Below are 144,179 nucleotides of genomic sequence, written 5' to 3'. Positions count from 1 at the left end.
ACTTGCTTTATTTTACCGAATAATTCTTACTTTATCAAATCTGTGCTCCTACCTGTTTATCTTTCTTTCCCAAAGGTACAAAAATTTGGAATGAAGACAAATCTTCCGCCCAGTCTTCAACGTGGCTCTGTAATACAAATAAGGTGCATCATTTAAAAAATAAATCCTATTGTCACACATGAAAGTGGTCTAAGCACCTGCTTCCATTACAGGTCTGAACATTCTCTTCACATCTGCTAGAAGAAGATAACAATTATTTTTTTCTCTAACTGCTATTATTTTAAAGAAATTATCAAAATATTGATCGAAAAATTTAGAAGATACAAATCCACAATGGAAAAAGACAGCTTATTTACCATTGGATCGTAGCTCTCTTGAGAGTTTAAGTACACAGTTAATTACCGTTCACTACAAGTTTCATTCACCAAAAAAAACTTGCGAACATCAGTATATTTATATAACTAACACTACTGTCAGTACCAGCTGTGGCTTAGTGGGTAGCACACTCGCCTCTGAATCAGAAGGCTGTGAGTTCAAGTCCCACTCCAGGAACTTGGGCACAAAAACCTAGGCTGACACTTCAGTGCAGTGCTGAGGGAGTGCTGCACTGTTGGAGGTGCTGTCTTTCAGATAAGATGTTAAACCGAGGCCCTGTCTGCTCTTGCAGGTGGATGCTAAAAATTCCATGGCACTATTTCGAAGAAGATTAGGGGAGTTATCCCTGGTGTCCTGGTCAATATTTAGCCCTCATTCAACACAACAAAAACAGATTATCTGATCTTTATCATGTTGCTGTTTGTGGGAGCTTGCTGTGCGCAAATTGGCTGCCGTGTTTCCCACATTACAACAGTAACTACACTCCAAAAGTACTTCATTGGCTGTAAAGTGATTTGAGATGTCCGGCGGTTGTGAAAGACGCTATTTAAATGCTAGTCTTCCTTTCTTTTACGAAATGCTAAAACTGATACATGGCGGGGGGGTGGTGGGACTTACTTCTAAACTACACTCTTTTAAATGGAGGAACCTGGAAAGCACTGCAATCAGGCTTACTATAGCCATTTCTTCACTGATAATTTGGCATCTCACTATCAGCTTCCTTGCCGTCACACCATCAGTGCATTGGAGTAAGAGTTTATAGAACGAATGTTTCTTTGAAGGAAGCTCACGTGAACTAGCCTGCACTCCGCTGCAGTGCAAACATAGCCTTTTAATAAGGGGTCTGTGCGTGCAAAATATTTGTGGCCAGTAACACACTGAGACCAGACGTTTGCAGGCACCATGTTTATTTTAACAGAATTAGAACAATTACTTTAGCCAATAAACCTCAGACAATAAACGTAGGCACAAACACTCTGAAGGAAAATCACAGTGGTAGTCTATGGAAAAATTAAATATCGATCATGATTTTCTGGATGATTTGAGCGGATTTTAAATTCTTGAACTTGATACACATTGGCAGGGAAATCGCTAATGGGCATTCTGGTAGTTTACATATTTGGTTTGGTTTTTCTTTCTTTTGTTCTTGTACCTTTTTTCACACGGACAGTCTCATTTACTGCTCCCCCCACTGTGAGTGAACCAGCCACCTGTTGCGGAAATAGGCTCACTCGCGGTTAGCTTAAAGAGTCGTTCTTAGTGAAGGTTTTGCCATCTCCGAAAAGTTCTCAGCAATCTGAAGCCGAGTGCACCAATCTAACAAGGCAAACAAGCAACGGCTCCAAATGGGCAACGGTTTTATGGCATTAAATAACCTTCATTTATACAAGTAGCGGCACCTTTTGGCCGACGGTGAGTAATGCACAGCGTGTTAATATATCTGAAGTGTTCTGCACTCACATGAGTTGTAGAGGGCAGTTTGGGATGGGGATAACCTTCAGTCCCTTGATGTTCTTCACATTGATTTGTGTCGCTCCCCCTTTGCACATGCACCTGTTCAGCACTGCAGTTGGCTTCCCTGTGGAGGGGTAGAAGAAAGAGGTGAGTCTTTAACTGAATTATATAATCATTGCTCACTACAATGCAGACAGACATATGCAGTTATCCTGGACTAGTACTCTGAACTTGATGGCTAGCGCCTCAACCTAGCTCTTTGGAAGCATTTGATTGAAGATGAAATTCCCCCAAGACTTTCACTCAGATCCCAAACCCTAGGATAACACAAAGGGTCCACAGATGCTGCCTGACCTGCCGAGTATTTTTGCAGCATTTTCTGGTTTTATTATCCTAGGATAACACAACAGTGCAATTTAAGCGCAGCGCTATAAATGTATACGATTGGTTACAGCTACAGAAATGAAGGGTTCAAAGTTGATCGGCATTTTCTAAAAATGATTATTTTGTGCCAATTGGACTTTTTTAACCGCGACTATTCAAAAAGTTTTGAACTGGAGGATTCCTTTAGTCATCTCCGGGCACGATTCCCAATGAAAGGTGTTTCACTAATAGTTCACATGCCCATTTACAGGCAGATTGAATTTAATTCTGATTTGATCTACTTTTGTTTGATTCTTATCTGTTTCTTTGGCACTTTCTCCCTGAAGCAATGCACGAGTGGGATGATGAGAAATTCCAATAAAGATTTTTATTAATCTAGAAGACAAACGAATATTTTTATTTTGCTAAAATGTCATCATTTGCTGAATGCAGTCGTTCCTCTTTGGCGAACATTTTGGTCCGATTCGCGTAGCTTTATGTTATCCACATTAATTTATTCTTCTAATATCTCACATGCCTACATTCCACTGACCCTGTGTTCCTCCAACTCAAGCACAATGTTGTACAGTGAGACAGAAAGCCAGTTAATGGAATATACACGCACACACTAGATTAAAATCATCTTGAGCCAGAGCCAGATTGGATGGAGCAGTATGATCTGGGCCAGCAGCTGGAGTCAAGTGAGTAAAATCTCAGCACCTACACAATGCATTTTAATTCGGAACATCTGCTAATTCAGGACCCAGTTCAGCCAACTGCAGTCAGATATCCAGCCAAAGAGTTTTGAGCAGTCCAGATAGAAATTCTGCAACACAGAACTGCCCTGGATACTTGCTTTGTGGTTCACTAATCCTATCACCTCATAACTATTTGATGACAGCTGTCAATCAGAAAAAAACATGTTGGACATACTTTACAGATGCTTTAAGCTTCACGAACACAAGTAGTTGCATTTTTAAATAGCATACACTATAGACAGGTAATTCTTAAACCTCTGCAATTGTATAACTGCCGAAGTGTTAGGAATTAATTCGAAATCATTGAAAAGCAGGAAATTTGTACATTTCACAAGAGGGCCTTATATCTAGCCTAATGCTGTTCCACAGAAACTAATTTTGCAATTAACTTTTAGGAGAATATGGCAAGAGTTGTATTTACAAAGAATCAATATAAATCTGATGATTTATTGTTCAACAAATGCACAAAGCACAGTTCCAAACCATATTGTCTTTGTCAAGTATAAAGATAAGATAAATGTTTAGTCTGGAAGGCACTTTAACATTAAAAGTGTGTCGCTCAGCTTTTCAGCCCAGTACACATTCTTCTCAGTCCATTTCAAACCACACTGTACAGAAAGACAGGCGCATGCCACAAACATAATTTTTGTTGCCACATGAAAACGATTATTTCTGTTTTGCCCTTAAGCAATGCAGCAGTCACTTACCTCGTGACAAGCTGATACACAGAGACCCGAGGATCAGGACCAGCACTGCACACGCTTTCACACTCATGGCTAGTTTGTTTTGTGGTGTTCACACAGCACAAGAACCTCAGGCTGAATCTGTCTTAAAAACAGCATGGCTTTGGCTACATTTATATTAACAGAGACCACTCCTCTCTGACTCTGATTGGGCCAGAGGGAGTTTCTGAAAATCGACAGGATGCAGTGATTCCTTCCTTTATAATCCTCCGAGACCTTTCAGTTTCTGAAATATACATACCTTTTGTACCATAGTCTCTGGCTGATGGTCCATCAGTGTTTGATATGAAATGCAAGAGCGAGAAGTACAAGAATATAAATATTAAGCATCTCTCAATTCACCATATTCTTCAAATAAACAAAAGCATTTAAAGTCTGGTTTATTTGCTCAGGTGCTCCTAAGCTTCACAAAAAAAGTATTTTGAAAAATATGGGAAGCTATAGAATCATAGAGGTTTACAGCACAGAAGGAGGCCATTCAACCCATCATGTGCATGCTGGCCGATAAAGAGCTATCCAGCCTAATCTCACTTTCCAGCTCTTGGTCCGTAGCCCTAGTTCAAGTGCATATCTAAGTACTTGTTAAATATAAGGAGGGTTTCTGCCATGACAACCCTTTCAGACAGTAAGTTCAATACCCCCACCACTCTCAGAGTTTAAAAAAAATTATAATCGAAGCAATTATGGGGATCCCCTAAAAAGGCTTAGTAGCTAAATGCACCATGTAGTTTGGCTGAAGTGCACACGTCTGGAAAGTCCCAGAATTGGTTCCAAATTTGTGTGGATTTAGCCTGAGGCATCAGGATGCACATTTGGATCCAGTATCCTTGGGCTGGCGATGGGGAAAAATTGGCTAGGTTTCCTGGCCCCGTCATCACCCAGCGGCTGATTACAAAACTGGACTCGGACTTCAGCCGGGCTATCGCAGATTCTATCAGCCTGTCGATGCTAAACAGTCAGAGTATTATACTTCAAGAACAGTCACTGGGGTTTGATACTGAAAGGGCTACCTCTGTCCATGTATCATGACCAGTGTGAGCCATTACCTTCAGTAGAGAGGTAGTCAGGGGGAGCCACGGGGAAATTCTGATTATTAAAAGGAACTTATTAGAATAAATTCTTAAGCTCAAGTTTGTTTCATAAAATTCTAACTTACATCCATTGTAGCCCCTTCCTGGAAGAAAGGCTGCAGAGGTTTGAATAATCAGATACATGTTCTTATTGTAATATTGTGTAATAAATGTCTATGTGTGGTCTATAATCATATTGCACAATTCAACATTTTTTTTAACAATTATAGAAAGAAGTCCTTATTAATTACTTTGACTAACCAAAAATTGCATATTAGTTTGGGTCTATTAGGGTTTATAATTTTACTGTAAAAACATAAAAGAAAGACTTGCATTTATATAGCGCCTTTCAAAACCACCGGATGTCTCAAAGCGCTTTACAGCCAATGAAGTACTTTTGGAGTGCAGTCACTGCTGTAATGTGGGCAAGATTAATAAATGACAAAAAAATAAGTGAATAAATGGGCACTTTTAAAAGTTTAATTTGCCAATTGTATTAATTCGTGCTGAGTAAAATATTTCGATTCTCATTCCATAGTTACATATCACAGATAGCAGTTGTGACACATTTTCTTCTTTTTACGTTACACTTCAGGTTAATCCGTAATTGACAAAAAATGGTCAGATTTTATAATAGAGTATGCACAATTCATTCATTCTGGAATAATTAAAGGATTTAACAGTGGGACGGTTTTGTTATTTAATGTCTAGGAGTCAGAATGCCTCTGAATTAGAAGTTTGTAGCTTCAAGACCCACTTCAGAGACAAAAATCTAGGCTGACACTCCAGTGCAGTACTGAGGGAATGCTGCATAGTCGGATGTGCCGTCTTTCGGTTGAGACGATAAATCGAGGCCCCGTCTGCTCTCTCAGGTGGACGGAAAAGATCCCATGGCACTATTTCGAAGAAGAGCAGGAGAGTTATCCTCGGTGTCGTGGCCAATATTTATCTCTCAATCAACATGACTAAAAACAGATTATCTGGTCATTATCACATTGCTGTTTGTGAGAGCTTGCTGTGTGCAAATTGGCTGCCGCGTTTCCAACATTACAACAGTGACTACATTTCAAAAAATAATTAATTGGCTGTAAAGCACTTTGAGATGTCCTGAGGTCGTGAAAGGCGCTATATAAATGCAAGTCTTTCTTATGGATAGAGTACAGTATATCACAAGTTATTTATGAATTAAGTAGAATTCACATTGGCTGCCTAATATGATCATAGTATCAGAATGGGCATATTCCACACTTGAATCCGGTATGGACACTTGTTTAAAGTATAGGCTTCCATCCCAGAATAGCACTTACATGCTCAATCACTACATCTAGTTCCAGGTAACGGGGATAGAATACATATGGTGCTGGTTTAAATTTGAAATGTGTTCATAGAATGTAGTGGACCTTACCAGTAATAATCCATTAATTCAAGTCAGATAGAGAAAAAATACCTCTTCATATTTCTCTTATTTTAAACTAAAGGACAGTTCTTTAGTTTAAAGTATGAGAAACATCTAAAATGCAATGAGGTTCTTTGCTTTGAAAAATGTACTTAGTCGAAGAAAACTTTGAACTATTGGGTCTCTGTGCATTTCTCTGGTCCATTTTATAACATTAATCTTCAGAAATGTATCGCTCGGTAAAAGTCGTTTGGAAGTATTCTGTATTTAGACACGGATAGGGCTGGGGGACATTATCAGCCAGCAAGGTGCCAGCACGTAGATTTTTTTTTAACATTGTGAAGGTCTTAGGTAGAAAGTTGGCAGGCGCGACACAAAATAAAATCTCCTGATTTCCCCTCATATTCTTATTACCACATTCCTTTCTGGTCTATTCCTGTTAAGCAGGAAAGTGAAATAACTGAGTCTCTATATATTTCCTTTTGTGGTCCTGGCATTTAAACAATGCTGATTTCAGTAACATATCCACAGTGCCCAAAGCCAACAAAATACTCCTGTATGTGTCACTATACACTGTGCATTTGACAAATCACAGATTGTCCATTGTATTGTTTTTGTAAAACTGTTTTCTACCTCATTTCTTGCTATTGTCCCTCCCCTGGTTCATTCTTTGCAGAAATGCGACCCAGCTTAAAGAAAGAACTTGCATTTATATAGCAGCTTCTGCGCTCGCAAAGCCGATTACGGCCAATGAATTATTTTTGCAATGTAGTCACTGTTGTAATGTAGAAACCACAGCAGCCAATTCACACATAGCCAGATCCCACAAACTGCAATGTGGTAATGACCAGATCATCTGTGAGTGATGTTGGGTGAGGATTAAATTTTGGCTTGGGCAGTAAAACCACAAATTATACAAGTGCCCCCTGGCTAAAAGGAGAGGGAGCACTAAAACCTGGCAATAAAACAAATAAAATCATATAGGGCACTGAAGTGAACGAGTTATGGGGAAATAGTGCCATTGGGTCTTTGACACCCACTAGAGGGCAGACTGAGTTTAACATCTCATCTGAAAGACGGCACCTCTGACAGTACGGCACTCCCTCAGTACTGCACTGGAGGTTCAGCTTAGACTCTGGGTTTAAGTGTAGCTTGGGTGCATTGCGTTCTGACTCAAAGGCAAGAGTGCTACTACTGATCCAAGCCCAGCACTTAGGTCAGGAATGGCACAGCCCAAGCCACAGACATTTTGATGGTCTCAGTCACAGGTTAGCCCAGGTTGTGAAATCGACAATCTCCTCTATGAAAAGTTTTCTATCTTTCTTACAACGGGTCCCAAGATTGGGGAACATCCAGAAAGCACAGGAGTAATTACTATCCTAATTATAAAGCAGCAAATAAGTTATATTAATTTTAATTCAATGAAAGCTAAAGTTTCAATGACCGAACGTGATAGGACATCAGAAGTGGCTCTTGGAGTTGGGAATCCAATGTTTTAGCTTTATAACTAAAATTACATTCATTTGGGGCCATTCTTATTTCAGATTGTCTGTAGTGCTGATTTGAATATATACCCTGTTAGAATAGACCATTGAAGGTACAGCTTTCAATGAATTCAAATTAGCATAATTTATTTACTGATAATTCGGAACCTACAGCTGCAATAATTTAGGCTTGGTCCCAATTGACTGCTGTCTTGTATACATAATTTATATATTTTTCTTAGACTTGTCCATCACTACAGATGAATAGATGAACAAGTCATGCTTGAATGTTAATTAATTGACCTCTACTACTACCAGGATTGTTAATATTGAAAGAAAGGAAGACTTGCATTTATATAGTATGAGCACTGGACATCCCAAAGTACTTTACAACCAATGGAGCACTATTTGACACGTAGTCACTGTTGCAATGTAGGAAACGCGACAGCCAATTTGCGCACACCTCTCGTTGCAGCACTGGCGCGAGTTATGACGCACACCCGACCCGTACACCCTGAAACGTGCCCGGCGATGACCGCCAGGGAAAACAGAGCGGCCCAGCCCTGCTGGTGGCAATGAGGTAGATAAAGTATAGAAACGCTAAGTTCCAGGGTTTATTCTTTTATTTTCTTTAGCGATTTGTGTTGTAGTGGTGTGGGCAATGCTTTTGGAATGTTTTTGTGATTTTTCCCACCCACCCCGAGGCCTCTCTCGGAGCGCTCCTAGCTCCGCACTTTAGTTGGCGAGGTTCCCACAAAAGTCATCCAACACCTCCCTTCGCGCTGCGCACGTGAAGCAGGGCTCAGATGGCCAAAATTTCTTCCCAGAGCGCAGACATCCCTCGGATGGTAACTTTCCTGCCCCGCCTCCATTTTCACCCCAAAAACGTCAAACCAAAAATCCAATCTATTGAGTACAAAAGTGTAGAAATGATGATGAACTTGTATAAAAAACTGGTTCGGCCCCAACTGGCGTACTGTGTCCAATTCTGGGCACCACACTTTCAGAAGGATGTGAAGGCCTTCGAGAAGGTGCAGAATAGATTTACGCGAATGATTCCAGGAATGAGGGACTTCAGTTATGTGGATAGACTGGAGAAGCTGGGGTTGTTCTCCTTGGAGCAAAGAAGGTCGAGAGGAGATTTGATGGAGGTATTCCAATACATGAGGGGTCTGGACAGATTAGATAGAGAGAAACTGGTCCCATTGGAGGAAGGGTCGAGAACCAGAGGATACAGATTTAAGGTGATTGCTAAAAGAACCAAAGGCGATGTTAGAAAAAACTTGTTTTACACAGCAAGTGGTTAAGATCTGGAATGCACTGCCGAAAAGGGTGGTGGAGGCAGTCACAATTTTATATTTCAATATGGAGTTGGATAAATATCTGAAGGAAAACAAATTGCAAGACTACGGGGAAAGGGCGGGGGAGTGGGACTAGCTGAGAGTCGGCACGGGCTTGACGGGCCGAATGGCCTTCTTCCATGCTGCAACCATTTTATGATTCTATAACTCTCCTGCTGTTCTTCAAAATTGGATCTTTTACCGGAGAGAACAGACGGGGCCTTGGTTTAGCATCTCATCTGAAAGACAGCACTTTCTCAGCACTGCACCAGAGTTTCCGCCTAGATTTTTGTGCTCAAGTCTCTGCAGTGGGAACTTGAACCCATAGCCTTCTGACTCAGGAGCGAGAGTGCTACCCACTGAGCCACGGCTGACACACCAAGTCTTTGAAGACTTGGCGAGTGACAACATCACTCCTAAACCAGTCACTGAATAAAAGAGTAATGGATACAGTTAGAGCTCTCCAAGGTTTGGCTCTTGCCAACCTGCACTTCTGGACTTCGATGAAAGTAGTGTGTCTCTGTGAGAGGGAATGTTCATGACATGGGCAAGCAAAAAGAAACTACCTGTGCGAATATTACTGTCACTCATTTTGGAGACGCCTATGCATGAGGACAGGTTTGCACATGTAAGAAAAAATTAAATCTGAGTGCTAGCTCAGACAAACGGCACAAAAACCCACACCCTCAAAAGGCTGCTAACTATTACTGTCAAGTTGTATACAGTCTTAAAAGACTTGACACGAGTCTGACCTCCAACGAAATTAGGTTTGGTAATATAAATTCCATTCCCAATGAATGAATGCAAGTCAACTGTACAAAATTACCCATAATTTGGCATTAATTGGTACTATAATAAAATGATGCAGGATGACGTGTGAAAATTGGGTATGAAATATATTGCAGTCGGATATTATAATTAATGCACAAAGATCCACATGATCCTCACTAATCTAACCAGTAAATATTTTCTGCTGACACTGGGTATAAAGTAGAAAATAATACATTATCCACCTTCAACATATTATCCCTCAGCCTAACAAGTGTGAAACTCATATGCTAAAACAAAAAAGTCAGTACATTTTCTGTCAATCTTTTCACTCTCCCTCCATTGAACTCTTGGATAGGATACGTTTCCATAAGAACATAAGAATTAGGAGTAGAAGTCAGCCATTGGGCCCCTCAAGCCTGCTCCACCATTCAAATAAGATCATGGCTGACCTTCGATTTCAATTCCACTTTCCCGCCCGATCTCCATATCTCTTGATTCCCCTAGAGTCCAAAAATCTATCGATCTCAGCCTTGAATATACTCAATGATTCAGCATCCACAGCCCTCTGGGGCAGAGAATTTCCAAAGATTCACAACCCACTGAATGAAGAAATTCCTCCTCACCTCGGTCTTAAATGGCCGACCCCTTACCCTGAGACTGTGACCCCTGGTTCTAGACTCCAGCCAGGGGAAGCCACCTCTCAGCATCTACCCTGTCAATCCCCTTCAGAATCTTTGATGTTTTAATGAGATCGCATCTCAATCTTCTAAACTCCAGAGAGCTATTAGAAATTAGGGAAAGCTAAAATGTATATGGTTATGCGAATGAAATTGTGACGCTGATAATACTGTGCTTAGATGATTGTATTCGAGCTCGAGACAAGCAAGGGCTTAATGTATAAGATGTGTTTTACTGGAACTGCTTAAGTTTTGTTTCCCTATAAACTTGCGAAATGAGTATTATCAGACATTGCAGGAGCCCAATGGGTTGTGGATAGTCTCAGAAAAGGGGCATGGCCAACTGGTGCTTTCAGACTAGTGTTAGAGAAGCTGGATAGAAGCTTAAATAAATAACCATATTATAATGCTAAGTTAGGATTTTGACTGTTTAACAAAACTGCTTGCTAAGGTGCTTTAGTTAACCAGTGTGTGAGAATAGAATAAATGGTATCTTTGGGAATTGGATCATTAATTCCATGGCACAATAGTCTGATAATGGAATGAAATAGTTCGTTTGCATGGCTGGCTGCACGAACAGCTTTGAACATAACGAACTGATAATAAGCAGTTACGGACAATCTGCAGGCATGTGTCTCAGGGCTGCGGACTGCAAACTTGGGAGGACAAATGAGGTGAGAGGCTCTATCCTTGGGAAGATAGGGCCGGGTGTGATAAGCATGCCCTGGGTCAAGATATTCTACCCCAGGTCCACCCCTAAAAAGAAAGACCTGCAAAGCCTCCCACACAGATGGTGGAGTGGAGAGCTCCTGAGAGTGGATCCATGCTCACTTTGGTCCACCACTCTCGGGAAGTTCAAAAAAAGTTTGCGCATACTGTTTGATCAGGGCCGGTACTTGCTACTTGTCATGGTTGTATGTTTTTGCCATAAAAGGAGCGGTGAGTGACAGCCATGGGCAGTGTGGAGGCCACTTCAAGGTACAGCGCAAGCTGATGCAGGATGGCGACGGTGGTGAAGAGTGACGTCATCCAGGTCGGTGATTGGAGCATGGGCAGATACAGCAGGAGCGGCGAGAGACTGTAGAGGGACGTGATCAGGGGCCAGGGGCCCAGGGGCAGCACGGGCCAGCCCATACTGCGATACGTGTGCGCACTAGGTCCGTGCAGCAGAGCTGGTCTCCAGTCGTCCTGGTTTACCCTTGCCACTGGACCAACACCTGGCTCTGTCAAGCCCGTGTGATGGCTGGTGTGCAACGGCCACCCCACGTTAAAAAAATCTACGCACAGGCATCTTCCACCCTTCAGGATGTATTTCGAGTCCTTCATTGAAACACCTGTGAACTCGTCCTTTTTTGGCGTGGAAGCAAGTCATCCTCGTTTCGAGGGACCGCCTATGAATGAATGTTTTTGCTGTACAACTAATGTGTTATAAGAACATAAGAAATAGGAACAGGAGTAGGCCATACGGCCCCTCGAGCCTGCTCCACCATTCAATAAGATCATGGCAGTTATATTCCGCCTTGAACGGCGATTAACCACAGGAGGCTGGAAATTCGTCAGCCTTCTGCCGTGTTTTTCGGCGGTATTTTGTCGTTTTGGGTGGAAATCGGTGTGGCGGGAAATTCATTGAGGTCTTCCGCCGATGGTTTTGAAATACCGCTGGGGAGCGGACCGCCGGCTGGCAAGACTGGAAAAAGTGCTTCCGCCCGAGTTTGGTCACAGCGGTGACCTGTAGATGGGGGCAGGGGGAGGGGGGGGGCGGCCAAGGAAAAGCCTGTCGGAGCAGCCCTGGAATGGCGGTGGGTATGAAACCCTTCAAAAAGGTAAGTTAAAGTTTTTATTTTGAAATTCTTTTGCAGTGGTGCACTAGAAAAGCGTCTTGTGAATGTTTGCCGATTTTTTATCTTTTGTTTATTGGAAAAATATTTTTTGTGTTTTCTCCCGCCCTCCCTCTCCAACTCACAGCGGTAATTGGCCTCGGACTAAAGTTGGCGAGGATCGCGGTTTCCGCCGTGAATCTTTGTGCAACGCCAATTTTTCCTGCCAGGCAGATTTTCCCCCATTTTTTTCATGAATTTTCCGCCTCGAAATTATAGCGGAGTCATAGCGGTTTTTTTGACGACAAAAATTCATGAATTTACAGCCCAATATACCCACCATTTTGGTTGCAATCGATTATCCAAGAGTATCTGAGATAAGCTATTCTCTACAGAGTATACACAATCTCTCCTCATAGGACAGCCCTCTCATTCCAGGAATCAATTTAGTGAACCTTCGTTGCACCGCCTCGAAGGCAAGGATGTCATTCCTCACGTAAGGAAACCAAAACTTTGCATAGTTTGGAAACTGACACTCTCTCATACCTTGTCCAAGTGACCATTCTTCATATATGAACTTAAACAGCAAGTGTTGGTTGACTATTCAGAAGAAGTGATTGGATGATAATCAGAGCAGGAACACTGGCTGATTTTCTCCTCCCTAATCCAGGGACACTTAGTACCCCAACCACTGCTCTAACTAACTCAGTTACAGACAAAGATCTAACATGCGGCTTTCCTCATTTCTGTGCCTCAGCAACGCAAATCCTACGTGTGAGATTAATGATTCAGCAGGGCCAATTTTAACTACCGGCGGAGAATGGGTGGGCAGAGCCTGCCCGCTGGTCGCTCGTTGTTGCCAGCATGAGGCTTGAGCCATTTCCAGGCCTGTGCCACATTTACGTTCTGTTGGCAAGCTGTGGGCATCAAAGGTGTACCTGCCGCAGCTCACTGGATCTGGGAAGGCAGGTGTAATGTATGCACCTGTGAGGATGCCCACAGGCTGGTAGAGCTGTTGCACACCATGGCACACCTTCTTGCCGTCCGGATGAGGCAGGGGTCATCAATGGAGTGCACTCTACACGGGAGTCCTCCCTCTATTTATTGGGGACTTGGCCTGGAGGTGCTGCACGGGGCAGTCCCATGCAATAAGTTTTAAAGTTGGTTCACAGACTCCTAGGCCGCCTGTAATTTCTGCGGTCCAGAGGAGTCCGTGTTCCATTTTTTTATTGTATGTGCGAGGTTGCAGCCCCTCTTCCACTATTTGAAGGGGTTGCTCCTCAATTTCTGGTTGCACTTCAGTCCTACGCTCCTGATCTTTGGGCACCCTGTGCGGAGGGGAGCGGGCAAGTCGGAAGGCCTCCTTGTAGAACTGCTCCTGGGCCTGGCCAAGGTGGCCATCAACCGGTCCAGGCAGCGGGCGGTCGAGGGGGTCGTTCAGCCCGACTGCCTGCCTCTCTTCCATGGTTACATCCGAGCCAGGGTGTCCCTGGAGATGGAGCACGTGGTGTCCACCGGTACGCTCACGGCCTTCCGCGAGAGGTGGCGCTGGAGGGACTGGAGTGCATCATCACCCCTGACAACCAAATCTTAATTTGATTTCAAATTACTGTCCAAAGTTTAATTTGTGTAATTGTGTCGGTTTTAGTGCCCCCCCCCCTTTAATCAGGGGGCACTTGTATTAATGTTTCAACTTTAAAATAGTTGTAGAGCTGTTGCATTGTGAGTGGCTTTGCCAGTTTAATGATGTTCACAAGACTCAATAAAACCCCAGTCAGTTGGGTCTAGGGCATCAATGATGAGGTATGCATTTGTAAGTCGAGTGGATGAACTGGTAATGTGTAGCATGATTGTTAAACCTTTGTTAATAACCAACTAGTTCTTAATAGCAATGTGTTGCTATGAATTCTCAAGCAAAGAACCCATGAAGCAAATGCATTACAGTGGGAAATGGCCGGCTCCTACACTGAGCCAGCCGGCAGTCAGAGTATCAGGGATGGAGGGAGGCAATCCAGCAGTGGGGGCGGGGGTGGAGAAAGTAAGGGCCAGCATTTTTTTTTTTTAGGGTGGCCTCCTGCTCCTGCTCCCTCTGGTCTCACTAAACCTTGCCTGGGCCATTTTTAAGGCCGCTTTTTAAAAATGTATTCCTGGGATGTGGACATTGCTGGAAAGGCCAGTATTTATTGTCCATTCCTAATTGCCCTTGGGAAGGTGGTGGTGAGCTGCCAATTCAGAGGGCAGTTAAGAGTCAACCACATTTCTGTGGATCTGGAGTCACATATAGACCAGACCGGGTAAGGACGGCAGATTTCCTTCCCTAAAGGACATGAGTGAATCAGGTGGGTTTTCAGAACATTCCAGTAGTTTCATGGTCTCCATTACTAATATTAGCTTCTTACTCCAGATTTATTTCATTAACTGAATTTCAATTCCACCATTGCCTGCGTGGGATTTGAACTTACATCTTTAGATCATTAGTCCAGCCTTCTGGAATATTAGTCCAGTATCATAACCACTATGCTACTGTATCCACATTCACCACTGGAAGTAAAAGGGTCCTTTCAAATTATCGGACCTTGATTTGCCTATTACCAATAGGTTGAATCAGGCAGGTGCTCTGGCCGCCCATCGCTGGCCCCTTCCCAAGATGGCAGCTGACGGAGCGTCAGTGTAAATGAGGCGGTCAGTGAGCCGATGACATATTCAGGCTGCTCCTGCCCTGGTTACGCTGGGGAGAAGGAGTTAACTCTAGAAACATGAATAATAGGTGCATAGTTAACTTAGCAGCTGAACCTTTACAGAGGCTATTAGCCAGTGGTTTTGCAAGTATGCAGTAAGTGTGGGATCTGTCACTACTGCTCGATTTCATGCATTACCACTAGCAAGAAATAATTTCTGGTTCACTTCCACTGTTGCCTAAGTATTTTTGAACACTCTCGTACACGCTGCACATAATATAAACAAGTGCCAGAAATATGGTTTGCTACTTGTTGCATCCATTCAGTGCTGCTACTAAAACATCACCACTCTCAGCCTGTTTTAATCTATATAATGAAATGGCATCCCTTTGGATTGGCTGGCTTGTGCAGTTAGCACACTGTCTTTTTGTCTGTGGGAACTGGCTTTGCATCCACTGAGACTGCAGGGACAAAAGGTCTCGAGCATCCTTCATTTGTCAAGTAAAGAATTTTCCATAAAGCCTATAATGGTAATAACAACAAAGTTTGAGGTAACGAGAAAGATGCGAAGGCTAGCTACGAAGATTAAAGTGGAGAAGCCCCATCATCCAGCTGTAAGGGCTGAGTGGCTTATCTACTTATCTTACATAAAACTCAAAGACGGCACTGCTAAAATAAGCTGGAAGAATTTTAATGGCCTTACTTAAACCTTTGGCATAAGATGCCTGACAGGGACCATCAGGATCGATGGGAAGGGAGGAATTAAAGTGACAAAAGGGAAAACCAGACAAGGGAAGCCTGAAGTCATTCGAAGACAGATGATCCTTGGTGGTCATAGAATGATACAGCACAGAAGACAATTTGCCTTCTCTTTTATTCATTCATGGGATGTGGGCGTTGCTGGCAAGGCCAGCCTTTATTGCCCATCCCTAACTGCACTCAACAAGGTGGTGGTGAGCCACCTTCTTGAACCGCTGCAGTCCGTGTGGTGAAGGTGCTCCCACAGTGCTGTTAGGGAGGGAGTTCCAGAATTTTGACCCAGTGATAATATTTCCAAGTCAGGATGGTGTGTGACTTGGAACGTGTAACGAGCTTACATGGAATCCCAGCAGAAAGTGCAAGTTGGTCCTAAAGGACAGCTGAACTGAATACTGCAAACACTGGGCCCGATAGAAAGGAAGAAACACTTGCCTTTGTGTAGCGCCTTTCACGATCTCAGGATGTCCCAAAGCGCTTTACAGCCAATGAGGTACAATTTTTGGAGTGTAGTCACCGTTGTAATGCAGGAACCGCAGCAGCCAATGTGCACAAGGCAAAGTCCCACAAACAGAAATGCGATAATGACCAGATAATCTGTTTTTGGTGCTGTAGCTTGAGGGGTAAATATTGGCCAAGACAATGCCTCGGCAGACTGACAGGAAGCTAGAGAAAAGAAAAATCAGATTAGCAACGGTAGATGATTATTTTATCCAACCATAAAAATCTGACAAAGGAGTGCACAAAATCCTATTTGTTCTACTTAATCAGATGACAAGCATGTCCAGGAGATAGGATTATGATTTCACAGATTAATTACTTTCAAGAACAGTAGTGTCCGTCTGTCCTTCGTTATTGGATTGGCTTTTGTAGTGAAAATGAGCCTCAACACAGCTTGAATGTGGAAATGTCTTCAGCACACAAGTGAAATATTGGAAAGCAATGAGCGTTATTGATGAATGATGCCTGGGAATGTTGAAAGATAAAAGTCTCGGTTGTGATAGTCGTGGTCCAATATGGGTTTATTTTTCTTTTACTATGCAAAACATGGTGAATTTCCTGTAATTCAAAAGGAAACGATTTGGCAATACTGCAGGTCCGCTATCGCAATTATCTTCAGATCTGATACAATAAAAAGCAATAATATTCTTTGTTCCGTGCCGTAACTTTAATCTTCAAGCACCGTCATACCATTGAGAAAAAGAATTTGAAAAGAAGATTGCAAAACATGGATTATAAGCATCAACAGTACCTTAAATTGAATTTAAGGTAGTACAAGGATTGCATACTAGGGTTCAGCTGATAAGCTAACTACTTATGTATCTCCCACATCCGTTATGACCATGATGCCCATCCATTGACTTGTGATCTTCCAGTGCATTTAGCGTATTCATTGCCATCTTTGCTTCTGCTACGATACAGAAGAAACTGTCCATCAGATGCTGGGGCTGAAATTGCCCTCCGCCCGAAATGGGGCGCACCTGCCGATTTTTTACGGGTTCCGTCTGCCCCAGTGCACGGGTCGGACAATCCGGACATTTTCAGCTCTTTGTTTCTTGTTTCCGGTCGGAGCGGCGTGGCCATCATCAGTGGGTTCGGAACGGCCATGGGGGCGGGTCGGAACGGCCATGGGGGCGGGTCGGAACGGCCATGGGGGCGGGTCGGAACGGCCATGGGGGCGGGTCGGAGCGGCGTGGCCATCATCAGTGGGTTCGGAACGGCCATGGGGGCGGGTCGGAACGGCCATGGGGGCTGGTCGGAACGGCCATGGGGGCGGGTCGGAACGGCCATGGGGGCGGGTCGGAACGGCCATGGGGGCGGGTCGGAACGGCCATGGGGGCGGGTCGGAGCGGCGTGGCCATCATCAGTGGGTTCGGAACGGCCATGGGGGCGGGTCGGAATGGCCATGGGGGCGGGTCGGAGCGGCGTGGCCATCATCAGTGGGTTCGGAACGGCCATGGGGGCGGCTCGGAATGGCCATGGGGGCGGGTCGGAGCGGCGTGGCCATCATCAGTGGGTTCGGAACGGCCATGGGGGCGGGTCGGAACGGCCATGGGGGCGGGTCGGAACGGCCATGGGGGCGGGTCGGAACGGCCACAGCGCCAAATCATCAGCGCCGCGCTGATGACATCAGCGTGACTCAGACGTGCCGCGTCGCTCTGACACGTCACAATGTCCCGTCCCTTCAGCTAAAGGGGAGGGCCGCTGCGAACTCTGCAGCCTCATTCGTGGCAAACGCTGGGCCACTAGGGAGGGTTTTGGCCAGGCCAGCGGCCTGGCACCCAAGGGGGCGTGCTGGTCTGCCTGTTAGCGGCCCGGCTGAACCCGGGGACATATCTGTTGGCCCGACCTGGCAGCCAGCCGACAAGTATAAATAAAACAGAGCCGCTGGCGGCTTTAAGGGTGGGCGGGCCGCCCAGCCACAGACAGCCGGGGAAAGAACATAAGAACATAAGAAATAGGAGCAGGAGTCAGCCATTTGCCTCTTAAGCCTGCTCTGCCATTCAATAAGATCATGGCTGATCTGACCTTGGCCTCAACTCCACTTCTCCACCTGCCCGCTCCCCATAACCCTTGAGTCCCTTATCATTCAAAAATCTGTCTATCTCCGCCTTGAATATATTCAATGACCCAGCCTCCACAACTCGCTTGGGTAGAGAATTCCAAAGATTCACGATCCTCTGAGAGAAGAAATTCCTCCTCATCTCAGTTTTAAATGGGCGACCCCTTATTCCGAAACTATGCCCCCTGGTTCTAGATTCCCCCACGAGGGGAAAACATCCTGCAGTGGCACTGACCAGCGGCGGTGCTCCCACAGGGAAAGTATACTGGCAAAATAAACTCCTATTACTTATTGCAATTTTATTTATTGTCTTCATCTGTGTTTTGATTTCATTACATGCAACCTTAACTCCATTGGCCCATCATTACTTGAAGGCAATTGGTGCAATTGATCCATCATCAGTATTAACAAATAGAGTAACATGAACCTTAATGCAAGGCCTTCAGTTACAAATAATCAGCAACTTTAGAGTCATCTCTTCAAATTACAGATTTTTTAGATTTGCACAAAGTTTGTGCTCCAGAAATCCTGGCACCATTTTACTCCTACCTTCAGTAGACGGAGCAAATGTAATTGTGTCTGCCTTAAGAAGGTTTAATTTCTCTTTCTATGAGGCTCTGTGGGGCTGTAATACCAGCATTCAAACTCCACAAACATTATTTTAAACATATCGCAGGCAGTAACAGTCGGGGTGGCGGGGGGGGGGGGGAAATTTCCCCTTTTCATAGACTTGCTAGCGCCTCCAGGGGGCGCTAATGGGCCGCGATGGTGTTTTCACCCAGAGGAGGGGGTGGGCACTATCGCCATAGTTTCGGGAAATTGCCCCGGAGGTTTTGGGGTGTTGTGCCGGCAGTGCTGCGCCTCGCGATTAGTGCCCCGAGCCAGCCTGCAACCGGCGAGGACTTCATCGGCGTACGCGGCGACCCTTACCGCCTTGGGGGACATCTGCTGCCGGGGCATTATTTAAAGGTGAGGCCTTTGGCGCCCCGGGCTGCCATCTTTATTTGTCGGACGACTCTTGGGGTCAGCCCAACAATGGCGGCCCCAGCGTCGACCGGTCCGCCATCGTGTAGCCCGGCACAATCAGTTTTTGGGTGCCGGGCAGCTGGCCCGATCAATCGCGTCCCTGAGGGCTCAGTGGCTGGCCACCAAAGTGCCGTGCAGAGCGTGCAGCGGCCCTCCCGTTTAATGGAAGGGTTGGAACACTGTAGTGCGTCAGCGCTACTCGGAGCATTAGTGTAGCGCCGACCCGCTCCCCACAGCACTTGACTCAGCGCCGTGCTACCACCCCGGGAGCGCCCTGCCAAGGAAGGTGAGCACCGCAGACAGAGCTCTGCTTCCTTTGCAGGGCGTACGGCCCAATCCCGTGTCAGGGGCGAGACTTCCGGGCCAGGCACAAGAAGTCCTGGCCCCGGAAGGTTACCGTCCCCAATCGGGGCGCAGGGGCAATTTCGCCCCCCGGGATATTTTCTGAGAATCAGAGGCCAATTCCAATCTGCTTCCATCCTTGTATTTTTTTAAATACAGTCAACGGCCCATCAGTGAAAAGCAATTCACAGCAATATCCTGATACATTTTTATCCCTCTAATGTTGCTCCCTCCATATTTACTACTGCTGTAGGTGTCCAATTATTTGCAAGTCTAATTGCAACACAAGAAGAACATAAGAATTTTGGGAATATAAGAAATCGGAGCAGGAGCAGGAGCGAGTGTCTCACCTCCTAACACCCCAATGCCTTTCCACCATCTACAAGGCACAAGTCAGGAGTGTGATGGAATACTCTCCACTTGCCTGGATGAGTGCAGCCCCAACAACACTCAAGAAGCTTGCCACCGTCCAGGACAAAGCAGCCCCCTTGATCGGCACCCCATCAAACACCGTAAACGGACCTAGAGCTGGTAATTGGGATTAGACTAGATGACCTTTTGTTGGATGGAGCAGATATAATGGTAAGTACTGCAGGGAATAGAATAAGACAGGGTGATCTCCTGGACTAGTTTCGATCGCCTGGATGGGTCGGAGAGGAATTTTCCCAGATTTTTTCTCCCTAAATTGGCCTGGGTTTTTATCTGGTTTTTGCCTCTCCCAGGAGATCACATGGCTCCGGTTGGGGTGGAGTGTAGATGTTTTTAGTATAAGGGGTGTCGCAGTGGTGTGGGGTGGACTGGTTGGGCTGGGTGCTCTTTGCCTTTCCGTTATTGTTCATGGGTTTATATGTAATCATTCGGGCTGCTAACGAAGGGCCATCGGCTCTTTGTCAGCCGATGCAGACACAATGGGCCGAAATGGCCTCCTTCTGCGCTGTAAGTTTCTATGTTTCTATGTTTCTATGTAACATTAATTTCCTCTACCACCGGTGCAACGTGGCCACAGTGTGTACCATCTACAAGATTAACTGGAGCAACTCGTCATCATCATCATCATAGGCAGTCCCTCGGAATCGAGGAAGACTTGCTTCCACTTTTAAAATGAGTCCATAGGTAGCTGAACAGTCCAATACAAGAACCACAGTCCCTGTCACAGGTGAGACATCATGGCTTCTTTGATAGCAACTCCCAAACCCGCAACCTCTAGAAGGACAAGGGAAGCGGGTGCATGGGAACATTATCATCTCCAGGTTCCCCTCCAAGTCACACACCATCCTGACTTGGAAATATATCCCCCGTTCCTTCATCGTCGCTGGGTCAAAATCCTGGAACTCCTTCCCTAACAGCACTGTGGGAGTACCTTCACCACACGGACTGCAGCGATTCAAGAAGGCGGTTCACCACCACTGGCACACTCTGTGATAAAGTGCAACATCCCCACTGACACCTGGGAGTCCTTGGCCAATGACCATCCTAAGTGGAGGAAGTGCATCCGGGAGGGTGCTGAGCACCTCGAGTCTCATCGCCGAGAGCATGCAGAAATCAAGCGCAGACAGCGGAAAGAGCGTATGGCAAACCAGTCCCACCCACCCTACCCTCAATAACTATCTGTCCCACCTGCGACAGGGACTGTGGTTCTCGTATTGGACAGTTCAGCCACCTAAGGACTCATTTTAAGAGTGGAAGCAAGTCTTCCTCGATTCCGAGGGACTGCCTATGATGATGATGATGATCACCATCACCTCCTCAAGGGCAATTAGGGAAGGGCAATAAATGCCGGCCTTGCCAGCAACACCCAAATCCCGTGAATGAATAAAAAAAATGCAAGGTGGAAATCCTGCTTAAAACGTGATAAATATTTGGGTGCTATGGTTATGTCAAATGACTGTGAGTGTTGTATCACAATGGAATGAATCTTAAGGCACAGAAGGAGGCCATCGGCCACCCATGTTTGTATCAGCTCTGTGAAAGAGCTATCCAATTAATATCATTCCCCGGCTCATTCCCCGTAGCCCTGCAAATGTTCCCTTTTCAAGTATATATCCGATTCCATTTTAAAGTTACTATTGAATCTGCTTCCCCCACCATTTCAAGCAGTGCGTTACTGATCCTAACAACTCGCTGCATTAAAAAAATGTTTCCTCATCTCCCCCCCGGTTCTTTTGCCATTATCTTAAATCTGTGTCCTTGGTTTGTCGACCCTCCTGCTAGTGGAAACAATTTTTCCCCAACTACTCTATCAAAACCCTCCATAATTTTGAACATCTCAACTTAACCTTATCTGCTCTAAGTGGAACAATCCCAGCGGCTAGCGTCTCTCCATGTAACTGAGGTCCCTCATCCTTTGAACATTTCCAGTAAAACTCCTCTGTACCCGCTCCAATTGCTAAAGTGCGGTGCCCAGAATTGGACACAATACTCGAGCTGAGGCCTAACCAGTGATTTATAAAGGTTTAGCATAACTTCATTGCTTTTGTACTCTATGGGGGCATAGCTTTCAGGTTGACCTCCATGGTTAGCATTCATACTGTCTGACAAGCTGAAGTGCTGAAGTGAGATGCGTGTCATCAGTCTTCAGTCTGGTAGCTGAACAGAATGTAGTGCGGTCATGAAGTGCCCCATACTCAGACTTGTGAGTATTAAAACATATGTGGCGATAACTCAGTATCAGCAGTGTGCTGTCAGTTCCAAACTGCTCATAGACAATATTTGGATGCATTGTTGCTTTACTCACCACCAGGGATACGTTAAGCTCGGCAATAGGAAATTAGTCGAACTAATTCAAATTTACCACTCTAAAAAGGGGAAGTAAGTCACTTGTCATTGTAAATAAGCCGAATTGCGGCGCTCTCGGGAGCAAGGGAAAGTAGATGGTGATCGAAGTAAAGCCACGGTGAGGCTGCTAACGGCAATGAATTATTAATTCAATGAAGCAATGACAGTTTAAAATGACATGGAAAACACTTGGTGTATGATTTACTGCATTTAAAGTCTTTACTGTCTAACCTGGTACGTGAGATTGCAAGAAATGTATCAATGCTTCGAAACATCATTAAATTTAATATAGTGCTTGACAGAGAAATGCTATTGTTGGCCGAAGATGTCGGTGCTTCTTAAAGAAAAGGGTTGACATCTGCAGACACCAACATTTCCAAACAGTGCCATTTCGTGGAGCATAGGAAGAAAGACTTGCACTTATAGAGCACCTTTCAGAACCACCGGACATCCCAAAGTGCCTTACAGCCAATGAAGTATTTTTGTAGTGCTATCACTGTTATAATGTAGGATATGCAGCAGCCAATGTGCACACAGCAAGCTCCCACAAACAGCAATGTGATCATTGTTATGTCTTGAATAAAGAGTCAGACCAGATACTGCAAGCTCAAAGTATGGTGTGACCGTCGTCCTTTATTACAGATCTCAGAGTGCCTCTCCAGCCTGTGAGGCCTCCTTATATACAGGTGCTCCTGAGGGATTGTGGGATCCTTTGGGACTCAGGGGATAAGCTCTCTGGTGGTTAGACATGCTATTTACAGGTTTACATGCATAACAACACTGCCCCCCCCCCCCAAAGTCAATGATGTAACTATTTACAATGTGAGTCGATCTGCGGCCTTCCTTTCCCTGGTTGATCATCTCGGTGCAAATGCTGGTTTTGGTGAGTCGTTTCTTGGGCCCTCACTGGGCTGCTGCGCAGCTGGTCTTGCTGGGCTGCTGGGGGTGGTGAGTCCTGCTGGGCTGCTGCGGGTGATGGGTCCTGCTTCGTGGTCAACCGCTGGGTCGGTTGCCACTTGTGTGTGTGTTGGAGGGTCAAAAAAAGTGAAGTCTATTGTGGGTTGTTCTGGATAGTCTGTAAATCTGAGTTTGGGTTGGTCCAAGTGTTTCCTGCAGGTGAGTCCATTTGAGAATTTGACCACAAACACCTTACTCCCCTCTTTGGCCAAAACAGTGCCAGGAAGCCACTTGGGACCTTGTCCATAGTTCAACACAAATACAGGATCATTTATCTCAATTTCGCGTGACACATTTGCGCGATCATATGTATTCTGTTGAAGCCGCCTGCTCTCTACCTGTTCGTATAAATCAGGGTGTACTAACGAGAGCCTTGTCTTAAGTGTCCTTTTCATGAGCAGTTCAGCGGTAGGGACCCCAGTGAGCAAGTGGGATCTTGTGCGGTAACTAAGCAGGACTCGGGATAGGCGAGTCTGCAGTGAGCCTTCAGTTACCCTTTTCAAGCTCTGCTTGATTGTTTGAACTGCTCGTTCTGCCTGACTATTGGACGCTGGTTTAAACGGGGCAGATGTGACATGTTTGATCCCATTGCGGGTCATGAACTCCTTGAACTCGGTACTGGTAAAGCACGGCCCATTGTCACTTACAAGGATATCAGGCAGGCCGTGCATGGCAAACATGGCCCGTAGGCTTTCAATGGTTGCAGTGGATGTGCTTGCCGACATTATCACACATTCAATCCATTTGGAATATGCATCTACAATCACTAAGAACATTTTTCCCAAGAATGGGCCTGCATAGTCGACATGGACCCTGGAGCACGGTTTGGAGGGACAGGACCATAAACATAGTGGCGCCTGCCTGGGTGCATTGCTTAACTGTGAACATATATTACATTTATGCATGCAGGACTCTAAGTCTGCATCGATACCGGGCCACCACACGTGGGATCGCTTTCATCATTACGATGCCTGGGTGGGTGCTACGGAGATCACTGATGAAAGTGTCCCTGCCCTTTTTTGGCACCACTACCCGATTACCCCATAAGAGGCAGTCTGCCTGGATAGTCATTTCATCTTTGTGCCGCTGGTATGGCTTTATTTCCTCCTGCATCTCTAACGGGACACTAGACCAACTCCCGTGGAGCACACAGTTTTTTACTAAGGACAGTAAGGGGTCCTGGCTCGTCCAGGTTCTAATCTGTCGGGTGGTAACAGGTGATTGCTCACTCTCGAATGCTTCCATTACCATGACTTAATTTGCGGGCTGTGCCATTTCCACTCCTGTGGTGGGCAATGGCAGCCTACTGAGAGCATCGGCATAGTTTTCTGTGCCTGGCCTGTGGCGGATGGCATAGTTATATGCGGACAACGTGAGCGCCCATCTCTGGATGCGGGCCGATGCATTCGTATTTATCCCCTTGCTTTCAGAAAAGAGGGATATAAGTGGCTTATGGTCGGTTTCCAATTCAAATTTGAGCCCGAACAGATATTGATGAATTTTCTTTACCCTATAAACACACGCTAACATTTCATTTTCAATCACACTGTAGGCCCTCTCAGCCTTAGACAGACTTCTGGATGCATAGCAACCGGTTGCAATTTCCCAAATTAATTAGCTTGTTGCAATACACACCCGACCCCGTACGATGACTCATTACATGCTAGTACCAAACGTTTACATGGATCGTACAACACAAGCTATTTGTTTGAACATAACAGCTTCCTAGCTTTCTCAAAGGCATTTTCTTGGCTTTTACCCCAAATCCATTTATCTCCTTTATGCAATAAAATGTGCAGAGGTTCTAACAATGTGCTAAGACTGGGTAAGAAGTTACCAAATAGTTCAGGATTCCAAGAAACGACCACAGCTCCGTCACGTTCTATGATCTCAGTGTGTTCTTGATTGCCTCCGTCTTCGAATTGGTGGACCTGATGCCGTCCGCCACGATTCTTCTTCCCAGGAACTCCACTTCAGGCGCCAGGAAAACGCACTACGAACGTTTTAACCTGAGCCCCACATGATTAATCCGACTAAGAACCTCCTCCAGATTCTGCAGGTGCTCGACAATGTCCCAACTTGTAACCAAGATGTCGTCCTGGAAGACCACGGTGCGCGGGTCCGACTTCAGCAATCTTTCCATGTTCCTCTAGAATATCGCCACGGCCGATCAAATCCCAAACGGGCACCTATTGTAAATGAAGAGACCTTTTGCGTGTTGATGCAGGTGAGGCCTTTCGATGATTCCTCCAGCTCCTGCGTAATGTAGGCCAAGGTCAAGTCCAGCTTCTTGAACGTTTTCCCTCCCACCAGCATCGCAAATAGGTCATCTGCCTTTGGTAGTGGGTATTAATCCTGCAGTGAGAAACGATTGATAGTTACTTTATAAACACCACAGATTCTGACAGTGCCATCTCCCTTGAGGACTGGAACAATCGCATTGGCCCACTCATTGAATTCGATCGGCGAAATGATGCCTTCTCGTTGCAGCCTATCAGGTTCGATCTTCACCCTCTCTCTCATCATGTAAGGTACCGCTCTCGCCTTGTGATGGATGGGTCGCGCACCCGGCATCAAGTGGATCTGCACTTTTGCTCCTTGGAACTTCCCGATGCCTGGTTCGAACAGCGAGGAGAACTTGTTTAGGACCTGGACACATAAGGTGTCGTCGATGGACGAAAAGCCCTCGGACGTCATCCCAGTTCCAGCATATCTTTCCCAGCCAGCTCCTGTCGAACAGCATGGGGCCATCGCCCGGTACCACCCAGAGTGGTAACTCATGCACCGCTCCATCATAGGAGACCTTCACGGTAGCACTACCGATTACGGGAATCAGTTCCTATTTGTACGTTCTCAGTTTAGTACGAATGTGAGTCAGGACTGGCCTTGAGGCCTTGCTGCACCACAATTTATCGAAAGTCTTTTTGCTCATTATGGACTGGCTTGCACCCGTGTCCAGCTCCATGGACACCGGGAGTCCATTTAATTCAACCTTCAGCATTATCGGGGGACACTGTGTGGTAAATATGTGCACCCCATATACCTCTGCCTCCTCGGTCTGAGGCTCTGGTTCGTCGTGATCCACCGTGGATCTGTCCTCCTCTGCAACATGGTGGTTTGTAGGATTAGCAGGATTTGCAGCTCGCCTGCACATACGTTGGAGGTGTCCCATTGTTCCACAGCCCTTGCAAACGTATCCTTTGAACGGCATGAATGGAAATGATGATCACCCCCACAGCGCCAATAAGGTGTTAATGGCCTTGATGGTGGACTCAGACATCTGCAGGCATGCAGTTACAGGCGTGTAAGTCCCACCCTGTACATTTCGATTCGAAAACAACGTTACTTTGTTCACAGTACTTGCAGCGGCACTTGTGTGCTGAGAAATTTGTTTGGTATTATCACTAGTGGCGATAAACGCCTGGGCTATCGCTATGGCTTGACTCAAGGTTGGGGTCTTTACAGTCAAAAGTTTGCGAAGTATTACTTCATGGACAATGCCAAGTACAAAGAAGTCCCTGAGCATGTGCTCCAAGTGTCCTTCAAATTCCCTATGTCCTGCAAGGCGCCTTAGCTCGGCGACATAGCTCGCCACTTCCTGACCTTCAGACATCTTCTATGTGTAGAACCGATACCTCGCCATCAGAAACTTTCCTTCGGGTTTAGATGCTCCCGGATCAGTGTGCACAACTCATCATATGACTTGCCTGTGGGTTTCGCTGGAGCGAGCAGATTTTTCATGAGGCCATATGTTGGTGCCCCGCAAATGGCGAGAGATTGCACTTCATTTGGCAGCGTTCGCTTCTCCTTCCAGCTCGTTGGCCACGAAGTATTGGTCGATTGATCCATTAAGGTTTCTCAATCATCTCCCTCCGAAAATTTCTCCAGGGTGCCCACGGTTCTCTGCATTGTTGCGGTGGGGTTTGGCATTTGTATCTCATCGCCAGTTGTTATGTCTTGAATAAAGAGTTAGACCAGATACTGCAAGCTCAAAGTAAGGTGTGACCGTAGTCCTTTATTACAGACCTCAGAGTGCCTCTCCAGCCTGTGAGGCCTCCTTATGTACAGGTGCTCCCAAGGGATTGTGGGATCCCTTGGGACTCCAGGTGATAAGCCCTCTGGTGGTTAGACATGGTATTTATAGGTTTACATACATAACAACAATGATCAGCTAATCTATTTTTGTTATGTTGATTGAGGAATAAATATTGGCCAGGACACCGGGGATAACTCCTCTGCTCTTCTTCAAAATAAGCCATGGGATCGTTTATGTCCAGCTGAGAGAGCAGGCAGGGCCTCGGTTTAACGTCCCATCTGAAAGGCGGCATCTCCGACAGTGCGGCACTCCTTCAGCACTGCACTGGAGTGTCAGCCTAGATTTTTGTCTCATAAAGTGAGGTTTGAACCCACAACTTTCTAACCCAGAGACAAGGGTGGTGCTCAATGAGTCACTGGCTGACACACAGAGATTGCACCCCTTCATCTGACACTTCAAATTACAATAATATGTATACGTTTCTTTTTAATTCATGCATAGTGTTCATTGTTTGCTGTCATTAAATAAATGAATTATTTGCTGTTTGACTTCTAGCGAAGGCTTAGCTTAAAACAACTGGCAGTTGAAACGCCTTTGTGCATTACTTTAGTAAAGCTGCACTCCCAGTGAAGCTGACCGATGAACAACTTTACTGAAATAACGCACTCAGGAATTTAATGTGAATGTGTTAATCTATGCGCTAAAGGTAACACATTATGAGGGGTCTGGACAGAGCAGATAGCGAGAAGCTGTTGCCATTGGTGGAAGGGTAGAGAACCAGAGGACACAGATTTAACGTCATTGGCAGAAGAATCAAAGGCGGCATGTGGGAAAAAATGTTTTCGCAGCGAGTGGTTAGGATCTGGAATACACTGCCTGACAGGGTGGGGGAGGCAGACTCAATCATGGCTTTTAAAGGGGAGTTGGATAAGTTCCTGAAGGAAAATAAATTGCAGGGCTACGGGGAAAGGTGGGGGAGTGGGACTAGCTGAAGTGCTGTTGCAGAGAGCCGGCACAGGCTCAATGGGCCAAATGGCCTCCTTCTGTGCTGTAACCATTCTATGATTCTATTATCAAAGACTTGAAATCCCTTGCGTTTCATTGACTGCCCAGAGTCAATTAATAAAAATGTTTTCTTCATATTGTCGCAGATTATTCTCCCGCTTTCGTTGCTGTAGAATTGCTTCAAGACACGATCATTACTTCAGAAGAGAATAGTGGAGCTGTAAAGGAGAGCACGGTACCTATGAGGTACACGATCATGTCATCTCCAAAGACATGAGATCTGGTGGTTTTTGTCCATGGACATAGCACAGAACAAAAGAGTAAAAATTAACCTGAATGAAAGTAACAAATTGCCGGGAAAGTTCACTACAGTGAGGGTTCCGGAGCCAACTTTGCTGCACAAAAAGGATTGAAGGAAATGGTGAGAGTATTGTGAGATTGGGACCATCCCCAACATCTGAGGCTTGTTGGGCTGCATGGTATTTTGGTGTTCCTAAAAATTCCTATGTAGCTGTCACCAATGGTAACCATGTCTTTCTTTACAAGATTCCTTCCCATTAACACTGTGAAAAAGGCAGCTTTTCTTTCGAATCGGTGAATATATATATTAAGAAATGTCATCATAATCGGCAGTTCCTCGGAATCGAGGAAGATTTGCTTTCACTCTTAAAATGAGTTCTTAGGTGACTGAACAGTCCAATACGAGAACCACAATCTCTGTCACAGGTGGGACAGATAGTCGTTGAGGGAAAGGTTGGGTGGGACTGGTTTGCCGCATGTGCTTTCCGCTGGCAGCGATTGGTTTCTGCATGCTCTTGCCGACGAGACTTGAGATGCTCATGTAGATGAAAGACCAAGGCCCATAGGGCAGAATACTAAGGGGCAGATTTTCCAGTGATGTGTGCCTCTGTTTTTCGTCCCGGAGGGGCAGTAATGGCGGTTGTGAGCTCTTCCGGGCGGCAGTAGGCTTCCAGCGCCCCGCGGCGGTTTTCTGGGCCGGATTTGCGGGGCGCTGGAAGCTGTCCGCCCGCCCAGAAGAGTTGAGTCGGTGTGCAATGTCCTTGGTTGTGCGCAATCCTGGGACCGCCTGTGAAAACTGACGGTCCGACCTATACCGGCTGCAGTGAGGTCAGTAATGGCCACCTCAGGTAAGTGAGATTGCTTTTTCTTTTCATTTCCTTTGCGATTTATGTTGTGCTGGCGTGCGCTATGTACTGGGAATATTTTTGGAGCTTTTTTTACAGTTTTATTTTCCTCCCCAGGCCTCTCTCAGAGCGCTCTCGGGTCGGCTCTTTAGCTCGGGATTTTCGTATGCTCACCCAGCCAAGTGCCCCAAGAGCGGAGTGCAACGCCTCCCCTAGCACTCCACCCCACACTCAGGGCCCAAACTTTACCGTCCCGCCGCCATTACTGCCCCGAATCAGTAAAGCCAGAGGCTGCTGAGAAGACTAGGACTGAAGACAGGGTAAATGAAGATGTTGTGATTAGAGGTGGTGCCAAGTTTGGTTGCAAGAAGTTTGAAAGATGAAGGGAAGACTGAGTAGCAGTAAGTGGCCTTGCTGCTATTGAAGACGGACATGGTTTAAAGTGGCTTCATCCATCATTTTCATGCTATTTTTAGTGCAGACATTTTGCAAATGTCACTGTTCAAAATTGTACTTAAGAAAAATAACATTATTCTCCTTATTGAGAGCGGGGTAGCCAGATCAGTTCAGCAAAGGACCTTCTAGGCAAATTAAGCGAGGTGTAACTTGTTTGATAGCCTTCGAGGGGGTCAGAGAGGAATTTCCAGATTTATTTTTCCAAAATCCTAAGGTTTTTTTTCTCTGTTTATTTGCCTTTCCCATGGCTGGTTTGATGGGGGTCATGATTTGCATAAATTGCACCATGACAGTATGGCATGGCCCCGATGGACCAGCTGGTCTTCTCTCCTTCGATTGTGGCGACTCGTATTCGTGCGGGAGACATGCCCCTCACTTTATTTCATATCTGAAAAATACTCCAGGGAACTTTTGACTCTCCGTCACGAGTGCCAGCATCTCTTTGGCAGCTACTCTTTCCATAAGTTACCAGTTATGCCTTAAACAGCTGAATATAATAAATTTAACCTGGGAACTGGCTTTTTTAATTAGTACAAACTAAACAGGAAGCAATGTAAAAAATGGATTATGGCAACCATTCAATAAAGAATTAATTCTGAGCTGGAAAACATAAGGAGGCAAACATGTACAAAACAATGAACAGAAATAGAATATTCCTCTTCAACATTGAGGCACTTTGGACTCTGGCGATCCAAAGAGTTCTGTTTATTGTACAATAAAGTATGAAAGCGTTTTTCAAATGTTTAACGTCTCTTTACCTGAATCATCAATGTACGGATTATTACATTTAGGCCAATGATATTTATTCTGAACAGAATTTTAGAAGTAAAACCCACAAATAATAATGTGGTCTCCTCAAGCAATTGCTCCCGCTGTTATGGTATTTTCAATAACTGTTACAACAGCTTAAGTGAATTAAATGAGCATGGATCGTTTAAAACACTGTAAACGTCATGGTCGCAAAACAATATTAATCGCGGGCCTCCAAAAAAAGCAGGGCACAGTTCCAGACTTTCTCTATCATTACGCCCATAGCTCACTTTCCCGTTAAGCCTCTAACTGCACAGCTGCTGCTTTAGGTTGGCAAACTGCCTGTTCCTATATCACAATGGAATGGAAATCAGGTGGATTATTTGCCAGAGAAAGGAAGGGAAGTGAAGGGGAGGAAAGGGAAGAAAAGGGAAGGAAAGGGAAGGGGAGGGAAGGGAAGGGAAGGTAAGGGGAGGGAAGGGAAGAGGAGGGAAGGGAAGGGGAGGGAAGGGAAGGGAAGGAAGAAAGAAAGAATTATATTTGTTAGCCAATTTATATAGCGACTTGCATGATCACCGGATTTCTGAAAAAGCTTTACAGCCAATGAAATACTTTGGAGTGTTGTCACTGTTAAGATGAAAATCTATCCCTGCCTCTCTACCTCTCCATGCACATCTAAAACTCTGCTGCCAGGATGCTATCCTGCTCCGGGTCCTGCCCATTGCGCCTGTCCTTATTGACCTAAGTTGACTCCTGGTTACTCCTGGTTACACCTCAAATTTAAAATCTCATCCTTGTATTTAACTCTCTGCATGGACTTGCCTCTTCCCTTCTCTGGAATCTCATCCAGTGCAATAACCATCTCCTCCCCAACTTCCCCTCCCCACCATCCCCTCCCCCACCATCCCCTTCCCCACCTGAGTCTCTATATTCCTCTGATGCAGGTCACTTGTTCATCCCTTTGCTAATGCAGTTCGGGAGTGTTTAAACTAATATGGCAGGGCGATGGGAACCTATGCAGCGAGATAGGGCGAGGTAATATGGAGTCAGAAACAGATGGTCGAAAGGTAAAAAGCAATAGTGGAAGGTCAAGCAAGAAATAAAAAGGGCCACACTACATCATAATTCTAAAAGGACAAAGGGTGTTAAAAAAACAAGCCTGAAGGCTTTGTGTCTTAATGCAAGGAGTATCCGTAATAAGGTGGATGAATTAACTGTGCAAATAGATGTTAACAAATATGATGTGATTGGGATTACAGAGACGTGGCTCCAGGATGATCAGGGCTGGGAACTCAACATCCATGGGTATTCAACATTCAGGAAGGATAGAATAAAAGGAAATGGAGGTGGGGTAGCATTGCTGGTTAAAGAGGAGATTAATGCAATAGTTAGGAAGGACATTAGCTTGGATGATGTGGAATCTATATGGGTAGAGCTGCAGAAAACCAAAGGGCAAAAAACGTTAGTGGGAGTTGTGTACAGACCTCCAAACAGTAGTAGTGATGTTGGGGAGAGCATCAAACAGGAAATTAGGGGTGCATGCAATAAAGGTGCAGCAGTTATCATGGGTGACTTTAATATGCATATAGATTGGGCTAACCAAACTGGAAGCAATACGGTGGAGGAGGATTTCCTGCCGTGCATAAGGGATGGTTTTCTAGACCAATATGTCGAGGAAACAACTAGGGGGGAGGCCATCTTAGACTGGGTGTTGTGTAATGAGAGAGGATTAATTAGCAATCTCGTTGTGCGAGGCCCCTTGGGAAAGAGTGACCATAATATGGTGGAATTCTACATTAGGATGGAGAATGAAACAGTTAATTCAGAGACCATGGTCCAGAACTTAAAGAAGGGTAACTTTGAAGGTATGAGGCGTGAATTGGCTAAGATAAATTGGCGAATGATACTTAAGGGGTTGACTGTGGATGGGCAATGGCAGACATTTAGAGACCGCATGGATGAACTACAACAATTGTACATTCCTGTCTGGCGTAAAAATAAAAAAGGGAAGGTGGCTCAACCGTGGCTATCAAGGGAAATCAAGGATAGTATTAAAGCCAAGGAAGTGGCATACAAATTGGCCAGAAATAGCAGCGAACCCGGGGACTGGGAGAAATTTAGAACTCAGCAGAGGAGGACAAAGGGTTTGATTAGGGCAGGGAAAATAGAGTACGAGAGGAAGCTTGCAGGGCACATTAAGACGGACTTCAAAAGTTTCTATAGATATGTAAAGAGTAAAAGGTTAGTAAAGACAAACGTAGGTCCTCTGCAGTCAGAGTCAGGGGAAGTCATAACGGGGAACAAAGAAATGGCAGACCAATTGAACAAGTACTTTGGTTCGGTATTCACTAAGGAGGACACAAACAACCTTCCGGATATAAAAGGGATCAGAGGGTCTAGTAAGAAGGAGGAACTGAGGGAAATCCTTATTAGTCGGGAAATTGTGTTGCGGAAATTGATGGGATTGAAGCCCGATAAATCCCCAGGGCCTGATGGACTGCATCCCAGAGTACTTAAGGAGGTGGCCTTGGAAATAGCGGATGCATTGACAGTCATTTTCCAACATTCCATAGACTCTGGATCAGTTCCTATGGAGTGGAGGGTAGCCAATGTAACCCCACTTTTTAAAAAAGGAGGGAGAGAGAAAACAGCCTGACCTCAGTAGTGGGTAAAATGATGGAATCAATTATTAAGGATGTCACAGCAGCGTATTTGGAAAGAGGTGACATGATAGGTTCAAGTCAGCATGGATTTGTGAAAGGAAAATCATGTATGACAAATCTTCTGGAATTTTTTGAGGATGTTTCCAGTAGAGTGGACAAGGGAGAACCAGTTGATGTGGTGTATTTGGTCTTTCAGAAGGCTTTCGACAAGGTCCCACACAAGAGATTAATGTGCAAAGTTAAAGCACATGGGATTGGGGGTCGTGTGCTGATGTGGATTGAGAACTGGTTGGCAGACAGGAAACAAAGAGTAGGAGTAAATGGGTACTTTTCAGAATGGCAGGCAGTGACTAGTGGGGTACCACAAGGTTCTGTGCTGGGGCCCCAGCTGTTTACATTGTACATTAATGATTTAGACGAGGGGATTAAATGTAGTATCTCCAAATTTGCGGATGACACTAAGTTGGGTGGCAGTGTGAGCTGCGAGGAGGAAGCTATGAGGCTGCAGTGCTGAGGGAGTGCTGCACTGTCGGAGGTGCTGTCTTTTGGATGAGACATTAAAACAAGGCCTTGTCTGCTCTCTCAGGTGGATGTAAAATGTCCCATATCTCTATTTCGAAGAAGAGCAGGGGAGATATCCCTGGTGCCTTGGCCAATGTTTATCCCTCAATCAACTTCACCAAAACAGATTGTCTGGTTATTATCACATTGCTGTTTGTCAAACCTTGCTGTGCACAAATTGGCTGCTGTGTTTCCTACATTACAACAGTGATTACATTTGAAAAAGTACTTCATTGGCTGTAAAACGCTTTGAGGCATCCGATAGTCATGAAAGGCCTTATATAAATGCAAATCTTTCTTTCTTTTCATAGTTCTTCTGGTTCTCAATAATGGTTCTGGAGTGTATTAGATCGTTCCAATGTAAATTGCTGTGATTTTTGAATTATCTCTGGTATCCATTAGTTATTCAATCAATTGTATGTCACATGGCTCAGACTATTAGCAATTGAAACCAAACGTTCCCCCTACAACAATATTGCAATCCCATGGGATAAATTTTCCTCATCAGCACTCTTTAGTGGGAGCACATAGTGGGAATTTGGATGTGTCTTCTCCCCTCCACAAAGTTTTCGAAGGTGTCAGCCGTGGCTCGGTTGGTAGCACTCGGCCTCTGAGTCAGAGGTCATGGGTTCAGATCTCACACCAAAGAACTGAGCACATAATCTAGGCCAACATTCCAGTGCAGTACTGAGGGAGCGCCGCACTGCCAGAGGTGCTGTCTTTCGGATGATACATTAAACCGAGGCCCCGTCAGCCCTCTCAGGTGGACGTAAAATGCTTTGGGACGTCCTGAGGTTGTGAAAGGCACTATATAAATGCAAGTTCTTTCTTTATCATTCTATTAATTTCAATGGATAAAAAATATGGAGAGGGGTCACACTCCCAAATTCCTGACGCATACTCCCATTATCGAAACGTATAAAATTATGAGGGGGCTTGACAAGGTGAATGCAGAGAGGATGTTTCCACTGATGGGGGAGACTAGAACTAGGGGGCATAATCTTAGGCTAAGGGGCCGCCCATTTAAAAGTGAGATGAGGAGGAATTTCTTCTCTTAGAGGGTTGTAAATCTGTGGAATTCGCTGCCTCAGAGAGCTGTGGAAGCTGGGACATTGAATAAATTTAAGACAGAGATAGACAGTTTCTTAACCGATAAGGGAATAAGGGGTTATGGGGAGCGGGCGGGGAAGTGGACCTGAGTCCATGATCGGATCAGCCATGATCGTATTAAATGGCGGAGCAGGCTCGAGGGGCTGTATGGCCTACTCCTGCTCCTATTTCTTATGTTCTTATATTCTTATGTTCTTAAGTGAAGCTCTGCATCGTGGGTTCACGTCTAACTCCGAAGACCTGAGCACATAATCTAGGCTGACACTTCAGTGCAGTACTGAGGGAGTTAAGCAACACCTCGATTGCAAAATTCTCATTCTTATTTGCAAATCTCTCCATGGCCTCACCCCACCCCATCTCTGTAATCTCTTTCAGCCTCACAACCCTACAAGATGTCTGCGCTCCTCAAATTTTGCCCTCTTGAGCACCACTGATTATAATCGCTCAACCATCGTTGGCCGTGCCTTCAGCTGCCTGGGCCCCAAGCTCTGGAACGCCCTCCCTAAACCTCTCCGCCTCTCTTTCCTCCTTAAAACCTACCTCTTTAGCCAAGCTTTTGGTCATCTGCCCTAGCTGGAGGAGGTACATCCGGGAGGGCACTGAGCACCTCGAGTCTCGTCGCCGAGAGCATGCAGAAACCAGGCGCTAGCAGCAAAAGGAGCGTGCGGCAAACTTGTCCCACCCACCCTTTCCTTCAACGACTGTCTGTCCCACCTGTGACAGGGACCGTGGTTCCCATATTGGACTGTTAAGTCTCCTAAGAACTCACTTTTAGAGTGGAAGCAAGTCTTTCTCGAATCCGAGGGACTACCTATGATGATGATGATGGTGATCTGCTGTAATTCCTTTTTCTGTGGTTCCATGTCAAATTTATTTATTTTGTCTGCTGTGAGGTGCCTTGGGACGTTTTGCTATGTTAAAGGCACTATATAAATAAAACTCATTGTTGTTGAGTGTTTTACTGTGGGAGGTGCCATCATTTGGACGAGACGTCAACCCAAAACCCCAGAGGGCGAGAGCACACATCACATCCAAATTCCCAGTATGTGCTCCCACTGACGAGTGCTGACCAGGAAATTTTATCCCATAGGATTGAAGTGTTGTTGCAAGGGGAATGTCTGGTTTCAGGATCACCGAAGAGGAAAACCTACCCCTGTATATTTAATATCCTGTGGTAAGAATTTCTCTGGTCGCTACGGGCAACATCATCTCACATACTTTAATGAAGACTTGCTGTTTCTGGGCAAAGCATAAATACGTTCCAAAGTTTACGATTTCACTAGAAATACTGAAGAGGAGGGGGAATCTTTATGGAGGTATTTATGATGCCAGATCACATAGTGACCAGTGACATGCCTACACGGCACTATTCTTTTTCAGCAATCCAGCTAATTCAGCCGAATCGCTCCGATAAAGCACAGTCCTTGGCCTCTACCAAACTGTCACAGTTCAGCATCTGCTCACAGTCTGAATTTTTTTTCTTCTCCCTGTCATTACTTTTTTCTCCCTCGTTAAATTAGTTCTCCTGTTTAAAGTTATTATTCTTTTACCTCAGGCTTAGCGGGATCTCTGTAGCTGTCACTCTAACACACATGATCTTGTTACTGGGCTCCCTGATATTCGTCTCTTGGTGCAAATATCTTTTTACAAGGCGTCCAATGGATTGTCTCAAAAAATTTTTTGGCAGAAGCTCTAGCTGTACTGAAACTATGGGCCTCAGACCATTGCCCATATCTGGAATATTTTTAGAAGTACATTTCCCAGTGTATTACTTCAGGTATTATATTACCCAAATTGGTACTTCAGCTGAATAGTTAGTTCGTTGCTACTTCATTAATCTGAAGCCATGTCACTGATGTACTGTTTCCATTTAGCTTTCTAACTGCACTTTAATTTCCCTTCAGACTCTATATTGATATTGTCAGCATGGTACTTTTGACATAAAAAGGTTTAAAACAAAATTAATATTTTCCTTACGTCGCATTCAGTTAAATTTAGAATTGATCCTGCTTTTCAAATCCCTCAATAGCCTCGCCCTCCCGTATCTTTGTAATCTCCTCCAGCATCCTACAACCCTCCACGATCTTTGTGCTCCTCCAAATCTGGCCCCTTCCGCAACCCCAATTGTAATCGCTCCATCATTCGCGGCCGTGCCTTCAGCTGCCTGGGCCCGAAGATCTGGAACTCCCTCCCTAAACCTCTCCGCTTCTCTACCTCTCTCCTCCTTTAAGATGCTCCTTAAAATGTACCTCTTTGACCAAACTTTTGGCCACCTGCCGTAATATCTCCTTATGTGACTTGGTGTCAAACTTTGATAACGCTCCTGTGACGTTTTCATCATCATAGGCAGTCCTATCGAGGAAGACTTGCTTCCACTCTAAAAGTGAGTTCTCAGATGACTAAACAGTCCAATATGGGAATTACAGTCTCTGTCGTAGGTGGGACAGACAGTGGTTGGAGGAAAGGGTGGGTGGGGAGCCTGGTTTTCCGCACGCTCCTTCCGCTGCCTGCCCTTGTTTTTTGCATGCTCTCGGCAACGAGACTCGAGGCATTCAGCACCCTCCTGGATGCTCTTCCTCCACTTAGGGTGGTCTTTGGCCAGGGACTCCCAGGTGTTGGTGGGGATGTTGCACTTTATCAAGGAGGCTTTGAGGGTGTCCTTGAAACATTTTTCGATGTTAAAGGCCCTATATAAATGGAAGATGTTGTTGCATATTGTACAATATGGCTTAGAGACTTTGAAGAATAGATGGAGGTATATTTGCAAAACATCATTTGCACTTATCTTTTGAGAGAACTCTTTGGTGCAAGCAGGCATCTGCTGTACTGCTGCAAAGGATTGTGTGCCTCATCCAAAACACTGCAGCACCATTCATAACTCACACCAAGTCCTGTTCAGCCACTATCACTGTGCTCGTTGACCTACATTGGCTCCCGGACCTCGAACGCCTCCATTTTAAAATTCTGATCCTCATATTCAAATTCCTCCATGGCCTCATGTCTTCCCAACTGTCTAACCTCCTCCAGTCCTACAACCTTCAGAGAGCGCTGTGTTCTTCCAATTAAAGCCTCTTGTCCTTCCCCCCGCCCCTCCCCCCACCATCCTTCCTTCACCTTACCATTGGTGGTCGTGTATTCCACTGTCTAGACCCTTGGGTGGAATCTCTCCCTAAACCTCTCCACCTCGCTCTGTCTTTTAGACCCTCCTTAAAACCTACCTCCTTGACCAAGCTTTGGTCACTTGTCCTAATGTCTCCTTCTTTATCAATGTTTTGTCTCATTGCACTCCTGTGAAGCAGCTTGGAATGTTTTACTACATTAAAGGCATCACATTAGGACAAGTTGTTCTTGTTTTTGTGTACTTATTGGAGGCAGCTTTTGCAGCAAAGTCGGTTCGTCAGGGTGCATGGGTGGGCTAGGCGTCCATTTGTGATTCTAACACCTAAAGACCCTTGATCTGCTAGTTATTTTGGCCATGTTGTTGGTAGGGGAATACAAGAACTCTTTTCCTGCTGCTCCAACCTGCAGATACGGGCTTTTATCAATAGGTGTGCGGAAAACTTAGTGCAAGTGTAACATTTGGTGGTGCATTTTAATCACTGTTTAACAGAGCTATATATGCAACACCGTAACCCTCCAGTGCACTGAGGGAAGAAGCTACAAGTTAATAGTCATAACCGGAGTCACTAAAAGTCAAAAGGATTCACTAAAAGCTAATGAATATCCTTATGGCAGAACCGTGTGCATATGCTAACTGTTATATATGTGGACTTGTATTTACTCTGTACAGCCACCAGAGGGCTCATTCCACGGAGTCCCAAGGGATCCCATAATCCTTTGGGAGCACAGGTATTTAAGGAGGCTTCACAGGTTGGAGAGGCACTCTGGAGACCTGCAATAAAAGACTAAGGTCACACTTTACTTTGAGCTCAGAGTGTTCAGTCTGACTCTTTCTCCATATACAACACTAACCATTAGTTTTGAACTGACAGCCCTTCAATCCACGTGTCAGCTTGAGTGTTTCACAAGAAAGATCAACTTCATCACTGCATTTGGAGGATGTAAGTATCATCCAATCAAACCCATTGGAGCACAGAAGTGGCGGCTGTCAATATCAATGCGTCAGATATTACTTTCTTGCACTGTAAGTTGCAAATGAACACGAAACAGAAAAGGTTTAAGATGAGCTGATGGCCTCTGAGAGCCACCATTACAGGTGTGTTCAATGAGTAATTTGTCCCCAGTGAAGCTACACATGACAGACAAGCTGTTAAAATGTAGCTTTTAAAAAACCTTTTATTTTCCTCAAAGTGATTTTCTGGAGCATGTTTGATGGTTATCTTATACAAAGATTTATCTTTACAGGACAGGTTATGGTTACATTTTTGAGATAAAGGGGATGTTTCATGGGATTATATAGAATACATGGCCATTCGGCCCAACCAGTCCATGCCGGCGTTTATGCTCCACTCAAGCCTCCTCCTGTCTTTCCTCATCTAAATCTATCAACATAAATCTCTGTTTCCTTCTCCCCCATATGCTTATCTAGCTTCCACTTAAATGCATCTATACTATTTGCCTCCAGTACTCCCTGGGGCAGCGAGTTCCTCATTCACACCACTCTCTTGGAAATAAGCTTCTTATGAATTCCTTATTTGATTTCTTGATGGCCTCTAGTTTTGCTCTTCCCTGGTAGCCTGGTGTAAATTAAATGACTTTATTTGAGCTTACCTGTCAGGTGAATTCCCCGCTCAGGCCTGACTTAAAATTACAGTCGGGTCTCAGTGATGTCATCAGGCTGCAACATGCACATGCGAAGAAGGACCCTGTTGGCTCCAGGTCGGTGTCCTTTCTGCCTGCTCAGGAGAGCAGGTTAAAATTACAGATGTTGTGATCATGGCGGCTTTCGGACAGGTAAGAGCTCGGTTTCTGCTGAGCGAGTGGAGTTAAAATCACCCCGCCGTTTCTAAATAAAATGAGAAATAGGGTAGTAATAGTGATGAGCTGCACATTATTTTAAAAATTACGCTTCTCATATTTAGTATTTTGCTACTACGTACTACCATTGTGTGAGCCGTTGATCTATTTGTGTGTGATTTATAGTGCCCAATATTCTGTAACTTTGAAAACTGTTTTCAGATTGTTTGCACATGCATGGTGGAGGTCACTTTTGTTAGCATTGCTGTAACAGAGGAAGGAGCTCACAGCATCTTCATCACATCCACAGGGCAATGCGAAGAATGACAGGAATAATCAATGAGAGTATAATACATTTCAAAGACTAAACTAGGCAGTCAGCCAGATCCACCTGACAGCACAAAATCCTGTTCTTGCGGACCATGTTTTCATGCACTTTATTTATTTTTCAATGCCTGCAGTGTATAATGAGCTTTATTTCCCAGTCCAAGAAAATAAACATTTCTTGACAGGGTCAAAAGAGCAAAATAGGATAGAAATTAGATAATTTCCTAATATGTTCACATTACTTCCCTTCACCATTATTTGAAAGGAGGCATTAAACTGTTTGTTTTTGAATGGATTATGCACATCCCTTTTCCAGGCTAACTCCTTGCCCTCGGACTTAAGGCCTATTTTCAGGGCTCTTTTGGAGTCTGTGTCAGCTTTTCTCATGCTATTGGGCAGGTTTGGATAGATTTCTAGGCCACATATAGTGATAAGTTGGAAACCAGAAAATGTAAGGGCAAACAAGGCAAATACAGTCAAGTGGTGCTGGAATAAATCCTTCACAACAGAACCCATCAAATTTCAGAGAAAGGGAAGTGGTCAATAAAGAACAACACTTGGAAAGCTTCACCAGAGAGGAAGAACATGTCGATGACATTGTAGATATTGTAGAGGGAAAGGTTACTGGGAAAGTGCATGGCCCTGCGTTAGGAGAGCAGAAAAGCCAGCTGCATGGCTAATAAATTAAATATGGTTCAGAGAACTAACAGGCCCCAGTCACATCATTTTGTAAAAGATCAAGAAAATGGCGTGAACATAAAGCTGTTATTGAACTCTGGTTCCGAGGTAAGTTTAATGAGAGGAAACCGTCAAAGAGACATTAAATATTCAACATTAAAACCAAAGGTTAGGAGCATTGAACGGCTCAAGCAATGGTGGAACCTCCCACATCATTGGGGAAATATTAAATGAGGCCTCTTAGCTGTGAGAGAACTATCTTCAAAACACAATCCTTGGAACTGATTTTTATCGATGGTCTGCTCAGAAGTAAGAAAATTAACCATTATGACGTGCGACTATCTCTGAAAGCAGAACAGGGTGGGGGCAGTGGGTGAAGAGACCTAAAAGATAACTTTTGGATCTTGAAGTAACCTTTTCATCAAGCACAGAGACAATTAATACAGAAACAGGACACACTGGCTCAGACAGTTATACTTCATTGTACTTTTGGTACATTGAGAGAGGAGCAGAGACGCACCATTTTTTAAGACTTTAAAGGTGCATTGACACCACAGCCCCGATTTTAACGAAACGATCCCAGCAGGAATGGGACGGACTTGGGTCGGACGCGTGTTTTGCCCCCCACCAAATGTTATGATCTATTGACTTCAATGGAGCATAAAATCGGGTGGGGCGTAAAACAGGCCTCTGACTCGAACATTTCCTGTTCTCACCAGGCTAAAGTCGGGGCAACTGTTATGTTGGTGTTAAATGCTTTTGCTTTGCCGTGATGCTGTAGTTATAGCGTAAATGCAGCCTGGCTCCAAAATCAAGACCTGACTTGACATGGGAACAATGGTTTTGAGACTCCCAGCTGCTTGAAGCTCCAGCCGTGGCTCAGTGGTTAGCAAACTCGTCTCTGAGTCGGAAGGTTGTGGGTACAAGTCAAGCTCCGGAGATTTGAGCACAGAAATCTAGGCTGACGCTCCAGTGCAGTTCTGAGGGAGTGCTGCACTGTCGGAGGTATCCTCATTCGGATGCGACATTAAACCGAGGCCCCGGCTGCTCTCTCAGGTAGACGTAAAAGATTCCATGGTGCTATTTTGTAGAAGAGCAGGGGAGTTATCCCCGTTGTCCGAGACAACATTTGTCCTGTTGAGTCCTTAACTCTTAAACATAATCACACGAGGCACCTACTGCAGCCACAGTCACTCTGCGACCTTCACCTTTATTCCCTGGACCAAGGAGTGCTGGCCCTGCGAGAGACCTCCCCTTATATACCTGAATCTCCAGGTAAGGAGTGTCTCCCACAAGTACACCCCCTGTGGTCAAGGTGTGCATTTCTAGTAAGTATGTACAGTGTTTACCTGAGGGTTACAATTGTATAAGGGTTACAGTAGTATGCTGGTTGCAGACATGACATCACCTCCCCCCTCACGTCTTTTTGACTCAAAGGTTAAGTCTATCAGGTGGTCGACGCTCTCTCGTGGAGCACCGTAGTTGAGGCTCTGGTGGCTGAGCCTTGGCATACGTTTCTGTCACCTGAGGTGATTCCGGCCTGTCCGGGCTGGCCACAGGGACTATGCATGCTGGTGATTGTCCTTGTTGCTCGTCCACTGGCAGTGGTGTGGTTGACATCTCATGCTCTTCTTCATGTTCATCGGTGTCTATGCTGAACCTTTTCTTTACTTGGTCCAAGTGTTTGCGGCATATCTGCCCATTATTGAGTCTGACCACTATGACCCTGTTTCCCTCTTTACCAATTACGGTGCCCTCCAGCCACTTGGGTCCCAATGCATGGTTAAGAACAAATACTGGATCATCCATTTCGATACACCTCTCCCTTGAATTACGATTGTGGCACTCGGTTTGGGACTGTCGCTTGCCCTCAACAATGTCTGCCAGGGTTGGGTGGATGAGGGACAGCTGCGATTTGAGCATACATTTCATGAGGAGTTCTGCTGAACTCCCGTGAGCGAGTGCGGCCGGGACCTATAGGCCAGCAGGAGGCGCGATAGGCGGTACTGCAGAGAGGGTCCTTGGATGCGGAGCATGCCTTGCTTTATGACTTGGACCGCACGTTCCGCCTGGCCATTGGAAGCCGGCTTGAACGGCGCTGTCCGGACATGTTTGATGCCATTACCCGACATAAACTCCTGGAATCATGGCTGGTGAAACACGGGCCATTGTCGCTGACCAGAATGTCTGGTAAGCCGTGGGTCGCGAAAACCGTGCGCAGGCTCTCCACGGTGATGGATGTTGTGCACGAGTTTAATACGATGCACTCGATCCATTTCAAGTATGCATCGACAATTATCAAGAACATTTTTCCCATGAACTGGCCCACATAGTCCACGTGAATGCGTGACCAAGGCTTGGTGGGCCAGGGCCACGGGCTGAGCGGGGCCTCCCTGGGGGCGCTGCCCAGCTGGGCATACGTCGTGCACCTGCAAACCCAGTGTTCCAGGTCTGAGTCAATCCCCGGCCACCATACATGTGACCAGGCAATGGCCTTCATTCACACGATGCCAGGGTGCTCGCTTTGGAGTTCCCTGATGAATGCTTCCCTCCCCTTCTGGGGCATGACCACTCGGCTGCCCCATAGCAGGCAGTCGGCTTGGATGGAGAGCTCATCCATCCGTCTCTGAAACGGTCTGACCTCCTCGGGGCACGCCCCGTGCGTGGGCGCCCAATCCCCAGTCAGGATATGTTTCTTTATCATGGATAGGAGGGGGTCCCTGTTGGTCCAGAGTTTGATCTGGCGGGCTGTGATGCGGTGTCAAAAGCCTCAACGGCCATGACCATCTCAGCGCTTTGCTCCGCCGCCCCCTCGGTGATGGCCAGGGGAAGCCTGCTGACCGTTTCAGTACAGTTTTCGGTGCCTGGCCGGTGCCGTATGGTGTAGTCATACGCAGCCAACGTTAGAGCCCATCGCTGTATGTGAGCTGACGCATTGGCATTGACTGCCTTGCTGTCGGACAACAGAAAGTTAACCGGCTTGTGGTCCGTTTCTAACTCGAACGGTCTGCCGAAAGGTATTGGTGCATTTTTTTCACACCATAAACGCAAGCGAGTGCTTCCTTTTCGACCCTGCCATACCCACGCTCTGCCTGGGAGAGGACCTGGAGGCATAAGCCACCGGTTGGAGTTGTCCATCTCCATTACCCTGCTGCAACACACACCCAACCCCGTATGATGATGCATCGCATGTTAAAACTAGTTTTTACAGGGGTCATACAACGTTAACAGTTTGTGAGAACAAAGCAGGTTCCGCGCCCTGTTGAAAGCCCGTTCTTGACAGTCCCCCCAAAACCATTCGCAACCCTTACGCAGGAGCACATGTAACGGCTCCAACAATGTGCTTTAAGATTGTCAGGAAGTTCCCGAAATAGTTCAAAAGTCCCAGGAACGATCGCAACTCCGACGTGTTGCTGGGCCGGGGCGCATGACGGATCGCCTCCGTTTTGGATTCTGTAGGCCGGATCCCGTCTGAGGCAACCCTCCTGCCCAAAAACTCGACCTCTGGAGCCAAAAACACACACTTGGCCTTCTTCAGCCGCAGACCTACCCGATCCAATCGGCGTAGCACCGCCTCCAGGTTGTGGATCTGTTCCTCGGTGTCTCAACCCGTTATTAGGATGTCGTCCTGGAATACGATTGTGCCAGGAATGGATTTCAGCAAGCTTTCCATGTTTCTCTGAAAGGTGGCGGCCACCGAACGAATGCCAAAAGGACAACTGTTGTAGATGAATAAACCCTTGTGTGTTGTGATGGTGGTCAGAATCTTGGATTCTTCAGCCAGTTCCTGAGTCATGTATGCTGAAGTGAGGTCCAATTTAGTGAACAGCTTGCCACCTGCCAACGTGGCAAAAAGGTCCTCTGCCCTCGGGAGCGGGTATTGGTCCTGCAGGGACACCCGGTTGATCGTGGCTTTGTCGTCACCGCAGATTCTAACTGAGCCGTCCGATTTAAGGACAGGAAAAATGGGACTTGCCCAGTCACTGAATTCAACGGCCGAAATTATGCCCTCTCTGAGCAGCCTGTCTAGTTCACTTTCAATTTTCTCACGCATCACATACGGCACTGCTCTGGCTTTGTGGTGCACTGGTCTGACGTCCGGGGTGATGCGGATAACTACTTTTGTGCCCTTGAACGTTCCGACACCGGGTTGAAACAGTGACCCGAATTTTTGTAGTACTTGTGAGCATGAGCTTCGCTCCACAGATGAAATGGCGTGCACATCCCCCCATTTCCAGTTCATCTTAACTAGCCAGCTCCTTCCCAAAAGCGCGGGGCCATTTCCCGGAACAATCCAGAGTGGCAGCAGGTTCTGTGACCCATTGTGTGTTACCATCACGTTTGCACTGCCTAGCACTGGAATGATCTCTTGGGTGTATGTCCGTAGCTGCGTTTTAATTCGTTCCAGTTTGGGCCTGCTAGCTCTGTGTGGCCATAGTTTCTCAAATTGTTGTGCACTCATGAGGGACTGGCTAGCTCCCGTGTCCAGCTCCATGAGCACTAGGATGCCATTCAATAAAACTTTCATCATCATGGGTGGCGTTTTGGTGTATGAGCTGTGGACGTCAGCCACATGAACCCGCTGAACTTCAGCATCCATGGCTTTACCCCAGACATTGTCCTGCACTGCAAGCCCCTCGCCTGATTCCTCTGTTTCATAGATTAGCCTCGCTACCGGCTGTTTGCAAACCCTAGCCAAATGTCCTCTGGCATTACAATTCCTGCAGACGAACTGCTGAAATTTGCAGCTTTTCGCATAATGTCTGCTCCCGCATCTCCAGCATTGGCTGAGATCGTTGTGCACAAAAGGACTGTTAGCAGGCATTCCTCTCTGATTGTTCCCTTGGTTGTTTCTAAACATTCTGATGGTGGGTGTTAATGGTTCCCTTGATGCGTGAATTGCCGCTCCCCTCTTCATTGTCCCTGTTGGGGGCCCACCTTAGAGTCGGTTTCAGCTTGGGCAGTTATAAATGCCTTTGTCTGACTGGTGCAATTTCAAAATGCCTTTGCCTGACTGCAAGATCTTGAGCTGCATTTAACACGTTAATTCCTTGGTCTGTCGCCATGTTGGAGCCAGGACTACTCGTGTAAATTCTCTTGGTCTCTTCTTCCCCCGCTATGAAAGTTTGAGCTATCAATGCTGCCCCTTCTAGAGTTAAGTCCTTGGTCTCTATGAGCTTCCTGAAAATCCCGGCATGGCTAATGCCCTCAATGAAAAAATCCCTTAACATCTCCCCTCTGCAGGCGCCTGAGAACTTAGAGGCTGGCCAAGCGCCACAAGTCTGCCACGAAGTCCGAGATGTTTTGCCCTTCCCGACGACAGTGTGTGTAGAACCGGTGCCGGGCCATATGTATGCTGCTCGCCAGTTTTAAGTGTTCGCTGATCAGCTGGCTGAGCTCTTCAAAAGACTTGCTGGCCGGTTTGTGGGGTGCGAGCAGGTCCTTCATCAGCGCATATGTTTTTGTCCCGCAGCTTGTTAGTAGATGCGCCCTCCGCTTGTCAGCCACATCCTCTCCCAGCCAGTCCTTTGTGACAAAGGTCTGCTGGAGTCTCTCCACAAAATCGTCCCAGTCTTCACCCACACAGTAACATTCCTCTGAGCTACCGGTGACCATCCTCTGGGTTCAGTGATTCTCGTTTCCCGTCGCCAGGTGTTGAGTCCTGAACTCTTAAACATAATCACACGAGGCACGTACTGCAGGCACAGTCACTCTGTGACCTTCACCTTTATTACCTGGACCAAGGAGTGCTGGCCCTGCGAGGGACCTTCCCTTATATACCTGAATCTCCAGGTAAGGAGTGTCTCCCACAAGTACACCCCCTGTGGTCAAGGTGTGCATTTCTAGTAAGTATGTACAATATGTAGTGGTTACCTGAGGGTTACAATTGTATAAGGGTTGCAGTAGTATGCTGGTTACATACATGACATGTCCCTCAATCAGCATAACAAAAGAAGAACGACTTGGGTGCCGGAGCGTCGTCGGAGAAAGAGGTCTTCTGCACGGCACATTTCCCTGGCCCGCCAGGCGAGCAGGGATTCGGTGCTGGCTCTTCACTCACAGTTACGAGGGGAATCTTTGTTACTTTCTTTTCCTCCACTTGGTAATATGCTTAAATTCAGCGGGTCGTCACGTCTGATGTGAGGTCACTGTGCGGACCCCACTTATTTACCCCTTAGAGGTTTCACACCCTCTTGAGCTCTAGATTATCTGTTCATTATCACATTGTTGTCTGTGGGAGTTTGCTGTATGCAAATTGGGTGCACTTCAAAAGTGCTTCATTGGCTGTAAAGCACTTTGGAACCTGAGGTTGCGAAAGGCGCTTTATAAATGCGAGCCTTTCTTTCTTTTCCTAGAGTCATGCTCTGCTTCACTTTGGAGTTTTGTCCAAGTCTTCCTATCCGATTTCCACCACAAAAGTGCAAAGCCAAATCATTTTTGTAACATCACTAATTTCGCCATATGAATGCACCTTAAGATATTTGATGTAGTGCCCTTCAGTAAAACGCCACTAACATCCATGCTGGGGATGAACTATGGGGAAGAACCATTGATAAAATGCTCACATTAAAATACTGTTGTAAAAAAATGCTATCATTGGTATTGCAATTTGGCAATGATGAATGATGAAGCAAAAACAGGGCAAATCCCTGAAGCTACTAGAGCGATGTGTAATCGAGCAACAGAAGGGAAGAAACCTACAGCTGGAGAATGTAGTTCCGTACTAGAATGGTTATTCAAAAGCAGGAGGCATTGGAAGGTGCAGTAGGCATAGCACGGGCCTGCCCACACTGCGATATGTGTGCGCACTAGGCTTGTTCGGCAGAGCTGATCTCCAGTCGTCCTGGTGAACCCTTGCTACTGGACCAAGAACTCGCTCTGTCAAGCCCGTGTGGTGGCTGGTGTGCAACGTCACCACACATTAAAAAAATCCACGCACAGGCATCTTCCACCCTTCAAGATTTAGTTCGGGACCTGGAATTTTAAATTCTTCGTTGAAACACCTGTGAACTTTTTGACGTGGAAGCAAGTCATCCTCGATTCGAGGGACTGTCTAGAGGTGTATATGATAATTCAAAGGCAGGGTTTATCCCATTTCAGTAGATCCCTCTTCTATTCAGTACAACAAAAATGTAGACATGCTTCAGTCAGGATTTATTGAGCCTTCAGCCTCACCCTCAGCACTACTCGTTATTACTGTTAAGAAACCCAGTGGAATTGTGCAGGATAGCCACATTTAACGTTATATAGAATTACATAGAATTAGATAGAATGCACAGTACAGAGATAGGCCATTCAGCCCAACTGGTCTATGTCAGTGTTTATGCTTTGCACACGCCTCCTCCTACCCTACTTTATTTCACGCTATCAGCATATCCTTCTATTTCTTTCTCCCTCATATGTTTATCTAGCTTCAGGTTATAGCAGGAAACTATAGATCGGTTAGCCTAACATCTGTGGTTGGGAAAATGTTAGAGTCCATTATTAAAGAAGCAGTAGCAGGACATTTGGACAAGCAAAATTCGGTCAGGCAGAGTCAGCATCGATGTATGAAAGGGAAGTCATGTTTGACAAATTTGCTGGAGTTCTTCGAGGTTGTAACGAACAGGGTGGATAAAGGGGAACCAATAGATGTGGTGTATTTGGACTTCCAGAAGGCATTTGACAAGGTGCCACATAAAAGGTTACTGCTCAAGATAAAAGCATGGATACAGGATTGGCTAACTAACAGAAAACAGGGAGTCAGGATAAATGGTTTATTCCCTGGTTGGCAACCAGTAACTAGTGGGGTGCCGCAGGGATCAGTGCTGGGACCCCAACTATTTACAATCTATATTAATGACTTGGAAGAAGGGACTGAGTGTAACGTAGCCAAGTTTGCTGATGATACAAAGATGGGAGGAAAAGCAATGTGTGAGGAGGACACAAAAAATCTACAAAAGGACATAGACATGCTAAGTGAGTGGGAAAAAATTTGGCAGATGGAGTATAATGTTGGAAAGTATGAGGTCATGCACTTTGGCAGAAAAAAAATCAAAGAGCAAGTTATTATTTAAATGGAGAAAGATTGCAAAATGCCGCAGTACAGCGGGACCTGGGGGTACTTGTGCATGAAACGCAAAAGGATAGTATGCAGGTACAGCAAGTGATCAGGAAGGCCAATGGTATCTTGGCCTTTATTGCAAAGGGGATGGAATATAAAAGCAGGGAAGTCTTACTACAGCTATATAAGGTATTGGTGAGGCCACACCTGGAATACTGCGTGCCATTTTGGTTTCCATATTTAAGAAAGGATGTACTTGCTTTGGAGGCAGTTCAGAGAAGATTCACTAGGTTGATTCCAGGGATGAGGGGGTTGACTTATGAGGAAAGGTTGAGTAGGTTGGGCCTCTACTCATTAGAATTCAGAAAAATGCCAGGTGATCTTATTGAAATGTATAAGATTATGAGGGGGCTTGACAAGGTGGATGCAGAGAGGATGTTTCCACTGATGGGGGAGACTAAAACTAGAGGGCATGATCTTAAAATAAGGGGCTGCCCATTTAAAACAGATGAGGAGAAATTTCTTCTCTGAGGGTTGTAAATCTCTGGAATTCGCTGCCTCAGAGAACTGTGGAAGCTGGGACATTGAATAAATTTAAGACAGAAATGGACAGTTTCTTAAAAGATAAGGGGATAAGGGGTTATGGGGAGCGGGCGTGGAAATGGAGCTGAGTCCATGATCAGATCAGCCGTGATCTTATTGAATGGCGGAGCAGGTTTGAGGGGCCGTATGGCCTTCTCCTGCTCCTATTTCTTATGTCCTTATGTTCCCCTTAAATTAATCGATGCTATTCGCCTCAACCATTCCATTCAGTAGCGAGTTCCACATTCTCACCACTCTCTGGGTAAAGAAGTTTCCCTTGAATTCCTTATTGGTTTTATTAGTGACTATCTTATATTTATGACCTCTAGTTACTGACATTTGGTTGGCGAACACTAACTATTGAAGTAGTTTTGATTTAATTGTCTACATGTAACCAGATGAAAATCACACCAAACTTTCCTTATGTGAATCCCACAGTGTAATAGCCTAGTCATTGTATGTCATCTGGGTTAATCAATGCTCTGCTCCCTTATAGCCAACTGTTAATAGTCTTGCATAAATCCTAATTACACAAGACAGATATGTCTCCTTCATTTCGTTTATTTCTATTCTGTTTGAGACACCTCAGTATAACCAAATGTATTTGGCAACTGTTCCACAAGGTCAAAGGTTAAGCTCCCTGTAGTTAATTGTCAGTTTAAAAGGAAAAATATATAGATTTTTCATCCACGAAAAAGAAGATTTGAACCTCAGCCACAACAACTGGAAATCATCAGAAACTTTATATGCCCCAGGCAACAGAGAAACTCCTCAGGTTTTTGGCTTATGTGAGTATTTAGAAGATTCATTAGGAACATCGCGCTTGAGTATATTAAAGAGTGAACACTAAAGTATTGAAGATCAACACAGTGCCTTTGAAAGGTTAATGACAGAAACAGTCAGTGAATCACGCTGCTATGAAGACCTATCGCTAAGATAAGCCATTCATAGAAATCTGCAGTAAAAAGCGAAAATGCTGGGGGGTCACAGCTGGCCCGTCAACATCTGTAAAAGAGAAAATACAAGTTTGCGGCACTTCAGCTGCGTGACCCTTCATCAGAACGACTGCATTGCATCTGATGTGGATGGCTTCTAGCTTCAGCAGCTGGATGAAGCAAGAACTGTGCATCTTTGTTAAAGTGTCACCCAACGATGTGACCAGACGTGCACCAGTTAACAGTATAACAGAGTGCAGCAAATACCATTGGGCCTCAAATACATCCAAAACAGAAGGCAAACGCTCATAAACAAGTCAACTAGCTCACAGAGCAGCCGACCCTCACTCAACGTTAGTCGGGTCTTTGAAGGAATGTTTCGAGTGGTCTCAGTTTCTTATCCCAGTTAGCGACTGCTCCCTTACGTTTGTCCAGTGAGTTGCTGGGCAAAACAGATCGATAGGGTGCTAGGTCCTGGCCATGGTTGAGGCAGCTGACCTCAGCCAGAGAGAGAGAGGTGATATGGGCACTACGTTTAGACTTATCCAGGGACTCTACTGGAGATACGCATGTACAAACATCAAGTCTGAGCTGTAGTTCCAGTCCGTTGCCTGTCCACCCTCCGCCATGTTTGAATGGCCCGCCACCTCACTGGGACTACGTACACGCGAGTATCAGCCGATTCGGTGAACAAATGGAAGGCAGCCAGCTTCAGTGAATTCATACCTCAGCCACTGCAGCCAAAGAGGTTCAGTGGAGATTCAGCTTAAAACCTGGGAATGTATCAGAAACTGGCAGGCGGGTAGGAAGCAGCACATGCATAGAATGAGAGGGGTGAATTTTAACCCCCAAAAATGGGTGGGTTGGGGTCGGGTCAGATGTAAAAATATTTTAAATCTCCAACACGACCCCAAGACACCTCCAACCCGCACACTTCCAGGTTTAACGGAAACGGGATAAATGTAAGATTTCTAACTCTCTGGCATTAAATTGACAGCAAGAACAATTCTTTTAAAACAATTTGGAATAGCTTATTCGACAAGTACAAATGCACAGCTATCAGCAGTCGTCAGGCGTCAGCTATCCTATGGATCTACTTAGTTACAACAGATACAATGATGTTACAATAATGATTTATAAAACGGTATACTTTACTTTCCTCTGGCAAAACACAAGCACATGGCATTCGTCCTTGCTTCTGCTGTGGAGGGAGGTTCCTGCTTTTGCCGTGTGCTAAGGACAAGAGAGACCCAGCAATCCTTGCTTGGATTATTATACCACTTACGGCCATTGTTTCTCAGAAAGCCTCAGGATTGGGTATTATTTCCAAGGCCATTCCTGATTGGCTTCTCCTCTTACATATGTCTGTCTGGAGGGCCGGTGCCATTCCTTGATTAGGTTCATTCATTCATTCATAGGCAGTCCCTCAAAATGAGGATGACTTGCCTCCTCGCCGAAAAGGGATGAGTTCATAGGTGTTTCAATGATGGACTTAATATTCCAAGTCCCGAACTACATGTTGAAGGGTGGAAGATGCCTGTGCGTGGATTTTTTTTAAGGTGTGGTGGCCGTTGCACATCAGCCACCACACGGGCTTGACAGAGCTAGGCCTTGGTCCAGTGGCAAGGGTTAACCAAGACGACTGGAGACCAGCTCTGTTGCACGGGTCCAGTGTGCACACATATCGCAGTGTGGGCTGGCCCGTGCTGCCCCTCGGCCCCTGGCCCCGAACTTGCGCCTCCCCTGGACCCCGATTACATCCCTCTACGAACTCTTGCCGCTCCTTCGCCGCGACCTGCCCACACCCGGAAATCGGCGCGGTCCAGGCCTGCAAGACCACCAGCAGGCCGGGGTCATTAGACGGAGCAGCGTGCGGCGGCATACCACTGCAGGGAGCAGCGTGTGCTGCTGCAGGAGGGCGATGGCTTGGTTAGGTTAGTGGCCTTCCAATACACTTCTTTTCTAGTTTGATGAGTTTCAAAGCCATGCTGACATGAACTTGGGGACATCCTCCATTTTGTTTCTTTTTAACACTGCAGCCTTTCCGTATAAACGACACTTTTAACATTTATACATTGCCAGAATCGATGTTATCATTCCTAAACACTTTTATTCTTACATAAAAGGCCGACAGCCAACTCGCTCCCAAGAGGCAGATTGGCAATTTAAATGGTTCAACGAGGCTGGCAGCCTCTGATTTAACTTGCTCTGCAAGTATGAGTGTGCTGTGGCCCGCCGGGTTTCCCAGGCCCCGGGCAATCCACAGGCTGAAGGGTGAGGAGGACAGCTTTGGGGCCGAAGTTAAGTGCCTTTCCAGCACAGCCTGTGGGCCAGGAGGAATAGGAGTGCTTCCTCCCAGCCAACCAAGTTATCTCTTTCCCTGCCATTGGACCTTCTCCCACCCAATCCAACTCCCTCACCCCCTCGGGTTCGAGCACAGCTCTCCCCCCCCCCCCCCGCCACCCCAATCCAACTCCCCCGCCCCCTCGGGTTCGAGCACAGCCCTCCCCCCCCCACCCCGATCCGCCCCCCCGGGATCGAGCACAGACCCCATCACCCCCCCCCCACACCACCCCAGGATCCGACCACCTGGGATTGGGGACCTCCGCCCACCCCGCAGGTTCAGGGATCTGACCTCCCCCAGAGTAAGTGGCCACACCTCCACCCCCCCCCCCCCCCACCGCCCCCCCCACCCACCCCATGCTCCCTCTAATGCAGTAGCAGGTTCCTTACCTGCTCCTATGGCTGCAGCCCTCCTCCAGAGTGTTCCCCGTCCGACAGGGAGCCAAACCTGTCAATCAGGCGGGCATCCGGGTGGGGAACCTGTTGAAGAAAAAGGATACACGCTGTGGACTTCAAACCAAAACTCCTCCCCCCCCCCCCCCACCCCATCCCAACATCCCCCCCACCCCAACCTGCCCCAGTCAATATCGGGGACTTGAATTCATAAACTCAATGCAAACTGCTCACGTTCACAGACAATATCAAACTAGGAGGGGCAGTTGAATTAGAGGGGGTATCTTCTATAAAAAATGAAAGTGGGGCAGATCAAAAGAGTCATAGGGGTCGAAACTTCACCGAGGCCTCACCGACTGGGGGTGGATGGATGGGTCGACCCATCCGAAATTGCCCAGGCCGGAAACAACGGGAGCGGGTTTCCGCTCCGCCCGTTTTCCCTTCCGTCGGGCACGCGCCGACCCCTTACCGACCGGCAGCAACCCCTTTCCGCCCCTTGCGCGGTAATTGCCCCGTGGGGAATTGCATTGTGGGAAATTGCCCCATGGGGAGTTGCACTGTGGGAAATTGCCCCATGGGGAGTTGCACTGTGGGAAATTGCCCCGTGCGGAATTGCATTGTGGGAAATTGCCCCATGGGGAATTGCATTGTGGGAAATTGCCCCATGGGGAGTTGCACTGTGGGAAATTGCCCCATGGGGAATTGCATTGTGGGAAATTGCCCCATGGGGAATTGCATTGTGGGAAATTGCCCCATGGGGAGTTGCACTGTGGGAAATTGCCCCATGGGGAGTTGCACTGTGGGAAATTGCCCCGTGCGGAATTGCATTGTGGGAAATTGCCCCATGGGGAATTGCATTGTGGGAAATTGCCCCATGGGGAGTTGCATTGTGGGAAATTGCCCCATGGGGAATTGCATTGTGGGAAATTGCCCCGTGGGGAATTGCATTGTGGGAAATTGCCCCGTGCGGAATTGCATTGTGGGAAATTGCCCCATGGGGAGTTGCACTGTGGGAAATTGCCCCATGGGGAATTGCATTGTGGGAAATTGCCCCGTGCGGAATTGCCCCGCGGGAGCGGCGCTGCTGCCGGTCAGTGCCACTGACAGCTTTCCCAGGTCGGGCCGACAATTACGCCCACGGGTCCGTACCAGCCGGGACCCTCCCTGGTTGCCCAGTGGACCTAACTAAAAACTTCGCAGAGTTCGCAGCGGCCCTCCCCTTTAACTGAAGGGGAGGGTTACTGTGACGTGAGCAGCGCAGCGCTGATGACTCGGAGTGACGCCTATTCCAACCCATCCACACTTCCACCCTTCTGACGACCCGACATCCGACCAAAAAATAATTCCAAGTTCTAAATTGCTCCGGATTCTGTGCCCCATTGATTGGGCCGGAGCAAAACTTTAAAAAAATGGTAGGTTTGGGGTGGGGTCCATTTCGGCCCCATAGAATCTTGCAGCACAGAAGGCCATTCACACCATCGTGTCTCTGCCAGTTCTTTGATAGAGCTATCAATCAGTCCCACTCCCCTGCTCTTTTCCCTTAGTCCTGCAAATGTTTCCTTTGTAAGTCTATATCCAATTCCCTTTTGAAAGTTACTATTGAATCTGCTTCCACCGCCCTTTCAGGCAGCGCGTTCCAGATCATAACAACTTGCTGCATAAAAAAAATCAATAGCAGATGAAATATAATATGAGCCACTGTAAAGTATTACACATTGGAAGTAAATTGGATGATGCAAATGATCCACTTATAGCATGAAATAGCTAAGGATTAAATTAAAAGCTGCAAAAGTTTTAGTAGATACAACACTCAACATGTTCAACCACTACTGGCAGGAGTCAACAAAGAAAGTAGAATTCTGAACTCTATAGGCGAAACATTGTCAATATGGACCCAAGTTTCGGCCTCAGTTGCTCCTGATTTTTTGGAGCAACTGGTGTAGAACGGAGTATCTTAGAAATTCAAATTCTCGGCATTTAGTTTGCTCCAGTTCTAGTCAGTTAGAACAGTTTCACTTTGGAACAGAATTTTTTTTTCAAAAGGGGGCGTGTCCGGCCACTTACGCCTGTTTTCAAAGTTTCGGCAGTGAAAACTTACTCCAAACTAACTTAGAATGGAGTAAGTGAAGATTTTTGTACGCTCGAAAAAACCTTGTCTACACTTTAGAAAATCAGGCGTAGGTTACAAATCAGGCGTAGGGAATGGGGGGTGGGGGGGGTTTAAAGGGAAGTTTACAAACATTAAACACTTCAGTTTTACAAATAAAGAGCCATCATCAATAATAAATGATAAAAACATCAATAAATCAACCAATAAATCAATCAAAAAAAATTAATAAGAAATAATTTTTTTTTTAAGTCAATAAATAAAACATTTTCTACTTACCGACTGCAGTGTGCTGGGATGCCCCCACCCCGCCAGTGCATCTCTGTCAGTGTCTCTATCTGTCTGTCTGTCTGTCTGTTTGTGTCTCTCACTCTCTGTCTGTCAGTGTCTGTGTTTCTGATAGCGAGGGGAGGGGGAGGAGGGGGGTAGAGGGAGAGAGGGGGGGTAGGGGGAGGGGGGGAGAGAAGGGGAGAGAAGGGGAAGTGGGGGAGAGAAGGGGAAGGGGGGAGAGAAGGGAAGGAGGGGGAGTGAAGGGGAAGGGGGGGAGAAGAGATGGGGGAAGGGGGGAGAAGAGAAGGGGAAGGGGGGAAGAGAAGGGGAAGGGGGAGAGAAGGGGGAGGGTGGAAGAGAAGGGGAAGGGGGAGAGAAGGGGAAGGGGGAGAGAGAAGGGAAGGGGGAGAGAAGGGGAGGGGGGGAGAGAAAGGGAAGGGGGGAGAGAAGGGGAAGGGGGGAGAGAAGGGGAAGGGGGAGAGAAGGGGAAGGGGGGAGAAAAGGGGAAGGGGGAGAAGAGAAGGGGAAGGGGGGAGAAGAGAAGGGGAAGGGGGGAAGAGAAGGGGGAGGGGGGAGAGAAGGGGAAGGGGGGAAGAGAAGGGGAAGGGGGGAGAGAAGGGGAAGGGGGAGAGAAGGGGAAGGGGGGAAGAGAAGGGGAAGGGGGGAGAGAAGGGGAAGGGGGAGAGAAGGGGAAGGGGGAGAGAAGGGGAAGGGGGAGAGAAGGGGAAGGGGAAGGGGGGGAAGGGGAAGGGGGGAGAGAAGGGGAAGAGGGAGAGAAGGGGAGGGGGGGAGAGAAAGGGAAGGGGGGAGAGAAGGGGGGAGGGAAGGGGGGAGAGAAGGGGGGAGGGAAGGGGGGAGAGAAGGGGAAGGGGGGAGAGAAGGGGAAGGGGGGGAAGGGGAGGAGGAGAAGGGGAAGGGGAGGAGGAGAAGGGGAAGGGGAAGGGGGGAGGAGGAGAAGGGGAAGGGAAAAGGAGAAGGGGAAGGGAAAAGGAGAAGGGGGGAAAGGAGAAGGGGGAGGGAGGGAGGAGGAGAAGGGGGAGGGAGGAGGAGAAGTGGGAGGGAGGCTGAATGGGAAGGGGAGGAGGAGAAGGGGAAGGGGGGAGGAGGAGAAGGGGAAGGGAAAAGGAGAAGGGGAAGGGAAAAGGAGAAGGGGGGAAAGGAGAAGGGGGAGGGAGGGAGGAGGAGAAGGGGGAGGGAGGAGGAGAAGTGGGAGGGAGGCTGAATGGGCCGGGCCCGGCCGGGCCGAAGACATTGGGCAGGGCCCGTCCCCAGCACCAGATTTACAGGTAGGTGGCGTTGGGTCAGGTCGGGGGGGGGCGGGGGAGCGCGGGTCCGGTCCGGTCCGGTCCGGGGGGAGAAGCAGGAGTCGAGTCGGGAGGAAGCAGGAGCTGGGCGTGGGAGGAGCCATTTGGCCAGGGCTAGGGGCTGCGTGCTTCGGGCCCCTCCCACACAGTTTTGGGCGCCTGGAGCTACTGCACATGCGCGCCCATTGTAGCACGCATGTGCAGAGGTCCTGCCACTGTTTTAAGCGCAGGGACCTAGCTCCGCCCCCAACTGCTCGTGCTGCGCCGCGCCCGACTCAAGAGGACCAGCAGGGAGCCGGACAACCTGTAAGTTTTTTTTAGGCGCACTTTGTGGCGTGAAAAATGGCCATCCAGGTCGGGGCTGCGCCGTTCTAGGCGCGGCCCGAAACTTGGGCCCTATATGTCTATCGCTAGTGCAACTGATTCGAGAGTACACGGCGCAGGCTCTGACCAGTTCTATCCTAAAATGACAATCGGGGACCTATGTATGGCATCGGATCCCTAATCACATATTAAAAGGGGCCTAACTGCCTAAAATAGCCAGTCGCTTTTGGCCACCCAACAGTCGGCCCCTGAGAAAGTGTGGGTTAATGGGGCCATAAAGCTAATAATCACACTTAGAGGCGATTATTGTCCCATTAACACCGATTTTGGCGGGTTAAAATTGGCCCCACAGGCTTTCCCTTAAAATGAGTCGATTGGGAGGTGACCCTATAAGGTAGTAAAATGTGCAAAAGAAAGCTCTGGAAAATGACCTCGAACTAATAAACCTTGAGAGGAGGACAATGGGTTTCAGTTCAAAATAACAACAGGCAAATTTAGAGCTGATGTCAGGAGGTTCTTCATACAACAGTGTTCATCAGACAGGTTGGATCCCAGCTAAATGAATTAAAGTCCTGAAATGATTTAAAAGCAGTTGGATGATGTGATGAGAGGACTGTAGGATCTTTCTGAATGGCTGAGTTAAGATGGGTCAAAAAGCCTTCCCCATCTGTGTTTGTTTTGTGATCTCGTAAAAACAACTCAAACATGTAGATCTTGTCATACTAATGGTCTGTCAGTCTAAAGAAACCCCATTATTTTGATAAACATAGCCACATTAAAGAATGTCTGCTCACAGAACCCTCACCAAAAATTTAGACCATTTAATCTTGCCCGACAATCTGTAGCGAGCAGCCTTACAGTACTTTTCTCATTTCGAAGAACCATGGTGAAAGTAAAAGCTCAATTATATTGTTTGCAGAAGACAAAAGAGCCAAATGATTGTAACACCATGTTATTCTGGGTAATAAAACATAGCTTCTTATAAGGTGCCCCAATTAGAAAAATGTTATTACTGAGGCAGACTTGCAAATATATGCAAACAGACTTTAAGCCCAAGTTTCCCCAGGAGTTGCTCTTTTTTTTGGAGCAACTTGATTTTTCTGGACTATCTTTTTAGTTGCAATTCTGGCCATTTAATTTGCGCCGGTGTAAGTGAGTTAGTTAGGTTTTTTTTTGTTCAGTTTTTTTTCTCGAAAGGGGGCGTTCCCAGCCACTTACCCCTGTTTTAGGCGTTTGCCAGCAAACTAACTTAGGCCAGCTTTTGTTGTCAATTCTGTCTGCACAGAAAAACCTTACCTAGAGGTAAGGAATCGGCACAAGTAACTACATTTAAAGCACCACCAAGCACCAAACAACGCACAAAAAGTAATAAGCCATTAATTAACAAATAAAATAGAAGGAACCCTGCACCTAAAGCACCAAAATCAATCAGTAAATAACAAATAAAAAATAGAAGTCCTACCTTAGAGAATGCAGCAGGCCGCCGATGAGGGAGCCCATTCGGCCAGGGCTAGGGATGGCGTGCTTCGGGCCCCTCCCGCAGACTCTAGCGCGCATGTGCAGAGGTCCCGGCACTGTTTTCAGCGCCGGGACGTGGCTCCGCCCCCAATCCATTGGGCCACACTGCGCCACGACAGAGGAGAGGCTGGGGAGCGGCCAGAATACGGACGTCTTTTTTCGGCGTGCTTGGAGGCGGACAAAAATGGTGCACCTCAGGTGAGGGTGCCAGAAAAACAGGTTAGGGAAATTCTAGCCCATAATTTTGAGAATCTTTTCACAAGCTTCCAGAGTCTATAAATAGGATTATAGGGTAATCTAACCATAACAAAGGCTATCAGGAAGATACGCTTGAGAAAAATGTGTAACGGCATGTATAGGAGTGTATTAAAAATGAAACCTTTTGAATAAACAATTTCATTTTGGGTTTGCAAGACTGACAAGAACAGACCATTAAAGTCCTGCAAGAACAATTCGTTCGTGTTCAGGGGTAATTTAACGTACTGGCAAAAGACCCAAAGGCGACATGAGGAAAAGCTTTTTTACGCAGCGAGTGGTTGGGATCTGGAATTCACGGCCTGAGAGGGTGGTGGACGCAGACTCAATCGTGGCTTTCAAAAGGGGATTGGCTAAGTACCTGAGGGAAAAATATTTGCAGGGCTATGGGGAAAGGGTTGGGGAGTGGGACTAGCTAAGTACTGCGTACAGTTTTGATCTCTGTATTTAAGGAGGGATATACTTGCATTGGAGGCTGTTCACAGAAGGTTCACTAGGTTGACTCCGGAGATTAGGGGGTTGACTTATGAGGATAGGTTGAGTAGGTTGGGCCTATACACATTCAGAAGAATAGAAACATAGAAATTTACAGCCATTTCGGCCCATAGTGTCCACACCGATGAGAGGTGATCTTATCGAAACATATAAGATAATAAGGAGACTCGACAAGGTGGATGCAGAGAGGATATTTCCACTCATAGGGGAAACTAAAACTAGGAGACATAGTCTTAGAATAAGGGGCCGCCCATTTAAAAATGAGATGAGGAGGAATTTCTTCTCTCAGAGGATTGTAAATCTTTGGAATTCTCTACCCCAGAGAGCTGTGGAGGCTGGGTCATTGAATATATTTAAGGCGGAGATAGACAGATTTTTGAGTGATAAGGGAGTAAAGGGTTATGGGGAGCAGGCAGGGAAGTGGAGCTGATTCCATGATCAGGTCAGCCATGATCTTATTGAATGGTGGAGCAGGCTCGAGGTGACCAAATGTCCTACTCCTGCTCCTATTTCTTAAGTTCTTATGTTCTTAAGTGCCCTTGCAGAGAGCTGGCACGAGCTCGATGGGCCGAATGACCTCCTTCTGTGCTGTAACCATTCTATGATCTCCCGTGGCATTGCTAATGGTGATTATGTTAGTTGTAGAGATGGGGTTTCTGGAGTGGTTAAGGGTGCAATGATTTGAAAAGAGGTTTGTGACAGATATGCTCAAAGATGTGAAGTGCTTTCGGATTCCTTCCTGAGAAATTTGAGCCAATTTCTGTAAAATCTTCCAAATTATTTCTGTTCACTATCTTTGCTTAGCAGAGAATCGAGTGGACGTTTATCAGTCATTTTCTTGTTAGTAACCGACTCAATTGGTAAATGCATCTGCAATTATTGAATTATATTAGAACAGCTTTAAAAATGCTTGAGGAATGGTTGCAAAAGTGCTTGAGGGGAATTTTTTCATACTCTATACGACATATTGCTTGGAAAACTGACGTAGAACGTGCCCCCAGATGGACATGGACTAGTGCATAGAAGTTGTAAACTTCCCTTTGTGACAGGAGCCAATAACCCAGGTAAAAAAGTAAGAAGGAACTTGTTTCATTTCATATACTCAGGCCATCCCAAACCACTTTACAGCCAATGGATTACGTTTGAAGTACAGTCACTGTTTATTGTGACAAATACAGCAGCCAACTTGCACACAGCAAGATCCCACCAATGGAAAGTGAACAAAGGATCAGATGATCATTTATTTTATTCATTCCTAGGATGTGGGCATCGCTGGCAAGGCCTGACATTTATCGCCCATCCCTAATTGCCCTCGAGAAGGTGGTGGTGAGCCGCCTTCTTGAACCGCTGCAGTCCTGATTTTGTTGATTTTGGGTGCTGGAAAAAGATTGCTCAGGATACGAGGAGAATCCCTTTCTCTTCTTCAAATAGTGTCAGGGCAGACAGAGCTTCAGTTTAATATCTCACCGATGACACTGACAATTCAGCAATTCCATCAGTACTGCACTGAATTTAATACATAGTATTTCTGGTGATAATACTTGTGGTTTGTATTCGAAGACGCTAGTTTTTGACCTATATTGGAAATGACATTGAACAAAACTGAACAATTTCAGACTTATTCCTGAGCATACCAAAATTGAACCACTTAAGCTATGGGTAGCCCAGTGCAGCAAATAATCTTTGGGGCATTTCAATGTTGCAGGCGCATATGATGTTCCATCAGAAAGTTTCTCTACATGTGGCTAAACCGGCAGCAACAGCCACACTGGATCCACTGCATTTCTCACTTTATGGTCTTGGTAGAAGTATTTTAGAAGGTGCTGTGCAAATAAGATTTTGTGTCGGTATTGATCTTCTGCTTCATACTTCAGGAATATCCAGACTTTGGGAGTGTAAACCCTCGCTGTCAGCTGTGGCTCAGTGGGTAACACTCTTGCCTCTGAGTCAGAAGATTGTGGGTTCAAGTCCCACTCCAGGGACTGCACAGAGTGGTCTTAAATGAAGTGCATTATAAACAGAGTGGTTTATTTGGAAAGAGTGGGAATTTGAAGATGAGGAGAAGAAAGTCTATTAACTAGAGGCAGGGCAGGCCAGCTCAGTCCTGTGGAGCGCACATCCTGTGGCATGTGGGAAGCCCTGGATACTTTGCACAGCCTGGACGACCATGTGTGCAGGAGGTGTCTCCATGTTTCGGGGCTTGAGTGGCAGCTGGAGTCACTGCGGTGTATCCGTGAGATGGAGAATTTCGTGGATAGCATGTTTCAGGAGGTGGTCACCCTGAAGCTTAAGAGTGTGTGTGCAGGCAGAGAGGAAATAGGTGACCACCAGACAGGAGAGGAGGACTAGGCAGGTAGTGCAGGAGTCCCCTGAGCCTGTCTCACTCTCCAAACAGTATTCTGTTCTGAGTACTGGTGAGGGCGATGGCCCCTCTGGGGAGTGCAGCCAGAGCCAAGTCCATGGCACCATGGGTGGCTCAGCTGCACAGGGGGAGGGGAGGAAGAAGAGTGGAAGACCAATAGTGGTAGGGGATTCAAGAATTCATAAAATGCATTCGGGAGAACTTCTTTAGCCAGTGCGCAGCAAGCCCAACAAGGGAGGGGGCGGTTCTGGACTTGGTTTTGGGAAATGAAGAGGGGCAGGTGGAAGGGGTATCAGTGGGAGAGCATTTTGGTGCTAGTGATCATAATTCAGTAAGATTTAGGCTAGTTACAGAAAAGGACAAAGGTGGACCAAGAATAAAAGTTCTCAATTGGGGTAAAGCCAATTTTGCTGAGCTGAGATGGGAGTTGGCCAAAATGGATTGGAAACGGCTACTTGATAGTAAATCAGTATCAGAGCCGTGGGAGGCATTCAAGGAGGAGATCCTGAGGGTACAGAGCATGTATGTTCCCATAAAAAATTAAGGGTGGGGCTAACAAATCTAGAGCCCCCTGGATGTCAAGAGACATACAGGGTAAAATAAAGAAAAAAAGGGAAACTTATGACAGATACCGAGAACTCAACACTGCAGAAACTCTAGAGGAATATAAGAAGTGCAGGGGTGCAATTAAAAAAGATATCAGGAAAGCAAAGAGAGAATATGAAAGAATGTTGGCAAGTACAATCAGGGAAAACCCAAAGATGATTTATAAATACTTTAAGAGCAAGAAGATAACTAGAGAAAGAGTTGGGGCCTATTAGAGACCATAAAGGTAATCTGTGTGTGGAGGCGGAAGACATGGGTAGGATTCTTAATGAATACTTTGTATCCGTTTTCACAAAAGAGAAGGGCGATAAAGACTTTGCAATGAAGGAGGAATAGTGTGAAATATTAGATGAGATAAATATAGTGAGAGAGGAAGTATTAAGGGGCTTAGCAGCTTTGAAAGTGGATAAATCCCTAGGCCCGAATGAAATGTATCCCAGTCTGTTAAGTGAAGCAAAAGAGGAAATAGCAGAGGCTCTGACCATCATTTTCCAATCCTCTCTGGCTACAGGTGTGGTGCCAGAAGACTGGAGGACTGCTAATGTTGTACCTTTGTTTAAAAAGGGAGAAATGGATAGACCAAGTAATTACAGACCAGTCAGCCCAACCTCGGTGGTGGGAAAATTATTGGAAAAAATCCTGAGGGACAGGATAAATCCTAATTTGGAAAGATATGGATTAATCAATGACAGTCAGCATGGATTTGTCAAAGGAAAGTTGTGCCTGACTAACTTGATTGAATTTTTCGAGTTGGTAACTCGGAGGGTCGATGAGGGCAGTGCGTGTGATGTAGTGTATATGGATTTTAAAAAAGCTGTTGATAAGGTCCCACATGGCAGACTGGTCACGAAAGTAAAAGTCCATGGGATCTCGGGCAAAGTGGCAAGTTGGATCCAAAATTGGCTGAGGCAGGAAGGTTGTATCCAGGGGGGTTCTGCAGGGCTCAGTTCTGGGTCCCTTGCTTTTTGTGATATATATCAATGACTTGGATTTAAATGTTGGGGGTATGATTAAGAAGTTTGCAGGTGACACTAAAATAGGCTGTGTGGTTGATAATGAAGAAGAAAGCTGTGGATTACAGGAATATATGTACTGGTCAGTTGGGCAGAACAGTGACAAATGGAATTCAATCCGGATAAGTGTGAGGTAATGCATTTGGGGAGGTCTAACAAGGTAAGGGAATATACATTAAATGGTACGACACTGAAAAGTGCAGTCCACAGATCCTTGAAGGTAGCAGGCCAGGTAGATAAGGTGGTTAAGAAGGCATATGGAATACTTGTCTTTATTAGTCGAGGCATGGAATACAAGAGCAAGGACGTTATGCTTGAACTATATAAAACACGGGTTAGGCCGCAGCTGGAGTACTGCGTGCAGTTCTGGTCACCACATGACAGGAAAGATGTGATTGCATTGGAAAGGGTGCAGAGGAGATTGACAAGAATGTTGCCTGGAATGGAGAATTTTGGCTATGAGGAAAGATTCTGGGTCTGTTTTTCTTGGAACAGAGGAGGCTTAGGGGAGTCCTGATTGAGATGTATAAAGTTATGAGGGGCCTGGATAGAGTGGATAGGAAGGAACTGTTCTCTTGGCAGAGGGATCAATAACCAGGGGGCATAGATTTAAAGTAATTGGGGGGAGGCTTAGAGGAGATATAAGGGGAAATGTTTTCACCCAGAGCATGGTGGGGGTCTGGAACTCACTGACAGGAAGGGTGGTAGAGGCAAGGACTCTCACCACATTTAAAAGATACGTGGATGTACACTTAAAGTGCTGTAAACTACAGGGCTACGGACCAAGAGCTGGAAAGTGGGATTAGGCTAGATAGCTCTTGGTCGGCCGGCGCGGACACAATGGGCCGAAATGACTTCCTTCCGTGCTGTAAATTTCTATGATTCTACGACTGGAGCGCAAATCAAGGCTGACACTCCCAGTGCAGTGCTAAGGGAGTGCTGCACTGTCGGAGGTGCCGTCTTTCGGATGAGGCGTTAAACCAAGCTTTAGTCTGCTTTCTCAAGTGGGCGTAAAAGATCCCTTGGCACTATTTCAAAGAACAGCATGGGAGTTATCCCTGGTGTCCTGGCCAATATTTATCCCTCAATCAACATAACAAAGAAACAGATTATCTGGTCATTATCACATTGCTGTTTGTGGGAGCTTGCTGTGCACAAATTGGCTATCACATTTCCTACATTACAACAGTGACTACACTCCAAAAAGTCCTTTGTTGGCTGTAAAGCACTTTGAGACGTCCGGTGGTCGTGAAAGGCGCTATATAAATCCAAGTATTTTTAAAATTTCTAACAGTAATTTCCACCCTGCAGCTATCAACGTACGCAATGAATAGGCAAAAATGAAATTCAAAATGCTTTTATTTTGTATAATGGTAACGTAAATTATTGCAAGAAAATTGTACAAGATTTCTCCAAACAGTTTGAACCGAAAACCTTTGTGCGGCAACTCCATTTCTTTTCACATTTTAAGGAACTTTGCAGCGGAGACTAACCGCATAAACCTTTCTGTCAGCAACCAGAACTTTCTCAAATTCTCAACTTTCCTTTGCAAGAGTCGCAGATTCGGGGCAGGAAATCAGACGGAGGCCAGGAACAAAGCAAGCTGAACTCCTGGGAGCAGGCACAAAGGCTTTGTAAATTTAGAAAGAATCACAAGGAACCATCCAGAAAATAGCATTGTATTGTGTTACAATGAGCAATCCTGACCCAAGAACGCTGTCAGACAGAAAGGCATCGGAATTCCCAATCACTCGTTATTACCGTACTTGTGAACATTTGGGAAAACAATGCCGAATATTCAAGGACAAAATCAATAGCTGGTACAGATCATTAGGTTAGAGAGAAATTTGTTACCATTGTGTAGGTTTATGTTTATAATGACTGACTTATAGAATACATTTGATCCCTGGGGCCCTATAGATCAATTTCCGAAAGCAGTTCAGTTTTTATTTAGACCACCCTGTTTGAAATTGCTCTAAATAAATCTACCTTGTTCCCCAGACATTGCCCCTGTTTAATAAAATTGCATTTAGATGAGTAATAGTTGGAGCATATATATTATTGTCAGTAATTTTCCATTATATGATTTTTAGTGTATATATTTCTTAAATTGTCCCAACTCTTAAACGCTTTCTCTCGCATGATATTTTCCAATAAAAACACTTTGTATTTGGTTTCCTTTCCTCCGAAATGGTTTTCCTCGGGACTTGCATTTATATACGCATCTTATTACAGCTCTGAGGGGCACTTAGAGGACTTTGTACACAATGAAGTAATGTGAAATGCAGTCAACGCTATCGCAAACACAGCAGCCATTTTGCGCACAACAAGTTCCTTACATCGGCGGTGAGGTGCACGATTGATCAATCTGCTTTGGGGAAGGGTTTTCAGGAGAACACCCTGGTCTTCGAGCAAGGTGGCAGATGGGGCTCGGGATTAACAGCTCATCTCAGTACGACACTGGAGTGTCAGTCTCAGTTTATGTGCTTACTCCAGGGTGTGGGACTTGACCCCATAATGTTGTGAGTCAGAGGTGAGACTGCTGACAACTGAGCTGAATCAACACTGGTTGAGAGGCATTCCTGACAACTTCCAATGTGAACTTTCCAACTTGAAGGAAATAGAGCTCAAATTACATTTTTTACATGGTATAAATCATGCGGACAAAATAATTTTCTATATTTTTGTCATTATCAACCTATGTTTGTGTGTTGTGGGAAGCAGACCAAAAAGCCAAGAGATTAACTTCTCGCCCAGACATTTCTGACTGTTATTAATGTTTTGTGGACCTGCCATTGACTGCTATATGTTTATTTTTCTTGCTAGGTTTCCTTGCCATGTCCATTGGGATTGATACATCATTTCCCCCTTGGTGCCAAGACCTCGCCATGGAATGATGCATCTGGCTTCCTAATTTAAGGTGGATCCTTCACGGTGGTGGCATTCAGGTTGCCTACCCATTTCTACCACACCGCTGTACAATTTTTGAAAACTCCTGCAAGGTCTTTGCTATTAATACAAACACAGGATTCTGCAAATGTCAACCAACTTAGGTCGCTCGCCAATTTGTTATTTTTTTAGGTACGGCCGTTGCCAATTAAATGCCAGGGGGCTCCCGCTAGGACCCTGGCGGGAGACCAGCGGATCCACAGGGGAAACAGCCGTTTCCACCATAATCCTGGGGTTTTCCTGCCGGACTCCCAGCGGACTCAAAGCCAGGAGATGGGAGGGCGGGGAGTGAGGAGGGAGGGGAGCAGGACCCCGGGACCCCCAATAATCTCCGCCTGTTGCGCATCAACTGCATATTTGAGATTATGCACGGACGGCCGCATTCATTTTGGTCACAAAATGGAGTGGTTTTGTTGAAGCAGTCGGGGAGGCCAGATCCATGCCGGTTAATAGGCAAAGGCAGAAGGTTGCAGTGTCACATTGGTAATTTAGCAATCTCCTCAAGAACCACAGGATTGAACCACTGTCTTTAACTGGGACGCATGTGCTCATCTTTACGTGTTTTTCAAAAAAAATGTTCAAACCTAAGGTTAACGTGCTGTAGATGAAAGGCTAGTAATGATAGTCATCACATTGAACCTGAAGGCGGATGTCACCATGTGTTGCTATAGACATTCAGCTTGTAAATGATATCGCTGGGCTTTTCCAACAGCTGGTTACTGGGTAATATACTGAGTGTGATGCCAGTCTGCATAGAATACTAAAGGGTGTCACTTTATTTCTGATGGTCGCATTGGCACGCAGGATCAGTACATCATTGTAGCCTTTACATCATGGATTTCCTGCAACGTAATGGAGGCTCTTATTAACAACTAGATTGCGTTTGTATCTGTTTAATTGTACTGACAACCTCAAGCTATATTAACTTTAAGATAGAAACATAGAAACATAGAAGATAGGTGCAGGAATAGGCCATTCGGCCCTTTGAGCCTGCACCACTCAATAAGGTCATGGCTGACCATTCCCTTAGTACCCCTTTCCTGCTTTCTCTCCATACTCCTTGATCCCTTCAGCCGTAAGGGCCATATCTAACTCCCTCTTGAATATATCCAATGAACTGGCATCAACAACTCTCTGCGGTAGGGAATTCCACAGGTTAACAACTCTGAGTGAAGATAGAAACATAGAAAATTGGATGGTACAGTTACTAATCAAGGGGATATCGGGGCTGGGAGTGCGGCAGAGAGAACATGAGAAGGGGGGAAGCTGTGGATCGCGAGGTCAGGCTTTCTTGTATTGATCATACGCTAACTCGGCTCTCCTCGGTTATAGAATTTGAACAGTGGCACTCCGGACGTTTTATTGCAATGTATTTCGGTCGGAACATGCCAAATACATCGAGGAAATGACACGGATCTTCCACTTTGGCAGAATTGGAGTCCATCCCCAGCATGGTGGGACTTTAAAAAATGTATTATTCCGCGGGATGTGGGCGTCGCTGGCAAGGCCAGCATTTATTGCCCGTCCCTAATTGCCCTCGAACGTGGCGATGAGTCGCCTTCTTGAATCACTGTAATCCGTGCGGTGAAGGTGCTCCCACAGTGCTGACTTTGTCGAAGCGGTTTGATACAACTGAGTGGCTTGCTGGGCCATTTCAGAGGGCAGTTAAGAGTCAATCACATTGCTGTGGGTCTGGAGTCACATAGAGGCCAGACCAGGTAAGGACGGCAGATTTCCTTCCCTAAAGGACATTAGTGAACCAGTTGTTTTTTTTTCCAACAATCCAGTACTTTCATGGTCACCATTACTGATACAAGTTGAACCTCCCTTGTCCGGCACCACCCCTTGTCCGGCACCATTCCCGGCCACTCCAACGTGAACAAATTGAAGTCCTTCCTCGCTGCCAACTTCCGCAATCGCTGGCCTGACCCCGTGATCCACAGCACCGCCCTCGCCCGCCCACCATCTCATGTTCTCTCTGCCGCACTTCCAGCCCCGATATCCTCTTGCTCAGTAACTATACCATCCAATTTAACGTGACCTCCTCTCGTCTGGAAAAATCCCTTATCCGGCACAGGCCGGGTCCTGAGGTGCCGGATAAGAGAGGTCGAACCTGTACCAGTTTTTTAATTCCAGATTTATTTAACTAACTGAATTGAAATTTCCCCAGCTGCCGTGGTGGGACTTGAACTCAGATTATTAGTCTGGGCCGCTGGATTACCAATCCAGTAACATAACCACTATGCTACCATACTTCCAGCTGCTGCAATGGTGAACTCCTGACCCTGGGGTCAGCTCCCTGACCTCTGCCAAGTCGCTGTGGCAAGCCTTGGAAGACACCAGGCCGCTGGTGAAACTAAATCAGGTGCCGTGACCTGTGCTATTGATTAAAACTTAAATCATCCTCCGTTGCCATAACAACACTGGGCATCAACGGGCAAACACGTGTTTAAGGAAAATGACAGTAATGAGGTCAGATGACAAATTTCAGCCATTTGAATATCATTTCAATCTGTCCGTCCATGTACGGGCAGACATGCTGAATGTCACTGGTCACTTCCAGCGGGAAATTCCATGGCCAGTTCCACCTAGATACCAGCAGGGAGGAGGCGGGAGAAAACCCAGACAAATCGCCAATGTCTAAATTCTCCGTAAAATAAGGTAGTGCAATGCAGTGTTACAGAGTTACAGTGGACCTAGTGTGTGGTTCAGTTACTTTCACCCACACAGTAATGTGTATATTGGCCTTGGAGCTACCGTGTCCCATTAGGTATTCATTTGAACTACTAACTGGCACATTTATATTCCAAAACACTGCACATTTGCATGCTTCCAATTCCCTTAGCATTCCTTAAAAACGCTGCTGGCCATTGCCTTAACGTGATTCTGGCTGAAGATATTGGCCTCAATTCTAAGCAACAGAAAGCAGCAGGCCATAAATCTTTGCCAGATCCATGATGTCCTTTTTTCATATGGAAATCTGATATAGAAACACAGGAGGAGGCCACTTAGCTCCTCAAGCCTCCTCCGCCATTCAATGAGATCATAGCTGATCTGCGACTTAACTCTATATACTCGCCTTTGGCCCATATCCCTTAATACCTTTGGTTAACAAAAACCTATCAATCTCAGAATTAGAATTAACAATTGACCGAGCATCAACTGTCCTTTGCGGAAGAGAGTTCTAAACATCTAGCGCCCTTTGTGTGTACAAGTGTTTCCTAACTTTACTCCTGAAAGATCTGGCTCTAATTTTTAGACTATGTCCCCAGTCTTAGACTCACCAACCAGTGGAAATAGGTCCCAGAATAATTTACAAACTGTACCCATAATACAAATGAGGGTTGAAGTTCATATGCTCCATTCAGGACTATGATCTAACGGGCAGGTCTTCAACTGAAAGTGGGATGATTGCTATCAGCCAGTTAAAGCTCATTCAATTGATTTCTCTATGGCAATGTTTTTTTTTAAATAAAGGGGAAATTTTGTCCCAATGATTATGATCCAATGAAGATTGCAACAACAAACAGGTAACAGGTAGAGGGGCCAAAACTCCCCTGTGCTGCGCCTCCCATTAGCACCTCTGGGAGGCGCTAATAGGGCGCGAAACTGTTTACGCCCGGCGGGGGTGGGGCGCGCACGCGCGCGATCAGCTGCCGCGAAATTGCGTGGGAGTTAGCGGAGGCGTGAACACAGTAGCGCCGACCCCGCCCCCTGCCGGTAGTGCCCCGAGCTGCTGAGCCTCTGGTGTTGAATTCATCGCCATGCATGGCAGCCCCTATCCGCCCCACGGTCTCCATCGTGCAGCCCGGCACTCTGTCTCGATGCCGGGCTGTAGCCATGTCACCCCTTAGGCCTGCTGGCCCAGTGGAAGCCTTCAAATGGTCTGCAGATTTCACAGTGTCCCTCCCCTTTAACGGAAGGGGAGGGGCATCGAAATGCGTCAGCGCTACGTGGCTTCTCTGCTGAGTGCTGCCAAACCCACCCCAGTTCCTGTGAGGGGGCTGTAACTGCAACTTTGTGGCTGGGGCGGGACTTCCGTGCTGAGCACAGGAGGTCCCGCCTCCTCTCAGTTACCACCCCAAACGTGGCATAACCCAATTTCACTCACTTGATTGTCTTATATTCCCCATAGAAAACAAAAATCCCCAACAAAAAAGTCTTGCTGCAGAAGTGAGATTGTTTCGCCGTTAACTGCTGTTACAGGAAGTAAGCGTTACAGGAAGTAAGTGTTACAGGAAGTAAGTGTTACACTTACAGGAAGTGCACCATATCCACATAACTTTAAAAATGATATTTCATTTGAAAAAGTAATAGCTCAATATAACTGGACTCGATCACATTGTTAAAATGAGGGACACTGCAGTTATAAATAATTTAAAGAAATGACATGGTGTTGAGTTCTTACATGTGTCTATTTTTGAAACGAAGCCATCTTGTTTTAGGGTGAATGCAGACCTTGTCACCATTGTTCTTCAAAGTAGCTCTGTCAAACAAAAGAACAAAGCGTACGAGTGAGCAATTAAATTTTTCATGCATTATAAATTTAACACAGAAGGCGGCAAGTCACTTGTGAAGTCCACTGCATGGTGTATTGCTGAGCTGTGCATACCAGGGAGCGCAGGCTCCGTCCGCCACATCCTCACAACGTGCGGGAGGAAATCCGCATTTCACTCCTTGCAGCTGTGCCAACAACACTGCAGGGAGTCCCATAGTAGCACCCAAGGGGAAATCTCAAAGTAGGACTGGTGGAACTGAGGGAAACTCCCTGAATCCCTCAGCTTTGTTGTGCTTCAGCACTGGGCGATTTCCCAGCTTGGTGGTACATTAAGGAAATCAGCTTCAAAACCAGCAATGTGTTGGCAGAGAATGAAAACTCCACACTTCACTTTGTAATCTTTACTGCATGAGAAACTTTGCTGAACAGATTGCAGATGCTTCTAACTTCACTAACGCCTTGAATCACTCCAAGTGTCGGCATCACTTGCAATGTCCATCTATGCTCCGACTATAATCAACCTGTGCCTCACCCTCCCTCTGGGATATATGAATATACAAGAATGGACAGGTAAAGACTATCAAGGCTGTCCCATCCTGTCATGCACATCTGTACACAATCTATCATTTCAGCAGCATTTCCTGTTAACGTTTTGATTTCTGGGTTTCTAATGGCCGAGAAATTCCAGTCGGAGGCTTCCCGTGTGCGGATGCCTCTGACTTGAAAAATTTCTACAAAGTTATCTGGTGGTCCGGGAGGTACGGAGACTTGTGGTCCCAAGTGAAGGCCTGCGTAGAGGCCCACGAATCCCAAGTACGTAGGTATTTCGCACGCGTCCCTGGGATCACATGGGCCGACCCAACCAATCCAAGTAGGGGTATTCCCATTCATACCTGTGGTGGGTTCCATATGTACAGAATCACCATTAGTATGAATGGGACCACCGCCATGACCACATAAACACTTAAAATAAATTATAAAAACATAACATATTTAAAATTAATCAAAATGGAATTTAATTAATTATTTAAAACAAAAATAAAATTTTTTGAAAAATAAATTTACATATTTTAAAGGATCTAAAAATAAACCTAAATGAACAAATTATAAATGTTTAAATCATTGAAAAAAATGTCTTTTTCTGGCCTTTAAACTCTTACGCTGATAAAAGCAGGCCTTATGCTTGCTTTTATAGTTGTAAGAATTTCACGGGCATTTGCTGGACCAACATGGGCAAATAGCCCAACCCTGCGGAGGCCCTTTACTTCCTGCGATCTGTCGAGAGGATTCCTGACAGGTCACAAGTTTCGGGTTTAGGCGCATGCTGCGGGGCCTCTATGGGCGTGTGCACACTTCGTACACTCAACAGAGTGAACTGCACAGAGAGGTCTTAAACAGAGTAGTTTATTCGGGAATTTGGAAAGAGTGGGAATTTCTGGTAAGTATTGGGCAAGTAGAAGCTGTACATAGTGAAACATTTTGACTTAAACCGAGAACTTTAAAACTGTAGGTAATAGAAGTTGCCTGCCAGTTAAGCAGTTAACTCTCAGTTAGCTGAAATTGTTTGTCTTGAATGGGTGTTAATCACAGACAAAAGGTGTGCTGAGTCAACACTTGTTGATTGGTTATAGTTCCTAAAGGGTATAAAAGTCAACAGTTTTTCAGAGCACAGAGTGAACTGCCCAGATGGAGAAGATGGAGAAAGATTAAAATCAATTAAAAAAAAGTAAAACTAGGTATGTAATATTTCACTAGCTGCTGGGTTGGTCAGTTTTTCTCTCTTTTCTTGGGAATTGATTTAAATTAGGAGCTGGTATAAACTAAATGTTCAAAACTTAAAACCTTGACTAATTGAATACATTAGAGATGGCAGGCCAGGTGATCTGTTTCCAATGTCACATGTGGGAACTGGTGGACACCATTGAGGTCCCCATCGACCACATCTGCAGCAAGTGTCTGCAGCTCCAGGAACTTCGGTCCGTGTTGATGAGCTGGAATCCGAGCTGCAGACACCGCGACACATCAGGGAGAGAGAGAGTTACCTGGATGCTGTGATCCAGGAGCTAGTCACACCAATTAGATAAATTAATTCAAATTCGATCTGTGGTCAGGGACAGGAGGGTGTGACTACGAGTGAGGCAGGTATGGGGACTCAGGATGGAGTGATGGAGGAGCCTCAGCCCTTCTTCTTGTCCAACAGGTTCGAGGCTCTTACTCCCTGTGTGGAGAGCAGGGACTGCAGGGAGGATGAGCAAATTGACCACAGCACCGTGGTACAGGGGGCCATTCAAGTGGGGGGGAGTTAAAAGAAACATTGTAGTGGGAGGGGACAGTATCATTAGGGGGATAGGTACTGTTCTCTGCAGCCGAGAGCATGAGTCCTGAATGCTGTGTTGTCTGACCGGTGCCAGAGTTAAGGACATCTCCTCTGGGCTGGAATGGAAATTGGAGTGGAAGGGGGAAGATCCAGTTGTTGTGGTTGATGTGGGTACCACCGACATAGATAGGACAAAGAAAGAGGTTCTGTTGAGGGATTATGAGTAGCTATGGGCCAAATTAAAGTGCAGAACCACAAAGGTAATAATCTCTGGATTATGACCTGAGCCATGAGAAAATTTGCATAGGGTAAATAAGATCAGAGAGTTAAACCTGTGGCTCAAAGACTGGTGTGGGAGAAATGGGTTTTGGTTCCTGGGACACTGGCACCAGTACTGGGGTAAGAGGAAACTGTTCCCTTTGGATGGGCTCCACTTAGACCATGCTGGGACTAGAGACCTGGTGAATTAAATAACTAGGGCTGTAGAGAGGGCTTTAAACTAATTAATTAGTGGGGGTGGGGTTCAGATGAGTGAAAATTGAAAAAGTCAAAGGATAAGAAGGCAATAGAGCAGGGTAGGACAGGGTAAAGTATATTAGCAAGGGACAGAATGTATAAACATAAGTGTATCAGAAAGTGGGGTCGAAACAGGGAAAAATGGTAAAAAAACAAATGAAAAAGCTCTTTAACTGAATACACGCAGCATTTGTAACAAAATAGATGAGTTGAGGGCACAAATAGATACAAATGGGTATGATCTGATAGCCATTACAGAGATGTGGTTGCAAGGTGACCAGGTAAATATTCAGGGGTATTTGACAATATAGAAAGCAAGACAGAGAAAGGAAAAGGAGGTGGGGTAGCTCTGTTATTAAAGGATGAGATCAGTGCATTAGTGAGAAATGATATTGGCTCAGAAGATCAAGATTTTGAATCAGTTTGGTTGGAGATATGGAATAATAAAGGGAAAAAAATTGCTGGTGGGTTTAGTTTATAGGCCCCATAATAGTAGCTAAACTGTTGGACAGAGTATAAATCAAGAAATAATGGAGGCTTGTAAAAAAGGAACGGCGATAACATGGGCGATTTTAACCTTCATATTGTTTGGACTAAGCAAATTGGCCAGGGTAGCCTTGAGGAAGAGTTCATAGAGTGTATCTGGGATAGTTTCCTTGAACAGTACATTGCAGAACCAACCAGGGAGCAGGCTATCTTAGATCTGGTACTGTGTAATGGAACACGAATAATAAATTATCCCCTAGTAAAGTATCCTCTAGGACTGAGTGCCCATAACATGGTTGAATTTCAAATTCAGTTGGAGGGTGAGAAAGTTGGATCTCAAATCTGTGTCCTAAGCTTAAACAAAGGAGACTATGGCGGCAGAGTTGGCTAAAGTGGACTGGGAAAATAGATTAAAATGTGGGCTGGTTAATGAGCAGTGACATTTAAGAAGATATTTCATAATGCTCATCAAGAATATATTCCAATGAGAAGGAAAAACTGTAAGAGAAGGGATAACCATCCATGGCTAACTAAGGAAATAAGGGATGGTAACAAATTGAAAATAAGGACATACAAAGTGGCTAAGACTAGTGGGAGGCTAGAGGATTAAAAGCCAGTGAAGAATGACTACAAAAATAATAGAGGTGGAAGATAGATTATGAAAGCAAACTAGCATGAAATATAAAAAAAATAATAAGAGTTTCTACAGGTACATAAAGTAAATGTTGGTCCCCTAAAGGATGAGACTGGGGGATTAATAATGGGGAACAGGGAAATGGCAGAGACATTGAACAAATATTTTGTATCGGTCTTCACGGTAAAAGACACTAAAAACATCCCAATAGTGGATAATCAAGGGGCTATAGGGAGGGAGGAACTGAATACAATCACGATCACTAAAGAAGTAGTACTCGGTAAAATAATGGGACTAAAGGTAGACAAATCCCTGGGACCTGATGACTTTCATCCTAGGCTCTTTAACGAAGTGGCTGCAAAGGTGGTGGATGCATTGGTTGTAATCAACCAAAATTCCCTGGATTCTGGGGAGGTCCCAGCGGATTGGAAAACGGCAAATGTAATGCCCCATTTTAAAAAAAGGAGACAGACAGAAAGCAGGAAACTATAGACCAGTTAGCCTAACATCTGTCGTTGGGAAAATGCATTATTAAGGAAGCAGTAGCAGGATATTTGGAAAAGCATAATTCAATCAAGCAGAGTTAATATGGTTTTATGAAAAGGAAATCATGCTTGACAAATTTGCTGGAATTCTTTGAGGATGTAACAAGTAGGGTGGATAAAGAGGAACCAGTGGATGTGGTGTATTTGGATTTCCAGAAGACTTTCGCTAAGGTGCCACATAAAAGTTCATGGATTGGGGGTAAGATTATCAGCAGGATGGATAGAGAATTGGCTAACTAACAGAAAACAGAGAGTCAGGATAAATGGTTCATTCTCGGGTTGGCAATCATAACTAGTGGGGTGCCGCAGGGATCAGTGCTGGGACCTCAACTATTTACAATCCACATTAATAACTTGGACGAAGGGACCGAGTGTAATGTAGCCAAGTTTGCTGATGATACCCAAAGATGGGTGGGAAAGCAAATTGTGAGAAGGATACGAGAAATCTGCAAAGGGATATAGACAAGCTAAGTGAGATGGCAAAATTTGAAGATGGAGTATAATGTGAGAAAATGTGAGGTTAGTCGCTTTGGCAGAAAAAATAGAAAAGCAAATTATAATTTAAATGGAGAAAAATTGCAAAGTGCTGCAGTCGACGAGAGGCGGAGCAGGGCGATCGAGGCGGCCTACTTAAGGCCCAACTTCGTAGAGGCTCGGGAGTTGGCGAGAGGCGGAGCAGGGCGATCGAGGCGGCCTACTTAAGGCCCAACTTCGTAGAGGCTCGGGAGTTGGCGAGAGGCGGAGCAGGGCGATCGAGGCGGCCTACTTAAGGCCCAACTTCGTAGAGGCTCGGGAGTTGGCGAGAGGCGGAGCAGGGCGATCGAGGCGGCCTACTTAAGGCCCAACTTCATAGAGGCTCGGGAGTTGGCGAGAGGCGGAGCAGGGCGATCGAGGCGGCCTACATAAGGCCCAACTTCGTAGAGGCTCGGGAGTTGGCGAGAGGCGGAGCAGGGCGATCGAGGCGGCCTACTTAAGGCCCAACTTCATAGAGGCTCGGGAGTTGGTGAGAGGCGGAGCAGGGCAATCTAGGCAGCCTACTTAAGGCCCAACTTCATGGCGGCCAGCTTGTGCAGCTGCAGGGAGAAGGCAAAAAGAAGTAGAAAGAAATCGAAAGGTGACATCACAGCCAAGGGGGTAAGTGATTGGCTGGTGATTGGTAAGTAGTTATTCTTTTTCTTTATCAGTAAGTAACATTTAGCATTGTTGCCAAATTAAGTTAATGTAAAGGTTAAGTCATGGCAGGAGAGCTCGGACACGTGTTATGCTCCTCCTGTACCATGTGGTTAATCAGGGACGCCGCCGGTCTCCCTGACGACTACGTGTGCGGGAAGTGTATCCGCCTCCAGCTCCTGACGGACCGCGTTGCAGAACTGGAGCTGAGGGTGGATTCACTCTGGAGCATGCACGATGCTGAGAATGATGTGAATAGCACATTTAGTGAGTTGGTCTTACCACAGTTAAAGGGTCCACAGCCAGATAGGGAATGGAAGACCAACAGGAAGAGCAGTGCAAGGAAGGTAATGCAGGGGTCCCCTGCGGTGATCCCCCTGCAAAACAGATACACCGCTTTAGGTACTGTTGGGGGGATGACTCATCAGGGGAGGGCAGCAGCAGCCAAGTTCATGGCACTGTGGCTGGCTCTGCTGCACAGGAGGGCAGAAAAAAGAGTGGGAGAGCAATAGTGATAGGGGATTCGAGTGTAAGGGGAATAGATAGGTGTTTCTGCGGCCGCAACCGAGACTCCAGGATGGTATGTTGCCTCCCTGGTGCAAGGGTCAAGGATGTCTCGTAGCGGGTGCAGGACATTCTGAAAAGGGAGGGTGAACAGCCAATTGTCGTGGTGCATATAGGTACCAACGATATAGGTAAAAAACGGGATGAGGTCCTACGAGACGAATTTAAGGAGCTAGGAGTTAAATTAAAAAGTAGGACCTCAAAAGTAGTAATCTCAGGATTGCTACTAGTGCCATGTGCTAGTCAGAGTAGGAATCGCAGGATAGCTCAGATGAATACATGGCTTGAGCAGTGGTGCAGCAGGGAGGGATTCAAATTCCTGGGACATTGGAACTGGTTCTGGGGGAGGTGGGACCAGTACAAACCGGACGGTCTGCACCTGGGCAGGACCGGAACCAATGTCCTAGGGGGAGTGTTTGCTAGTGCTGTTTGGGAGGAGTTAAACTAATATGGCAGGGGGATGGGAACCTATGCAGGGAGACAGAGGGGAATAAAATGGAGACAGAAGCAAAAGATAAAAAGGAGAATAGTAACAGTGGAGGGCAGAGAAAAACCCAAGGCAAAAAACAAAAAGGGCCACTTTAGAGCAGAATTCTAAAGGGTCAAAGTGTGTTAAAAAGACAAGCCTGAAGGCTCTGTGCCTCAATGCAAGGAGTATTCGGAATAAGGTGGACGAATTAACTGCACAGATAGCAGTTAACGGGTATGATGTGATTGGCATCACGGAGACATGGCTCCAGGGTGACCAAGGCTGGGAACTCAACATTCAGGGGTATTCAGCATTTAGGAAGGATAGACCAAAAGGAAAAGGAGGCGGGGTGGCGTTGCTGGTTAAAGAGGAAATTAATGCAATTGTAAGGAAGGACATTAGCTTGGATTATGTGGAATCGGTATGGGTGGAGCTACGGAATACCAAAGAGCAGAAAACGCTAGTGGGAGTTGTGTACAGGCCACCAAATAGTAGTAGTGAGGTTGGGGACAGCATCAAACAAGAAATAAGGGATGTGTGCAATAAAGGTACAGCAGTAATCATGGGCGACTTTAATCTACATATTGATTGGGCTAACGTAACTGGTAGTAATGCGGTGGAGGAAGATTTCCTGGAGTGTATTAAGGATGGTTTTCTGGACCAATATGTCGAGGAACCAGAGAGCTGGCCATCCTAGACTGTGTGATGTGTATGAGAAGGGACTAATTAGCAATCTTGTTGTGCGAAGCCCCTTGGGAAGAGTGACCATAATATTGTAGAATTCTTTATTAAGATGGAGAGTGACAAAGTTAATTCAGAAACTAGAGTCCTGAACTTAAGGAAAGATAACTTTGATGGTATGAGGTGCAAATTGGCTAGATTAGACTGGCAAATGATACTTAAAGGGTTGACGGTGGATAGGCAATGGCAAACCTTTAAAGATCATATGGACGAACTTCAACAATTGTACATCCCTGTCTGGAGTAAAAATAAAACGGGGAAAGTGGTTCAACCATGGCTAACAAGGGAAATTAAGGATAGTGTTAAATCCAAGGAAGACGCATACAAATTAGCCAGAAAAGTAGCAAGCCGGAGGACTGGGAGAAATTTAGAATACAGCAGAGGAGGACAAAGGGTATAATTAAGAGGGGGAAAATAGAGTACGAGAGGAAGCTTGCCGGAAACATAAAAAATGACTGCAAAAGCTTCTATAGATATGTGAAGAGAAAAAGATTGGTGAAGACAAACTTTGGTCCCTTGCAGTCGGATTCGGGTGAATTTATAATGGGGAACAAAGAATTGGCAGACCAATTGAAGACACAAATAATCTTCCCAACGTACTAGGGGTCGGAAGGTCTAGTGAGAAGGGGGAACTGAAGGATATCCTTATCAGGCAGGAAATTGTGTTCAGAAAATTGATGGGCTTGAAGGCCGATGAATCCCCAGGGCCTGATAGTCTACATTCCAGAGTACTTAAGGAAGTGGCCCTAGAAATAGTGGATGCATTGGTGATAATTTTCCAACAGTCGATCGACTCTGGATCAGTTCCTATGGACTGGAGGGTTGCTAATGTAACACCACTTTTTAAAAATGGAGGGAGAGAGAAAACGGGTAATTATAGACCAGTTAGCCTGACATCAGTAGTGGGGAAAATGTTGGAATCAATCATTAAGGATGAAATAGCAGCACATTTGGAAAGCAGTGATAGGATTGGTCCAAGTCAGCATGGATTTATGAAGGGGAAATCATCAAATCTTCTGGAATTTTTTGAGGATGTAACTAGTAGAGTGGACAGGGGAGAATCAGTGGATGTGGTGTATTTCGACTTTCAAAAGGCTTTTGACAAGGTCCCACATAAGAGATTGATGTGCAAAATCAAAGCACATGGTATTGGGGGTAATGTACTGACATGGATAGAGAACTGGTTGGCAGACAAGAAGCAGAGAGTCGGGATTAACGGGTCCTTTTCAGAATGGCAGGCAGTAACTAGTGGAGTGCCGCAGGGCTCAGTGCTGGGACCCCAGCTCTTTACAATATATATTAATGATTTGGATGATGGAATTGAATGTAATATCTCCAAGTTTACAGATGACACTAAACTGGGTGGCGGTGTGAGCTGTGAAGAGGACACTAAGAGGCTGCAGGGTGATTTGGACAGGTTAGGCAAGTGGGCAAATACATAGCAGATGCAGTATAATGTGGATAAATATGAGGTTATCCACTTTGGGGGCAAAAACATAAAGGCAGAATATTATCTGAATGGCGGCAGATTAGGAAAAGGGGAGGTGCAGAGAGACCTGGGTGTCATGATTCATCAGTCATTGAAGATTGGCATGCAAGTACAGCAGGTGGTGAAGAAGGCAAATGTTATGTTGGCCTTCATAGCAAGAGGACTTGAGTATAGGAGCAGGGAAGTCTTACTGCAGTTGTACAGGGCCTTGGTGAGGCCCCACCTGGAATATTGTGTTCAGTTTTGGTCTCCTAATCTGAGGAAGGACGTTCTTGCTATTGAGAGAGTGCAGCAAAGGTTCACCAGACTGATTCCAGGGATGGCTGGACTGACATATGAGGAGAAACTGGATCGACTGGGTCTGTATTCAGTGGAGTTTAGAAGGATGAGAGGGGATCTCATAGAAACATATAAAATTCTGACGTGACTGGACAGGTTAGATGCAGGAAGAAGGTTCCCGATGTTGGGGAAGTCCAGAACCAGGGGACATAGTCTTAGGATAAGGAGTAGACCATTTAGGACTGAGTTGAGGTGGAACTTCTTCACTCAGAGTTGTTAACCTATGGAATTCTCTGCCGCAGAGAGTTGTTGATGCCAGTTCATTGGATATATTCAAGAGGGAGTTAGATATGGCCCTTGCGGCTAAAGGGATCAAGGGGTATGGAGAGAAAGAAGGAACGGGCTACTGAAGGAATGATCAGCCATGATCTTATTAAATGGCGGTGCAGGCTAGAAGGGCCGGATGGCCTACTCCTGCACCTATTTTCTATGTTTCTATGTTTCTAGTACGGAGGGACCTGGGGGTCTTTGTGCATGAAACACAAAAAGTTAGGCCAAATGGCCTACTCCCACTTCCAGTTCTAATGTACACACCCGTAGTGGCTGCGAATTCAGGACCACTCAGTCGCTATAATAATTAATTAAGCCAATCGTTGAGACCTTTCATTAAAAAGTAGTCTTTTGCATTTGATTCCAATAACGATTTTCCTCCTATATATGTTTTGAGAATTAATAACAACAAGGATCATAAAATCTTAGAAATTTGCGGCACAGAAGGAGGCCATTCGGCCCATTGTGACTGTGCCGGCAAGAATGATGAATTTCATAACAATGTTCAAAAGTCAAGATTCAGAAATTCTTTAAGTGTCAGCCATGGCTGAGTGGGTCGCACTCTCGTCTCTCAGTCAGAAGGTTGTGGGTGCAAGTCCCATTCCAGAGACTGGAGTACAAAAATCCAGGCTGACACTCCAGTGCAGTGCTGAGGAAGTGCTGCACTGTCGGAGGTGCTGTCTTTCAGATGAGATGTTAAACCAAGGTCCCGTCTGCTCTCAGGTGGATGTAAAAGATCCCATGGCACTATTTCGAAGAAGAGCAGGGGAGTTATCCCCGGTATTCTGGCCAATATTTGTTTCTCAATCAACATAACAAAAATAGATTATCTGGTCATGATCACATTGCTGTTTGTGGGAGCTTGCTGTGCGCAAATTGGCTGCCGTGTTTCCTGCATTACAACAGTGACTACACTCCAAAAGTACTTCATTGGCTGTAAAGCACTTTGAGACGTCCGGTAGTCATGAAAGGCGCTATATAAATGCAAGCCTTTCTTTACTTGTGATTAAGTGGGGTCTGGATGTTGCAAAGGTTAGATGCTGACCTTCGAGCCTTGGCACCTGTGTCCAGCCGAACTAATGTGAAATAAGTTGGAGCGATCTCAATCCAGTTTTTAGTAGAAGTGGCCTTCCAGAACAACAGCATCCCAAATCTGCCACTCATTGGCACTTTTGCTCAGCGAAAGTTGCTATGTTCTTGGGGTGGAGTAGAGGAAGTTGACTGTGTTATCCAGCACCTGGGAGTGCTTGATTCTAAAACTGGTTGACTGAAATGGGAAACCCAGTACTACCAGCCCTCGTATGCCTTGACAGATCATCCGGACCGCATGGAAATTCAGTGTTGCTGGTGCAGAGTTGGGCTATTTCCGCAACAATTGCCCACGCAACTCTCTTACAGCTGGAGTAAGCAGGCATAGGGCCTGCTTTCCTCAGTGTAAGGGTGTATTTAAGGCTTAAATAAAACATTTTAAAATCCAAAATGTTGCACATTCACTAATGAGTCTATGCAAATATTGCCCGAACTAAGATATTTAAAATTATTTATCAAAAAATTACATTTTTATTAAGGTTGGATGCAATGAAGGGACTTATGGATAAAATTGCAATTCAGTACATTTATAATTATTAGAATTGAGTAAATAGTATGCTTATTTGGGGATTCCATTGCATATAATTAGGGGATTCCCTTCGTGAATGATTGCAATGAAATCCTCCTTTCTCACTGGAGGGCCGGGCCCACGTGTTCCCAGGGACACTTCCGAAATGCCTGCGTCCCTGGGATACATGTGCCTTTACATGTGCCTGGAGACCCGGGAACCGAACTCTCCGCAGCCTGGAGGGGGTTCGGATTTGTTTCATGGGTTGGAGGCGTTCTCCGGAGGTATGCCTCTGGCTGCAAATTCAAGCACACACAGTTTGTTTGTACAGAAACAATTTTGAATTATCCGATAATGTGAATTGCGAAGCACAAACAGTGCAGCAAAGTGGGGCTTTAGTGCTGAATCAAAACAAATTATCGGATCATTTCAAATAAGTGACTTAGGATTAAGAGTAGATTTCAGTATTTGTTTAAATGTTTTTATTTCCATGAACGATTTATACCAACAGAATAGATTGTACTCAGATTTTAATATTTTGCTTCTCTATCCAAATTTTTGAAATTATATTAAGAATTGTTCATTATAACAAAAAAGTAAAATTATCTGTTTCTGAATCTATATCTATACTGCCAGTTTATCTCTTAATAAAAGAAAGACTTGCATTTATATAGCGCCTTTGACGACCATCGTCTGTACTTTACAGCCAATGAAGTAGCTTTGGAGCGTAGTCACTGATATAATAGTTACACTGGAGGAATTTAATGGGCATTAATAAAAAATTACTGATGCTGTAAATTAGTATTGAGAATTTGAGAACTGATTTTAATGCCTATTCTTGACTGTACAAAATCTTTTTGCAGCGCAATGGAATTCAATGAATTATAAACAAATACTTAGCATTCCCTAATTGGCCATAAATAGAAGTGAGGAAACTTAAAAATTTGGCATACTTCCACAGCACTAAATAAGCAGTAAAGTCCACACCCCCATCATCAACCCAAATAAACAATCTGCTCAGACATCTAGCTAAACAAAGGTGTTCCCAGTGCCAACCAGTTGGGAGGTAGGATAGAGTAAGTATTTCCAGATGTCATGTTCTCCACTGATGCTAATGCTTCTCCTGCACTCGAGGGATTGTAGAATAGCAGCAAAGCCCTTACAGAACAACACTAAAGGTTGAACACATGCCTGAAACATCTAGGTGTTAATATACAGTAAATTGGCTGAAGGCTGACCATCCACAGTACAGCTCCTTGTAGCTCAGCTTCTCCATGTTAGCCCTCCAGTTATTGGCACGAGATGTGGGCTGTCATTCTGCCTATGATCTCATCATTCTCTGGAACTGCTCATCACACAAGAGGGAGTCCCTTTCTGATTCATAAGCTAACATAATATGAGTTCCTTTGCAAATTCTCATACGAAGGAGGAGCTTTTTCACTTTGTTTAAAATAAACCCAGAGGGGAATGACATAGAATTAGTGTAGTTGAGTGTCAGGGTCCGTAACAGTGACTACACTTCGAAGAGTAATTCATTGGAGGTAACACTTTGGCCCAGAATCTGTTTTAAAAAAAAAAAAAAATATCGGCATCTGGACACACTCACCATCATTAAAGCACAAATTAGTCAGCAAATTGTGATGAGGAAGAGATACCCCGTGGATTGCAAATCACCACAAGTTGCTATCGATTTGCGCCACTCCTCCATTAGCTTTGCCAAGATGGTAACTTGTGCTTAACCACCCTGTGATTTTCATGAAGTTGCTGCATTTGCACATTAATTTACCATTAAACTAGTCACAAAAAGTTACGTCTAGTAATTAACAGCATAAGTACTCTATTAACGATGTGATAATTGTTAATAACTGCCAATCAACTTCTCTGGCCCAGACAGTGAACAATTCAAAGTGTGGAGTCTCGTTTCTTCAGGTAGTGAATTGTTGTTGGAGATTTTAAATTTTTTTTAAAGTTCTTACTTTTCCTTTTCTCTCTCTCTCTCTTAATGAGCTCTTCAATCTCTCTCTTTCTGTACCTGATTTAACATTGCATTCAACCACTCTAATTCATCCTCCTTCTCAGCCCTTTCTCTGTGTACTTCTCAATCCTTGCATCTCAATAGTTGATGAGATACACTGTTGCTCTCGTCATATGCCCCATTCCCCTTACCCCACCATTATCAGCTCACAGTTCCAGCAACTTTGTGAGCAAAACATTTCTGAGCTGAAGCGTGCAGGAACAACAACAACTTATATTTATATAGTGCCTTTTAACGTAGTGAAACGTCCCAAGGCGCTTCACAGTATTATGAGCTACAAAATTTGACACTGAGCTGCATAAGTAGAAATTAGCGCAGGTCAAAGAGGTAGGTTTTAAGAAGTGTCTTGAAGGAAAGAGAGGGGGGAGTTCCAGAACTTGGGGCCCAGGCAACAGAAGGCACGGCCACCGATGGTCGAGTGATTATAATCAGGGATGCTCAAGAGGGCAGAATTAGAGGAGTGCAGACATCTAGGGGGGGGGGGGGGGGCAGTTGTGGGGCTGGAGGAGATTACAGAAGTAGGAAGAGGAGAGGCCAGGGAGGGATTTGAAAATAAGGATGAGAATTTTGAAATTGAGGCGTTGCTTAACTGGAAGCTAGTGAAGGTCAGCGAGCACAGGGGTGATGGGTGAGCGGGCATGGTGCGAGTTAAGACACGGGCAGCTGAACATGTCTAATCATCATCATAGGCAGTCCCTCGAAATCGAGGAAGACTTGCTTCCACTCCTGAAGTGAGTTCTTTGGTGGCTGAACAGTCCAATACGAGAGTTGCAGATTCTGTCACAGGTGGGACAGATAGTCGTTGAAGGAAGGGGTGGATGGGACTGGTTTGCTGCACGCACTTTCCGCTGTCTGCGCTTGATTTCTGCATGCTCTCGGCGTTTAGACTCGAGGTGCTCAGCGCCCTCCCGGATGTACTTCCTCCACTTAGGGCGGCCTTGGGCCAGGGACTCCCAAGGCATGTCGTGAGATGCTCCAGTCCAGCACATTCTGGGTCAAACATCCCAGGATGTGATGAGGTGTAAGTTCTTTCTTTTTAACACGTGTCAGGATGAGTGCCACAAGCAGACAGCAAGTCCATTACTATTTTCTTCCAGCCTTATTCACCTATCTACTTCTTCATCAAAATCAAGGCGCAGGGGAATATAAACTCCAAAATAAACATACATGTCATTTCAGCAAAATCGACCTGTACATGGGCCAATTTTCTAGGAGAGACCGATTATTCATTCATTCAGAACCCAACTATGTGGAGAGCTTGACAGTCTAACGGCTGGCCAGTTGGCAGGTATCTGGCCCACAGCATGTCTGTTATGATCTCTCATATGTTTGCCTAATCTTCATGTTACCGAGGCAATAGTCTGAAGCTCCAGTTTATAGCTCCGTTGCCAAACCTACAAATCCAAACACAAGAAATATAATCACCAGACCTTGGGGAAGAAGTTGGCCTCCTTTGCGCCTCCTGTTAGTGCCTCCAGGGAGCGATAACAGGGCGCTGCCGGCACAGCGACTGGGCATGGCAAGAGGACCAATGCCTGGGAACTTGCCTTGCAGGTCAGCAGCGGCAGAAAACTCTAGCATCACGAACCCCTGCTCCCCGGAGATTGTGACATCATCCAATGTGCAGCGGCCCAGTACCGCCCCGGATGCAAACTTTGGTTCCGCCCCCTGCAACATCGTCGAGCGAAAACACCGGCAGCTGCAGGAGGCGTTGTTAGGGAGCGGTATTTAAAGGTAATGCTGGTGAGGTAGGGCAAGAATTTTTATTGGGCTTCAGGGCATTTTTTAACATTAGAGTGCTTGGAGTTGATCGTCGCAAATTGGCGAGCAGGGGATTCCATTTATTGCAGAGCCTGTAGCGATGGCCCTTCCCTTTAAAGGAGGGTACGAGCCTCCGATCCCAGCAGCACTCTGCCGCTACCGTTCATCTTGCCTGAATTAGCGCTCCAAGGGAAGTGGTAGCACTTGATTTTAGCGCTCCACTTCCTTCCTGGAGCACTAACTGTAAGTTTGCGTCTGCTAGAATTGGGTAGCGGCCGACAATACGTGCACTCTCCCGCCAAAGTTATCACCTCAAACGGGGCGCTGAGCAATTTCTAGCCCCTTATCTTTAACTATCAGTTGAATATTTGATATTTAAAAGATGTTTGGCTGCATATCATTGGGGACAATTCATATTAAAGGTTCAGGAACGTCTGCTATTTGTTGTATACTCCATCACAAACTGCGTTCCCTAGCCACCGATTCCATCCCTCTCCCTAGCATCAATCTGAGGGTGAACAAGACTGTTCGCAACCTAGGTGCCATATTTGACCCTGAAATGAGTTTCCAGCCACATATCCGCAGCATAACTAAAACCGCCTTTTTCCACCTCCGTAACACTGCCCACCTCCACCCCCGCCTCAGCTCTTCTGCTGCTGAAACCCTCATTCATGCCTTTGTTACCTCTCAACTTGACTACTCCAACTCACTCCTGGCTGGCCTCCCACATTCCACACTTTGTAAACTTGATGTCATCTAAAACTCAGCAGCCCGTGTACTAACCCGCACTGTCACGATCACCCGTGATCACCCCTGTGCTTTCTGACCTACATTGGCTTCTGGTTAAACAATGCCTCGATTTCAAAATTCTCATCTTTGTTTACAAATCACTCCATGGCCTCACCCCTCCCTACCTCTGTAATCTTTTTCAGCCTCACAACCCCACAAGATGTCTGCGCTCCTCAAATTCTGGCCTCTTGAACTTCCTTCATTATAATCGCTCAACCATCGGTGGACGTACCTTCAGCTGCCTGGACCCTAAGTTCTGGAACTCCCTCCCTAAACCTCTGCACCTCTCTACCTCTCTTTTCTTCTTTTAAGACACTCGTTAAAACCTACCTCTTTAAACAACCTTTTGATCATCTGCCTTAATTTCTTCTGTGGCACGGTGTCAAATTTATCTATTTGTCTGTAACACTGTTGTGAAGCGCCTTGGGACGTTTTACTACATTAAAGGCGCTATATAAATAAAAGTTGTTCTTATATGTTCCATCCTGTAAAATGGGGTAAACTTATTTCGACTCCTGGCACCAAGGTCAGAGGTCAGAGGGTATTATTGGTATAAAATAAGTGCCAAGCAGCTAGACCAAGTTTTTGTAGCTGGCAGGGCTGCCAATGATGTTACGTTGGTACTGTAACACAATGGTTTTTACTGGATTAGTAGTCCAGAGAGCTGGACTAATGATCCAGACACATGAGTTCAAATCCCACTATGGTAGCTATGGAATTTAAATTCAATCAATTAAATAAATCTGGTGACTATAAAGCTACCGATTTGTCGTAAAAATCCACCTGGTTAACGAATGTCTGTCCTTACCTGGTCTGGTTTATATGGGACTCCAGACCCACAGAAATGTGGTTGACTCTTAACTGCCCCTCTGAAATGGCCTAGCGAGTCACTCAGTGTCAGCTGTGGCTCAGTGGGTCGCACTCTTGCCTCTGAGTCAGAAGGTTGTGGGTTCAAGCCCCACTCCAGGGACTTGAACACATAAATCTAGGCTGACACTGCAGTGGAGCGCTGCACTGTTGGAGGTGCCATCTTTTGGATGAGACTTTAAACCAAAGCTGCGTCTGCCCTCTCAGGTGGACGTAAAAGATCCCATGGCACTATTTCGAAGATGAGCAGGGGAGTTATCCCCAGTGTCAATAATGAGGCCAATAATTATACCTCAATCAACATAACAAAAATAGATTATCAGCTCATTATCACATTGCTGTTTGTGGGAGCTTACTGTGCACAAATTGGCAGCTGCATTTCCCACATTACAACAGTGACTATACTGCAAAAGTAATTAATTGGCTGTAAAGCGCTTTGTGACAGCTGGTGGTCGTGAAAGGCGCTATATAAATGCAAGGCTTTCTTTCTTCTTCAAGAAGGCGGCTTACCACCACCTTTTCGAGGGAAAATAGTGATGGGCAATAAATGCCGAGCTTGCCATCGACACCCACATCCCGTGAATGAATTTTTTAAAACCCTTAAACAAGTTATATTGCCATGTACGTAGTTACGTGTTTAGAGTTTATCCACTAATATTCCCAATGTAATTTCAAGACCACTGTCATTAACACCCATTAATGCATGCACTTGCACCCTGTGACCTTACCCTGGTGGCTTTTCCAGCCTAGGCAGGGCCTGCAACTAAGGAAAGGATGGTTGGTGTGATCCCACAAAACTATCGATATGTAAACAATCAATAGGCGATGGCAAATGAGGCTCAGAGGAGTCTCCTCCTCTTGGCCTTGTCAGTAAAATGTAATTGCATGCCATTTACTGGTCCTTGAACCATGTCTTTTGTTCAGTTTCTTTTTCATATTTCCAAGCGGAGACCCAGGAAAATGCGGTTGGAAGATGGGAGACGGGCGACTCCCGCCTTACCTGATTGGAAAATGCTGCTGCTTTCCCAGGTGCCCCGTGCCCACTTGAATGCCCACAAGGGCACAGGAATTTCAAAGAGGATGAAGATCTGGCATCCCTCGTCTCTGTCCCCTTCTCTTCTGCTTAGCACCAGGGAAGCAAATGTATCCCAGTCACAAACAGGGGAATTGGCACCAAATTTTGTTTTTATTTCTTGGTATTTTGGTGTTCTGAATTTAGAATTTTGACATGAAAATTTATGCATTCTGAATAATTTGAACCACTTTTCAAATTCACAATTGCTGGATTTTAATCAGGCAAACTACGTGTCATTCAGGTTTATCTATTTTCAACAAAACAATCAGACCACCTCTTTCTCATAATCCACCAGAACACTCACTCTCCCCTTCTGAGACTCTCCTGCTTACTTCAGAAAGGAAGCCCTCTCATAGAAACATAGAAATATAGAAAATAGGTACAGGAGTAGGCCATTCGGCCCTTCGAGTTTGCACCACCATTCAATAAGATCATGGCTGATCATTCACCTCAGTACCCCTTTCCTGCTTTCTCTCAATATCCCTTGATCCCTTTAGCCGTAAGGACCATATCTAACTCCCTCTTGAATATATCCAATGAACTGGCATCAACAACTCTTTGCGGTAGGGAATCCCACAGGTTAACAACTCTGAGTGAAGAAGTTTCTCCTCATCTCAGTCCTAAATGGCTTACCCAGTATCCTAAGACTATGTCCCCTGGTTCTGGACTTCCCCAACATCGGAAACATTCTTTCTGCATCTAACCTGTCCAGTCCTGTCAGAATGTTATATGTTTCTATGAGATCCTATCTCATCCTTCTAAACTCCAGTGAATACAGGTCCAGTCGATCCAGTCTCTCCTCATATGTCAGTCCTGCCATCCCGGGAATCAGTCTGGTGAACCTTCGCTGCACTCCCTCAATAGCAAGAACGTCCTTCCTCAGATTAGGAGACCAAAACTGAACACAATATTCCACGTGAGGCCTCACCAAGGTCCTGTATAACTGCAGTAAGACCTCCCTGCTCCTATACTCAAATCCCCTAGCTATGAAGGCCAACATACCATTTGCCTTCTTCACCGCCTGCTGTACCTGCATGCCAACTTTCAATGACTGATGTACCATGGCACCTAGGTCTTGTTGCACCTCCCCTTTTCCTAATCTGCCGCCATTCAGATAATAATCTGCCTTCGTGTTTTTGCCCCAAAGTGGAAAACCTCACATTTATCCACATTATACTGCATCTGCCATGCATTTGCCCATTCACCTAACCTGTCCAATTCACTCTGCAGCCTCTTAGCATCCTCTTCACTGCTCACACCGCCACCCAGCTTAGTGTCATCTGAAAACTTGGAGATATTACACTCAATTCCTTCATTTAAATCATTAATGTATATTGTAAATAGCTGGGGTCCCAGCACTGAGCTCTGCGGCACCCCACTAGTCACTGCCTGCCATTCTGAAAAGGACCCATTTATCCCGACTCTCTGCTTCCTGTCTGCCAATCAGTTCTCTATCCACATCAGTATATTACCTGCATAGAGATAGTATCCATCTCAAACCCCATCCAACAAGGTCCCATGAACTTGTTTGCCATGTAATCGCACCCTCGTTCGGAGAGAGCCACTGCTCTGACACTTGCCTTCCCTCGTCCCCCCCCGCCACAAATTCACATATGTACTCTACCCCCTCGAATCAACCTCCATCACCTCGAAGGACAAAGTCAGTGTCTGCATGGGGACACCTCCATGTCCCCGTTTGAGTCACACACCATCCCGACTTGGACATATATCTTTGTTCCTTCACTGGGTCAGAAGCTCCAACCTAACAGCACATGGACTGCGGCAGTTCAAGAAGGTGACCCACCACCTTTTCAAAAGCAGCTAGGGATGGACAATAAATACTGGCCTTGTCAGTGATGCCCACATCTCAAGAACGAATATACACAAAAATCCACCAGTTAGAAACATAGAAACATAGAAACATAGAAACATAGAAACATAGAAACATAGAAAATAGGTGCAGGAGCAGGCCATTCAGCCCTTCTAGCCTGCACCGCCATTCAATGAGTTCATGGCTGAACATGAAACTTCAGTACCCCCTTCCTGCTTTCTCGCCATAACCCTTGATCCCCCGAGTAGTAAGGACTTCATCTAACTCCCTTTTGAATATATTTAGTGAATTGGCCTCAACTACTTTCTGTGGTAGAGAATTCCACAGGTTCACCACTCTCTGGGTGAAGAAGTTTCTCCTCATCTCGGTCCTAAATGGCTTACCCCTTATCCTCAGACTGTGACCCCTGGATCTGGACTTCCCCAACATTGGGAACATTCTTCCTGCATCTAAGCTGTCTAAACCCGTCAGAATTTTCAACGTTTCCATGAGGTCCCCTCTCATTCTTCTGAACTCCAGTGAATACAAGCCCAGTTGATCCAGTCTTTCTTGATAGGTCAGTCCCGCCATCCCGGGAATCAGTCTGGTGAATCTTCGCTGCACTCCCTCAATAGCAAGAATGTCCTTCCTCAAGTTAGGAGACCAAAACTGTACACAATACTCCAGGTGTGGCCTCACCAAGGCCCTGTACAACTGTAGCAACACCTCCCTGCCCCTGTATTCAAATTCCCTCGCTATGAAGGCCAACATGCCATTTGCTTTCTTAACCGCCTGCTGTACCTGCATGCTAACCTTCAATGACTGATGTACCATGACACCCAGGTCTCGTTGCACCTTCCCTTTTCCTAATCTGTCACCATTCAGATAATAGTCTGTCTCTCTGTTTTTACCACCAAAGTGGATAACCTCACATTTATCCACATTATACTTCATCTGCCATGCATTTGCCCACTCACCTAACCTATCCAAGTCACTCTGCAGCCTAATAGCATCCTCCTCGCAGCTCACACTGCCACCCAACTTAGTGTCATCCGCAAATTTGGAGATACTGCATTTAATCCCCTCGTCTAAATCATTAATGTACAATGTAAACAGCTGGGGCCCCAGCACAAAACCTTGCGGCACCCCACTAGTCACTGCCTGCCATTCTGAAAAGTACCCGTTTACTCATACTCTTTGCTTCCTGTCTGACAACCAGTTCTCAATCCACATCAGCACACTACCCCCAATCCCATGTGCTTTAACTTTGCACATTAATCTCTTGTGTGGGACCTTGTCGAAAGCCTTCTGAAAGTCCAAATATACCACATCAACTGGTTCTCCTTTGTCCACTTTACTGGAAACATCCTCAAAAAATTCCAGAAGATTTGTCAAGCATGATTTCCCTTTCACAAATCCATGCTGACTTGGACCTATCATGTCACCATTTTCCAGATGCACTGCTATGACATCCTTAATAATTGATTCCATCATTTTACCCACTACTGAGGTCAGGCTGACCGGTCTATAATTCCCTGTTTTCTCTCTCCCTCCTTTTTTAAAAAGTGGGGTTACATTGGCTACCCTCCACTCCATAGGAACTGATCCAGAGTCAATGGAATGTTGGAAAATGACTGTCAATGCATCCGCTATTTCCAAGGCCACCTCCTTAAGTACTCTGGGATGTAGTTCATCAGGCCCTGGGGATTTATCGGCCTTCAATCCCATCAATTTCCCCAACACAATTTCCCGACTAATAAAGATTTCCCTCAGTTCCTCCTCCTTACTAGACCCTCTGACCCCTTTTATATCCGGAAGGTTGTTTGTATCCTCCTTAGTGAATACCGAACCAAAATACTTGTTCAATTGGTCTGCCATTTCTTTGTTCCCCGTTATGACTTCCCCTGATTCTGACTGCAGGGGACCTACGTTTGTCTTTACTAACCTTTTTCTCTTTACATATTTATAGAAACTTTTGCAATCCGCCTTAATGTTCCCTGCAAGCTTCTTCTCGTACTCCATTTTCCCTGCCCTAGTCAAACCCTTTGTCCTCCTCTGCTGAGTTCTAAATTTCTCCCAGTCCCCAGGTTCGCTGCTATTTCTGGCCAATTTGTATGCCACTTCCTTGGCTTTAATACTATCCCTGATTTCCCTAGATAGCCACGGTTGAGCCACCTTCCCTTTTTTATTTTTACGCCAGACAGGATGTACAATTGTTGTAATTCATCCATGTGGTCTCTAAATGTCTGCCATTGCCCATCCACAGTCAACCCCCTAAGTATCATTCGCCAAGCTATCTAGCCAATTCATGCCTCATACCTTCAAAGTTACCCTTCTTTAAGTTCTGGACCATGGTCTCTGAATTTACTGTTTCATTCTCCATCCTAATGCAGAATTCCACCATATTATGGTCACTCTTCCCCAAGGGGCCTCGCACAATGAGATTGCTAATTAATCCTCTCTCATTACACAACACCTAGTCTAAGATGGCCTCCCCCCTAGTTGGTTCCTCAACATATTGGTCTAGAAAACCATCCCTTATGCACTCCAGGAAATCCTCCTCCACCGTATTGCTTCCAGTTTGGCTAGCCCAATCTATGTGCATATTAAAGTCACCCATTATAACTGCTACACCTTTATTGCATGCACCCCTAATTTCCTGTTTGATGCCCTCCCCAACATCCCTATTACTGTTTGGAGGTCTGTACACAACTCCCACTAACGTTTTTTGCCCTTTGGTGTTCTGCAGCTCTACCCATATAGATTCCACATCATCCAAGCTAATGTCTTTCCTAACTATTGCATTAATCTCCTCTTTAACCAGCAATTCTACCCCACCTCCTTTTCCTTTTATTCTATCCTTCCTGAATGTTGAATACCCTTGAATGTTGAGTTCCCAGCCCTGATCATCCTGGAGCCACGTCTCCGTAATCCCAATCACATCATATTTGTTAACATCTATTTGCACAATTAATTCATCCACCTTATTGCGGATACTCCTTGCATTAAGACACAAAGCCTTCAGGCTTGTTTTTTTAACACCCTTTGTCCTTTTAGAATTTTGCTGTACAGTGGCCCTTTTTGTTCTTTGCCTTGGGTTTCTCTGCCCTCCACTTTTCCTCATCTCCTTTCTGTCTTTTGCTTTTGCCTCCTTTTTGTTTCCCTCTGTCTCCCTGCATTGGTTCAGAGGTACTTTATCATTTCCGATGAGCCCTGCCCCCCAGTTCACAAAGCCCTCTCCACCCTTAATGATCTTCTCGCCGCCAATCCCCGGTGTAGCTAACATCAGACTCTGCTGAGTTCCTTTGGGGGTGGACGCTGTGCTGCGGTTGGGAATTCTCGATCTATTGTGAAACCAAGAATCCCTATTTGAAGCGTGCAGCACAGAGCTCGCTTCAAGGGAGCCTGATTTTAACTCCCTCTGCCTGGCGTACAAGGGGCTGGGAGTAGACTGAAATTAGACAGTTTTGGTCTCCTAATCTGAGGAAGGACATTCTTGCTATTGAGGGAGTGCAGCAAAGGTTCACCAGACTGATTCCCGGGATGACAGGACTGACATATGAAGAAAGACTGGATCGACTAGGCTTGTATTCAATGGAATTTAGAAGAATGAGAGGGCATCTCATAGAAACATTTAAAATTCTGACGGGATTTGAACAGGTTAGGTGCAGGAAGAATGTTGGGGAAGTCCAGAACCAGGGGTCACAGTCTAAGGATAAGGGGTAAGCCATTTATGAGCGAGATGAGGAGAAACTTCTTCACTCGGCGAATTGTGAACCTGTGGAATTCTCTACCACAGAAAGTTGTTGAGGCCAATTCGTTAGATATATTCAAAAGGGAGTAAGATATGGCCCTCACAGCTAAAGGGATCAAGGGGTATGGAGAGAAAGCAGGAATGGGGTACTGAGGTTGAACGATCAGCCATGATCATATTGAATGGTGGTGCAGGCTCGAAGGGCCGAATGGCCTACTCCTGCACCTATTTTCTATGTTTCTATCAGTTCAAGTACTGCACCATTTGTACTACTGCTGCAACCGTCACAATGTTGGGTTGTGTCCCGAGCAGGGCGACCGCGTGTAATATGCAAGCGGGGATTCTATGATGTACATAAGACCCCAGTTCAGCGCTGGGTCTCATCTGGTTAAATCCCAGTGATAGCCCGTATGCAGTTGGAGGTCCTGGCAATTCGTGCCTCAGCTCTCCGGACTTGGGTGTGCCCCGACAGGAGGGATTGAGCACTTCATACTGGGCAAATGGAAAGTCTATCTTTGAGCAGGTCAGTTTGGAGACATGAGAGGAGAAATTCAGGTCATTGGCGCAACCAGGGGGTGCCAACTGCTGTAATGGGCGCAAATGACTTTACGCCCAGGTACTGCGCCACTAACGACTCCCGCTAAGTTTAGCGGCAGTAGTAACCAGTAGCGCCGGCGATTACGGCATCATTACCATGTGCAGCCACCCGGTTTCACCCCGGAGCGGTGCCAGCGACAGCTTCAGGGGGCATGCACCGGGCTGTGGGCCATTCACCGAGTGCTACTCAAAGGGGAGGTGGCACTCGCACAAAAAAAACATTGGCCAACTTACCGGTCGCGGCCCGTTGCAGCATGGAACGTGGGATCCGGCACTCCGAGTGAGGCCTGCTCGAAGCCACGGCACCCCGATAGTCCAGGTAGGGGCCCCCACGAGTCTGCAGCTTGGCCCTCCCCTTTAATGAAGGGGAGGGCCCCTTCTTCGTGGCAGCGCTACACGTCCCAGCACATAGCACTGCGCTCCTCTTTTTGTTTCCGCACCTCTCGCGCCCCACAGAGGAAGTGACGCGTGTTATTTTGCGTTCCACTCGCTCTTGTGGGCGGTAACCACAATTTCGCCAATGGGGTGGGATCTGGATACCAAAAAAACCCAACAATATTTATTATTCTGTCTTCACTTATTTGGTTTTCATATCTGAAATATCTGAGCTGCCTCGCAGGGATTTGACCCTCTCAGTCCAAGTTTCTTTGTACCTTATCCAAGTGGCTGGAGCTGCGAAATGCCGTGAAATTGATGTTCCTGCAACTATAAGCTGTGGGATGTTATTTTCCCTGTTCGTGTGATCCATTAGTAGCTGTTGCCGTTGATCCTCCTCGACGTATCCAGTTCTGATGGAAGGCCATGTGTAGAAATACATAAATGTCTGATCTTCCCCTGTGGGTCTTCCTGCTCCGCTGCACCCACATCACCAATGGGTCCATTCTCCTCAGTTGTCAGCTTCTCACCGGGCTGACCCCAGCTCTTCCTCAGGGCTCATCTTGACAGGACAAGATTTGGACAGCTCTCATTGTTCCTGTTCTCCCTCTTTTACGGAAGCTAGTTTCCATTTAGCTTGTCCTTTGGCATCACTCAACAACATTTATATACCATCTTTAATGTAGTAAAAGGCGCTTCACAGGGGTGTTATCAAACAAAACTTGACACGAGTCACATAAGGAGATATTAGAACAGGTGATGTAGGCTTTAGGGAGCATCTTAAAAGAGGGTAGAGAGGCAGAAAGGTTTAGGGAGGGATTTCCAGAGCATAGGGTCCAGGTAGCTGATGGCACGGCCACCAAAGGTGGAACGATTAAAACCAGGGATATGCAGGAAGCCATTCTCGGGGGTTGTGGGGCTGGAAAAGGTTACAGAGATAGGGAGGGGTGAGGCCATAGAGGGATTTGAAATCAAGATGTTGCTGGACCGGGAGACAATGCAGGTCAGCGAGCACAGGAGTGAACGGAGTTTTGCATTAGTGGGCATCCTTCCCATTGTGCTTGATGGCAGCACTGGCATTGAACTTGTCCCTTATCACCTGCCAATCACGGTAGCAGACCCTAGCCTTAGGCGGTTCTGCCACTAAGTTATAAACCACTCTTAATAAAAACTTCCTTACGATTAATGTTTTCTTTAGCAATCTACTCTTTCTCTTTGTATTGAACTATGGTGGTGCTGCCAGAATTCCATTCCATTTGCAGCTCCCTGTGCCTTATTCCTATGCATTTTGTGGGAGCGAAAGTCCGTATTACAGAATACCTCACTGATTCGCTTTGCGCAGACTGTGAGATTAACACATGCTGGGGTAAAAGTTCAAACAGCTTTCTGATGAGCATGGGTTGTAAATTGGGTAAGAAATCAAAGCAGAGGATGTCTTCACAGGAGTGAAGATACCAGAAGGTGTGAGAATCATTCAGCCATAAATCGAATGTGTCAATTTATCATGGGTGTATTTTTGTAATAAAATGCATGGCAAGAGTTGATTGCAGCAATAAAGTAATTTCAGGAAGATTGAGTGGCTAGTTGTTTAGTTTACATTGTCATTCTGGTAGCATTTGTGTGTACCATTGATGTACCATGACTTATTGATAGTCGGCATAGAATATCGAGGCAAAAGTTAGTATAAGAAATGTAAGTGAACACTGTTTTAGAAGCATACACTGGAATCGGATAGTGTGTGTCTCAAAAGCAACAGTATACCTGGTTTTGAGAAGTGTGTGTCTCAGTACCGATTTTGTAAGTATGAAGTTTCAATAAAGACCTGATCCTGCATTACTACAAATGAGTGCGTGTGTAATCTGACATTTAAAGCAACAAGACAAGAAAGAACAAGAAAGCAGTCCAACGCATTTCATGCAATTTATGTTTCACAGGTACATGGCCAGCTCCCAATGGTATCATCGTTGAGCCAAACAAGGAGCAAAGTGTTGGCACAGCACAAAGTGGAAAGCTCAGCATGCTGCCAAAGCAACAAATCAAACATCAATAAGAAAGACCTGTCCATAATCCTTTACTTTAACATTTCAACAGCAATGATGAGCGTCAAAAAACAAAAGATAGCAATGTACATATTAAAAGTTTCTGATTTCTAAACATTTATTTTACATTTGAATGGCCACATCATTGCCAGAGTAATCTGACCTCCCCCACCCGCCCCCACCTCCCCCCCCCCCCCCAATCTATTCTTATTCCTTTTCTGTTGATTCATGCTCGGTTTGGTTCCATGGGCCCTTCTATGGCTATCATTCATCTCTGAGCCTGGACAATGATTATCTATGTCGATTACCTGACATCAACACATGCCCACTTTCACACGCAGGAGTCACTGGGTAAGCCTCAAAAGTGGGAGCGAGTGACTCACCTCCTAACTCCCCAAAGCCTTTTCACCATCTACAAGGCACAAGTCAGGAGTGTGATGGAACATTCTCCACTTGCCTGGATAAATGCAGCTCCAACAACACGCAAGAGGCTCGACACCATCCAGAACAAAGCAGCCTCCTCGATTGGCACCCCATCCATCACCTTAAACATTCACTCACTGCACCACCGGCGCACCGTGGCTGCAGTGTGTACCATCTACAAGATGCACTGCAGCAACTCACCAAGACTCCTCGACAGCACTTCCTAAGCCTGTGACCTCTACCACCTAGAAGGGCATGGGAACACCTCCAGGTTCCCCTCTAAGTCACACACCATCCTGGCTTGGAAATTCATCATCTCTGGATCAAAATCCTGGAACTCCCTCCCTAATAGCACTGCGGGAGTACCTTCACCACACGAACTGCAGCGGTTCAAGAAGGCGGCTCACCACCACCTTCTCGAGGGAAATTAGGGATGGGCAATAAATGCTGGCCTTGGCAGTGATGCCCACATCCCATGAATGAGTTCAAAAAAAGTTCTGGCTGATTTCTCTTCTGTCTTTAGCCCAAGGACTTTGAGGCCAATTTCTCTCTTAGAGAGAGAAGCTTGCTTGGCACAGATTAGAGATTCATTTTTCAACTGATACTCCTCCAATGACTCACCTCAAGCCAAGTTGCAGTGGGAGGTTTATAATTGGGTTCAGTTTGGCCGAGTTAGACCGGCAGATATCCCGGACCTGGCCACTATCCAGTGAACCCCACTGGTAGTGTACATGTGTGGATATCTGGGGAGGGTTGGATTGAGCTCAGTGGCAATGTCAGCCACAGTTGAATAGCCTGGCACCATCAAGGCACCCCATACACCCAACAAGGAGTTAATGTCTTCAGGAGAGAAGGGGTCATGAGAAAATTGACCAGTTAACTGCTTTACAAAAATAGTTTTTTTTTTAAGATAGCAATAAAGATAATCACAACTGCAAAATATTAGATCACTAGAACTTGCATGATTTGTAGAGGGCAGTTTGGAATCGGAAGAACCGTCAACTTTTGAATGCTGTTCGGGCTCAGGCGGGTTGTTCCACCTCTGCACTTGCATCTGTTCATTATTGATGATGGCTTTTCTGAGAGACAGGAAACAGGAGAGAGAGAAAAAATAAACACACTGTTACAAAAACTGCGTTTACAATTCTACTACAAATGGTGCACAGTGGACATCTCTTCCCCTTTTACCTAATATAAACTGTGTACTCCTGTCGTACACAGCTCAGGTCCACAGCATTCCTTTCAGTACCAGACTTGTGTACTGCATCAGAGAAAGGCTAGTTGTGACTGATTCTATCAGGAAAAAACTACACCACTACTGTCCAGATCATACAGTCTGAAATTAGGCACCATGTAATAAAATGCCATTTGTCCATTAGTTAGAGCAATTATTTTTTTGGCCGTGAAGTCAAATCAACAATTTAAACTGGAAATTTAAAGCTTCCAAAGTAGATTTTTTATTCAATGAATTTAGACAAAAGTTTTTTGAAAAGAAATATGTAAATAGTGCTGTTTTACATTGTTTCCAATAATTAAGGAAAGACAAATACAATTAATCACCGTATTAATTGTTATGATAGCTTTCAAGAAAGTTATACATCATTCTTAATTATTGTTGCGGGTGGGGGGTACTTTCAAAGTATTCCTTTATTAACTCCCCAGCATATAATGTATTTCTTTTAAGGAGGAATAGCTACTGACTGCAGAAACAGTTTTGCTGTAACCAGCCCCTCCCTGCCCCCCAACTTGGAGACCCGGTACTTTTTCTGTCAATTGAGAAAGAACTTGCATTTATATAGCACCTTTCACATCCTCAAGATGTCCCAAAGCAATTAGCAGCCAATGAATATCTGTTAAAGTGCAGCGACTGTTGTTATGCTGGCAAAAGTGGTAGTTAATTCATGCACTGCAAGGTCCCACAACAGAAAATGAGATCGATGACCTCATCTTTTAATGATGGTGATTGAGGGATGAACATTGGCCAGGACTTGATCAGAATATATTAAGGTACTAGCTTCCATTCAGTGGACATCAGAAACTGTTGGTACATAAAAAGTTACTGCACAAAAGCTCACGGGGTTGGGAGTAATATATTAGCATGGGTTGAGAATTGGCTAACTAACAGAAAACAGAAAGTCGGGATAAATGGGTCATTTTCCGGTTGGCAAATAGTAACTCGTGGGGTGCTACAGGGATCGGTGCTGGGGCCTCAACTATTTACAATCTATAGTAATGACTTGGATGAAGGGACCGAGTGTAATGTAGCCAAGTTTGCTGATGATACAAAGATGGGTGGGAAAGCAAATTGTGAGGAGGACACAAAAAATCTGCAAAGGGATATAGACAGGTTAAGTGAGTGGCCAAAAATTTGGCAAATGGAGTATAATGTAGGAAAATGTGAGGTTATCCACTCTGGCAGAAAAAATAGAAAAGCAAATTATAATTTAAATGGAGAAAAATTGCAAAGTGCTGCAGTACAGAGGGACCTGGGAGTCCTTGTGCAAGAAACATAAAAAGTTAGCATGCAGGTACAGCAAATAATTAGGAAGGCAAATGAAATGTTGGCCTTTATTGCAAGGGGAATAGAATATAAAAGCAGAGAAATCCTGCTACAACTGTACAGGGTATTGGTGAGGCCACACCTGGAGTACTGCGTACAGTTTTGGTCTCTGTATTTAAGGAAGGATATACTTGCATCGGAGGCTGTTCAGAGAAGATTCACTAGGTTGATTCTGAAGATGAGGGGGTTGACTTATGAAGATAGGTTGAGTAGGTTAGGACTATACTCATTGGAGTTCAGAAGAATGAGAGGTGATCTTATCGAAACATATAAGATAATGAGAAGGCTCGACAAGTTAGATGCAGAAAGTACATTTCCACTCATAGGGAAACTAAAACTAGGGGGCATAGTCTTAGAATTTAAAACTGAGATGAGGAGGAATTTCTTCTCTCAGAGAGTTTTAAATCTGTAGAATTTTTTGCCCCAGAGAGTTGTGGAGGCTGGGTCATTGAATATATTTAAGGTGGAGATAAACAGATTTTTGAATGATAAGGGAGTCAAGGGTTATGGGAAGCGGGCAGGGAAGTGGAAAGGAGTCCATTATCATATCAGCCATGATTTTATTAAATGGCGGAACAAGCTCGAGGGGTCAAATGGTCTACTCCTGCTCCTATTTCTTGTGTTCTTGTGTTCTTGTATGAGGGAGAGAGAAATACCCTAGACTAGTAACAGTCGAGAGAGAGAGCGAAAGAATTACAAATCACCCTAGCAACAGCCAGTGTTCAAGATTGAAGTAAGGCCTTGGGATGTTCATAGCATTTCCATGATAGAATGCTTAGATTATAACTGTTACGGTCACAACAAGGACACTGGAACTTACGTGAAAAGTTGTCGATGTACGTATGTTGTAGAGAAATGTAAACTTGTGCGCGTAGGAATCGGCAGAAGGACTTTGCGTTGACCAGAAACTACCATATAAGGCAAAGCGAGTTCCAGTTTGATAAGGACAAAAACAGTGCATAAAAAAGAAGCTTTGGTGTTAAGTTTTAGAAGAAAGAAACGTATAAGGCTGAGCGCATGCCTATATTCAAAGTTACTGATAAAACTCAGCTTTTAAATTGCGTCATACTCTGAAGAAATTATGCTTCGCTTTAGATTGTTTTTTACGTTAAGACAAAAAATAAAGTGTTTATAACCATAAGACTGAATATGTTGCTGCTCAAGTAGATTGCTTAAATCAGGTGGTTGATCTGAGAGCAGAGGGACTCGCAGCATTCTCCTTGCTCACAGTGGCTTGCCGTGACAATCTTCTCGCTCTGGACTGACCAAGCGCCCACAGGTCCATCGGTGTTTGAAGGAAGAGATCAGGGAATCAGCCTCAACTCAAGTCCTCCATCTTATCCCAGAAAAGGGTGGCATAGCAGTTTGAAGACTTGCTCGCACCGTGCTAACCTACGTGCTATCTTTGATATTTTGTCCGTTCAACCACAAAGCTAAGAGTCATGTTTGCGATTTGCTATTTTGACTGAGTCTGAGCAAATTGGCCAAGCCATCCACCCGTTCGAAAGAACTTTAGCAATCCATCAATCCCTGTAACAGGAGCTGGAACCGTGGGGTGTCTTGAGAATGACTCACGTAAGACAAAATCTAGGTGTTACTTTGATGCCTCCTAACATGGGCTACAAAATGCACGGGAAGAGGTGCTGCAATTACTGTAGGACAAAGTCTTACTACAATTGTACAGGGCCTAAGTGAGACCACACCTGGCAGTACTGTGCACAGTTTTAGTCTCCTTATCTAAGGAAGGATATACTTGCCTTGGAGGCGGTGCAACAAAGGTTCACCAGATTGATTCCTGGGATGAGAGGGCTGTCTTGTGATGAGAGATTGTGTAGAAGGGGCCTATACTCTCTGGAGTTTAGAATGAGAGGTGATCTCATTGAAACATACAACATTCTGAAGGGGATTGACAAGGTAGATTCTGAGAGGTTGTTTCCCCTAGCAGGAGTGTCTAGAACTAGGGGGCACAGTCTCAGGAAATGGGGTGGGCCATTTAAGACAGAGCTGAGGAGGAATTTCTTCACTCAGAGGGTTGTTAATCTTCAGAATTCTCTGCCCCAGAGGGCTGTGGATGCTGAGTCTCTAAGTATATTCAAGGCTGAGATCGATAGATTTTTGGAGTCTCGGGGAATCAAGGGATATGGAGATCGGGCGGGAAAGTGGAGTTGAGGTCGATGATCAGCCGTGATCTTATTGAATGGCGGAGCAGGCTGGGGCTGTATGGATACTCCTGCTCCTAATTCTTATGTTCTTAAAGTTCACCCCAATAATCTGAGTTCAAACACATGTTGTTAAAAGACTTCATAGCTGAATTTTGTATTGCGTTCCATAATGTTCTGAACCTCTGCTCATTATCAGTCACAACCCTAGCTTAAGTTACCCGAGGGCTTACATTGCAGGTCAGTTTTTAGTGATGGTGTTAAGGGTTTTGGTTTGTATGTGTTCTGGCAGTCTTTGGGCTCGTTTCCAGGGGAGAGTACAATGAGTAAAACCAAACCCTGATTTATCAATGTCACTTCTCAGAGGCCCAACTTAAAGCAGTAAACATTTCATTTTAATGGGGCATGAAAAAATACAGAACAATGTAAATGTAATGTAGTAAATGTTAACTCTTTATGCATCAGATCCCGCGCTGTGCGAGCTCCTTCTCCAGAGCGTTAATCGAAGATCAGTATCACAAGGTGACCTATGTTTAGATGTTCCTGACTTTAACATAGTGCTCCTGAGTAGTCTGCTGATCTTTGATGGTGTTCAAATGAACATTCGTCTCAAGCCAGACTACAAAGAATTAATATTAAACATTTGCATAGCTTATATGACAAAACACATTGGAAGAAAAAATTCGTAAAAGTATAAATCTCTTTCAGTCCTCCTCAAGCCACACACAGCCTTGGCGAGTTTGCAGGACATCTGGGTTGCAAACTCTATTCACCATGTTCCAAAGAATTATTTCACACACATTACTAGATAGAATTAGATCGATGTTATGGGCCCAGAGAAGATTTTTTAAATCCCAATGGTATTTGAGTAAGAAACGGTTTTAGTGCATCTCTCATGCTAGAGTGTATGTTTATAATAAAACATTACAGGAGATTCAACCATTAAATAATAGGCAGGATTGATGCGAATAGTAAGTATTATTGGCGTCTAAATTCAGTAAGAGGTGTCGGCATGCTTTGTGACCCGAGAGAATCAGAGTTCAATCCAAATTCTGTCATCATCTGACCTTTCTCAGACCTACTTTTTCTGGATGGTGATCACGAGCAGAAACTCTGACTGATTTCTTCCATCTATAGACCAGGACTGTTGATGATCAATGTAGCAGTCCGACCCACCCTGACAAAGATCAAATTACTCATTGAAACTGAGACCCTAAGGGCTTAATTACGCACCGGGCCACGCATACACTAACTGAGCCAGCCTGAGTGGTTGTTGATCTATTCTTCAACAAAATATTGTTTTTCTTCATGTAAACACGCAACTTGACTGTTTCCAGTGAGATCGGACCTCACCCAGTTGGGGTGAAGTAAAAGAGTTGTAAAAATAACATGAGACCAGATGTATGGATGCATCAGTGCTCTGAATACCAACACACTCATCTCCGAACATGGAAAGGATGCTTTCATGAGCAGATTTTACAGCAACTCAAAGCAAGCTCTTGAGAATGGCTTTGGTGTCAAATCATGTAGACTTCATGTCAATAGACAGTGCTTGGAACATGCAAACTTAACTCAAAATATATATATCTAATTCGTTAAATGATTATGACTTTCATTCATTTTTTTCAAGGAATTTTAGGAATAACATCCATGATAAGCCACAAAGATGCCTGTCGTCATCACAAGGGCCTCCTTGATAAAGTGCAACATCCCCACCTGGGAATCCCTGGCCAAAGACCGCCCTAAGTGGAGGAAGAACATCTGGGAGGGTGCTGAGCAGCTCGAGTCTCGTCGCCGAGAGCATGCAGAAAGCAAGCGCAGGCAGCGGAAAGAGCGTGCGGCAAACTAGACTCCCCACCCACCTTTTCCCTCAACCACTGTCTGTCCCACCTGTGACAGAGACTGTAATTCCCATATTGGACTGTATTGACCTGAGAACTCACTTTTGGAGTGGAAGTAAGTCTTCCTCGATTTCGAGGGACTGCCTATTATGATATGATGAGTCCCTGCACTTTTTTTAATGGTCTTATCAACAATTGCTCCACGAATAAAATTAGGAGAGATTACAGTTCCATTATTGTTCAGATTGGCTCACCGGATCGTGAAACCAATTAATTATACAAAGCAAAAGTAGGACCACTGGTCAATTCCTCGTTGTATTTGTCAAGGTTCATCTCAGCATCAATATGCCTAAAGTTGAGGTGCATTTTCTGCCACAGTGTCACAATATACAAGAACATTTTACCCCCCTTCCTCGGACCCTCCCCCCTTATCCCTTCACTCCTGAAGGTGTGACCTACTCAATGGTCAGTCCTCCAGTATCTCGTCAAAGTGGCCTCACATGAAGAAGAGTAGGTCAAGTAATGTGTGCTCTACCCCATGGGCTGAAAACAGATGAGCCTTTCCCATGTTGTGATAACAATACTATGCCTCACTTGTTCATATTCCCTCTAAACAAAGTTTGTTTTCAATGTTCTATTGATGGTTCCATTGATAAATTAAACGTGTAGTATATGAGGTTATTCACCTTGGTAGGAAGAATAGAAAAACAGAATATTTCATCTGCCATCTTATTGCCTACTCACTTAATCTGTGTTCCTGGGCTCGGTGCGAGACAATAAAGAGAAGGCTAATGTGGGTTCAGGTCCCAGAAGAGCCGAGGGCCCAGGGGCAGCATGGGTCTGCCCACACTGTGAAATGTGTGCACACTAGGTCCATGCAGCAGAGCAGGTCTCCAGTCGTCCTGGTTAACCCTTGCAACTGGATAAAGGCCTAGCTCTGTCAAGCCCGTGTGGTGGCTGATGTGCAACGGTCACCACACGTTAAAAAAAATCCACGCACAGGCATCTTCCACCCCTGGAGTTCAGGACTGGAGCATCGGGTCCTTCATCGAAACATCTGTGAACTCATGTGGAAGCAAGTCATCCTCGTTCGAGGGACCGCTTATGATGGCTATCCCTTTGTGCCCTCCTCACAGCTTACTTTCGCACCTAGCTTTGTATCACCAGCAAACTTAGATACATTGCACTCGGTCTCCTCATCTAAGTCATTGATATAGATAGTAGTCAGGGGAAGGTCCCAATTTTGATTCCTACTCTGTTGAGCCAAGCACTCACACCTAATTGGTAACTAGGCGACGGAGGAGAAAAATTAACTGCCCCTGAACATTATCCATTGAGACCCTTGCGGGAAATGTGCATGTATGGATATTTGGTGGGAGTAAGCACCTCTCAGCTATAACACCTTCCCAATGTTATTGTAGCCTGCTGACCCTCTCTGTTCAAGCTCACACGTAAAAAATGATCACTTCGATGAAATACGGCAGAGCTGACCACCATCTTCAGGGGTGAAGGGATAAGGGAGAAAAATCGGAGGAATGGGGAAAGATGTTCATGAATATTGTGAATGGAGATACTAAAATGTGACGGAAATACTTCTCAACTTTAGGAAGATTTGTGATGACTGAAGAAATCAAATTTTGTTTTTATGACATGGAATCTTTAGATTTTTACTATTATTCCGCTGAGTAGATTTTGGGCTTTCACAGTGCTCTGAAAAATTACACTTTGCAAACGCAACTTTCCATTGCAGGTAGCATTGTAACCACTAAGACACTGCCATAGACACACTGTATGGGTACAGTAACTTGTAAGGGTAGCTCGTTTTTCAAAAACTCATCCTCGCCACCTTACAGAGTTTGCTTGACATTATAATGCCCTTAAAGCACTGCAAAAGAGACATTGTAAAATGCACGGTGAGTAAAAAATAATGAACAGCACTACCCCCAGTCCTGACGATATTGCAAATTCCACAAGAGTTGTGATCACTAGGAAGCCCAATGGAAAAATAAAAGGGGACATTTTCCTGGGTCTGTGCCCAGGCACTCTCAATCACCTGAGCTCAGCAAATATTGGAAACTACGGCAGATTGGAGCCCGTGCCTGTAAAAGGGATCCACCTAATTTTCATTCCACTGGAGGAAAGTCCAACAGGTCCCTTCACAGGTTCTGGGCCCGAACCAGACGATTTTTCAATATTCACTGTGCCTCACGTGATCCAGTGCATCCAGCACAGAACCAGAGAAATCTCCTCAATCAATTTCATCCGCTCTTAGCCTGCATCAAGTACAGTCGAATAAACAGAGAATTAGTCTACTCAATATTTGGGTATTTGAGGTGAAAGAGTTAGTCTACTCTCTACTAAGGTGGAGGAGTTAGTCTATTCAATAAATAAAGTTGTGGAGCAATATTCGGGTATTCTAAGGTGGAATAGAGAGCAGATAGAACATAAGAACGTGAGAATTAGGAGCAGGAGTCGGCCATATGGTGCCTCGAGCCTGTTCCGCCATTCAATAAGATCGTGGCTGATTGTCGATCTCAACTCCACTTTTCTACCCGATCCCCATATCCCTTGATTCCCCGAGACTCCAAAAGTCTATCGATCTCTGCCTTGAATAAACTCAACAATTCAGCATCCACAGCCCTTTGAGTTAGAGAATTTCAAAAATTCACAACCTTCTGAGTGAAGAAATTTCTCCTCATCTCAGTCTTAATTGGCCGACCCATTATCCTGAGGCTGTGCCCCCTGGTTCTAGGCTCTCCAAACAAGGGAAATAACCTCTCAACATTTATCCTGCCAATCCCCCTCAGAATCTTATATGTTTCAATGAGATCATCTCTCATTCTTCTAAACTCCAAAAATTATCGGCTCAATCTACTCAATCTACTCAATCTCACCTCATAGGACCACCCTCTCATCCCAGGGATCAGTCTAGTGAACCTGCGTTGCACCGCCTCTAATCAAATCCTTCCTCAGATAAGGAGACCAAAACTGTGCACAGTATGTGATATCACCAAGACCTTGTATAATTGTAGCAAGAATTCTTACTCTTGTACTCCAAACACCTTTCACTGAAGGCCAACATGCAATTTGCTTTACGAATTTCTTGCCGTACCTGCATGCTAGCTTTCTTTGTTTCCTGTACGAGGGCACCTAAATCTCTCTGATCACCAACATTTAATAGTTTCTCACCATTGAAAAAATATTCTGTTTTTCTATTCTTCCTACCAAGGTGAATAACTTCACATTTCCCCACATTATATTCCATCTGCCATCTTATTGCCCACTCACAATCTATCCATATCCCTTTGTGAGCTCTTTGTGGTCCTCCTCACAGCTTACTTTCCCACCTAGCTTTGCATCACCAGCAAACTTAGTTACATTGTGCTCGGTCTCCTCATTGAAGTAATTGATATAGATAGTAAATAGCTGAGGCCCCAGCACTGATCCTTGCGGCACCCTACTCGTTACAGCCTGCCAACCTGAAAATTATCCGTTTATCCCTATTTATCCACAGACTCATATTTTTCCATAAAAAGGCAGCTGAACAGAATCGTTAGACTTGGAATATGCTCACCACCAACCTGGGCACTTAAGGTGGCAGCGAGCGAGCGGGCAGGCAGAACCCAGGCTGGGCGGCGGAATGTGCGACAACAACAAACAGAACACGCAGCAAGTGTTCAGAAGACCCAGCAGGCAGACAGACTTCGGATATCGCGAGACATCCAGCTAATTTCGGCGCAAGTTTCAAAATCCGGGTGGCCAGTTACATTCCGCAATTCTAGCTGTTTTTCCAGTGATTGTCAACGGCCTCAAAACTGCATTCTGCAAGAACAACTGATATATCCCGTGACAGTGACACATTTCCCATAAGGGACTAATCTCTCAGTAGCTGCTTGCAGCTTTCCAGGCCCAATTTTAAAAGTTGCTTCTAAAATTTATGGGACCGCAACCTTGCACATAATGAACTTATACATAAAAGGAAAGCTTGACGTGAAATAACGTTGACCTCTTTTGGCTCGTTTCATTTGCCATTTGTACAATCTGGAACAACAGTTTTATATCCACCTATAAGGGGTCATTTTACGAGCCTGTGCTTGTTCGCTGCCAACCCACATTTAAAATTTGGGCTGGGCAACCATTGTGGACCCATGAAGTTCTGCGTGTTCTCTGTAAAAGAGAGCCACTAGCTCTATTAAATAACGCATTAGCCACAAACGCTAATAAACTCACTGGGCATTCACAAATCTTCACTGCTGACAGAACTCTTTCCCATTTAGAATTTTCTTCCACTAGAAAACATTTGTGTGAGGTAAATGGTTTCATTCTGTCTTTGCAACTCACTTGCCCTTATTTTGCATATTTTAGAAGCTGCGTGACATTAAAAAAATTGATGAACAAATCGTGCCTAAAGACTAAAAAAACATTATTGGATTTTACAATTGCTGTTCACTTTATAGAACTCCTCACATTAAGATTTTAACTGAAGTACAGCAGATTGTTTTGTAGAAAAGTTGAAATGAGTGGAACTTCTCTGACACTTTTAAGGACAGTGATTAAATAAACAGACCATCTGGAAAGTGACAGCAAGTCTCGGGGAGTGTTAATGTTCCCCCTCATGCAGATGATACATGCCATTGCACTCACAACAATACTGTCGCTGGGTAGCCCGTCCCTTTGCCCCTGGCATCATCATTCAGAAATCACACATCAAATCCTTTCATTATAAATAAGATGTCTACAGCACCAGAAATAGACAGGCGATCCCAGTCAAAGATAGTGACGTTCCAAAGAAGTTAAAGCATGGTTTAAAAAAACTAGTGGAACAATTCTTTAAAACTTGGAAATGCAACAAATTGTCTTTGTGCCAAAATAGTTCAATGTGTTCAAAAACTGACTGAAAGTTTATTTTAGAATACTGAAAATCAAACAACTATCAAACATTATCTAAACGTGGCTGATAATTGCAGCTATACGCCATTCTCTGAGATTTCCTATGTTAAAGACACTGCAATCCAGGCTAAGAGGAACAAGATCTACAATAGAAGAATTTTTGTAAAATTCCTTCATTCATGTCAGTTGAAACCAGAACTGACACAAGAAAATGTTTTGACTGCAAACTATTTTATAAAAAGTAGTTTATTTTCTCAGTTTTTTTGGTATTACTTCTATATATCCAGGGCACGGTGCCTCAGTCTCTTTTTGTATAAAGCCCATTTCTCAAATTACACTCTGGATAATACTGCAAACAGTAAGGTGTTATAACTAGCTGAAAGTTGGGTTCTTATTGTAATGTACATATCAAAAACAGAACTACGCAATAGCAACTTACCACAGGACTGGTTGATACAGGTCACCCCGACCAGTAGGGCTATCAGCACGCAACTTTTCATATTCATGTTGGGTGGTTTGAAGAGGTTTGTGCAGCACGGCCACCACAGATTGAGTGCTCCCAAATTCAAATGATTTCCAGCTAACTGTATCACTGGAAAGAATCCACCCCCATTCTAACTTTTTATTGGATGAGGAGGGAATACCCAGGATGGTAGTTTGTCAAAAGCTGGCAAGGTGATTACATTTGTACTTCTTTCCCAATAATTGGAATGGATCCAGCACCACTGAAACAAGGCTAAATGCGTGCAAGTGGGCAATGTCCTGTGAGCTTGGGATTCCTTGCTCCCCCACCCACCCTTTTTGACTGCTCCCCTCCACAATCAGAACCATGTCAACCTATGCATTCGAACATCAGTCTTCCAGTGAGGAAGAACCTTAGTTCACTTCTAATCTGTGTCTTGAAGCTCTGGACAAGCTCTGCAAATCTATCTGTTTTAGCCTCACAGGATGAGGAATTCAGGTACTGTACTCCATCAGACCCACTCCTGACCCAGAGGAGTGGCCTGCCCACCAGATAGCAGAATTAGTACAAATGACAGATCCCACGGCACTGTTGCAATTTGTAGTGTTATCTCTCAGTCTTCAGTGCGTGTATCACCAAGAAATTAAGAGAAGAGATTCTACAAAAGAAACAAACCGTATGAAATAAACTTTTTTCTCTGCACTGGTCACAGATTTCTTCAGTTTTGCAGACATTTCAAAAAGTTGAATTCATGGATTCTCTTTTAGTCTATTCAACAGACGAGCAAATAGTTAACCAAGAATCTGTATACAACACATCCACACACACTGATAACAGTGTACATATTGCAAGCTACAACTGTCTGCACTAATGAAGATTAACTGATTGCCTCCATTTTATTATTATAACAGTTCATTTTAGTTATCAATCATGAATTTTATTTGTGTCATTACTTTAGAAACAGTTTTTTTTCTGCAAATGTGTCCTTCCAAAGGCAGAGGAGGTTAACCCGACTGATTAGGCTGGCCCTCTTCCCAGTTCAGGGGTGCGGTTCATCCAATAGGTTAACAAATGCAGCCCAGATACTTAGGGTAAAACATCCTTGTTCTGGCTGGGCGTAGAAAACTCAGTAAAATTAATCTAATGATGTAACTCCACAGCACAGAACTTAAATCAGTCAATAGGAACCAGAAAGCTTGGGAAATGGAAATGTCCCTCTGAGAGAGTCAAAGGGGGCATTGACTTGATGTGTGGCTCTTATAAAAATCACTGTCTATTTTTGTCTGATTATATTCCTGCAAGGCACCTTGGGACATTTTCCTATATTAGTGGTGCTATATAAACACAAGTAGTTAGGGGGTTAAATTATAAGCACAGTTGCATTAACCTGGTCTATATTTGCTTGAATTTGCTAAGACCGCATAACTAAGACCACCTATTTCCACCTCCAGAACATTGCCCATCTCCGCCCTTGCCTCAGCTCATCTGCTGCTGAAGCCCTCATCCGAGCCCTTGTTACCTCTAGACTTGACTATTCCAACGCACTCTGGCTGGCCTCCCACCTTCTACCCTACTTAAACGTGAGGTGAACAAAAACTCGGCTGCCCGTGTCCTAACCTGCACCAAATCTCGTTCACCCATCACCCCTGTGCTCGCTGACCTACATTAGCTCCCGGTTAAGCAACGCCTCGATTTTAAAATTCTTATCCTTGTTTTCAAATCCCTCCATGGCCTCTCCCCTCCCTATCTCTGTAATCTCCTCCAGCCCCACAACCCCCCCGAGATGTCTGCGCTCCTCTAATTCTGCCCTCCTGAGCACCCCTGATTATCATCGCTCAACCATTGGTGGCCGTGCCTTCCATTGCCTAGGCCCTAAGCTCTGAAATTCCCTGCCTAAACCTCTCCGCCTCTCTACCTCTCTTTCCTCCTTTAAGACGCTCCTTAAAACCTACCTCTTTGAACAAGCTTTTGGTCACCTGCCCTAATTTCTCCTGATGTGACTCCGTGTCAAATTCTTTGTCTTATAATATTCCTGTGAAGTGCCTTGGGATATTTCACTATGTTAAAGGTGCTATAAAAATACAAGTTGTTGTTGAGTATAGAAGATTGAGGGGTGATCTGATCGAGGTGTTTAAAAGGTTTAAAGGGTTTGATAGCGTGGATGCGGATAAACCATTCAGGAGCAAAATCAGGAAGCACTTCTTCACACAAAGGGTAATAGAAATCTGAAACACTCTCCCCCAACAGGCTGTGGACGCTAAGACAACTGCTTTCAAGACTGAGTAAGATCGATTTTTCTTAGCGAAGGGAATCAAGGGTTCTGGTACAACACCGAGTAGATGGATTTGAAGTGCACATCAGCCATGATCTAATTGAATGACAGAGCAGACTCACGGGCTGAATGGCCTACTCCTGTTGCTAACGTTCCCATGTTCCTAGATAGCATCCTTCAGCTTTCCTCTGATTATTCTCTCCTGTCACGCCCTTTCATAAAGGCACCAATCCACTTTATGGCCTTCGGTGTTAGTTTGGCTCATTTGGCAGCACTCACCTTTCTGAGTTGGGAGGTTGTGGGTTCAAGGCCACTTCCAGAACTTGAGCACACAATCTAAATGGAGACTCCAATGCAGTACTGAAGGAGTGCTGCATGGTCAGAGGTGCCATTCTTCAGATGAGATGATAAATCGAGGACCCGTCTGTCTGTTCAGATGGACATTTTTTTTTCATTCACGGGATGTGGGCGTCGCTGGCAAACCCAGCATTTATTGCCCATCCCGATCCAACTGGGTGGCTTGCTGAGCCATTTCAGAGGGCAGTTAAGAGTCAACCACATTGTTGTGGGACTGGAGTCATATATATAGGCCAGACCGAGTAAGGAAAGCAGATTTCCTTCCCGAAAGGACATTAGTGAAATAAATGGATTTTTACAATAATCCAGTCGATACATGGTCCCCATTACTGATACTAGCTTTTTAAAAATTCCAGATTTATTTAATTAACTGAATTTAAATTCCCCAGCTGCCATGGTGGGATTTGAACTCATGTATCCATATCGTTAGTGTAGGCCTCTGGATGACAAGTCCAGTAACATAACCACTATACTACCATTCCTAATATAAATGATCCTACAACACTATTCAAAGTCGAGCAGTGAGTTCTCTGGGCGCCCTGGCCAATATTTATCTCTCAACCAATTGGACTCATTTGGTGATTGTTGGACCTTGCTGTGTGCAAATTGATTGTCGTGTTAGCCTACCTAGTAATAGTGGCTACACTTCAACAGTAATTAATTGGCGATGAAGCAATTTGAAATATTCTAAGGACATAAAAGATTGTGTACAAATGCAGGTTTTTTCTGTCTGGTACCTCACGCCTGGGACCTTAAATCGCAATGATTGTTAGCAAACTATGCAATTGTTCACAGAGATGAATTAGATAGTGTCAGGCCTATTAGTAAAGCAAGTACCAATCTTGCTGTATTAGTTCTAACATTACTTAAAAGCATATTTCTTCACAAACAGTCATTGTGCATCCTTTAGATATCCGACTTGTAATTTCATCCCTCTTGGGCTACATTGTATTTCACTCCAATGACAATCAACTGCTTCCATTTCCATTTACAAGAACAACAACTTGCATTTATATAGTGCCATTAGCGTAGTTAAATGTCCCAAGGTGCTTCACAGGAGCGTTATCAAACAGAATCTGACACCTAACCACATTCAGAGATGTTGGGACAAGTGACCAAACATGGTCAAAGCAATACATACACACCTCAAACTAGGACAAACATTAGGATGAAAATAAAAAAATACAAGGAAAGAAGATTATCAAGAGGTCAGTCTGCTTGGGCGGAGTGTTCATCTCCATTTCTACACTACTTTTAACCCTGCAATGCTACTTGGCACTTTCCGTTGCAGCATGGATAATGTTTTTATGTGGACCACAGCTCTCCACCCACACTAATCACTTCAATATCCTCAGAAGGATTGAATTCCGAATGGACCCCGGCAAGACTCGAACCCACAACCTTTCACCTACCAGCTTTACCAACAATGCTAGCGTTGGTGAGATTCCAGAACAAGGCGAGAGAGGATAGTTGGACACTCATGTTTAGCCCGATTTATCATGCACCCCCCTGAACAAACAGTCTAATTTCACACATTTAAACCATGGCCCATTGCTGCCTTGTTATTTAAAACTGTCTCTGGCTCAGAGTAAACAGAATATCATAGCAGTAGCAGTGAATTACTGCAGTTGTGTCAATTGTGAAACCGCTCTCTTTGTACATAATGCCTGTTTTATTTAACACCCAGACCCATTTATAAAGTCACATTCTTCACTGTGTCCTGCAAGGCAGCTGCAAAATGAAAAAAAAGGGGGCTGCTTTTGGCTTCCTATCAGAATTCATCATGATAACATTGCAAGAACATAATAATGATTTGTTTTTTTTAATTCTTTCATTATGGTGTCGAGCCGGCAAAGAAATCTGCTTCAGAATGCAGCCAGTTCAAAGGGGATCAGTCTTACATCAATATTCCTGATAAATAATTGATATGTAATCGCCAGTGAGACAGGAAACTTGGTTCTACCAATGATTTTCTAATGATTTTCCTTGAGCAGCTGAGCAAATATTGCAATGACCCAAATTATCACCGAGGCAACCACGTGGGTTTAATCAAAGTGACCCAATATGGACGTTTAGTAAAGTGAGTCCCATGGGACTCGTACCCATTGAAAATAATGGGAATTCCTCTCATTTCTGGCAGTGAAAAGGGTTAATCTTTCTTTTCTTGCTTAGTAACCTGGTCCCCAAAGGGAAATTTAGGAACCAATTGATAGTAAGGAGGATTGTCAGTGCGGAATTTATGCCATGGTAATTTGTTTTTTTTTAATTCAATATCTTCATATGTATTTTGCCTTCTGCCTGCTGGCTGTGGTGAATTTGTGGGAAATCCTTTCAGGAAACAATACTGCAAAATCATAATTCATACGCTCCATTATCATGACAAGAATTTGGGGGTCCTATTCTGAGAACCAGTGTGGGAGACTCTAAAGTATATTGACTTATTTATAAAGTTGGAAATAGATGAATTATAATAATCAGACATTGAGAATAGTTCTTTCTTTGAAAAAGCTTTGCTCCTTGAGAGTGAAATGACCTTTCCAGAAATATAACTTCCCTTTCAATTCTTCAGGGAATCCTGCACAAACTTGTTATATAAGTCCTACATTTTTTTTTCTGTAACACGTAACCTGAAATTTTAATAGAATACAATATTTTCAGTCATGTATCTTTTACCAAAGAGATCGTCGCCAAAAGTCCTTTAGCCTTCAAAGTGTTAATGATGATTGAATCAAACGAGAGACATAAAGATCAATTGATCTAATTGAGGAGTTCGTATTGCAGCATACATAGCAGAATGGAATCTTATACCAAATCTCTGAACTCACATTTTGGATTACAGGATTGATTTAAATCTCCGCTGTTATTTTTAAATTATTATTATTTACTTTCCTCCATCCTCCCTCTCTCTCTCTCCGTCACCAAGCTTGGTGTCATCTGATCACTGCTACCTGAGTTACCCCGTCTTCTCTCCTACTCCTTTCAGCCCACACCTTTGCCTTGCCCCTTCACCTCGCTTTCTCAATTGAAAAAAACATGGACCGCTTTCTTGGCAAACTTCGGTTTTATCATTTTGAGTTGCGTTTTTGCAAACAATAAGTGACAGCTCATGCTGCGAGCCACTCAGTGAGGGGCATTCACAAGGGATATTGATGCTGTACGGCTGTGAGGGAAGAGTATCAATGATCGCTGCTATGTCAACATTTATTGTGATCACTATATAAGGCTGTTGCTTTCCAATTTTTATACTGAAATCGAACAACTAAAAATTGAGCATTATTTTTCATCCTCAACTATGAATGCATTGTATTAAAAGGAACATAGGAACAGGAGTAGGCCATTCAACCCCTCAAGCCTATGCCACCATTCAATTAGAACATGACTGATCTGTACCTGACTCTATTTATCTGTTTTTGATCCATATCAACATACACAATAACTTGCATTTATATAGCGCCCTTAACGTAGTGAAACATCCCAAGGCGCTTGACAGGAACATTGTCGAACTAAATTTGACACCGAGTCACATAAGGAGAAATTAGGGCAGGTTGGTCAAAGAGGTAGGTTTTAAGGAGCGACTTAAAGGAGGAAAGAGAGGTAGAGAGGCGGAGAGGTTTAGGGAGGGCGTTCCAGAGCTTAGTCCAGATTACAGAGATAGGGACGGTCGCCAATGGTGCAATAATTAAAATCGGGGATGCACAAGAGGCCAGCATTGGAGGAGCGCAGAGATCTCGGACGGTTATAGGCAACGTTCCCACTAAGCTGCGTGACCACACAGTGGTCTGGAGGTCCTGCACAGGCCGCTCACCGACTGTTACACGGAATAAATTTCAATAGGCCGCGCAACCAGTTAAAGGGGCCACACACGAAATATAACAATTGGAGGGAACATTGGTTGTAAGGTTGGAGAAGATTACAGCAGGGTGAGGCCCTTGATACCCTTACCCAACAAAAATCTATCTAACTCCGTCGTAAAAATTTCAATTAGCCCAACATCCCCATCCTTTTGGGGGAAAGAGTTTGAGATTTCCACTACCCTTTGTGTGAACAGTGCTTCCTGAGTTCACTCCTAAATGACCTAGCTCTAATTTTCGGATTGTAGCCCTATTCTGGACTCCCTACCAGAGGAAATAACTTTTCTGTATCTACCAATAGTGACTAGACTTCAAAAGAAAGTACTTTAGTGACTGTGGAGCACTTTGGGGCATTCCTGAAGTTGTGAAAAGTGCGATATAAATGCAAGTCTTTCTTTCTTCTAATTTTCTATTTCCCTTCATCATTTTAAACACTACGATTAGATCACCCCTCAACCTTAACTCAATGGATTATAATCGCTCAACCATTGGTGGCCGTGCCTTCAGCTGCCTGGGCCTCAAGCTCTGGAACTCCCTCCCTAAATCTCTCCGCCTCTCTACCTCTATTTCCTCCTTTAAGACACTCCTTAAAACCTACCTCTTTGACCAAGCTTTTGGTCATCTGCCGTAATTTCTTCTTATGTGGCTCGGTGTCAAATTCATTTGTTTTGTCTTAAAACACTCCTGTGGAGAGCCTTGCGACATTTTACTATGTTAAAGGCACTATATAAATAAATACAAGTTGTTGTTGTTGTTGTTGTTGTTAAATACAAGTCAAATTTATGCAACCTGTCTTCAGCCCTGATATCATTATGGTATCCAAGTTTCTGTATAACTGACCCCTTTGTATTCTATCCCCTTGGAGATAAAGGCCAACATTCCATTAATCTAAACAAGGATTTAAAAGATTTTTTTTTGATAAAATATGCTTTACATTAATTTAATGGACACACTGGCAGCTAATATTCCATCAGAATCATAAAATATCGTGATTGAACATATGCAATTTCAGTAGAAGTATTGATGGGCAGATTTTCCTGGACCAGTATTGGATCTCCTGAGCACAGCATGTACAGGAAAAGCGACCAGGGAGGTCCATGAATCATGGGCAGAACATCGCATGGGCTCCCTTAGGGGTGCGTCTTTATGTCCGCTTCATTTTCCTGAATTTGTTTTTGCCCAGGAGGGAGCAATAGTGCCAGGGGCAGAAACAGGAGAGTCTGAACTTCCGACATTAAGTACCTAATATTAATGCACGACAATCAGTGGAATGAATTCAACACGACATGCGAACATCGCCAGGGAAATATTTTGCCAGAGTGAATGAAAGTGACGTTTGTCAGCAGCCCAGTGAAGGTCCTAACTGTGCTACAATAACAGAGTGCGGGTGGAGAATTTACGTCGAACACCAAAATGTCTGCAGTAAAGCTGAACGGCCTGCGTTGTGTACAGGAGATTGGGAATTGAATGGCCAGTTGCTGGATGATTTATAATTAAAATAATTACATACAGATGGCTATTTTACTCATTGAATCGGATCACTCCTTTAAGAAGAATTTGATTTAATCAGATATGGGCAAAAGAATCAATATTTAGTTGCATGTTGGCTTTACGTATTCTTGCATACAACTAAATACCAGTGTCTTGTGGTAGGATAATTATAATGTGTATACAAGAGGGATTATCCTACTGCATTTTCTCAAATTGAATGTCCCTGTGGCAGAAGAGGTGGATTATTTCCCTACAATGACCTGGTATCTGGCACTGTTGGGCTTGTAGTACCACATGTCTACTGTTCTACAGCATCAGTATCATAGGCAGTCCCTCAGAATCAAGGAAGACTTGCTTCCACTTTTAAAATGAGTTGTTAGGTGGCTGAACAGTCTGATACAACACAGTCCCTGTCTCAGGTGGGACAGATAGTCGTTGAGGGTAAGGGAGGGTGGGACAGATTTGCCGCACGCTCTTTCCGCTGCCTGCACTTGATTTCTGCATGCTCTCGGCAGTACAGACGTGTATAGGGTCCCATTGTTGGTTTGGGACTTTGTTGCTTGTATATAAACTAACCACAAACTACCTTCAAATCTGGGTACACATATCATATATTTACCAAAAGCTCTTGAACAAAATTAGGGCTTTGTCTTTTTTTGTAAACTTTAAAAAATGTGCAGGGCTATGGGGACAGGGCAGGGGAGTAGGATTAAATTGGATCGCTCTTTCAAAGAGCCGGCACAGGCTCGATGGGCCGACTGGCCTCCTTCTGTGTTGTAAGATTTTATGGGGAAGAAATTCGGGTGTGCCCTGTTTCGGGCATTAACTTTTAAAAGTTTGAAAAATTAGCGCCAGGCTAATTTAGTGCTCCACTTCACTTCCTTCCTGTGAGCGCAGTGGGCAGTGGGCGGGGCGGCGAGTGGAGCTATACTGTACACTGGGCCGGGCAGCACTGCCGCGTTGATAGGCTCCTCCCCGCCCTTAAAGGGAAGGGCCATCGCTGCAGGCTCTGCAACATTTTTTTAAAACTTACCTTCTCCACGACAGCATCCACGATCCCGTGCGATAGGCCCGGCACTCAAGCAGAGAGTCGGGCTGATCGATGGCGGGCAGGAACCTGCGGAAAAAACCTGCAAGAGAGAAGGTCCATTTTTTTTGTCCTTACCTCGGCCACCTCGCCTTTAAGCATCGCCTTCCCCCCCCCGCCCCTGCAAGCGCCCGGCCTCCCGATGGACGCCTCCTGCAGTGTCGGTGTTTCCGCTGGGCGATGCTGCACGCGGCGGAACCCACGTTCGGGTCCGGGGCGTTACCGGGGCAATGCACACGCCGATGATGTCACCCTCTCCAGGCGAAGGAGATCAGGGTGCAACGCCGTACCACCGGCGCAAAACTCCCGCCGAATATGGCGCCTTGTCGCAACCCAGCTAGCGCCCCGTTATCGCCTCCCAGAGGTGATAATGGGAGGCGCGAACGAGGCCAATTTCTGGGTCTAAATATGAGGGCAAGAAACCTAAGCATTAGTACAAATAACAAGAGAAGATAAAGAGAGGACAACATCACACTATATAGAGCAGAATAATAATATTACTGTACAACAAAAACAAGCTTACATACAAGTTTGGAGCGATCAAGTACCTACGGCAAGATTAAGTCAAATAACAGTAATGGTGAAAGGACAGATAAACTAAGGGAAGAGGTATTGTAGAGAGAATCTAGACAGGAGCTGAAGAGAACTAGAAAAGGCCTATTCAGGTCCATACTGGTTGAGCCCAGGACAGAAATTCATGGGTGTGAGGTGCATACATTACAATGGGGTTTACACTAGGAGAGATCTTAGCCATGATCTTCAGGGCTCTGAAGAATCAGTAGAATGGGGGAACGAGTGTTAAGACCACAGGACAAACCATGCCTCGTGGGACAAAGGGAAATGGGCAAACAATGAAAGGGGCAGGGGAAGGAAAAGGGTCCCACCCCTAACTCTGCAGCACCCTCCCCCCCACCTTGCAGCCCATAATGAAATGGAGGTGAGAAAATCTGAGGTACATTTTTCGTGGTTTGGTTTACTGTAACTGCAGGCCATCCCATAACTCGCGCTGTTGCTTCAGGTCTGCTGAGAACGAGCATCAGAAATTAAAAGAACGTAGAGCCAGAGCTGGGTCTTGAGCAGTCAGTGTTTGCGATTGAACTTCAAGCCAAAAGGCCAGGTGAGAGAAGGAGGCTGGTCTGTGGAGAGCAATAGTTGAATGGGGATGAATGAATATTCTGAAGTTTTACTCAGTTGCCTCTGGAGATCAGAGTGTTTTATGCAGAACGTTGCCTGTGGAGATCAAATGGATGGGAGCCTGTGATAGGGTATATCATCATTATCATCATCATAGGCAGTCCCCCGGAGTTGAGGATGACTTGCTTCCACTCTGAAAGTGAGTTCTCAGGTGACTGAGGAGTCCAATGCGGGACCTACTGTCTTGGTCACAGGTGGGGCAGACAGTGATTAAAGGAAAGGGTGGGTGGGGAGTCTGATTTGCCGCACGCTCCTTCCGCTTTCTACTATAGGTTTCTGCTTGTTCTCGGTGACGAGACTCGAGGTGCTCAGCATCTCCCAGATGCTCTTCTTCCACTTTGGGCGGTCATCGTCCAGGGGTTCCCAGGTGTCGGTGGGGATGTTGCACTTTGTCAAGGAGGCTTTGAGGGTGTCAGTGAAGCATTTCCTCTGCTCACCTGGGGGCTCGCTTGCCGTGTTGAAGCTCCGCGTAGAGCGCTTGCTTTGAGAGTCTTGAGTCGGGCAAGTGGACGACGTGGCCCGCCCAACGGAGCTGATCGAGAGTGGTCAGTGCTCATGGCGTGTGGAAGGAGTAGCTTGACAATCTGAATGGCCTTTTCTCATTCCATAATATTTGTTTTTACTGTCTTTGAACTGCACAAAAAGAAGCGTTGAAGCAATCTGCCGGGCAAGAGACAAGGAGCAAGAGGGTAAAGGAACATGTGAACTAGTGTTGGTCCCTTATAATAGTGTCATTGTAAATCAGCCTGAATACAAATACACAGTTAACTGTGAACACAGGCCAATGCTCTGTCAGCAGTGTTACTCTCTGATAGCTTGATCCCTGTAATCCTCCAGAAACAAACTAAAAATCTCTTTTTATAAATTATGTTCTTCACTCATCCATCCAGTAACCAGTTAAGCAGATAATATCTCTATTTATTGTAACTACGTTTGTCAGATCCATAAATTAAGACTCAAGTCACAGGCCCTCACTCTCTATTTGAGAATGTTCCTGGTGCTCCGCTGGTAACTGGATCAGGAAATATAATGAAAGGATTGTGAAGTAAACATGTCAAAATAACGCCAAAAAATGTAAAGATAGAGAACCACAGGATGCACTTTCTGCTCTGTTTGATAAAGTTCTGGAAATCCCCAGTAAAAACTACTTAATTTACAACGCACGGACCACAGCGGTTCAAGATGGCGGCTCACCACCACCTTCTCACGGGGCAGTTAGGGATGGGCAATAAATGCCGGCCTTACCAGCGATGCACACATCCCATGAACAATTTTAAAAGCACAGCAAGAGGCCATTCAGTCCATTACTAGAGTAGTCCAAAACTAAACCCGTTCTCTCCCCACGGCCCTGTATCTTTCTCTGTTTAAAATGCTCACCTATTCTTCCTTTCAAGGTTTCTGCCTCAATGATTTGCCTTCACAAAATATTCCAACACCTCCGTAGGAAGGTACTTCTACTGATCTCTTTCCTCACTCTTAGTGTGGACTACAAGGACTTCTTTATTGGAAAGAATGTAATTAAAGTACATTTGATTTATTTCCCAGTTTGTGTATATGTGGGAGGGATGATGGACCTAAGGAAGTGAGCTTGAATACAGCGCTTTGCTATATTACTCTGATAAAGATACAACTCCATTGGAGGAAGAGCTTCCCCAAGTCATTACTGTCCAATCGCAACTTCTGTCTGAGGCTGAACCAGTCTGTTTGCAACCTTGGTGTCATATTTGACCCTGAAATGAACTTTCGACCACATACCCGCAGCAAAACTAAGATCGCCTATTTCCACCTCCGTAACATCGCCCGTCTCCACCCTTGCCTCAGCTCATCCACTGCTGAAACCCTCATCCATGCCTTTGTTCCCTCTCGACTTGACTATTCCAGCGCATTCCTTGCTGGCCTCCCACATTATACCCTACATAAACTAGAGATCCAAAACTCGGCTGCCCATGTCCTAACTCACACCAAGTCCTGCTCACCCATCACCCCTTTGCTCGCCGACCTAAATTGGCTCCCGGTTAGGCAATACCTCGATTTCAAATCCCTCCATTGCATCGTCCCTCCCTATCTCCGTAATCTCCTCCAGCCCAACCCCCAAGATGTCTGCGCTCCTCTAATTCTGCCCTCTTGAGCATCCCTGAATATAATCGCTCAACCATTGGTGGCCATGTCTTCTGTTGCCTAGGTCCCAAGCTCTGGAACTCCCTCCCTAAACCTCTCCACCTCTCTTTCCTCCTTCAAGACGCTCCTTAAAACCTAACTCTTTGACCAAGCTTTTGGTCACCTGCCCTAATTTCTCCTTATACGGCTTGGTGTCAATTTTTTTAATCTCATAATACTCCTGTGAAACTGCTTGGGACGTTTCACTACGTTAAAGGCGCTATATAAATAAAGTTGTTGTTGTTGTTGCAGCCTGTCCTTACAGCCTATTTGAGGGTACTTCCATGTTACTGCCAACTAGATCCAAATCACAGGGCGGTCACTGGCTGTTGTGTTGCCATTGGGAACCATTAAGCCTTTTCAATTGTATTCATGCCATTCTATCCAAAATCAATTGAGTCAATAATTTCATTATAAATGCAAAAGTAAGAAGAAAGACAGAGGAGAACCTCTGACAGTCTTTTCACACTCTCTATCTTTATATAGTGACACTATCTGGGTTATTATTTTACATACGGGAGGATTTAAACTATAATCAATGTCTGACCTTTTCTGTCTCAAGTATGTTGAGTTCTGAGTTATTTTCAAGGTCTTTTTCCTCCGATTGGTACATGTCTCGGACAAGGTGGAGAGTGAGGGTCCAGGCCTCTGTCAATGCTACTTTGCCCAGTCATCAGGAGATGAGTGGGACATGTCGGTTTTCTCACCCTCACTAAGGAACCACTTGGACTTTTCTCACGAACTCCCCAGCAGCACGGTCAAAGGGCACCAGTTCATCACAAGGGAGAAAGTGGCTGAAAATCCCAGAGTTATAACTCAGCGCAGACAAGTGGATACAATTCAAGTGGAAATTCCTTTACCTAGTGTAACGTGTGCACCTGTGAGTATGCTCACAGATGTGTAGAGCTGTTGCATTGTGAGTGGCTTCGCCAGTCACGTGATGTTCACAAGACTCAATAAAACCCCAGTCCGTTGGGTCTAGGTCGTCCAATGTGAGGTATGCAGTTGTGAGCCTGGTGGATGAATTGGTAATAATAAAGTGGCATAATAAGGTGACTCAGTCATTCTGTATTCTCAAACATGAGCTTCAGTATTAAAGGCAGATATTTACTCTTGCTTTTTAAACATTTGTGATTGCCAGAATAGGAACCACTGGAATTAATTAAAATGTTTTAAATTGGGGTTTTCAAACCCCACCAGTTGCATTCTTCAAATTGACCACTAGAGGCATCTCCTCTGCTGAGTCAAATGGCTGTGCACAACACCACAGGGCTGCAAACAGCACGGGGGTGGGTTAGTACGTTAGTTTGAGGGCTGCGTCCAGTTAAATTAATTTACCCCAAAAATGACGACCCATTGGTCTATTTTAAAACAGTCCTGACATTGCATAGTTCCCAACTGACCAGTCAGGGCACTTTTAAATGTGATTTTGCACTGGATTGAAGTTATACTGACTGGGTGTGGTACGCTACCCTTAACCTGGTTGCTAGGCCATATTGGCCCTCTGTTCCTAATTGCTAGGCCAGTTACCCCTCTCTGTCCCATTTACTGGGCTCTGGCGGCCCCTGCTTCTGGTTGCCAGGCCCCATTATCCCTCTGCTATTTTGTAGACCCCGGTACTGAGTCCAGTTACCCAGCTCCACTTTGGTTAAGTGCTCTTCTCTCTGAGTTGTTAGGTTCGATTTCATCTCCTTCCTAGTTGCTGGGTCCCATTATCCCCTGTCTAGGCTACTAGTCCCCTCTACTCAACCTTTGACTGCTAGGCCTCATTTCTTACCCTTCCCTAGTCATCGAGTCCCAGTATCCCCGTTCCCCCTAGTTACTGGGCCCATGGCGCTTCCCTTCCAGTAACTGGCCCTCTCCCTCAGTGTTAGATCTGTGTTGCTAAGTGCTGTTATTATATTTTAAATTACCAACATCAGGTTTCAAACGCAAGCTATAAACTTAATTCACGTGTTGCCCAGTTGGCAATGCCTGACCTGCCCCATCGAGGTCAAGGGTCCAGCTAATTACTGATAGGGTATTGTTTTTTAAAAAAAGGAAACACTTGAACAAGAGGTGTCTTTAGAGTTGCCCACTGTAATGTAGTTGCTTCATGGGTTCTTTGCTTAAGAATTCATAGCAAGACATTGCTATTAAGAACTAGTAGTTTTATTACCATGGATTTAACAATCACACTACACGATACCAGTTCATCCACTAGGTTCACAACTGCATACCTCATCGTGGGTGACCTAGACCCAACTGGCTGGGGTTTTATTGAGTCTTGTGACCATCACATGACTGGCTAAGCCATTCACAATTCAACAGTTCTACAACTATTTTGGGAGAACCTTAAACAAATGCCCGCCTTAGGTACTAGAACCACAAATTTACAATTTAAAACTGTAACGATAAACCTTTATTCAAATTAAAATTTGGTTGCCGGGGGTGATGCACTCCAGTCCCTCCGATGCCCACCTCTCACGGAAGGCCGCGAACGTACCGGTGGACCGCATGCTCCATCTCCAGGGACACCCTGGCTCGAATGTAACCGTGGAAGAGTCGGACTGAATGACCCCCTCGACCGCCCGCTGCCTGGACCGGTTGATAGCCACCTTGGCCCTGCCCAGGAGCAGTCCCACGAGGAGGCCTACCGACCTGCCCGCTCCCCTCCGCACAGGGTGTCCTAAGATCAGGAGCGTGGGACTGAAATGCAACCAGAATTTGAGGAGCAGCCCCTTCAAATAATGGAATGGGAGCTGCAGCCTCACATATTCAACATAAATATGGAACACGGACTCCTCCAGACCACAGAAATTACAGGCGGTCCGGGAGTCCGTGAACCGACTTAAAAACCTATTGCACAGGATTGCTCCATGCAGCACCCTCCAGGCCAAGTCCCCAATAAATAAAGGGAGGACTCACACATAGAGAGCACTCCATTGGGGGATCCCTGCCTCCTCCGGACGGCAAGATGGTGCGCCCTGGTATGTCCGGACGGCAGACGAGAATGGCAAGATGGAGAGTGTGCAAGAGCAGCCCGTACAGGAATCCCCTCTGCACAGAACTGAAAGGCACGGAGGAGATTTCCCGGAGACTCAAGTTGTGAGGCACCGGCTCCCGAGTCAACAGTTCTACAAATCTGTGAACATCCTCACAGGTTTTTACATTCCACCAAGCCTCCAGAATTGGCCTGGAGTCTGCAGGAATTAATCTCCAGGGCACTGCTGTGGCCAAACCTGAGAGAAAGATCCTAGGGGCATTAAAAAAAAAGTATGATGTTTTAATTCTCTTAGAGCACTTTCATTTATTAGTTGTAAAAATATTGGAGATGGGAAAATTGGCTGTTTGACTGACAGACAAGAATCAGCCATTCGGGTAACAAGGAGTCTGTTCACTGGTGTGGGGAGGCGTGGCAACGCAATAAAAAAAAAATCAATCATGGGATGTGGGCATCGCTGGCAAGGCCGGAATTTATTGCCCATCCCTAATTGCCCTCGAGAAGGTGGTGGTGAGCTGCCTTCTTGAACAATAGAGGGCAGTGAAGAGTCAATCACATAGCTGTGGGTCTGGAATCACGTATACGCCAAACCAGGTAAAGGTGGCAGATTTCCTTCCCTAAAGGACATTAATGAACCAGATGAGTTTTTAACAACAGTCCGGAATTTTTTACCATGAAACTAGCTGACACTAGCTTTTTAATTCCAGATTTATTTAATTGACTGAATTTTAATTCCCCGGCTGTCTCTAGATTCATTAGTCCAGGCCTCTGGATTTCTCGCTCAATAACACAACCACTGTGCTACCGTACCTGATGAACATGTCAAGCAACCAATGGTGCAAGTGTGGGGGGCGCAGAGCGGTTGAAGGTGAGACATTATGTGATAAAACCTCCAGGAACATGTTAAACCAGAGTTGTCAACCCAATGTGGATCGTGCTCACAGTAGCAGTGAACCACGACTGTTTCCGTGGCTGGATTTCAGGAAAAGGCAAGTGAAGCTCATATAACCCATTACCTGCCAGAAAAGCAGACACTACAAGCAGCCGCACAGAAATAGCCTCCATAATCTTTTGTCCAGTTGGCAATGGAATGGTTGGGCCAATTGTGGGAACCATGGTGGAAAGTTAAAGTGAAAGAACGTTTGTTAAAATAGAGTTCGTGCTGGGTATATGGGAATTGGAGAGAAGGATTTCAATATAAATAAATAAATCCATCCCTTGGCAATAAATGTCTCTTAAACGAGCAAGTCAAATTCTTCAAGAACTCGTCCAACCCAATCCCAGTTGGGTTCATCCCTGGTTTGATTTTAAGTTCATTTGAGGTCATGACCATTGATTTATGTCCAAAAATATATTTAATTATGTTTTGCTCAAAAGACCTTTTCTTTGTTACATTTTTTTTGGTGGAATTTTTGTGGTGGAGAATGTAATTACTGCAAAGACTGACCTTGTCAGTAATTCAGTTCATCTGTGGTGGATTGAGATTTTGTTTGACTTGAATGCCGGATTTTACTTTTCAACTAAATTGCTTGAGGGATAAGCCTCCTCTAGGCCATTATGCTCACGGCTTCATCCAGCATCACTACAGAAAGAAGGAACTTGCATTTATATTGCGCCTTTCACAACCCCACGACAGCGTACGTTGTGCTGTCACGAACACAATGTGATAATGACCAGATAATCGGTTTTAGTGATCTTGGTTGAGGGATAAAAATTGGCCAGGACACCAGGGGTAACTCCCCTGCTCTTTTTCAAATAGTGCCAGGGGATCCTTGAGAGAGCAGACAAGGCCTCGGTTTAACATCTCATCTGAAAGATGTCCCGTCCGACAGTGCGGCACTCCCTCAGCACTGGGAGCGTCAGCCTGGATTTTGTGCTCAAGTCTCCAGAGTGGGATTTGAACCCAGCACCTTCTGGCTCAGAGGCAAGGGTGCTACCCACTGAGCCACAGCTGACACCTTTAAGCAAATGGTTGGTTAAGCGCCGACACCAAGCATCATTCATTCCATGTCTGCCATTTGCATCTTGAGGTTGGCCAAGTCAAGATATCAAGCATGTGGTGACACCTGGTGGAGGCGAGGGTGGGAGGGAGGAGGAAAGATGGTATCTATGAGGGAGGCAGGTCAGGGAAACCTGCCAACCCTCCCAATCTTGGAGGACCAGCAGAAGACAAGAGCCACAGCAGAAGAAGAGGCAAATGGAATCATCTTTCTTCTCCCGTCCTCCTTTAAAGGGCTGACTGCAGCTGAGCTCTGGTGCCATGGGGGTGGCAAGTGTCCAGGATAGAATCCAGCGGAGTCGGGCTGGGTTCGCTGGGCAGAGATTCCCATCTCAGCCATGAGGAGAGCTGCACACAAATAAAGCACAAAACAATAAAAATAAAAGGCAACACCATGGTGTAACACAACAAAAGCAAATAGTACAGATGCAATTAGGCAGCTCACCACCACAAGGGCAATTAGGGATGGGCAATAAGAAAGAAGAAAATACTTGTATTTATATAGCGCCTTTCACAACCATCAGACGTCCCAAAGCGCTTTACACTCAATGAACTACTATTTTTTCTCCACGTCTAGTCACTGTTGTAACGTAGGAAACGCGGCAGCCAATTTGTACGCGGCAAGCTCCCACAAACAGCAATGTGATAATGACCAGATCATCTGTTTTTTTTGGTATGTTGATTGAGGGATAAATATTGGCCAGAACACCGGAGATAACTCCCCTGCTCTTCTTCGAAATAATGCCATGGGATCTTTTACGTTCACCTGAGAGAGCAAACGGGGCCTCGGTTTAACATCTCATCTGAAAGACGGCACCTCCGACAGTGCAGCACTCCCTCAGTACTGCACTGGAGTGTCAGCCTAGATTTATGTGCTCAAGCAGGACTTAAACCCACAACCTCCTGACTTTGAGATGAGAGTGCTACCCACTGAGCCACAGCTGGAAGCTGGATAAGCATGAGGGAGAAGGGAATAGAGGGTTATGCTGATGGAGTTAGATGAGGAAGGACGGGAGAAGGCTCGAGTGGAACATAAACGCCGGCATGGATTGGTTGGGCCGAATGGCCTGTTTCTATGCTGTATATCCTGTGTAATCGAATGTAAAATACTGTAAGATATCCACCAGCTGACAAAAAATACAGGCGTTGTCTTTTGAACTCTTTCTACGGCAAGCCCTTTGGGACTGAGTGCTCGGATTCTTTTTGTAGCAAGATTAATGATATGCGCTGTATCCAAATGGCAACAGGACAGAATCACGGCCAGATGTATATACATATTGGGAATGCATTAGCTCAGGCCCAGCACCCAACACATGTCAAGTTTAAACAAAACTTGATTTTAAACAGCCCGCTGTTAATGAGCTATTAAAATAAGTTGAACAACACAAACGTGTGAAATATTTTCAGGTGTTTCGGTTAATTGCAGCACTCTTTTTCACAGGAAAGGCTGGCACAGGTACAAACATTCTGTTGTGGTGCCTCAGTTGCTGAATACAGCGCACAGTCTGATACTGGCGTACAGCTCCGGGAGGCTCAGTGTTTGTGATGCGTTGTTCCACCCACTCAGAAGAATAAAGGCAGGCTGCCGCTTTGCCTCACGCCTCCTTTCAATCCACGAACTCCAGTCCGCGCTCCCCGATAGCCGCCGCTTGACTTCCTCATTAATAAGAACATAAGAACATAAGAATTAGGAACAGGAGTAGGCCATCTAGCCCCTCGAGCCTGCTCCGCCATTCAATAAGATCATGGCTGATCTGGTCGTGGACTCAGCTCCACTTACCCGCCCTCTCCCCGTAACCCTTAATTCCCTTATTGGTTAAAATTCTATCTATCTTTGACTTGAATACATTCAATGAGCCAGCCTCAACTGCTTCCTTGGGCAGAGAATTCCACAGATTCACAACCCTCTGGGAGAAGAAATTCTTTCTCAACTCGGTTTTAAATTGGCTCCCCCGTATTTTGAGGCTGTACCCCCTAGTTTTAGTCTCCCCTACCAATGGAAACAACCTCTCTGCCTCTATCTTGTCTATCCCTTTCATGATTTTAAATGTTTCTATAAGATCACCGCTCATCCTTCTGAACTCTAAGGAGTAAAGACCCAGTCTACTCAATCTATCATCATTTCACTCCCTCTCCGCCTTCGTCCTCCTTCTCCGTTCCAATGAAGCTCGACACACGCTCCAGGAACAGCCAGCTGACCTCTCTCCTGACCCGCTCGCAGCCCTCTGGCCTCAACACTGACTGACGTTTCAGGCTTTACTTATTGGCTCCGCTGTCCTCGGTGCAGGGTTTGCTGGTGATGTGGGGGAGGTCTGTGGCCTCAGGGGGAGGAGAGGAATCGGGTCAGTGTACGCAGTGGGTCTTCTTCATCAGAAACACGGGTGGAATCTGTACCCTTGGTGTTGGCCTCCTTGGGCTGCCCGGCACAATCCTGCTTTGCCACCAACTCCTGCTCCAATTTCACACTTGATTTAACAACACAAGAAATAAGAGCAGAAGTAGGCCATTCAGCCCCTCGAACCTGCAATAAGATCATGGCTGATCTTCTACCTCAACTCCACTTGTCTGCACTATCCCCATATCCTTTGATTCCCTTAATATCCAAAAATCTATCGAAGTCTTCATTGAATATACTCAACGACTGAGCCTCCACAGCCCTCTGGGGTAGAGAATTCCAAAGATTCACCACCCTCTGAGTGAAGACATTTCTCCTCATCTCAGTCCTAAATGGCTGGCCCCTTATTCTGAGACTGTGACCCCTGGTTCTAGATGACTCAGCCAGGGGCACCATCCTCCCTGTATCTACCCTGTCAAGCCCTGTAAGAATTGTGTGTGTTTCAATGAGATCACCTCTCATTCTTCTAAACTCGAGAGAACATAGGCCTAATCTACTCAATCTCTCCTCATAGGACAATCCCCCCATCCCAGGAATCAGTCTGGTGAACCTTTGTTGCACTCACTCAATGGCAACTATATCCTTCCTGAGGTAAGGAGACCAACACTGTGCACAATATTCCAGGTGCGGTCTCCCCAGGAAGACATTTATCTCCTACTATCTTGGGTATTCTCCCACGCTCTTTAATGTCATTTCTGCTTCTCCCGATTGTGTGATATAAAGATCATCTCAGCCATCTGACTCGCTTCTATTCACAGATCAGTCAACCCATGTTGTCTCTGCTGTGCCTTTCCCCGCTCTCTCCCCTTCCCCTTTCTTCAGACTCTGTTTCAAGATTTTGTTCATTTTTTTAAGATGCAATGAATGGTCTGCTCTCTCTCAGATATCTTTTGGATGAAACACTAAACCGAGGCCCCATCTGCTCTCTCAGGCGGATATAAAAGATCCCACGGCACTATTTCGAAGAAGAGCAGGGGTGTTATCCCCGGTGTCCTGGCCAATATATATCCCTCAATCCACATCACAAAAAACAGATGATCTGGTCATTATCACATTGCTGTTTGTGGGAGCTTGCTGTGTGCAAATTGGGGGATGGAGCAAGGATCCCAATCCTCAGCTATGGCTCAGTGGTAGCACTCTCGTCTCTGAGTCAGAAGGTCATGGGTTCAAGTCCCACTCCAGAGACATTGAGCACATAATCCAGGCTGGCGCTACAGGGCAGTGCTGAGGGAGTACTGCACTGCCAGAGGTGCCATCTTTCAGATAAGACTTTAAACTGAGGCTCCATCTGCCCTCTCAGGTGGATGCAAAATATCCCATGGCACTATTTTGAAGAAGAGCAGGGGAGTTATCTCCGGTGACCAGGCCAATATTCATCCCTCAATCAACTTAACAAAAACAGATTATTTGGTCATTATCACATTGCTGTTTGTGGGAGCTTGCTGTGTGCAAATTGGCTGCTGTGTTTCATACATTACAACAGTGACTACACTGTAAAAAGTATTTCACTATGTTAGATCTTTTAATTTCCAATGAAATACGAACTCCGATTGTAGTTTTAATGTAACTTTATTCTGGCAGCAGCAACAAGCTCTTGGCTTGAAGCCAGGCCTTTGTCCTTCTGAGACCACATGGCCAAAATGTTTATATACCTGGTTCAATTTACAGAAAATAATTCGCCTTCTTTGACCTTATTGGCTCAATTGATAGTCTTTTAACCTTTAATTGGCTCGCTACCCAAGGTCCTAAAATGTCAAGTTGATTGATGACTTAATGCAATGTGGTCTGTGTTTTCTCAAAAACTGCAGCCAGGCTGCAGAGCCTGAATTGCTTTCAATCCCCCCTTTGATTCTTTCACAAACTGAATCATAAAACATCAGGTATCACTGGTTAAACATTCTACAAAATAATTTCATACATGTTAATAGAGTTTCCTTCTAAAATTTGTTGATGTGTTTCGCCACATGTCCGGACTGGAAGTCTGGTTTTAGTAGGTTAATTAACCTTATTCCAATTTAATCCAAATCAATATCTTAATCCAACCAGTAAACAACCTTCCCTTAAGCATAACATACCCCTGTGCCACATACAGACAGTCTGTTGGGACCTGCAAGGTGTCTCACCTGCGGGACAGCAGCTACAGCCGCCTGGTTGCAACAACAATTAATCAACATAAACAAACAATATAAAAGTAAAATAATTACAACGACTAGAATTAAACCTTCCACCAATGAAGTTTCTATTGAACCTAGCAATTCAGTGGCTCCGCTCCACAAAGTGAATGATGGGGGGTTGCTTAAGTTTTTCTACCTCCTTTTGGATATGCTCCGCTAAGTGGGTAATTTCTTCAGAGCTATCTGGGATATATGTGCAACACTCAGTTCCGAGTTGGGTGCAAGCACCTCCCTTTTCAGCCAGGATGTAATCAAGGGCCAGTCTATTCTGTAGGGCTACTGTGCGGATTGCTACCATTTCTGCATTGATTTTAACTAGGGCCTCTGAGGTATCATTGGCTACCCATTACACAACGAATGCCATGTTAATGGATTCCCTTGCCAGTCTGGCGGTCCCATACCTGGGGATCAGAATGGCAAAGAACCTCTCTGTTTCTGTGATAGCTCTCTTAGGACGGTGTAAATGTTCCGACAGTGACTCTATATGATACATATATGGCACAATGGCATAAATAGTAGGATCCCATCCAATTCTGGGGCAGCCAAGGGTAGGCCTTGTGGCCACACACCCAATCGGTGCCATTATAGGCAATGAAGATTAGCTGTTTCTTTGTCAGCAACACTCCGGGGCCTGTCCAGGCTTTTCCATCTGTTTTATTCAGAATCCCCGTTACGTTAAAAATTCCCACATCGGCCCAGTTTGGACGGTTCCGTGGCTTGATTATATTATAAATCCGGGAGCAATTACTATACCCCATATTTTGGCCTCCTTTGATGTTTCTAATCAGACAGACCAATTCCCCCGGTCTTCCTATTCCCGTTGTATTAGTGATAACAAAAAATGGGAGCTGTTTGGAATTATTGTAGCAAGGTTGGTGTCCCCCTTCAAAGGTAGTCAGATTGTAACCTGCTGACTTCCATTTATGTGCTCAGTTTTCCGTATCCTGAAATGCATTGCCTGTTTTGTTTTGATTAATTATCCACTCAGCCATTTCCGAGATATTCAAGGGAACTGGCCTCAAAGGAATCCCTCCCTTTGAGTGAATAGGAATATGTGCACACACCCAACAACTAGAAATGTTACCTTGTTTGGCATAAATGTATAACATATATAAAAAGGTATTTACATGTAATTCCCTTGCTACCCTATTATTTCCCTTTGGTGCAGAGGGTCAGCTAGTAAGAAGTAGGCAAATGCCTAGAATATCTACAATCAGTAATACAGTAAATTTATACATTTTGGCAAAAAGTAATTGTCCTTATTAGATTTCAGCTTCAGTTACAAGTGCTCGTTTAACGTGTGATGCGTGGATCCAGGCTTTCTTTCCTTGGACTTTAACAGCTGCCTGGGTGGTCAATAACACTTGATAATGTCCCTCCCACTTGGCACCCAAAGGTTCTTTATGCAACTTTTTCACATACACCCAGACTCCCGGGATGATGTCGTGTCCTCCTTCGGGTGGATTACCCCAAGCTGCCGATACCTGTCGGGAAACAGAACTAATAGCATCGGTTAGGTTCTGACAGCATGATAACAAAGTGTCACTCATTAAGTGAACATCAGCTTTCCGTAAATCGATAGTTCCTGGCAGCGACATGGGTCTTCCTGTTTTAATTTCAAATGGGCTTAGACCTGTAGTTCTGTTCGGGGTTGCCCTAATGCTACATAGCACTATTGGTAGTGCCTGGGGCCATGGTGTTCCTTCTTGGTGATATTTGGCAAGCTGTTGTTTCAGAGTTCGATTCATTCGCTCTACTTGTCCTGATGATTGTGGATGATAAGGACAGTGTAAATCCCACGTAATGTTCAGTAACCTACGGACTTCTTGGCAGACAGCACCTGTGAAGTGTGTTCCCTGATCTGAGTCAATGCTACTCGGGACTCCCCATCGGGGAATGTAATCCTTACACAAGACCTTTGCAGTGTGATTGGCTGTGGCTCTTTTAGTTGGGACAGCTTCTACCCATCTAGAGAATCTGTCGACCATGACAAGAATGTTAGTGTATCCTTGGCATGAAGGAAGAGATATATAATCAACCTGCAGATGCTGGAATGGTCCGACAGGGGCAGGGGGCTCAGTTGGGGCATTACCGTGATGGTCCAGAATTATTTTTCTGGCAGACCACACAGCGGTCTGTTACCAGCTGGGCATGTTTTTTAAATCCTCGACCCCACCAGCTTTTCTGGAACCGTGCCATCTTCTGTTGTGAGGCCAAGTTTCCCCACGAGTGGATCAGTTGGGCTAAAAAAGGCATAAGCGCTTGTGGCGCGACTGGCTTGTCGGTAACTCTTTGTCTCCAGACACCATCTTCGCATAGCTTAATTCCTGCCTCAATCCATGTCCATTTTTCCTCTCGGGAGCACTCGCCTTGCATTGTTTGAAGGTCTCGTGTCAGAGTCCTGAGTGCTTTCAATCTGCACATGTGTATTGATTCTTCTGGGGGAACGCCCTGTGAGGCGGCATCTTTAGCTGCCTGGTCGGCTAGGGCATTTCCCTGTGCTTCTGTGGTATTTTCCTTGACATGGGCCTTACACTTCAGGATGGACACTTCCTGAAGTAATTGTATGGCCTCTAGTAAGTTTCGGACTTCTTTTCCATTTCGGATAGGTGTACCAGCAGCAGTGAGGAATCCTCTTTTCCGCCATAACAGACCAAAGTCATGAGCGACTCCAAAAGCATAACGCGAATCTGTGTAGACATTAGCTGTTTGTCCTTCTGCTATTCGACATGCTTCTGACAGGACCCGTAACTTGGCCTGTTGTGTTGACGTTCCTGAGGGTAAACATCCTTTTGCCACTACCTCATATAAGGCTGTAACTGCCCATCCTGCTTTTCTGGTACCATTGTCTGGTACCATACCAAAGGAGGAACCATCTGTAAACAGGATGAGGTCTGGGTTGTGCAGAGGCTCCTCTGCTGCCAAGGCTGCTTCTTCTGTTTCTTTTAAAATCTCCACGCAGTCATGCTCTTCACATTCTGACATCGGGAGCATAGTTGCGGGATTAACCGGGCTGGCCCGGACGATATGGAGATTAGGAGCTTCCAAAACTGCTGTCCAGCGGGTCCATCTTGCTGCCGTCACCTGAGACATTCTATTCATAGACAGCAAAGCATGTACGGTGTGGGGACACTTGACAATCAGCTTTTGGTTGAGGACTAGACCTGCAGTGATCATTACCGCTCGACATGTAGCTTCCATGGCCCTTGGGCAACTTCCCCATCCGAGGGCTACCGCATCCAGTTTTGCCGAATAATAGCCAATAGGTCTTTGCCGATCCCCATGTTCTTATGTCAGTATAGCTGTTATATATCCTTCTTTCTCATGGACAAACAGGGTAAATGGCTTACCACTGTCGGGGATTCCCAGAGCCGGTGCCGAACACAAAGCCTTTTTCAAACTCAGGAAGGCCTCTTGCTGTTCTTTTGTGAGGGTGATGGCTTCTTTAGAGGCACGTTTCCCCTTTAAGATATCATTCAGTGGCTGAGCAAGCTGTGTGAAGGAGTCAATCCAATTTCTGTTAAACTTACACAATCCCAAAAAAGACCTTAGTTCCTGAATAGTGGTGCGTTTTTTAGCAGCCCGAATGGCTGCAGTTCTATCCTGGGTAAGTTCTCTCTTTCCTTGTGAAATCTTTTGTCCCAGGTATACAACCTCTTCTTGGGATATTTGTGCTTTGTCGATGCTGGCTTTATGTCCTTTCAGCCAAAGGTGGTCCAGCAAAGTTCATAAATCTTGTTCATGCTATTCTTCCGTGTTTGAAGCTAGCAGGATATCGTCTACATATTGGATGACTGTGGATGACAGGGGAGGTAATTCTCGCAAATGGCTTTGTAAAGCCATGTGGAATACCGTAGGGCTGTTGTGGAAACCCTGCAGTAACCGGGTCCAAGTATACTGTTGTCCTTGGACCGTGAAAGCAAACCACTGTCGAACCTCCGGTGCTAGAGGCACCAACCAAAATCCATTGGCCATATCGATAACCGAGAAATATTTATGTTCCGGTTTGAGGGCATTAAAAATGGTGGAGGGATCTGCGACCAAAGGAGCTTTTTGATCAATACACTGGTTAACTTTCCTATAATCGACAGTCAAATGCCAAGTCTCATTAGATTTCTGTACCGGCCACACGGGGCTATTGGAGGAGCTATGCGTTTTAATAAGCACCCCTTGTTTCTCCAATTGCTGAATAACCGGTAAGATTCCCGCGATGGCAGTTGGACTGATGGGATACTGTTTAGTGCATGGAGGCTTGGTCCCTGTAAATGACGCAGGCTCTATCTGGAGTAGGCCACAATCGTTCTTATCTTTAGCCCATATCGGGTGTTCCTTCAATTCTTCTTTCTTCAAAGTTCTAATTGACCATGTCACCCGACCATCCTCAAAATGCAACGATGAATCTACTTGGATTAGAATGTCCATTCCCAAAAGGGGTTGATCTACTGGGCCTATCCAGACCGGCGTGGTTAGTTCATGTGGACCCAGCCCTATAAGTACCGGTGTTGTCCTTTTAATTTCCATTTTATGGCCCCCAACTCCATAGGCTGTACGTGCCCTACCATCCAACGGCAAAAAGTCTCCATATTGTAGGGGTAAGCATGTTAATTCCGCCCCTGTGTCTAAAAGACAGTCCATATCCTTATCGCCCACCCTCACAGTTATATATATCCCATCTCCCCTTTGTTGTATTAGTGCGAGGAGGGGGGCCAGGGTGGGCTCTAATCGTTTTTTGCTATCCCAAGTAACTCCTTCTGTTATTGTATTATCAGTCGCTTAAATGCTTCTATGAGGTCGTTATCTTGTGACAAGCCTGGCTTGTTGGCTGAATTGTATCCCTGGCTGCGTCCTCTTCCCCAGCCACGACCTTTCTGTTTTGCCCTGCACGTCTTGGCCCAGTGACCTTCTTTCCCACAATAATGAAATTTTCCAGGTAATTTTCCTAATAACTGTTTATCGGAATCCTGGGATTTCCATCCCATAGCCTGTACAGCTCGGACTTTAGCTCCCATATCCCGATCTAATTGGTTACATCGATCCACCAATGCTGCAAAGGTAGTTCCTCTACCTTCCCAGTCCGGTAACACTACCTTAAGCATTTTGGACAGTTCTGGCTTTAGACCTGCCACGAAAGCTGCTTTCAGGGGTCCAAACACTTGTTCATCCATTTCCTCATCCGTATTATTCATACCCGAATGTTCTAGCCACGTGCATCTAAACCGCTCGTCATACTCCAGGACCTCCTCTGTTCCTTTCTGTTGGCAGGCTGCAATTTTTCCCCAGTCTGTCTTAGCTGGACTGAAGGCTTGCAGCCAGTGTTTAATCGCCTCCCATCCTGCGTCTAATTCTTGCTCAACCTGCCCCAAAGCTTCTTCTACCTTGTCGCGCAATTTTCTTCCCTGTGTTTTTGGCACCATTATGGTCAAAATTTGTACTCCGTCCCAGGGATGAAGTTGATATATATTTCTTAAGCTGTCCAATTGGTCCCACGTTTTTACTCCCCCTTTCTTTGGATTGGGCAATTCCTTGGACCATTTATCAATTTTCTCTGGGTCTGCCGGATCATGAAATAAGTATTCTGCATACACCCTTTTCCTCGTTTTTTTTGGCTCCGCCCTCATCCGCAGTCTCTTCTGATTTGACTACAATCGTCTTTTTTTAAACGGAGCAAAGCGCACCCCTAATTCTTCATCCTCCGACCCTGTATCGTCAGAGGATTCAGAATCCGTATCTATTCCTCGGTCGTGTCTTCGGGATTGCGCTTTTAATTTATCCAAACATGGGTACCCTGGGAATTGACCGATACATTTTCCTTTTCCTATTACTGCCTCTTGACCTAATGATTTTTTCCATTCTTTAATTTCACCTTTAAGATCTTTAACTTCCGCTTCCGACTTTTCAAGTTCAAATCTTTTCTGTCGCAGCTGCGCACAAACAGCTTGAAATTGGTCCTTTGTACTGGTCAGTTCTCGATCATGTTGGGAACGCATTATAATTTCATTCCGCTTTCGGATCTGTCCCATAACCGCTTGGGACCATCGAGTTCGCTCTTTATTTTTCATACGGGTCGTTTTTCCCCAGACCCTTTTAATCTCGTCCAAGGACCATTGTCCTTTGGAGGTTCCGTTCTTTTGTTCGATCTTAATACAGGTTTTAGATAAGTTGAATTGTTGCTCTATGTATTCTTTCAACTGTTCGAGGATTTCATCTATCGAAACCTCAGGTGGTGCCCGCCCACCTTTAACAGTTGTAGGCAATTCTTTGCTCTTATCTCCTGCTGCCATAATACTGATTTCTTTACTGGGGTCTCGAGGCGTAGGCTTTCCAGCCGATCAGTGGGTCGGTGATTAATTAACTAACACACCGCCGAAGTTAGACGTCTATGGGACCTCGAGCCGACTACCAACCGGAGGGTTCGCAAACCGGAGGCTTTCGGAATTGCGTAGAAGTAAAGGCGAATTTAGACTTTTTACCAAGGACTTTTATAAAGAGGAGTCCTTACCTCAGTATGTAGGTCCGATGTCAGTTTCTTTCCTCAGCGATCGTGTTCGTGACGCCAAAATTGTTAGATCTCTTAATTTCCAATGAAATACGAACTCCGATTGTAGTTTTAATGTAACTTTATTCTGGCAACAGCAACAAGCTCTTGGCTTTAAGCCAGGCCTTTGTCCTTCTGAGACCACACGGCCAAAATGGCTGTTTATATACCTGGTTCAATTTACAGAAAAGAACTCGCCTTCTTTGACCTTATTGGCTCAATTAATAGTCTGTTAACCTTTAATTGGCTCGCCACCCAAGATCCTAAAATGTCAAGTTGATTGATGACTTAATGCAATGTGGTCTGTGTTTTCTCAAAAACTGCAGCCAGGCTCTTGAATTCTCTATCACACTAGCTGTAAGGTGCTTTGGAACATCCAGTGGCCGTGAAAGGCGGTATAGAAATGCAAGTACCACCAACCAACATTACCAAAACCGATCACATTGCTGTTTGTGGGAGCTTGGTGTGAACAAATTGGATTTTGTGTTTCCTACATAACAAAAGTGCCTGCACCTCAAAAGTACTCAATTGGCTGTGGAACATCCTGAGGATGTGAAAGGCGCTATATAAATATAAGTCTGTCTTTCTATTGAGGTGGAGGTCCCTGGGTCCAGCCAAAATGGTTCATCTTCATCGCTCAAGTGAAACAGAAACCATTGAAAAAATGTGCATATGAGTTCATTCTCTCTACAAAACCGCGGAGGATCAGTACAGTTCCGAAAAACCAACAATCTGAAATAGATTCCACCCACCTGAATACACAGAGCCCATGAAACTGAGTGAAACACAGTGTTCGAGCTGTGTGGCACGGTGTCCTGAGCATTTACAGCCCCCAGGGCGGCACAAGCAATAGATTCACTGCAGAAGGCGTCACTCACACCTTCCTTCACAGCCACTGAAAGCCTCATAACACTGTGCCATGTCAGCACCGAGAGATTCAGCCTCTGCCAACACCCGTTCTCAGCAAAGTAACCCGACACTCTCCGTCTCCAGGATGGAAGCTATCAGCGATGATTCGAATGGTCACCTGATCCCCCCCCCCCCCACCGCCCCTCCCCTGCCGGAGTTCGGTCCTCCGCGGTTTCACATGTGAAATCATCGTGCAAATTCCACTGTCCCCTCCCTCCCCCCCACCCAAGGTACCCTCGTGCAATCAGGACAGGTGCGCAGGTCAAAATGTCAGTCACTGTGACAGCAAATTACAGCTTGGAATCAGTCCAGAGTCTTCTGATTGGGACACAGAATCTGCTGTCAAAATAACGGCCGGTTTAATTTCATAGAATCATAGAATGGTTACAGCACAGAAGGAGGCCATTCGGCCCGTCGAGCCCGTGCCGGCTCTCTGCAAGAGCACCTCAGCCAGTCCCACTCCCCCGCCCTTTCCCCGTAGCCCTGTCAATGTTTTCCTTCAGGTACTTATCCAATTCCCATTTGAAAGCCACGATTGAGTCTGCCTCCACCACCTCTTCAGGCCGTGCATTCCAGATCCTAACCACTCGCTGTGTAAAACAAGTTTTTCCTCATGTCACCTTTCCAATCACCTTAAATCTGTGCCCTCTGGTTCTCGACGCTTCCGCCAATGGGAACAGTTTCTCTCTATCTACTCTGTTCAGACCCCTCATGATTTTGAACACCTCGATCAAATCTCCTCTCAACCTTCTCTGCTCCAAGGAGAACAACCCCAGCTTCTCCAGTCTATCCACGTAACTGAAGTCCCTCACTCCTGGAATCATTCAGATCTTTTCTGCACCCTCTCTAAGGCCTTCAAATCTTTCCTAAAGTGCGGACACAGAATTGAACACAATACTCCAGTTGAGGCCGAGCCAGTGTTTTATACAGGTTCATTATAATTTCCACACTTTTGTACTTTATACCTTTATTCATGAAGCCCAGGAACCCGTAAGCGTTCTCAACCTGCTCTGCCACCTTCAACAATTTGTGCACATATACCTCTAGGCATTTTTTACTTTTTTTATAACTTTACCTTTCTGCCTCTTTTTTCTTACTCTCTTAATCCAATCTTTCTTTCCCTCTCTTTATTCCTCTTTCTCTATCTGATTTCACCCTAATTCACCCAATTTCCTTCTCAGTCGTTCCTCTGCTTCTTTCTCAATCCTTAAATCTCATTGGTTAAGGGGCGAGACTGTTGGTCGCACCATTCACTAAGGTCTCTGATGCCCTGTTGCCCTTGCTGTCAGCTATCCCTGTTACCAGCTCGCACTCCCAGCACGTTGCATGGCAAATACATTTCGAGCTGAAGGGCGAGTGGTAAGTCTAACGAACGGGACATGCTCCAGCAAGGTTTGGGCCCATGTGATTGTCAACGGCACCCCTGGGCTCCCGCAATGGCTCATTGGGTAAATGCACTATGTATCATTGAGTCATACCAACCAGGAGGGTCGCAGGTTTGAACTCTAACCTACCCAAGACCTCTCTAGTATAGAATGACTATATGTCCCCGTTTTCCGGGTTCAATTCGAGGATGAGGGACTGTGTCCCCGGGCATACAATGTCCCCGGAAGAATCCCCGGTTCACGAAATTCATCCCCGAATAGACTGCAGCCACATTCATTGGAATATGTGCATATCATTAGACAACATCAGAGTTTCGAGTCAATGGACGGAGCAGTGTTATTGCCTTATTTATAACCAGTGTCTGAGTGCGCTCCATAGTGTGATGTCATAGCTGCCATAATTATATACACATTTCTTTTGCATTTGTAGTCTATCTGTACAACTGTTAAAATATCGGCTGCTAAAAATGTCGCCTTGCTACGCTGCACAATCTACATTTTCCATCCTGCCTACTTTGCTGTGCTCCCACCCAGATTTGACATAGGGTTACATCGGATGTACGGCACAGAAACAGGCCATTCGGCCCAACCAGTCCACGCCGGCGTTTATGCTCCACTCGAGCCTCCTCCCGTCTTTCCTCATCTAAATCTATCAGTTTAACCCTCTATTCCCTTCTCCCTCATTTGCTTGTCTAGCCTCCCCTTATACTATTCGCTTCAACCACTCCCTGTGGCAGCGAGTTCCACATTCTCACCACTCTCTGGGTAAAGAAGTTTCTTCTGAATTCCCGATTGGATTTCTTGGTAACTACCTTATATTGATGGCCTCTAGTTATGCTCTTCTCCACAAGTGGAAACATTCTCTCTGTATCCACTCTATCAAAACCTTTCATAATTTTAAAGGGCTCTATTAAGTCACCCCTCAGCCTTCTCTTTTCCAAGTGAAAAGAGACCCAGCCTGTTCATCCTTTCCTGATATGTATTCCCTCGCATTTCTGGTATCATCCTTGTAAATCTTCTCTGCACCCTCTTCAGTGCCTCTATATCCGTTTTGTAAGATGGATTTGGTTTAGAAAATATGGTCACCCAACTCTAATACCATTCCCAGCGCTGGCTTCCTGTCCTCATCTGTACATGGTTGCAACGTTGCTGGCCACATGGTTTGCAGGAGAGAAAAATACACAGCACAACGCAAAAATCAATTCCGCAGCAATTCTGTACCTTGGGGTCGAGGGCGAGCTGAACTGCATTTCACCAGAGGTCGAGGTAAAAAAGTCTGTGGCCACAACCCACTACATCGACACTTGGAACCCTAGCCATATATTCAGCAGCGTCCGTGACACTCTGTAAAATACTTCAAATTTACATGGCATAAATGTCACTTTTTTTTTCGGAAACACCGAGATTTTATTTTAAATGTCGCCTTTTGCTGAATTGAAAGAGAATGCACTGAGAATTTTCATTCTTTGTTTTAAATCCACTGCATAAGATCGCTGTGAAACAAAATGATTTCACAGTGCTTGGGAAATCCAGTTACAGTGAGGTTCAGCTATTAGTGACCGGCATTGACAGCATTTGTCCACCAGGCGGCGCTTTTGTTTCAGCCTGTGCAACAAGAGGCTGTCTGTTCCAAATTGTGCTGGTTGTTGCCAAGAAGATAATGTATAGAGATTGATTAAGACATAACTTGTCAAAGAAATTTATCCATAAAACAGTCCCTGTACATTTCAATTTCCCGAAATGGATTTTTATGGAGTGGAATAAAAAAGTTGCATGCCTAGAGAGCGACAACCATTCTCCCTATATACTCTGTCGACTTAAAAAGAAAGCAATGTTTCCTCATTTTGTAATGAAGGCTTTGTAAGAAATGACAGCTCCATTCATAAAGAAAGAAAAAGAAAGACTGGCATTTATATAGCGCCTTGCTCAGCCACAGACGTCTCAAAGTGCTTTACAGCCAATGAAGTACTTTTGAAGTGCAGTCACTGTTGTAATGTGGGAAACGCGGCAGCCAATTTGCACGCAGCGCTGACCTTACTGGAGTCCAATTGAAAGCCTTCTGAAAGTCCAAATATACCACATCAACTGGTTCTCCTTTGTCCACTTTATTGGAAACATTCTCAAAAAATTCCAGAATATTTGTCATTAATTTAACAAAGCAACACATTCGAAGACGGCACCTCCGATAGTGCAGCACTTCCTCGGTACTGCCCCTCTGACAGTGAAGCACTCCCTCAGCAATGCACTGGAGTGTAGGATTGGATTTTTTTGCTCAAGTCTCTGGAGTGGGACTCGAACCCACAACCTTCTGACTCATTGCTGCTGCCCACCTGTCTCATATTCTGGAGTTGCTCCACCATGCAGGGTGGGGGTGTGGGGGGGACTCTTATCCGGGCCCCATCCCTGACTCCAATAGATTACTTGTCACCCCTCCCCCCAGTGCACCTGAGGACTACACATGAGCTTGATATCCCGTGTATTTTTAATACATTCCTGGGATGTTAACTGCGCTGACAAGGCCGGCATTTATTGCCCTTCCCTAATTGCCCTTGAGAAGCTGGTGGTGAGCCGCCTTCTTGAACCGCTGCAGTCCGTGTGGTGAAGGCCAGGAGACAACTCCCCTGCTCTTCTTCGAAATAGTACCAGTGCTGTTAGGAGAGAGTTCCAGGATTTTGCCCCAGCGACGATGAAGGAACGTTGATATATGGCCAAGTCAGGATACAGTGCCACTTGTATTCAACAATAGTCAAGTTAAGTAGAGAAGGGGTTAGTTAATTGAGCACAAAGTGGGGGAGACAGATGCTTGTTAAATTGACTGTTATTGAAGTCGATTTTTGACTGCGGTGGGGTAATTGTATTGTGAAGAAACGTTGTTTAAATCAATGTCGACCCCGAGCTGCAAGTTGGCGTGAAAATCAGTCACTTCACAAACAGAATCTGAAGGCATTCTGCTGTTAACGCAGTGCCAGAGCTGCAGGCAACCTGGGGGTTTTAATTCAGACTCAATCAGCATGAAGTGGCTGGGTGCTGTTGACACACAGCGCTTTAATTTGGTTTCTAACAGAGTTCCAGTTAATGGGCTTTTGATAAATAACAATCTTGTTGGGGCCTGAGCAGCGGGTGAAGAAGCAAACCTTCCCTCTGGCTGCTGCCCAGTCGCCTTCAGCTGACGGAGCATTCTGATGTGATGGATGAAGATGAGGAGATTCACTGGCCCTCCGTCAATGAACATTATTTACTAATTGCACTGTCGAGCAGCCAAACTGGTTGATCAACTTGAGCCACCAAAAATACAAAACGGGTCAGTAATCAGAAGACGCAGATTGAAGGCAATTGGCAAATGACCCAGAGGGGAGATGAGAGATTTTTTAAAATCACAACGATTTGCATTTATATAGCGCCTTTAACTTGGTAAAATGTCCCTAGGCGCTTCACAGGAGCGTAATCAGACAAAATTTGACACTGGGGCACATAAGGAGATATTAGGGCAGGTGACCAAATGGTTGGTCAAAGAGGTAGGTTTTAAGGAGCATCTTAAAGGAGGAGACAGAAGTGGAGAAATGGAGAGGTTTAGGGAGGGAGTTCCAGTGAGTGGGGCCTAGGCAACAGAAGGCACGGCCACCAATGGTTGAGCGATTAAAATCAGGGATGCTCAAGAGGGCAGAATTGGAGGAGCACAGACTTCTCGGGGGGGTTGTGGGGCTGGAGGAGATTACAGAGATAGGGAGGGGTGAGGCCATGGAGGGATTTGAAAATAAGGATGAGAATTTTTTAATCGAGGCGTTGCTTAACCGGAAACCAATGTAGATCAGCGAGCACAGGG

General features: G+C 45.3%; 2 protein-coding genes across 2 annotated transcripts in view; both read right to left on the bottom strand.

Moving 5' to 3' along the window:
* LOC139234708 (stromal cell-derived factor 1-like) overlaps positions 1 to 3,765 on the bottom strand; it is a 7,876-nt gene extending 4,111 nt beyond the window's left edge. Inside the window, exons 1-3 of the mRNA XM_070865384.1 lie at positions 3,659 to 3,765; positions 1,837 to 1,954; positions 53 to 127 (exon numbers count right to left, since the gene is read on the bottom strand). Of these exons, the coding sequence (XP_070721485.1) occupies positions 53 to 127; positions 1,837 to 1,954; positions 3,659 to 3,725 (260 nt within the window). The 5' untranslated portion in view covers positions 3,726 to 3,765. The remainder of the gene's footprint in view (positions 1 to 52; positions 128 to 1,836; positions 1,955 to 3,658) is intronic.
* A 61,121-nt stretch (positions 3,766 to 64,886) lies between these two features.
* On the bottom strand, positions 64,887 to 109,653 carry LOC139234707 (stromal cell-derived factor 1-like). Its single transcript, XM_070865383.1, has 4 exons — positions 109,544 to 109,653; positions 98,616 to 98,733; positions 70,903 to 70,980; positions 64,887 to 67,336 (listed from the first exon to the last, which is right to left on the bottom strand). The coding sequence occupies exons 1-4, from the start codon at positions 109,608 to 109,610 to the stop codon at positions 67,321 to 67,323; spliced, it is 279 nt and encodes a 92-aa protein (XP_070721484.1). The 5' UTR covers positions 109,611 to 109,653; the 3' UTR covers positions 64,887 to 67,320.
* Between the last annotated feature and the right edge of the window lie 34,526 nt (positions 109,654 to 144,179).

This window comes from Pristiophorus japonicus, chromosome 22 (assembly GCF_044704955.1).
Source record: "Pristiophorus japonicus isolate sPriJap1 chromosome 22, sPriJap1.hap1, whole genome shotgun sequence".
NCBI classification, from domain to species: Eukaryota; Metazoa; Chordata; class Chondrichthyes; family Pristiophoridae; genus Pristiophorus; species Pristiophorus japonicus.
The sequence above is the reverse complement of the archived record's forward strand: the minus strand, read 5'-3'. Positions and strand labels throughout refer to the sequence as shown.

Excerpts from the sequence above, each read along its gene's own strand:
- LOC139234707 (XM_070865383.1), bottom strand. The coding sequence starts at position 109,610 with ATGAATATGAAAAGTTGCGTGCTGATAGCCCTACTGGTCGGGGTGACC. Across the intron at positions 98,734-109,543 it reads CTGTATCAACCAGTCCTGTG|AAAAGCCATCATCAATAATG; the intron begins GTAAGTTGCTAT and ends CCTGTCTCTCAG. Across the intron at positions 70,981-98,615 it reads AACTGCCCTCTACAAATCAT|AGCTACTTTGAAGAACAATG; the intron begins GCAAGTTCTAGT and ends TTTGTTTGACAG.